The following is a 125,000-nucleotide window of genomic DNA, read 5'->3' on the forward strand; positions in this document are numbered from 1 at the left end:
ATGAGGACATGTGTATTTTTCTCCTCACGAATTATGCAGTCGGCAGGTAGTTCACATGTAATGCAGTCCATATATTGAAAGGTAACTAGAATTCCTCCCAGGCTCCTGCGCCTTAACTTTGATGTAAGGAGATCTTAATAATATCTTATTATTCTTCTTAGGATACGTTACGTAAAGACTTACCTTAGGGTCCTTCATATTATTCTCTTTTTATTTATTATATTAAGTAATGTTAATGAGATATCATTAAAGAATAATAAGGTATCATTAAAACTAAAGGCCCTAAGAATATAAGCCTAATAACATTCAAACATTAAGAAATAATACCCTATCATTAAAACTAAAGGCCCTAAGAATATAAGCCTAATAACATTCAAAACATTAAGAAATAATGACATTAAAACTAAAGGCCTTAAGAGACCCTACCCTATCAGCAACAACGAAGTAGGATCATTAATAAGGCATAAAGAACACCCTACTATAATGACATGCAACGATTGCAACAAACGATTCAGTTCCTTACAGCGACTTAACTATCACACCGAAAACAAGGTCTGCTTTAAGCAACGCGCAGCAACGACATGCGAACATTGCAATAAGACCTTTACGACCAGCCAAGCTCGTTCCTACCACGTCAAAAACAAGGTCTGCTTTAAGCAACGCGCGACAGCAACGACATGCGAACATTGTAATAAGACCTTTGCTACCGCGCAAGCTTGTTCCTACCACGTCGAAAAGAAGGTCTGTCGCCGAAAACAACGCACACAACCTTACTTGCGAAGAATGCAACAAGGTACTAAGCTCTCCTCAAGCACTAGCATACCACATGGAACACAGAGTCTGCCTCAAATCTCTTTGCAAAAGCTGCAACGCATCCTTTGAAGATGCCTGGCACAAATACAGATGTAAACGATACGACCTTTCAGAAGTCGTCTGCGAAGAGCATGGCGACGTAGCAGAACGTTGTTGTCCAGTCGACACGGTAAGGCAATTGAACAACCAGAAAAAAGAAATAGACGACCTCTTTGTGAACTTCGACGTCACATTTGAAAAGGTCGCCTGGGAGAACGTAGACTACTGGAACGACACTTGCGATAAGTGTGGCTGCGTCAGGAAGGAACAACACTTGTGGCAGTGCTTATACGATCCATCACAAGCACGTACTTTCAGTCGCTATGCTGAAATGCGTATGAAAGATGCGCTGCTACAGAAGGCGGAAATGCTACGCCAGCAACGACGATGAAGTCGCCTAAGGATGCCATTGCGCGATGGACCTAATTCATTTCGAGGTTCCTTAATTGTTAACGTTCTATAGAGGATATTGAATGAAGTCCTTGATGGACTCCGTAGCCCACCCCGCTATTGTCAAAAGCGCACCAAACCGTTCTGCACGCTTCAGACTACACATTTCATCATACAATTCCTGCACGCGCTCTTTTAACCGGTCTATCTCTTCCCTTTGTATTTCTATGGTGTCTTTTTTATCCTTTGCGTCGGCGGTAATCATTCTTACTGCTTCCACTGGTTCCATCTATATATGAATCCAGATTACATACCTTGCAATGCTCTGATAGTAGGACCCACCGGCTGCGGAAAGACCCAGTTCATCGTGGAGCAGCTATTAGGACCCTTTAGATACCGCTTCGACTACATAGTGTTATTATGCCCCACCTACGTGAATAACCGCACCTGGGAAGGCATAGGCAGGAATGATGACGACTTCTTCGTAGATATCTTAGACCCTAATGAGTTATCCAACCATTTGAAGTTCTGGCACAAACAATTCCCTAAAGATACACAGACTTTACTCATACTGGATGACATTGCCTGTGGGGACGACGTAAAAAAGCGCACCTCCGAATTAGTGAAGCTCGCTTTCAGCGGCAGACACGACAATATCAGCGTTTGGTTGCTTTCCCAGCAGCTTACCAGTGTCTCTAAACCCTTCAGGGAAAACATAGGCTCTCTCGTAGTATTTTATACGCCCAGTAAGTCTGACCTGGAAACCATCTTAAGCGACTACGGCGGTGAGATATCCAAGGAACAGTTGCATGAATACATGCGGCATTTAAAGACGCATCAACATTCCAAGATGATATTCACTTTAAGGTTTCCTTATAACGTTAACATATATGGAGATTGAGCAGCTCTTAGATGAAGTCCCCACACAGTTAGACGAAAGTAACCTCAAGGAACAACTCAACATCCTTGTGTCTTCGGGGAAGTGTAAAGAAATGATAGGCAAGGAACTTACCCATGAGCAAGTTAACAAGTTGTCAGAAGAGGAAGTCAAAAAGTTCCATAAGAGGTACGAGGCTGCCCTTGCAAGTAAGACCACGGACGCCGTAGCAGACTCAGCCATTAAGCTGGCCACCAAGCTTCTCGGACTTGCGCTGCCCATAGACGACGTGGAGCAACTGCGGAAGGACATAAGAGATGACTATGTCATATCCCAAGAACTTAAGATAACCTGCGGGTGGTTGTCTTTGAAGTGCGGTAAGTTAATGGCAGTCGCCTCTGCGGCTTTGCACGTAGCTCAGCACGTTGACTTGAAAGAGGTACTAGGTTCCTTTGGAACATCTTGGAAGGACTTCAAGAAGGACAGAGAAGTCGAAAAGGTCTTTCAGGCAGCACTTGCTGATAATCAAGTCACCTCAAGTACTTAGTCAAGTCATTATCAAGTCATTCTCAAGTACTTAGTCAAGTCGTCCTTAAGTCGTCTTAAGTACTTAGTCAAGTACTTAGTCAAGTCATTGTCAAGTACTTAGTCAAGTCATCCTTAAGTACTTAGTCAAGTCATTGTCAAGTCGTCTTAAGTACTTAGTCAAGTCATTGTCAAGTACTTAGTCAAGTCGTCTTAAGTCATTCTCAAGTACTTAGTCAAGTCATTGTCAAGTCGTCCTTAAGTACTTAATCAAGTCATCCTTAAGTCATTGTCAAGTCGCCGTCAAGTTATTATCAAGTCCTTCAAGTCCTTAGATATAAGATGAGTGGCACCGAAGAACAACCTCAGGAGGAGCAGAAGATTACCAAGCCTAAATCTGCAGGCAGAGTTGCCGCGGGAAAGAAGCTCGCGGAGATGAACAGAAAGAATAAAGCCAAAAAAGAAGAAAAGGTGGAGGACGAAAGCGAATCCTTTTGGAATCCCGGCTATGTCATCGGCGCGTTAGGAATTGCTATAGCAGCAGGCAGCTTTTACTTACAATGGCGGAATATGAAGCCAGAAGTAAAGTGGGAGGCCCCAACATATCACGCACCTGTGGAGGTCAGAAAAAACAAAATCCCTGAAATGGAATGACCTTCTCGCTTTGTAATATAATGTCGACCGCGTTGTTGAAAACTGTTGAAGAAGCAGCTATCATTACCTCTATTGTTGCTGGTATTGGTTGGGTAGGTAAGAAAGTGCTCAAAGAAGACTTTACTGAAGACCCAAGCAAGAGCTTCGCTAATTTCGCTAAAATGACCGCTGCCGTTGGCGGGGCTATCATGCTAAAGGATTACCTACGAAAGGAAAAGTACCTGCCGACGACGTAAGCTTTGCTTGCGTCTAATATAATGGTTAGCTTAGTCGCAGGTGGAGTTATTGCAGCTTTAGCATTTACAGGAGCTAATTATGGTGGTAGATATCTGGATAAATTAGTTAGCGGTGATAAAAACGCAGAATCTAACGCCGAAAGAAAAAGGCACGACTTAGCGCTGGAGAAATATCAGCGAGACGTGGCGGTTTGGAATAAAAAAAGACAAGCTTACAGGGATTGGTTGGATAAGAATTACCAAGACAAAATGCAGGCGGATAAGAACTTCGAAAACACAGACTACGCCTTCAAACTTTATTCGCAGGCGCACCCCACAGTGGTGTTAAAGAAGCCTGACTTTAAGAATTACTACCAGCCTTCTAAGAAACAAAAAAATAGTGAGTTGGTCTTCGTAGGAGTCGCAGGGCTGGCAGGAGGCGTGGCCTTGGCGTATCTATTATAATGATCGTCTTTTTGGAAAGCGACAAGAATAACTTTACCACTTATCTGAATCCTCCCATCCGCGCGGAAAGGGTTCGGTTGGTTAGTTGCTCTTTGTACAATTCTTGGTATAATTTAATTGATGGCTTTGTCGTTGACAATGCCGCCAAACCAAAAATACCAGATTCCCAATACACACCTATAACACTGGCTAAGGAGCTAGCAAAGCATGGATATACTCTTACCACAGGATTACCCCATGAAATGAAATTCAAAAAAAATAGTGGGAGCGTTAATTTAAAAGGCAGTTCATTGGTAGAACTCCTGGGCCTTACTAGTACCACAATAAATAGCGGTACTACATATGATGTAAAATGGAAAGTCGCATCCTCTTACGAAGTCTATTGCGACTTGGTCCATAGTTACAATAATGGAGAAAAGTCTTCTCTTATGTCCAAGTTTCTACCCAAAGGTAATCCATTTGACCTGGTAGAATACACCCCCATTTCTTTGAGCTATGACTTGTCTAATTTGGTGGAAAGCATAAACATCACCATTAAAGTGGACGGAAAGACGGTGGATTTCAATGGACGTCAAATCAATTTTGTTTTATCCTTCGCTTGAATCAAGCGAAGCGCGATTCTATTCATATAATGGGCCGCGTAGAGGACAAACTTAAAAGGATTTACTATGGGCCTGAAGGCTATTGGAAAGGAGCGTCGGCTATTAAAAAACTCGCGACCGCGGCCAGGGTATCAGAAGAAACGGCTAAGAACTGGTTAAAAAAAACAAACCCTCTGGCAGGTTTATCTTCCCGTGCCCAAGTACATTCCCAGGCCCAGCTTTACCGTAAATGCCCCCAATGAAGTTCATCAGGCGGATTTGCTTTTCTTACCGCACGACAAGGTGAGGAAAAGGACCTATAGGTACGCTTTGACCGTAGTTGATATCGCAAGCAGATACAAGGACGCCGAACCCATAACCAGCAAGGATTCTGGGGAAGTCGCAGAAGCCCTAGGTAGGATTTATAAGCGCGTCTTGAAATGGCCTAAGCTGCTGCAAGTGGATGCGGGGACGGAGTTCATGGGCGTGGTTACTAAGACCCTGAAAGACCACGACACTAAGATTAGGAGAGCCGAAGCTAAGTACCACAGGGGTCAGAGCATCGTCGAAAGATTCAATAAGACCCTGGCCGAGCGTCTCTTTGGGTACCAGTATTGGAAAGAGCTGGAAGATCCCTCCAAACGCAACAGGGAATGGACTCAGAGGCTCCCCCAGGTCGTCGCGGCTTTGAACAACGAGGCGGTCAGGGCTACGGGAATAAAACCCAGAGATGCCATAAAAAAGAAACACGTGGAACACAAGCCCTACGTCAGAAGTTCGAGGGCGGTCTTCCCCCAGGAGAAGAGATTAGGTAATGTCGCGGTACGATATCTCTACGGACCGGGTGAATTAGAAGGAGGATCCAAAAGAGCTACGGATCCTAATTGGTCTTTGGAAACTTACCAGATCCGAAGTGCGATAGCTAAGAAGGGTCAGCCCATCTTGTATTATCTTCATGATGGTCCCACACGTGGGTTCGTCATGGAAGAACTGCTTATCGTGTGATGTCCGAATGCTATCGTATGCACTCCGTCATCACACATCCATCGCTTACCGTCAAATGCAGACAGTGACACCTTCTCCTGTGTGACGTTATGTATCTGATGACCATAGCTGCGCAGGCTGTTCATCTTATGCCGCTGTTCCTTGCGTGTTCGTAATACGTTGAGGTAGGACTCGTGCGTAATGTCCTTCTTAACCACGTATTTTTTTACGCCTTTAGCTTTCTTTTCTACGCCGTCCAGCTTTAGCACGCTGTACATCTTAGGTTTCAGGCCCACGTATTCCACGATGGGTTTTCCTTTCATCTCGTCCTTCATTTTCCCGATTACTTTCTTGTTTTTAGGGGAGTAAAGAAAGTGATCGCGTGGGTAATCGCTGGTGTCGTATTCATCGATGTCGGGAACACAGTCTTCGTAAATGTCTTCCGTCTGCACCTCTAGTATCAAGGAATCGGTGTCGGTGTATAAGAGGCGGCACTTATCACCGTATTTCGGTTTTAGCTTGTCGTAGTAAAACTCATACATGAGCAGCTTTGATAGGTCTAACACTGTAAACCCCGTGTATACGGGTTTATTCAGGAATAGATTCGCTTTCTTCGTGTGAATCACGTAGAAGTTTAACATTTCTACGTATCTAACGAATCCAGGCTGTGACACGTATGCTTCTGCTTCCTCTCTGGTGCTGGCTATCTTTATGCTTACGCGCTTGCGGATGTTCTCCATTGTCTTACCAAATACGCTATTGTTCATTAGTTTAAACAGGTTCTTTTCGAAGTCATTCTTTGCCTGCGTACGCTTTTGTGTGTTAAAGTCAATGTAGGAGCGCATCCATGGTTCCTGCGTGAACTTCAAAACGCGATGGATCTTCTTCACGCGTAAGCCGTGGCGCACATAGAACTGCAGGTTGCGGTAATGCACCACGTACTTTCGCTTGTCCATCAGGTTCATCGTTAGCTTCCTGTAGGGTTTGTAGCCAGGACACATTTCCCTCTGCAGCGGACTCAGCTGCTTAAATGGTATTTCTATTGCTTCTGGTGCTAATGGGAACTCATTGTGTGCGTCGTGCAAGTGCTCTGGGTATTCCAGATCCACCTCCAGCACGTAACCTTTGTCGTCTTCTTTGCCTACGTTTAGGTAAAACTCTATGGGCTTTATGTTGTCCCATTCGAAGTCGCGTACAGGTAAGTACTGCGACATTGCCCAACCGTAGAGGTTGTTTGCGTCTAAGTAGAATATGTATGTGGTTGGCTTCTCCGGGTCGTACTCCACCGTGGGATTGTTTGCGCGGGCGTATCGTCTGCTGGGTCCGCAAACACCGCCGCGGATACCGTCTTCCATAAAGCGGTACATGTCGTATTCCGTTAGGAAATCCAGTTGCGCGTTTGTCTTCTTTAGAAGCGCACTCCAACTAAGCCCAGGAGCCGTGTAGAAGTTCGCTGGATCCAACCCGTAGTATTCCATTGCCATCTTTCGAAAGCTTTGGAAAACATCCGCGAGCAGCACTACGTCTGAACGTAGGTAGATGTCGTGGTATTCTCCCATATTCTCACAGGAGTACTTTTCCCACACATCTAACGCATGCTGGTACTCCTCGTCCTTTATACCAGACTCGTTTAGGGTGCTGTAGAATCTCTCTTTGGGTGGTAGGGGCTCTTCGAATCGCTCCCAGGAGTCCATGTATTCGTATGGGTAGACTCCTTTCCTTTCCGCGCCGTATTGACTGGAAATGGGGAACTCCGTGTTGTATTTAACCAAGTTTGCTAAGGAGTCCGCCATGAACTGCTGTGAGTCTAAGAACTTCAGCTTGCCTACAGTTACGGACATGTACCTTTCTTTGTTGTTGGGTATGCACTTTACTTCGGAGCCGTCTGTTCCTTGTAAAAGTAAGTGACTGTCGTAACCCCTTAAATTATGAAAGAATACGGGTATTTCCATTTCTGGATCTACTTTGAAGTTTATGTTGCATTTCCAATGAGCCGCACCTCTGTATTTACCCGTGATGTGGCAGTGATCTCTAACCTTATCCACATAGAAATCCTCAACAAATGCTTTGTGGCAGTGAATGCAATGCGTGGAGGGCTTTCCCGGCTTCTCACCCTTCTTAGCATACTTCCCGCATTTAAAATGAGCTTCTCCTAAATACTTTCCATCTTCATCCCACGCTTTCTTGGCTCGTCTTCCAAACTGAAGAAGCGTATGTTGGCAAATGTGGCATTTCTTTGCCTTGGTAAAAGCCTCCTGGTTCTCTTTGGTAAATTCCATCTTCTTTGAACGTCTTAATTGTTCTCTTATCTCTTCCTCCTCTTCTCGCAATGCTTCTAGAAACTCATTAGCTGCGTTCTTACCTCGGTAAATTACAGGAGGGTTGGCCTTACCGTCTGATCTGACTACTATGTAACCAAAGGAGCAGATCTCGTGTAATCCCACCTTATTCGTGGCACCACTTTTCTGCTCTTCCTTAGTTATCAACGCTTCAAAGTCTGCATATATCACGTAAGGCACCTGCATCTGCTTTTGATGGTCTGAGTAGGATAGGTTCTTATCTGTGGGCATCTGGATCCGTTGCGCCACTTCTTCGACTCCGCGACATATTTCATCGTGTTCCTTTAGAGCTTTAACGCTGGTAAAGGATAATAAGCAGCAATCGCAGAAGTATTTCTTACCTTTGTGTTTGGTGTGTCTGTAAAACAGTCTGCTAATATGTTTAACCCACGAATAATGTCCGCCGTGGTAGAAGAGGTGTATTCGTTCTCCCTTACTCTTTGACAACACTAGTGGTACTATCGTTTGGTCTCTGACTCCGTAAACGTTAATTGCTAAATCGTTTATTTCCTCAAATATGGGGATGTCTATCAACTGCATGGGAAATTCCACACCGTCCCACTCTAAATCGTCTGTGGGATACTTACTTGTCCTACATGGATCCTTATCTACTGGATACAGTGCGGATCGTATTGCCCACATAAAGCAGCGGTTGTCGTCATTCTTTACGTTAACGATTGCCTTCTTCCTTTCTACCCACACCGGCAGGGGCACGTAACTTCCTCCTCGTATTGGCACGTACCTTGCCATGCTAACCTCCATACCTTCTACCTCCTCCACTGTCCAACCTGATCCTTCTTTCGTGTAGTTAGACAGCGACTCCATTATTGCTTCTAAGGCTTCGCTGAGTGACTTATCCAGATTGGTGGACTCTAATATCACTAACGACTTCGATCGCAGCATTGCTGTCGTCGTTGCCTCATCTTTTGACAAACTTACTTCTACCATTATACTCGCTTTCAGGGCTCCTAATTCTTCTATGCCTTTTCGAAGCGTTCTCTTGACCTTCATTTCTGACTGGCGCCAAAACTGTCTAACATCAATCTCACCGTTACCGGGCATTGACACCGTTTCGAAATTGCTTTGGGATTCCATCTATATAATAGGAGATATCTTATGCCTAATTCCAGACCCTTTTCAGATCGTCGTAGTCATACTCACAATCCTGACAATGCCAAAACAATTTAACCTTAGTCTCAAATTTCTTACCACATCCACAATCATAGCTACTCATACATTTCGTCTTCATCTTTAAATGCTTCTTCAAGTCCACTTCTTTCTTAAAAGTTCTCTTACAATCTTCGCACTCCATATATAGACTAACATATCTTACATAGACGCGGGATGCGGGTAATCGCGGTACGAATCGAGATGGGTACTTTAGACGGGTAATCCTCCGGTTGTCGTTGCGCTAGAACCCCCATTCCCTATACTACTTGTAGTACTTCTAATATTTCAAATCTTTGCTTAGAGTTGTATTTTTGATAGCTTTACATGTCGGTCATAACGAATTTTTTAGATCGATTGGCACCGAAAAATATTTCTGCTCCAGCAAATGATACTTGATTGAAAGCGATCTATTCGTGTTTGAACGTTTTAAGCATTATTCTTCGACATTTTGTATTGCAGGTAAATGGTATCATATCGCGGCTTCATTCGACAAAAAAACAGGCCTGGTTCGCACCTTCATAAATGGTGGAAAATTGTTCGAGGAAAAGGCGAACTTTGAAGCAAGTTATTTGATTACCACGGGAATAATCACGATAGGAAAGCGTATGTTAGGCAGGCGTTTGGTTGGTGAGACAATGGAACAGATAGTAGACAGACAGAATTATTTTCAGGGAGAAATGGATATGTTTTATATGTACAAATCCGCTGTGACAGAAGACGACTTACGAAAAATATACAATCAGTGTCATTTCAGTGGAGGAGGTGGGTATTTTTGTAGTGCAACCACGTGACCGAAAAATCCCTTGAAATGTGTATAATGATGAAACAGCTGCCATCTTGGTTGATCTAACAAGAGAAGCTTATTGAGGAATACTTTGTTATCGTCAACCAAGATGGCGGCTATGACGTAACATGCACCCCAAGAATTCATAAAAATGAGCTGCGTTCAAGAAAGATTGCATCACATTCCTCAATCACTAGGGGATGATGTGATTCTCAGGAAATTGCGTTCATTTTATATTAGACTTGACTTCTTTAAATTAAAAAAGGTTGTTGAAGGTTTTGCTGCATAAAGACCCCTTGCGTTGATTGCCTAGAGGAATCGTCCTGGGGGAGAAAACAATAGGCCGTCTTTTCTTATGCCAAAAAATCCAATGTTTTGTTCCCCAGAACGTCTCTTCTCGTCTCTTAACATAGATCATTCGGTAACTATTGTCAGCACATGAGAAATATGCCGGAAAGACGTGCAGCCAAGGCTTAGAAAACAAACAAACAAAACAAACAAACAGACAGACAGACAGACAGACAGACAGACAAACAACACCGGCAACAAAAAAGTAAGAAAAGAAAGAGTTAGAATGCCATATCCATTATCCCCTGTGAACCGTTTCAACCAAAAAAGAATCCATTATGTTTCTAGCTTTTGATTTCATATGTTACAGCTTCTTTCTTCATTTTCTTCATTCCGTCCAGATTATTTATTTCTGGTCACGTTACACACTGCGAACGAGTTCAGAGCAGGCACCCACGCTAATATTTTTATCAAGATATTTGGAGAAGATGGAGAGACTGAAGAAATATATCTCCGTGGAGCAGGAAAAAAGAGAGGAATGTAAGTAGTATCTATTATCAAATCCAAGACACCAGAGATAAGAGGCGAGCCGAATTTTGATTCTATATTTTCCTATGCCCTACTACCTTAGTGGCTAAAGATCCTACAAGCGTCTTAGATAATTGTCATTACCCATCATGAGTCACGGTTCTAACATTTTAAAACAATTACAAACCCTTTTTGCTTTTTTTTTAGGTCTGAAATGTATCATATTTATAGAACGAGTATCGGAAACCTGGTTAATATACACGTTCGAATGGATGGTTACTGGGGATCAAACTGGATTCTAGACAAAGTAAGCGCAGACCTTTGTCATACAGTTGCCTTGAATATTTGATGTATCTGCACAAAGCATGCACGTGCTCGCGCGCACCCTTTTCTATTAAGCAATTTGCCAAAGGCAGGTGGTTACACAATAGAACATTAGGTCCCCTACGAGGTGTATTATCCGAACCCAACCCATGAACTATACAATATACTAAACAACCCTCAAAGAAACCCCTAAGAAAAAATATAAATAATCAAATAAGGAAAAATAATGAAAGACAAATTTTCAAATTTTTGTAAATTGCATAACTAATGCCGTGAGAGTGAAAAACTATAGCTATATTGATTGAAATAATAATAATAATAATAATAATAATAATAATAATCAGTCTTTATTCATATTGATAAAATACAATCAAGTGGTGCGCTAAGAGACTAAAACATAAAAGGACTAAAAATACTAATATTTATAAATTAATCTGTTAGAAAAACTATTCTTAAAACGTTCAGTGTTAACCGCAGGCATAGTGGTATTTGATCTTCTTAAATTATATGAACTAATTTTGGCAATAGGCATTAATATTTTTAAAGGATCCTTATCAGCTTCTTAACCTTGGCTGCAATTTTCGTATCTACATTTTCTAACATGCTTCTGATATCCCGATGTTGGTTAGCACATAAGCACAAGCGCAACATAAGAGTGAACGCCCTCACTGGGAAATTCATTGACATAAGCACAGCGCAAGCATTTTCAACAAACTATGAATTTTATCACTGTGCGATAAGGCAAATTGAGATTCCATACAACGTTTTTAACACATACCTAGGGTATTACTCGATACCTCGATACTAAATATCTCTTTTGTTAATGTTTCAGATCACAGTTATCCTGGGTGACCGCGAGAATGGTTCGCTGTTTGAGTTTCCTTGTGGTTGCGAATTCACTTATGGAGATAATCAAAGAATGCTTCCTGCCAAACCAAAAGGTGAATTGTTACGTCTCCTTTACCAGATGCTTATATTTAAGTTTATTATATAGACACTTGTGTTTTACTGGAAAATACGCCACCCGTATTTTTCACTGAGATAATTTAGATATTCTCACAGGTGAAGAATTCGATGACCTCACTTCCGATGTTTTCCCGCTCACTTTAACGCGCGCTGCAAAAAGTTTCTGCTTGTGAATGTAGCACAATTATAAAAGAAAACTACACATTGGCTTGGATAATTTGATAGTAGTTGCGATATCTGATTGTCTGATGTTGTGACACAACAACCAACATCATAAGATACGACTTATTGATCAATAATGTTACGAGTATGATGATAGTTATATATAGACATTGATAATAGACAATTGTAAAAATATTATAAGATATAACTTATTGATCAATATTGTTATGAGTATAATGATGGTTATATATAGACATTAATAATAGATCAGACAATTCTACTTTACACACAAGACACCAGAACCATCCGTACTAACTAATAACTGACCATCCTTTAAAACAGTTATATATGTAGGGTTCTTGATTACATCACAAGTCTTTCCTACAAAACGACCATCCAATGTGAATTTTTGTACGCGGTTATTACCAATATCACACACCAGTAGATGATGGTCATTATCAATAGCCAGGCCCCATGGTCTATTCAGCTGACCATCAGCACTGCCTTTACCACCAATCGTCGATACTCTAGTCGGTACGTTACCTTTCTTCTCAAATACATGAATCACGTGATTGTTATAATCACTGACGTAAAACTGTCCATCATGTGTTATCACATCATATGGAGTAAAATTGTCCTTTGCTGTCAAACCAAACTGATATTGATAGTCACCTTCTCTTGTGAAGACTCGAACACGATGATTACCACCATCACACACAATGATGTTACCATCCTCATCAATGTGTACTCCACATGGATTGCTAAACTCTCCATCCCTGTTACCTTGGTTACCAAACGTTTTTACCAATTTTCCTGTTGTAGTGTTCACTATACATATTCTATGTGTAGAAGGTTTATTACACAACAATGTTTACGGCGTTCAAATCGATTGGTTTTACACACAGAAAAGTAAAATCCTAGAAAAAAGACATTAAGTTAAACACTTATAACACCACGAACAAACGAGGCACATTTAGCTCACAAACAATGCGAATAGAAGACAAAAACAAGATGAAAATTAAGAGAGAACAAACACTTACCAAACGATGAACGACTCACAATAAGCACATGGCAGACAACACGGCGCGCGGGGTTAATCGGTTAGGGAACCACACGGACACTGGACATACTGAAACGACGGATATACGCACTAACTCAAAACTGTTGAGAAATGCCTCAACATCCTGGGGCTCCAGGCTGAAATAATTACGCTAATTATCAACAACAAATTATAAACGATTCAGGCAAAGTTCTAGCTCAAAGGCTACTTAATGTTCACAGTTCAATCTTGTCTTTAAACTGATTCCTCCAGCAAACATAGCTTCGTGATGGGGCGAACTAATGTTGAGTTCTGGGTCTTGACTTCTGCCGATCTCACGTGAGCATCTCGACCGGGGAAGACCTTAGTTACACGGCCAAGTAGCCACCTGCATCTTGGTTCTGCGCTGTCAGTTATGAGGACTAGATCATTTACTTTCAAGTCCCTCTTCTTTAACAGCCACTTTTGTCTCTGCTGGAGGGTCGGCAGGTATTCACGGATCCATCTGTTCCAGAAGTGGTCTGAAAGGACTTGGGCATGTCTCCATTGTTTCCTTGAGTAAACGTCATGGTCTGTGAATATTCCTGGTGCTGGTGTAGCATTCGATCTGAGGAGCAGGAAGTGGTTGGGAGTAAGTGGTTCAAGGTCCCTTGGGTCATCGCTACTTGGGCAGAGGGGACGGCTGTTCAGTATAGATACAGCTTCGCAAAATACAGTGCGCAAGGTTTCAAGTCCGATGGTTGCACTTGGACTTCCAACGATAGCCCTCATAGTTTTGCGTACACTTCGTATCATTCTTTCCCAAACTCCCGACATGTGACTGGCTGCCGGGGGCTGGAACCGCCACTTGAAAGTTGGGTAACTGTGGAACTCGGTGCCCTTGGAAAGCATCGCATTCTTTATTTCCTTCTGGTTTAGCTCCTGGATTTCGAGTCGAAGCTCCTTCTCAGCTCCGGCAAAGTTCGTCCCATTGTCTGACCATATCTCTTTCGGGGTGCCTCTGACAGAGATGAATCTCCTTAGGGCTTGGATAAAGGTGTCTGTCTCTAGTGAACTCACGTCCTCAATGTGTATAGCTCTGGAGTTAAAGCATACGAAAATGCATCCGTAGACCTTAACGCTACTGCGACCTCGTTTAACATGAAACGGGCCGAAAAAATCGACTCCCGTGTATGTAAAGGGCGGTTGGTACGGTGTTAGCCTTTCCTTGGGTAGGTTTCCCATTATCTGCTGCATGGTTGAAGCGTTTCGTCTGCGACATTGAACACACTTGTGTAGCACGCGCCTTACTAGAGTTCTTGCTTGCAGGATCCAGTATCGTTGGCGCATAGTAGATAGCACGTGTTCTCTTCCAGCATGACCAAGAATCTTGTGATAGTGCCTTACGATCAGCTCAGATATTGGATGGTCTCTGGGTAGGATCATGGGATGAGCCGTACTGTAGGGAATCGGTGCGCGGTGTACTCTTCCTCCGACGAGTATGACACCTTCATTTAGTACTGGGCTCAGATTGGCTAACTTGCTCTGACGCTTGACTTGACGTCCCTCTTGTAGGGCGAGGCACTCTTCGTGGAAACAGCTCTGCGCTAGCCTCACGATTTCTCTGCTCGCATCTCGAATTTCAGCAGATGAAAGATAAGGTTGTTGGCAACGGTAAGTTTCTTTCTTTACGCCCCTCACAAATCTGAGTAGCCATGACATCACTCTGGTTAGAAGAGGCCAGGACGAGTAACGTTTCAACAGGAGGTCAATCTGTGACCCTGAGGTTATCACCATTGCAGTTGTCGCTGCGTCTGACTGCTCGTCGGGTTCTTCTGTAATCTCTGGCTCTTCTGTCGGCCACTGTTCTTCCGGCAGCAGCAAGAATTCTGGTCCACGCCACCATCTACAATCTCGTTTAAAATAATGAATGTTTGCTCCTCGAGAGCCTTCGTCTGCAGGGTTCTGGAGGCCCGGCACGTGTTTCCATTGTTCTGGTAACGAGGCCTCGTGTATTTCGGTCACCCGATTAGCGACGAACACTGGGAAACGTCTTGTCTTGTTCCTGATGTACTGCAGGGTGGTCATAGAATCCGTCCAGAAAATGGTCGAACTTACGGACAGGTCCAGTTCTTTCAGAACAGTCTTGCAAAGGCGTGTAGCCACCACTGCCGCCTGGAGTTCGAGGCGGGGAATTGTCCACTCTCTTAACGGTGCGTTCCGCGCTTTGCCCATTACAAATGCGCAGTGCGCCTTCCCAGTCTCATCAGTCATTCGTAGATAAGAAACAGCAGCCAAACCTCGTCTGGATGCGTCGCTGAAGGTGTGTAGTTGAATGTTCACGATTACACTTAGCTCTGGGCTCTGGAAACATCTTGGGATCTGGACATGCACGACGTGTGGTATCCCTCGAGACCACTCTCGCCATATCGACAGATATGGTTCTGGGATTTCTTGATCCCATGACACTCCCGCTCTCCATAAATCTTGCAGGAGGATCTTTACTGATAACGTGAGGGGGGCTAGAAATCCCAAGGGGTCGAACAACGAACTGACCACCGAAAGTACTCCTCTTTTCGTTGGAGGCTTGTTCGTTGGTATAACCTTGAATCTGAAGGTATCTGACTCTGCGTCCCAGGTCACTCCTAATGCTCTTTCCATTGGTAACTTGTCGAGATCCAAATTTAGCGTTGGACTAGCTCTGTCTTTTGGAGGGATGGACGTCAGCACTTCGCGGCAGTTACTTGTGAACTTGGTAAGCTTGAAACCGCCTACCTTCAGCAATTTAACTAGGTCGGTTGCAAGACGAGTAGCCTCTTCCGTCGTTGGAGCGGACTTCAGTAGGTCATCTACGTAGAAGTTACGGTAGACTGACTGGATGACTTCTGGATCGAAATCACTTGCGTTGTCCTCAGCGTTCATTCGTAGGGCCCTGTTCGCACAGCATGGCGAAGACTTGGCTCCGAATATGTGCACTAACATTTTGTACTCGTCTGGTGAGTCTTCTAGGCTGTTGGACCACCATAAAAATCTTAATGTATCTGTATCGCTCTCGATGACTCTAGTCTGATAAAACATTGATTCAATGTCTGCTGTGAAGGCGACCCTTTCTTGGCGGAAGCGGATGAGCACACCTGTCAGGTCGTTGATAATACTTGGGCCTTGTAACAGCTGATCGTTGAGTGATGTGCCGCCGAACCTAGCGGCCGCGTCGAAGACGACACGTGTCTTTCCCGGCTTGTTGGGGTTGCTTACAGGGTGGTGGGGTAAGAACCAGGTCTTGTCGCTCACTGTCTCGACTTCGTCCTTCGTTAGCTTCCGAGCGTATCCCTTGTCTAAGTGGCCCTCGATTGCTGATTTGTATCTAAGCAACAACTCCGGATCTCTAACGAGACGTCCCTTGAGACTTCGTAGTCTAGCTTCAGCAAGCGGGCGGTTGTAAGGTAATTGGGGTTTCTCTCTCTTCCATAGCAAACCCATTTGGTAGTGTCCATCTTGCTTCGAGATGGTATCTTCTATCACCTTCATTGCTCTTTTATCCTCCACCGACATTGGTTCGCTCTCCGGTCTCTCAATACCATAAGACTCTACTTTCCAAAACTCCTCTACTTGATGGCTCAGAGTAGTGTCTGTTCCGCATACGTGATTGGAACACGACCCTTTGCATGGTCTCTCCTTGGAGGCTCCGCCGAGGACGCTCCAGCCTAAGATTGTTCTGATGGCAAAGGGTTCGTCGGATTTTCCCTGTCTAACTTCAAGGGGTAGGAAGGCTTCTTGGACACCCGTTCCGATGAGGAGTGATATCTTCTTTCTCTGCACTTCTGGAAATGGTACTTCTTTCAGGTGTGGCCAACGATCAACGGCCTTGAGGATCTTGGCGTGTTTAAGAGGGATCTCCAGCTCCTTAATAGCCCACGCTGAGCTGACATTAACGGATCGTCTGTCATTAGTGTTCTCTAATGATGAAATGATGAACTCTACTTTCGTACCGTTTTCTGGAACTCCAGTATTGCTGACGGTAGACAACGAGATTCGGCTCGGAGTCCCTTGCATGCCGAGTTCGTTTGCTAGTGATGGGTCTATCATGCTTATGTCTGAACCCGTGTCTAGTAGACCGTAGGTTGTGACTGAGTCTCCTTTCTTACTTATCACTTTAAGTGGTATGACTTGTAACAGAACTTCACAGGAGTCAACACTTGAGGAGACTGCGTGTGATCCACCAACATCGGAATTCACAGTGGGTTCGGCCTTGCCGGTTTCTTGTGAGAAAGTTGCAGCATTTGCTCCTTCAGTCTCTTTCTTGTCATTGAAATGCAGCAATGTGTGATGCGGTTTGTCGCAGCTTGGCGCACGACATCTCGTAGATGACCCGCACGATCTGGAGCGGTGTTTAGTTGAACTGAGGCAGTTGAAGCATATATGCCTGGACTTGACAAGGTCGTTTCTCTCTTTCGGTGATTTGGCTTTAAAGACATCACAGTGATACAGTCTATGCGACTTGGAACACAGGAAACATGACTCTGCTGGACCTTTAACATCGGTACTGGTTGTAAAGGTTGAGACCCTCTGTGTTGTTGTCTTTATTCTTGGTTTTAGGCTTGTCAGTCCTTCGGCCGGCGGCTTAGCGAGGAAGGGGTGGTTGACGACATCTGCTCTCTCTCTTAAAAACTCGGCAACGTCCTTGAAGTTTGGCATGGTCTGACCTTGCCTTTCACGCTTGTTCAACAGCTCTACAAATCTGGACTGTATCTGTCTTGGTAGACGAGCCATTATTTTCTCTAGGTTATCTGTGTTCATCTCGGATAGATAACCCATCGCATCTAGGGTATCGTAGTTCGACTGTACCAGATCGGCGAAGTTCCGCAGCGCCTGACTGTCGTTCGCTTGGATGACTGGTCCCTTTGTCATTGTTTCAATACATGCCTTCACAACTTGATACGGCTTTCCGAAGCGCTCTTCTAGCACCTTAAAAGCCTTGTCGAGCCCCCCAGGTATGGTTTCGTATCTCTGCACTGCAGCTAAGGCTGGTCCCTCAAGGAATTGAAGTAGTCGAGTCATTTTTACAGCGTCATCCAGGGGTCTCGATTCTACTAGCTGCTTGAACCTCTGGCGAAAACCATGATATTTGTTGGGCGAGCCGTCGAACTTTAACACTTGAACATTTGGTAGGTCGTTGGCTGCACTAATCCTGTCCATGGTTGATACGATTGTGGTGAGAAGGGTTTCCCCCGCTAAGGCGTTGGTAGTTGAGGGTGTGTCTACTGGTAGGCCCGTCTGTGGGACGGTTAACATGGGCTTGATCTTGTCGGGTTTTTCATCGTCCTTCATCACTGTCTCCTGAATCATCATAGGTCGCATGGGCTCTATTCCGGCTGTCGCAATGTTAAGCCAGTCCTTGCTCTCCATGTTGTTGTGCGTACTTGTCTGGTCCGTGTTCGGACACTGGTATTCACGGTTTTTCGGGGGTAGAATATCCTCTTCTCGATAGTAAGGTAGGTCTTTGGGTGTGGACGTCTTGATCATTTTGGGTAAGACAGATGGGCTTGGTGTTTGGTAGTCCGAGAACATGGGTGGAGGTGGAATTATAGGTGCCTCAAAGCTGCTAAAGTTTCCTCCTTCAAGCGAGTTTTCAAACATTTCACGGGGCTGGTCGGACTGGTCAGTTTGCACAGGTTCCTGATTCTGGGTAGTTTGCACGTTAACTGATCTCTCAGGAGAGAAATCCACTGATTTACCACTGCCACATTGCACTCTGGACAGCTCTAAGGCCTGTTGTAGTTCTTCTTCCTTCTGTTTGATTTCTATTTCCAACCTTGTCATCTCGAGCTCAACTGTGTTTGAGATATAAGAATTCATTTTCTTGTAGTATTCTTGCACTCTAAGTCGCTGGGACTGAAACTGTTCTTCAACACTGCGGTATTTCTCACACGATTTGTTTAACAATTCTCCATATTTTTCACAACATTCCTTGTAGCGATCAAAGGCGCCGCTAAGGCGGCCTTGGAGGTCTTGAATGTCTTCGATATTTGCATAACCATTCAAACTCTCGTCAATTTTCTTGTACAACCGAGTCAAAAAGGCAATATATCCACTTCGGGATTTATCAAGACTACGGATCTTCTCAATTAACACTCCTTGCATGTCCATAGCTTGACATTTCACTCATAGGTGATCACGTTTGGATTTTACGGCGATGTAGAAGGTTTATTACACAACAATGTTTACGGCGTTCAAATCGATTGGTTTTACACACAGAAAAGTAAAATCCTAGAAAAAAGACATTAAGTTAAACACTTATAACACCACGAACAAACGAGGCACATTTAGCTCACAAACAATGCGAATAGAAGACAAAAACAAGATGAAAATTAAGAGAGAACAAACACTTACCAAACGATGAACGACTCACAATAAGCACATGGCAGACAACACGGCGCGCGGGGTTAATCGGTTAGGGAACCACACGGACACTGGACATACTGAAACGACGGATATACGCACTAACTCAAAACTGTTGAGAAATGCCTCAACACTATGGTTACCATGGTCTGCTATGACTAAATCTGTATCATTCAGAAATGATAAACCTACAGGATTAGACAACTGTCCCTGTGCTCTACCTGGACTACAATACGTCAGTAAGAGATCTCCATCAGAGGTGAATACATGGACACAATGAGAAGAACAATTTACAACAGCGATTCTGCAGTTGTCTCGGTTTACTGCTATACCTCTCAAGCTACTAGATCTTAAATTAAATTTCATGTTAAACTTTCCTGTTGTTTTCATCTCTTGTGGCTTGACATTCACCACTAGTGGACTGTTAGATACATGATTCCCATTCACTTGAACCTCTGCTGTCAACTGACCAGCTACTTTAGCCATGAATTCAACTTCTACTTTACCATCAGTTCTCACATATTTCTTCTCTATTTTCACATTTTCTTCAGGACTAATTTTAATGTGTATAACATCCTTTGGATCAGGAATGAATTCTCCTGCAGGGGTGGATCCAGGGTTTGGACATGAGTAGTTTACTCTGAATTTATACCCAACCCACCATACCCCTATTAGTTATAAACTGCCTAAAAGGATACATCTACCATAGCATGCTGTCTGCAGTCAAGATCCTTGTACAGATTTATCTCAGTTGAAGAATCTAGCACATCAAAGGACATCATGTGAAAAAAATGACATCAAAAGTATTAGTATGTAAAAGTACAATGCAAAATATATGCTATTAAAGGAAAAGTGGCATGGCAGCAAATTGAATACTTTATGAAAGATAGAGAACATACAGTCACAATATCAGTGTACTAGAATTTACATGTACTAGCAGATTATACAAAATGAATACATTACCTTATTTAGATTGAGGTGTTCCACTATAGATGAATTCATTGCTGAGTTCAGTTGAGAATATGTAAAGACCATTCAAGCTTAATTAAAACCCAGTGAACAATATTATAGATTTCAGAAAAGAATAAGTTTTTAAAAATTCCACCTTGTTCCTGTACTGTTCCCCATCAGTTGAATGATTAAAAATCAGATAATTATTAATCCAGATGGAACATAACTCACAAGTACTCTAAGAATACTGGAGTGGTGGTCCAAAAAATATTATATAAAATATTACTGTAAGATATTCTCCATTCTCATTCGTCTAGGATTTAAAGTAGCAAATAAATCTATTATTTCCTCAAGATCTAAGTCCATGTCTCTGTGGGAATGCATCAGTGCCAGTCCATTCATTCTGTCTTGAGCCATAGTATTTCTTAAGTAGTTCTTAAGATTACGGAGGGTTGAAATGGACCTTTCACAAGAAGCAGATGACATAGGGATAGTTATAAGGATTTGAAGTATGGTATGTATATTAGCATAAGCAACATTGTCAATGTGCTCAAGTGTCCCTTCTAAACTATCAGGGATTTCCTCTCCTAGATCATCTTTCCTCATCCACATTTTCTCCCACAGAATAAGTTCTGCTTGTAAACCTGCATAATTAGGTATATCCTGCCTATAATGTTCACAAAAGGCTAATACATTATCCTTCCAAACAATACCAGTGGCCAGCATAATTGATGGAATAACTGAAAGTGCTCTGTAGCAAACAAACACATCATCTTGAAATCTGTTGTTCAGTTGTTGGACTATATGGTCTAGAAAAACTACAGTTAAATTTGTCCTATAATATTCTTCAGGGTTTCGGGCTGCAGCATTGGCTCTGTGAACTTGTCTCTGAGCTACTCTAGGCATGGTTGGTTGAACTGAAACTTGACCTGCTAAAGTGACAGCTTCCTGGTAGAGTGCACTGTGCCTGGCATCAATGTCAGTTCTCATCTCTGTTAAGACTGACTTTAAAAGTGCAAGTTCATCCTTTGCCTTGAGAAGATCCATTGCTTTCTTTTGTAATTTGACAGTGAGAGGTCGGGTTAAATCTAACATGTGTCTAACAATAACAATAGCAACAATAAATGAAAAAGTTATTGCATTCAGTAAGGTCTGTGCATCATTTCTACTAGTTCGATTCCAGTCCCCAGTTCCAAGATCATTGTTGTTCATTGATATGTCTTCAAGCGTAGCAACAACAGGACGAAGAAGTTCTACAACTCTGTCCATTCCTTCTATTCTTTCGATCCATCTTGTTCGGCATACATTTATCAGAACAGTATGGTTAGCTTGAGGCATTATCTCTTTAACCTTCATGACCAAATACTGCTGTCTCTTTGGTGAATTGTTAAAAAAATCAGAAATTCTTTTAACAGTATCCATCATGTTTCTAACAAGTGGTTGTTGGCATGTGTCAGCAACACACAAATTCAGCCTGTGGTTCATATAGTGAACATAAATTGCTTTGTCAAATTCATTTCTTATAAGTGTTGAAACTCCATTCAAGCAACCTGCCATATTGCCTGCCCCATCATAACACTGGCCTCTGCAGTCGTCCATAGAAAGTCCTAATTCTGCTACTGCTGTAAGTATTTTATCTTTGATGGCAGCTCCAGTTGTTCCCTCATCACAAAGAGAAAACCCAATAAATTCTTCTCTAATTATATTTCTTGAATCAATAAATCTTATCACTAAAAAAAGATTTTCTTTGTTAGAAATGTCTGCAGCTTCATCTGCCATAACAGAGAAAAACTTACTGTCTCTGATTTCCTTTGACAAACTAGTTAAAATGTAAGAACCTACTGTTTCTATCATCTGATTCTGGATGGTTTTAGAAATGTAAGTTGCATTTCTGGGTGCAGTTTCCAGGTGATTCTGCAGTATTTGATCACCACTCTGCACTCGAAATTCTAGCAGAGCCTGAAAGTTTCCTGATAGACTAGCATTTGTTGGGTCATCATCGCGTTGACCCCGGAGAGCTATGTTGTTTCGCCCACAGAAAATTATCGTTTCAAACAAAGACTTAAGGACCGTCCTATTTCTATCGATTTGCTGTTGAATATTCAACTGCTGATCTACTGGGACCGCTTGCTGCCTCATTGTTTTCAAAAAGTTATCCATGGCAATTACAGCAAAATTGTGCATCTCACATTTACCGCTGGCGTGTTTTGTAAGTCTCGAAGCCGCTGAAGTCCAACATGTGAGTGGGGACTTCAACAACTTGTCTAATTCATGAGCATTTCTACCAGATTCTACTCCAAACAAAACGCAGGGAAAACAAAATGCTCCATCGAGATATTTAGAGTATGCAAGCCAGGGATATCTTCTAAGCCATTCAAAGACAAACTTACGAGGCTTTCTATTTTCTATTGACAGTGGGAAATCAAAAATCTCACCTGGTTTCCACACATTCTCAATGAACCCCAGCTTATCTTGTGGTGATGAAGAGCCAATTTCTTTAAAATTCAAGCCAATGTCGAAAGGAGAACAGTCCTCCCTCCTGCAAATCGGGTCGCCACGCATTGTAGAATATTCCTTCGTTCAAACTACAGCAAATCTATGACTCTAATCATAAGAACGAAAGAGACCCAACGGGGGTAGGTCTAGCTTTTTATAGTTTTGCTGGTAGTTTATGAGGTAGTTTGCAAAGTAGATAGCCAATCAGAAAAGAGTTTGAGTGGTTTCCAAAACAATCAATGTGTTTCCAGCCAATCAGAGAATTCTTTGAGTAGTTTACGATCATCACATCGGCCTAGCTCTACAACTACGCACGCTCACCCCCTGAGGTTCTATTTGACAAAGGCTGTTTTCCGATCGTTTTCCGATAGCATTCCGATGCGTACCGACGGAGATATCCGAAACCCGAAAATTTTTGCGGGAATCGGTAATAAATCGGCAGAAATGACGAGATTACTCATTTTTGTTTGACTTTTCCTTAATAATTAACTGAAAAACAACCAAGTGAGTTGTTTCTAGAAGTTTCTAGAATAATGTAATACACATATTTTGACATTATTTAGAAAGAAATGATGTGTAGCTTTGAAAAAAATTGAGTAGTTTACGGAAATCACGTAAACTACCCTGGATCCACCCTTGTCCTGTAGAGGCTTTAGTTATCAACACGAGGCTTTCTTTCTTTAAAGCTTCTGTCTCAGGTTTAAATTCGATAGTGCTCTTCGCGTGGTCTGTTTTCAAACAAGTTCGTATTTCTCCCAGCCCTGAATTCACTTCTTGCACCAGCTGTTCATTAGGAACGAACGCAATTCGAGAGGAGAGTGGAATGTAGTTAAAGATGAATCTCTCCGAGCAATGTGTCTCTTGAATGTTCATCGTTTCACTTGCGAGTCCTCTTTCCATCTCATTCTTGATGTATTTTTCGACGTTTTGACTATGATGAATTATATTCAAGTTTGTTGTGGCGGTGTTCAACTTCTCATCGATTTGTCTCAGCAATTCTCTTTCGTTTTCTTGCAGCATTTCGATAATCTTCTTGGTTTTGTCTTTCACTTCTTTTTTGGCTTTTTCTCCTTGTTGTTTGATTGTGTTAGCAATCTTTTCTTGTTGTTGCTTCTCCTTGTCATCTAATCTCAACTGCTCTAGTACCTGCAGATGCTTTGACAATACAGCTTTCTTGATCAAAGCAAACTTATCTAACGAAATTGTCTTATGATCCTTGTGATCGTGTTTCAAGCATGTCAAGCAAATCATGTCTTCACAGTCTTCACAGAATAACTCTAGCCTGTGACTAGGGTGACTTTTACAAGGATTTTCTCTTGTTATTACGAACTCAATATCTTCTTTCTTCAAATCAGCCAGACAAACGACCTTGTGATCTTTGATAAATTCTGAATGGTAATTCTTGCATTCCTCACACATCGAGCGATCACAATCAAAACAATAACAAGATGCTGACGAATGACTCTCAGAAACAGAACAAACCTTTTTTCCTTCTACCAACGCCAGACCCTTTGATATTCTAGAATGAAGTAGACTTGGCTGTAGATCATCCACGCTGCTTGGTTCTGGTAGAGGAGTTTGTGATTTACATCGAGGACACTTGAAGACGTTGACTTCTTCGATCAGCTCTGCGTGTCTTTTGATGCAGGGCTTGCAAAATGTGTCAAAATACGGCAAGATCTTAGGTTCTGTAAGCGTATCATTACACAAAGAACATTGGACTTCCTTCTTTAGATCGTCCACAAACGATTCCATGTTGGCAAGATTTGAGGAAGTAGGCTGAATAATTATGTTCAGACGATTCTTGGAAATGCGCTTGACCCTTGAAGTCCTAAAAATGATGTCACGCGCGCTATGAATGCATAACTCAAGATATAAGGTTACCACGCTCCTGTTTAGGTGTGGTGGAAAATTAGTTAGTGAAATCGAGAAATTTATAGCTATCGCGAGTGCTTCGGCTGGGCGCATTATTGGGAGTTTGTTTATAAAAAACTCGCGCGAAATAAAGAGTTTGTTGCTTGATTGCTTGGCATCTGGCTTTAATGAACTGTCAGACTGCCAAGTTTGCAAACGTCAGTGCGACCACAAACACATCAAGAAAATAAATCCAAAAAGTGTTATGTCCGGTTTAAATACCAAAACTTTGGAGAAAATTTGGCGATCAAATTTTCGTTTTGGTTTAAGTGCGACCCGGGTGTAACATGAGCCACGATAGAAATGTCTTTTCCGTAATATAGTTTACATTTTAGTGTATTATATTTCTTTGTGCTTTACTCGAAGGTTTATAGATGTAGGTGCCCTCGTGGTATTAATGACATAACAATCATAATGAATAACGCAGTCCGCTGTTACGTTTGCACGAATGATTGGTTTTGCCTTAGCCTGTGAGAAAAAAAAAAACAATTTTTAAAAACAAAAATTCGATTTTCCGAATTGAAATTTAATGTTGATTCCCGTGTCTTGAGCTTGTTTTCGAAATAATCAGCATTTAATGGAAGCCTACGCACGAGCTTTTGGAGCAAAAATTGTACCACCGGAAGTGAAAAGAAAAAAATTAAGATTCATAAGATAATAGCTATTTGCAGAATATATGATTGCACGAATGACGGCTAGTCAATCATTCAACAGTAATACATAGATATTTTCGACAAAAAGACAAAGAGATACATTGATTTGTCATATTTTGCAGCTTCGGTGCTCTTAAAAAAATTCGCGAAGTCGAACAAAATTCCCTACAAAAATCTATTTTTTCATGTGTTAGAATATTTAACTTTTTCTAAAATGTTGATTTTTAGGAGTTTATTTAAATAAACTATTAAAAAATAGAGTCTCGTGCAAAATTTGAGGGTTTTGTCCTGTTGAAGCTCAAAACGCGTATGGTTCTTCAATAAAATCTTGTAGATTTTTCAGCAGTTTTTGAGCGCGCGCACATCATGGGCTCAAATTGAAAGTTAAAAAGTCACCTTAAACTCAACCAATGTCAGAGAAAACTGAAAGCCTGTTGGAAGTACATCATAAAGGAGTGCCAAAATGTCAATTCGTTGATTTTTCTTTATTTATCTTCCAGAGGATGGTGGTTGGAGTACCTGGAGTGTATGGAGTGGATGTGGAATAGGGCTGTGTGGTGGAGGAAAGAAAGTTAGAACGCGATCCTGTACCAATCCTGAACCGTCTGGAGGCGGAAGAGAATGCGAGGGAGAATCTTTTAAACAGGAGGAATGCCCAGGTTTTAATAAACTAGGATTTAATACCATTGACATATGCTAACATAATCAGAGCCCATCCCACACGGCTTACCGCCTCATCTCTCATCTACTACTTTTTCGTGGGATTCTACCAACACACTAGATACACCATGCTGACGAGGACGAATATAGGCCGAAACAGCTGTCCATGGTTTCTAGTTGAACTGGCTCATTTTTTACGCGACTTGAAGTTGTGAAAGGGCCATTGGCTCTCTTCTTCAGTCGTTCCATACAAGGATCGTAATTTACCTATTACGCATGTGCTAACATAATCAGAGCACGTGTCATCCGCTAGAGCCGTATCATTTCTTAGGCCTTGTCCACACGTATCCGGATATTTTTGAACCCACGTAGCGTATTCGCATCGTTTTAGACCATCCACACGTGTCCGATACGTATCCGGATATCAAAATCTTAGGTTAAGAAAACATACGCACTTGAGCATGACCATGAGTGCGCGTTAAAGATTGGTGCTATATTACGTCAGCGTATTCACACGGATATACGGATTCGATCGTCCACACGGCGCCGGATCGACACCGTATTAAAAAAAATTCATTCTGGAGACCGTATTCAAAAAGTATTCGTCTATCGTATTCGCTAGATACGTGTGAAATGAAGGCCAATCCGCAACAAAAAAAAATAAATTAAAAAAAAAAAAAAAAAAAGGTTGCGGATTCAAAAATAAACGGATACGTGTAGACGGGGAATTAGTTAAACGGTTGCGCATGAGAAGACACAAGAATATGAATACAACTCTAACAAAGCATCTCATTTTCATGAAAATGACACATGTTGGAGATGGGAAAACTTTTTTTAGGAAACATTCCTTATAGTATCATTTCTTTGTTTAACGGTTGTGCATTAGAAGACGCATGAATATGGATACAACTCTAACGAAGAACCTTATTCTCAAGAGAATGACACGTGGTCTGAAACAGGAAAATACATTCAACCCAAGCTAAAGGGGTCTATCTTACCTCGAATGTTTATGGTTTTTTTTATTTTTGTCATTTCTTAAATCCTTTTTTTAGTTGACGGAGGCTGGGGGCCCTGGTCCCAATATTCGCCTTGTACAAAGACCTGTGGAGGATCCTTGGTATGGAGAACACGAGAGTGTAACAATCCAGAACCAAAAGGAGGTGGAAGACCATGTAGTGAAATTGGCGCCAGAGAAACGAAGATGGATTGTACTTTCCCTTGCGAAAGTATGAATGATAGTCATTCGTAGATGTGACATCTTTAAATATAACTCGATATCTCAACATGTACATAAGTCGTTTGCTTCTTTGTGCTTGATGGTCGCTCTATGACCCCTGAGCGGGGGAAAAAGTCGGCAGAGAGCGAAATTGGACCGACTTATGGAATCAGTCTATTGATTTCTATACATGAGTCGCACGAGGACCCAAGAATGGTTGCAGATTAGAGATAACGAGTTAAGGAGGCTCTGGGTAGTTTTGGTCTGGCACACCTAGCCGCATTGAAACGGCTACAACTTCGTCTTGAATAACTCGATCTGCAAGCGCTTTTCACACAATGTCAGGAAAGGATTAAAGGTTTCAAAAATGATTAATTAGTTTAAAGCGGCCTTTTCATTATGACGTAATGATGACATCATAGAAATCGTTTACCGCGTATTTTCTCGAAAACTAGACCTAAACTTTCAAAGCGACTTGCACCAGTCGATAGTATTCATCAAGGCACCCAACATATTGCAATATGAAAAAAATGTATGAGAGCGTTTTCCAAATATTACGCGGTGAATATTTTCATGGACTTTTACTATTATTTCCAGCGTGTCAACTTTATACCCTCAAAATCGGGACTTTAATTTAGTGGATTCAATATTTTTAGTAGCTAGAATATAGGTACGGATATAGACACTGTCCTTATTGAGTATGAATCAAATTGTGACTTTCTTTCTAACGTTATGGATTTTTTGATATGAAGCTAAATGACCCCATTTGTTGTCAAAAGCGATAGAAAATATCGTTGAAAGCGGCATTCAAAAAATCGTCGAACGATTTTTTTCTAAATGAAGTCACTAAAAGATGTATCTTTTACAAATATTCTCCTTTAATTTCATATGCATTGAAGGGTTTTAAGGCAGTCAAATAAAAATAAGTACGCTCATAACTACTTTCGCTCACGGGCTGCTTGTTGATTATTCACGCTTGACTTCCGTGTTATTCCTTGTCGTGTGCTGTTAGTATCGAGCGTACTTATTTTTATTTGACTGCCTTAAAACCCTTCAATGCATATGAAATTAAAGGAGAATATTTGTAAAAGATACATCTTTTAGTGACTTCATTTAGAAAAAAATCGTTCGACGATTTTTTGAATGCCGCTTTCAACGATATTTTCTATCGCTTTTGACAACAAATGGGGTCATTTAGCTTCATATCAAAAAATCCATAACGTTAGAAAGAAAGTCACAATTTGATTCATACTCAATAAGGACAGTGTCTATATCCGTACCTATATTCTAGCTACTAAAAATATTGAATCCACTAAACTAAAGTCCCGATTTTGAGGGTATAAAGTTGACACGCTGGAAATAATAGTAAAAGTCCATGAAAATATTCACCGCGTAATATTTGGAAAACGCTCTCATACATTTTTTTCATATTGCAATATGTTGGGTGCCTTGATGAATACTATCGACTGGTGCAAGTCGCTTTGAAAGTTTAGGTCTAGTTTTCGAGAAAATACGCGGTAAACGATTTCTATGATGTCATCATTACGTCATAATGAAAAGGCCGCTTTAAACTAATTAATCATTTTTGAAACCTTTAATCCTTTCCTGACATTGTGTGAAAAGCGCTTGCAGATCGAGTTATTCAAGACGAAGTTGTAGCCGTTTCAATGCGGCTAGGTGTGCCAGACCAAAACTACCCTGAGCCTCCTTAAGAGACTTAAGAGATAAGAACTAAGATTCATAGTTTTGTCTCCATTTGTCTGCAGCTGCGCGACTTGATGGTCAGTGGTCTGAATGGTCAGCATGGTCCGCATGCGCAAAGACTTGTGGAGGAGGCCTGGTAACTAGAACTCGGAAGTGTGACAATCCCACTCCTGCGCGAGGAGGAATGATTTGTCCTGGAGATGAGATAGAATCTGCAATGGACTGTCCGAACTCCTGTCCAAGTAAGACCTGCAGATATATTACGTTTAAGTAAACTTGATGCAAGAACTGAAAGTTGGTAGCTGAATGATGTGTACATACATAATATGCACATACTGGTATTCGTATTATGATATATACAAGAAAATCTTAATTTCTTAAAAGGTTTAAAGATTTTTGATATTCAAGCGTTTAGTTTTCTAACGACCAGTTGATATTTTTTGGCAGTCGATGGAGGTTGGGGCGAGTGGGGTGAGTGGTCTCGATGTAGCAAAACCTGTGGACAAGGCTACATAACCAGGAGTCGTAAATGTGACAATCCAGAGCCAGAATACGGGGGTAGAGACTGTGGAGACCTAAGCGTACACACAAGTACTTGTAAAATAAGACCATGTCCAAGTAAGATAGCCAAACGTTTGTCATTGCTGCTCTTACTGTTATTATTCGTGCATTGTCAGTTGTCATTTCTTATTGTTGTATAGCTATTGTCGTTGTAGTTATTCGTTTTCGTTTTCTTTGAAAGTTTTGCTTGAAAATGTTCATTGAAGGTTCAACTTTCTTGAAAAAATGTTTTTTTTTGTTATCTTTATTAGACGCTGTCGATGGAAACTGGGGGGCCTGGGGCGAGTTTGGGGAGTGTTCGGAGAAATTGTACTGTCACAAAGGGCAGAAAACAAGAAAACGAGAATGTAACAATCCGATTCCTAGAGAAGGTGGAGACCAGTGTCCTGGCACCAACACTGAAAAAATCGAATGTCCAACACAAAACTGCATTGGTAAATATTTTATAATTGGTCGATACGATGTGATGAAAAAACCAATCAAATGCCCTAAACATGCTTTAATCTTTAAGAAGGCACAAGGGTTTGCACTGTTTGGTGATGGCAGCTATTTTGATCAATAAGATGCCGCGATGTTTGATTAATGAAATGTTTTTACACGAGTCAAAATGTCAATTAGTAGTTGTCCTCCAATATGGCTGCCGTGGTTTAAACCTGCTTCTGACCTGTGAAGTCATTTGTAAAGCGAGCTAATGAGTTGTAAGCAAGATAGAAGTCGTAGAAAAACACGAAGCGTTGCCGAGTTTCTCTTTGACTTCTTGGGTGCTCTATAGTTCCCATCTATCAAATTATATAATATATAACCACGAGCAGACGTTTTATATTACTTTTATAAAATAAATAAGACGTTTTAGCTGAGCGTGTTTTTGCACTCTGATATATTAAATATAGTTTTTCAAGCGTTGTGACCAATCAGAGCGCACGTATAGTATCTCAAATATTTTTATTACAATATCATTATTTACAATCTTTCGTTTTGTAGACGGTCCTCGAGATCGAGCAGCCTCTAAGAAAATTCTGCAATCTTCGGAGTTGTATGCAGGATGCCCGTCCGACACAGCTTCTCTTGTGGACAGTCAAGAGAACGATAAATGTGTAGACCTAACTTTGAACACTTACTTCAAAGGCATTAAACAATTTCTGAGAAGTGGATATGTCGCCAGAACTTATGTCAAAGTACAAGAAACGAATTTGACTAAACTCTGTTTTGAACCAGCATTAATGTTAATGGTTGGTCAGTTGAATCAATCGTTTCCTAAGTTCTCTCAACTTCCGGCTCCTCCGTCGTATCAACGACCAGGTGACTTGAATCATACTAAGATCATCAGCGTTTATCTGAGAAATGATGGCTCCCTATATGCAGGTAGGAATAAAAAGAATACTCTTCCCGATATTCCAGTCAACTTATCCCATAATGGCCTACTTCGACGATACGGCGGCCATCTTGCCAGGGGGCAAAACAAAACAAAGATGATATATATGAATATATATATTTTCGTGTGCTAATCTTTCTTTTATGGGTAAAGGTAATCGATGTGCTGCCTTAATTCATCATTTGTTTTGTATTCTCTTGTGGTGAGCTGTTAAAATCAATCGACTTCATTACTGTAAATAGCTTAATCCCCCCCAAATTGGACGACCCAAAATGCATTACGATTAAAGATGGCCTTCGCATCTTCGAAGTAGTCCATTCTTGAGGAGCATGTTACGGCATCGCCGCCATTTTACTTGACTTCATGTAATGCAGGCAGCCCAAGCAATGTTTTTCATAGGAGTCCGTAAAAGAAAATACAAAGATTTAAAAAATATTTATAGTTGAACACACTTTTAATGATATAGATTTGTATGACTCTCTAATGGGCTCTTAATGGGCTCTTAATGGGCTCTTAGTACAGAAAGTCGTTTTCAAGACATTTTTTGCTTCCTTTCTGATTTGTGGTCTTACTTGTTTGACCAAAACTTAGTAAAAACCTCAAACGGTTTCAGATTTATGTTCAAAAACGTGTTTGACTTTCCTCGTCTTCCATAGGCTTGTCATAACAAGATGCCAGACGTCCCTGAAACGTCACTCATTTGTCAAACCCCTTTTTTTCCAAACTCACTTCTCATTGGTCGATTTCCTTGGCACTTCTCTTCCTCAGTGCCCATGGGATTTTCTTTTCGCTCGATTCTCTCGACCAACAAGAAGTGCTTTTGGAAAACTGTCTCGTATTTTTGTTGTTGTATCACCCAATATTTTCAATAAATTAATGCATTTTTCCAGGTAATTTTCTACTTGGTACGGAGGATCAGTACTCCACACAGAAGTTCACACTGGACAAACCAAGATTTTATTTCCAATACACGCCGACTAATCAAAGAATATTTGCACATGGTTATAAGGATATCGCAGGAGCAAAGTTTGAGTTAGAGGTGACTGGAGTCAACGAAAAGGAATTCGAGGCAACTGGAACCAGTCGTGATTACACTAATGCAGGTAGTTCTTTTTTGAACAAGTTCAAAGCAGTCGTAGACGGTACTGGGGCACTTTCCATTTACCCGCCGGAAAAACCGGAAATTCCGGTTGGACCAAAGACGGGGTATGTGCCATTCCAATCGGAAAGTTCCGGAAAACTCGGTCTTCCGATTGAGGAAATCCACTTTTCCGCTCTTTTGGTTCTTCCGGTAGACGCATGTACCATTTATCGGAATTCAAAGTTTCGCGCTCTTTTCTTACCATTAGCAAACACATTTTCAACCAAATGTATTGTTTCAAGTATTAGTGGTAAGCGCCCTTGATGATGTTCAGTCATCCTGCAGGAAGGTCAATACTTCATGATCGTATATATTTTTCCAAATTCAATCTGAACTGTTTGGCTTTTGCTTCAGACATACTTGAATCATAGCAATACTTGAGGGAGTGGGTTAAAAACGTTAACACATGCCTTAACGACTCCCTGCAAGGTTTTTGGTACTTGACTGGATCTATCTATACTGAAAGTGTTCTTATTTATCAATCTATCTTTCAATTGTTTTTAAGCGAGAATCGAAGCAGCAATGGCAACACCATCTTTTGAACGAGGTGATAACAAAAACGAAGATGAAATTGAAAAGTTAGATGGAAGGCTCAACACTAATTTTGGCAAAGATTCAGATCAGGTCCAAAACGTCTACCAAAGTGCTACCAATTCCTCTGTATTGATTTCAAACAAGCTAGACCAATCATTGCGGAACAGAATATTAGACATTAGTAATAAAAAAGATACCACGGAATACACAAGGACCCGTTCATTTGTAAACAGTTTGGAAATCAAGTCATTTATTTTTGATATCTTGAAAAAGATAGGGCTATATTTAGTCCGAGTAAAAGAACTTTCTATTGGTATCCATAACAAGGGCGGGGTGTTTGCTATACGAGTAACCGGCACTGCAGAACCCATTGCACTTATTAGAGCGAATATTCATTTTGAGGTCATTAAGAATGGAGTGTTTGCTGTGGGGATCACCGCTGACCAGGCAGAACTGCAGGGACTGACCAACAGGATATTCTGCGGCAATAGTGTTCATTTGTTTGGAAAACTACGGGAACCTGCTGTGAGTAAAGCTTATTTGGTCTCATCCAAATCTACAGAGTTTTATTTTTCCCCAATGTCATTTCCTGTGCTGGAATGCACGCATGCGCATACGCTCTAATTAGCAATTAGTCCCCAAACCCGGATGGGCTATTGACTCATAGGCCATGAGGGCGAGATAACTAATTTTTTTAGTCAAATTAGTAATCCAGGAAAATAATTTATTTAAATAAAAGAAGTCTGAATTTTTTTTGCCATCCAGAAAAAGTCATGTTTTGGCTCATGTTATTGCTGCCTTCACGTGATGGTGCAAAGCTTCTACTCAAGAAATTGACAGATTTTCTGAAATTGGAAAACATCACACCCAAACTACTACGGTCTCTTTTGAGCTCCTTGCAAAATTTGATTTTTTTTTTTTCAGATTGGTTTCTGTTTCGCTCAAGAAGGCTTCGATTTCACTGATACTGCCGTTCAGTTCACTCGCGAACCTTTGCGAACAATGAAAAACGATCTCATAACGGACGGCCTTTTCTTTGGATTTAACGCCAAGCTACCTGAATATCAGGAGTGCGGAGACTCAATCATGTGTAAATTTGCTGTAAAACTCCTTGGAGCGAACACCAACATACAGTTCTACGGTTTTGTCAAGTGTTCTATGGCGAAGGTCGTTGGAAGAATTGCTAAGTTACCAGAAGGAACGAACAAAGGCAAGTTTAGACTGAGCAAAATCGAGTTATCTGTGGAGGTAAGCCATCTAGTTATTCATTTTTTAGTTATAACAATTTTCTGGTGATTCACTACTGTTTTTATGAACTCTTCAATAATTGAAACCTCCACTCTCAGACCTCCGGGGCGGGGCGGGAATCATTAGTACTGCGCCGCCCTGTCTCGGGAGTAGGGGGCGAGGGTTTCAATTGATTAGTGCACTATTGCTACGCGCTGATCGAGACAAGAGTCTAAATATCGTTCAAGATCGTAACCGCGCACTATGTTACACGAGGCCAACTTTTAGCTCGAAAAATTGATGTTAAACATCGTCTCGTTTAGCATCATCTTTATTAATATTTTTTAATTTTTATTTTATTATAGTAGCAGCAAAATTAATGTCTCAGTTATACAACTTGTGGCCCTCGAAAACAAAAAATAAAAATACGTACTCGATGAGTACATGTGTCTATAGCTGATAGATAGACAGCAACATTTTTGAATCATGTATATGTAGAATATTCACTTGCAGGTATTCAGGGCTTAATATTCTGCTTACGGAGCTCAGTTATTCCTTTAAAGGACTTAATATTATCACTGTAAAGATCTGAGTCAGTTTGGGCACCGTGGACCTCAAGTTCTGAAGGCCGCACACTAACCACCTGAGCTACGCCTATATATAACGTCACCATAACGATTTATTTGATTGACAGTAGTCTACTGCTTGATTTCCCCGTCGCGACTGTTGTTTTGATCAGCGTGTAGCAGTGAAAACAATAGCAATAGCAATTAAAGTACTTCAATGAATACTTAAATGATTTATTTCGTGACATCTCTTTTTATAGATCAAATTTGCCACGCCTTTACCAGCTCTTGCATTTACCATCGAGTTAGCAATTCCAATAAAGGGAGAGATTGTAAAAGGAACAGCAGTTGTTAGTAAGGATGAACTATATGTCGGTGGAACCTTAAAACTACAAGTACCTGTACCTACACTTAATGGAGAACTCTACATGAAAGGAACATGGAGGAAAGCATTTGCGATTCCATTTTTGACGATCAAAGATTCAAAAGTTGGGTTAGTAAGTAAGCTGTAAAAACAGAATAGGATAAAGGAGCAGAAACAGAGCTCACCTCGTTTACCACAGGGTACAATGAATATTTCCATTTCTCAGTGATTTTTTTGTTTGATCGGTCGAATCGGGCTGCATTAGCTATTAAAAAATAAATGCTCATTTTTCCATCCTGGTCAACATTTTTTCCCATCTTCCAAGTCCTTCCACTCGATACTCGGCAATATGCCATTCGCAGGACATTAATCATATAAATGTTACTGGATGGCAAAAAAAACAACAAACAACCAAACAACAAAACAACAAAACAACAAAACAACAAAACAACAAAACAACAAAACAACAAAACAACAAAACAACAAAACAACAAACAACAAACAACAAAACAACAAAACAACAAAACAACAAAAAAACAAAACAACAAACAACAAAACAACAAAACAACAAAACAACAAAACAACAAAACAACAAAACAACAAAACAACAAAACAACAAAACAACAAAACAACAAAACAACAAAACAACAAAACAACAAAACAACAAAACAACAAAACAAAACAAAACAAAATAAAATAAAAATAAAATAAAAACAACAAAAAAAAGCAAAACAAAACAAAAACAAAAACAAGAACAAAAACGAAAAAAACAAAACAAAACAAAACAAAACAAAACAAAACAAAAAATAATTCAACTGGATTACTAATGTCATATCCAAAACCGTTTCCAAAAAGGATATTTTCCCTTATGAGATACCTTCGATTTCAAGTTACAAATCAATTTAAAGTTTGTTTGCCATCCAGCAGAGCCTTCCTTAAGGAACCTTGAGCTGAATTCGTTATCAAAGTGATATATTATAGCACGTGACTGTTTGTTGCAAAAGACCTGTTGTTCAAAATAGTATTTTTTTTTTTTTCAACACAGGATGACCATCAATCTAGCCCATGGCATACCTCAAGGGCTCGAGCTTCAAGGTACCATAGAAGTAGGATATGACTGCTTTGGACCCCAAGCTTTTGATTTTACCACTGGACATTGTATAAGGGCAAAAGCGTCAATAGGTGTAGACGTCAATCCATTCAAGGGATATGTCAGTGCCCAATTATCATCCCTGACTCTGGGCGTGGTGTTTAGGTTATTGGGCTCCAAAATACAAATGCCCAAAGTTGTTGACGAGACTGGATTTCCTAAAGGAGTAGAGGTAAGTATATCAAGCTTAAGATATATTTTGATAATACATACAATGAAACAAACCAAACAATGATCAACAGGACGACCGACCGACCGACCATCTAACACCACCTATCAACCACACCTACCAAACAAACAACCAAATGATCGCGACCTACCGGTAGATGAACCCATCGACCCACTGGCGTCCGAACGACAATCAAACCGAACAGCACACTTATCAACCAATCAACGCTGAAGCGACAGAGAAATCGAGCAACCATCCAACCCCCCCACCGACCAAACGACCAACCTGCTAACCAACCGACCGACAGATAGATGAAACAACCTAACCACCAAACGACAATCCGACTGATCGACCAACCAACCAACCGGCACCTGACGAGCATGGCCACGCGATCAATAAACCGAACAGGATATTAATAACTGATATTTTTTGTTTATTAGATTTCTGTTTCCCTGCCTGACACAAAAGGGTCTTATGCAGGTGAAGATAAAAAGATCAAAAAGGGGTTTTACTTGAAGGGTATGATTAACATATTCGGATTTAGCCCGTCCATCGAAATAGCAATTTCATTAAAGGTAAGATCATTGACATGAACAACGTAATGTAAATAAACTGTTGATGTTTTGTGCGTGTGGGTGGGCGTGTGGACGGTTACTGTGCTGTTTGTAAGAAAAGGGGATTGTCAAATGTCCATCCATCCATCCATCCATCCATCCATCCATCCATCCATCCATCCATCCATCCATCCATCCATCCATCCATCCATCCCTCGATCCATCCATCCATCCATCCATCCCTCGATCCATCCATCCATCCATCCATCCATCCATCCATCCATCCATCCATCCATCCATCCATCCATCCATCCATCCATCCATCCAGCGTTATATCCAATTGTCTTATTATTTAATCAATTCAGTAGGAAATATCTTTCCATCTATCCAGCGTTATATTATATTATCTTATTATTTAATCGATTTTTAGGAAATATCATTTAAGGCCGAACTGGGCAAGATTCATTTACCAGGAGATGTCGTCATTTCCAGATCTCTGACCGATAACAAAAACGGTCCAGTTTTCATTATCAAAGCCACTCGTGATCCACTAAACATAGAGGTATTGTACTGGCTCAGTTAACTACGATACATATGAGTCGCGTCACGTGTCTAAGGCCCCGTCCACACGTGTCCGGAAATTTGTTTGCGTCCACACCGTCCACACGAATCCGTTTTCGTAAAATTTGCGTATACGGACACAAAAATTAACGGGCACGTGTGGACGGGGCCTAAGGGGTCCTTTCTGCAAATAACCCTCAATCGAGAAACAAGCGGATAAATATAATTTATTTAAAGCAAATTTTATCAAAGTAAACCTTACTGCACGGGCGTTATGTGATATTAATGCGCTGCCTCAGTGCTGATAGTCATGGGCTCGAAATCTGGGACCACATTTTATATGATCTCTGCTGAATAAAAGAGCCTTTGTACCATCACGCGATGATAGTCACGACAGTAGTGTTTACCCCGGGAAACTGAATTCTGGCATATGTAACTGATCAGATTGGACCAGATTCAATGGACTAGTACGACGATATACGGCGGCCATTTTTCCAAGAGGCAAAACAAAATAAAGATGACATTTGTTGTTTGTATTTCTTTTATGGGTAAAGGTGATCGATGTGCCGTCTTTATTCATCTTTTGTTGTATTCTGTTATAATATTTTTTCGTGGCGAGCTGTTAATATCAATCGATGTCATTACTGTAACAAAGCTTTATTGGCCCCCTGTACTGCACGCCTTGTGATCTGAGATGGCCGCCATATCGTCGAAGTAATCCATTGATCTTGACTCCTTTCATAGCTGCCATCACATGATGGTGTAGTAAAGCCTCTATTTGGAATTTTTTTCTACTCGAAGGTGAATATCCATGGCGCAATCAGCTTATTTGGAAATAAAGAAGAAGTGCAGCTAAAACTCACAAAAGAACTGATGCTTACAAAATTGAACCTCATATTGTTTTCGTACTTAAAAGCGAACGTTACACTAAACGCTAATTACACGACAAAGAAAGCCCTAACCGATTTAGGGATCGTAGCGAATGTCACGATAATTTCACACTTAGAAGACCTTGCAAATAAAACGGTATGGTATTTGAACGAAAAAATTAAAGACGGAATTAAGAAATTGGAACATGCCAGATTTAGAGTAAAAGCAGCAGTATCAGAGTGTATAGAGGATGCAGAAAAGATGTGCCAGTTATGCGAAGAGATATCCCAAAACCACTTACAGCAAGAATGTGAGAAGGGATGGAACAAGTTCAAACATTTCGTTGGGAGTATGGCCGACAAATTTGGTAAGCAATAACCAATATGTTCTCAAACTATTGGTGACGTGCGTTCTTCCTTGCCATGAGAATAAAAAGACAAAAAAAAAAAAAAAAAAAAGAACAAAAGAAAAAGAACAAAGAAAAAAGAAAAGAAAAGAAAAGAAAAAAAAGGAAAAAAAGACACCATTCAGTCTGTCAGTCTGTCAGTCTGTCAGTCTGTCAGTCTGTCAGTCTGTCAGTCTGTCAGTCTGTCAGTCTGTCAGTCTGTCAGTCTGTCAGTCTGTCAGTCTGTCAGTCTGTCAGTCTGTCAGTCTGTCAGTCTGTCAGTCTGTCAGTCTGTCAGTCTGTCAGTCTGTCAGTCTGTCAGTCTGTCAGTCTGTCAGTCTGTGAGTCAATGACTAAAGCATGTATACTTCTAACAGGTGCAATGGTAAAACGTTACGTAAGAAAAATCAAACACGCCTTCACAACATCAAGAACAAAGCGATACATTGAGCTTCTGCTTTATTCTGGCAAAAGAAAGGGTGTCGAACTTGATCGAAGGAAGAGATTTGTAAGTAAAGTAATCTGCGATAGGCTGCTAGGGAAAGCCGTTAAAATTTCTCAAGACCTTTGCGAAGGTAAGAAATTTTTTGTACTTTATACACTCAATTGCAAAATGATTGTCAAGTTAAACAACCAAAACAAAAGAAAACCAAAACGAAAACGAAAAAGAAAAAGAAAAAAAAAAAAAAAAAAAAGAAAAGAAAAGAAAAGAAAAAAAGAAAAAAAAAGAGAGAAAAAAGGAGAAGATGAAAAAGAAAAGAAAGAAATAAAAGAAAGAAAGAAAGAAAGAAAGAAAAAAAACACGGAAGCTGTAACCGGCGAAAGGTATTCTGGGGAATGACAAAATTTCTGTCAGTGCAACAACTTGTCACTAACTTTCATAGGACGGCTTTTGTAAGAATTAAACTTTTTACAACATTCACGTGATTTCAGGATCCTGTAGTACCGCTGGTCACATGGTAAAAGGCATGTGTCATGTGCTTGATTACGCTCAAGCTGAACTTGGTAAAACCGAGAAATTGTTTTCTTGGGCTGACCGGGCGGTTTCATTTACCACCAAAAACATGCTCTTCATAAACAAGCTCTCTTTTAGTGGAAAATTAACTGCTTCATTCGATGCAACGCAAATGCTGTCGGTGGATCTCACGTTATTTGATACAAACTTAAATTTTGACTTGAAAATGGATTTAAAGAACATCCTCAGTAGCGCTAAGGACTTGGCTGTGAAAGCTTTGTGGCACTTCATCGAACGATACTCTTTTCGGATTACCAAGGCAATCTATGGCACTCCGAGTGACAAATCTGATTATCAGTTGTCAGGTGAGTATTTACACATGTATGTGGGACGTTAGAGAATCAAGGGTGGTGTAGTGGTAGTACACTTATCTCCGGGGTGTCGGGGTCTAATTTTGGACTAGCTATAGGTCTTTCCTGAGATAGACAAACAAGTTGTATCCTGGTCTAGCTTCGGTACAAACAACACTATATAAGGAATGATGAACAGCTAGACGATGTTCGTAAAGCTAGACCACTAGCAAGCACAATTTAGATAAAAGCTTAGCCTATTTCCTTCAAATCTTTAGGTGAGATGAAAATTGTTAGTATGGATAGTAATGAATGCTTGGCAGCCGTGGTTTCGAAAGATCGACCGCTCTATACTGATGGCTGTGATAAAGCAACAACGGTCTTCGCCTACACAATGGCCGGAGCAATCATGGTAAGACAAAAACCTACGATTGTATCGATACCCTGAAAAAAACTTCTGGGCTTATCTAAGTCAAAGCATGGCTAATTCGCAGATCAAATCCTGAAACAACCTCTGGGCTGATCAAAGTCAGGACCGTTGGCTAGCTAGACTGAATGGGAATTCAGATGTCATGTGACATCCTGATCGAAAACTGTATTTATTCAATTTCAAGGACACTAAGCACAGTTTTTTTATTTTATTTTATTTCTGTCACTGTATATCACTGTTGAGTCAACAAGCAGCGTGCCATACGTCTATTGACTTTATTTATTATTATTTATCTTTTTTTTCAATAGAATATCCAATCAGGTCTCTGTTTGACATTCAAGGGAATGATGAACAAATTTCCAGTCCAACTTGACGAATGCAGTATTGCCTCGGATTTTCAAAAGTTTGATTGTACATTAATGACATTAAGGCCAAAGGTAGCTCCAGATATGTGCCTCTCGATATCAGGTGAAAAACAGGAGTTGGGCAACTGGAAGTCGATTGCAGGTAGGCAATAGATTTATGGGAGATGGAGTGGTAATCCGCTGGGAGACTGGGCATGACATTTGGCTAGACAGGAAATGGTTACAATACCCGGGGATGCATGGGTAGCATGCGCGTCGTCTTTCACAGCTGTGAATCCAACGGGTCGGGTCTCTGGTTCGAGTCCTGCGGTCGCCGAATTGAGATAGATTGTTTGATGTGTTGTTCTCTTCTCTGCTACGAGGGTTTTGTGAATTTCTGTGAGGGAACGTGGTTAAAGTAATTTTTTTAAAACTTTGATTATAAGATCACCGAGTCTTGCTCCATGCCTGCGATGCGAGTTCAAATGCACAGAAGTGGAAAGTGCATGGCGACATGAAAGGTGTTAGCGTATGCGAACGGTTCGTCGTAGGTAAGAACAGATAGAATTCAGTATTATTATTATGTGGTACAATCAACCAACCCACCCACCCACCCACCCAAACAACAAACAACCCATCCACTTACCCACCCTAAAAAACAGCAAGAAAAGCAAACAAAAAGTTAAATTTAATAGCCCCCAAAATACAATGAATAGAGTACCAACACTAAAAGTGTGAAACACTTTGCACTATTTAGTAGTAAATAGTGCTAATTAAACAATAGAAAATAATAGGATTAGCATAATTTAGCAGTATTTAGTGGTATTTATGTTACACACTTATAGTGTTTGTACTCTACCATCGATAATTCTATTTTAGATATCGCGTTAAATGGGATAGCTGATCAATCTAGCCGTGATGAAGACGGATACGGCCCACATCTAGCTATAGACGGAGACTTGTCTTCCAGCTTGAAGGGTGGTTCATGTATTTTAACTAGTAACGAGAAAGATCCTTGGTGGATTGTTGATCTGAGGAAAGAACACCTTGTAACAGACGTCAGTATTGTTGGAGAATCAGGTATTGTACCTGTACATATTATTATTCATCGCCTGTGGGTGGGGAAGAGCAGGTTGGGGGAACGGGAAGGGGGAGCTGGGTGGGGAAGCGGGGAGAGGAAGCAGAGTGAGGGAGCAGTTTGGGGGAGCAAGGAGGGTGAAACACATTTTTAAATGATCCCCCATTACCATATATAGTATTTGGTATTTTCTCGATTATCTTGATTGATTCCCCCTTAATACCTGTCAACGTATAGTTGCCTATTTATCTTCCTTTCAGTTGCCTAAAAACATCCCCCAGTAAAACCTTTAGGTGGGATTATACAAATCAAATGAACATTTTATTGAAAAAGCATAACAACAAACACTTCATTGCATGTTATAGAGAAGACCACACTGACAAAAAAATGTCATGGTGGACCAAATATTTTCATAGTTAATAATTAACTCGAACCCGAAGGCGAAAAAAGTGGTGGTTATTGTAAACCAAATAACGCATTAACTATTGACAAAAGAAATACACAATTTGTTTTGAACTATTTCTAAATAGTTTGTTTATGACTCAAACTAACAAAAGATGAGTTTTTCTCACTATTGTAGATGTAATTTTGGTAATAAGTAAAAGGACGTTACTAAAACAGAAATGGGGAATGGGGAATGGGGAATGGGGAATGGGGAATGGGGAATGGGGAATGGGGAATGGGGAATGGGGAATGGGGAATGGGGAATGACCGGGAACGGGGAATGGAGACTGGGACGAGTGATCAGCGGTATTACCCTTAAAAAGTGTCGTGGCGCTTGCAGTCTAGCTTTTTTATAATGAACAATTTGCCAAATATTATTAGTTTTGTATAGTTTATCTTTTAGAACCATACATTGTTAGATTTCCTTGTTGATTTCGTGGCATTTGGCTAAAAAAAAAACAAGAAAAATATCATGTCTGAAATTTACCATGTAGCCATTTCGGCAAATTGAGAAAATCAACTGTATCATTAAGAAGTGATTAATGATTACAATCAATGGTGTTTTGCATTTTGACAATTTGCTTCAAAATGCTCATTTCTTTATGTGTAATACCACCTTAATCCCCCCCCCCCCCCCCCCCATGCAACCCCATGTACCCCCATGCGATAAATACATAACAGTTCCCTAGATAACTTCAAGATCACTTTATGTAAATGTTTAGTGGAAAGGTCACGACGCAGGAATTTCTCGGTAAAAAAGAATTTTGTTTCTTTTGAAACTGAAACATGGTTCTCAAGTTGGGCTGCCTGTGCTATTTTGAAACCAGGCCTTTCACATAAGAGCAAAACAAACATGGCGGCGCAGGGAAACTCACAGTTCGTCCTCATCACTTCAAAAATTTGCTGTTCTTTGAAATTTATCGACCTCGTTTGTGCTGGAATAAGCCAGGGAGAGAAAGTACAACCCTTATTACACCTCGAAGACTGAGCTATATATAAAAATATCCTTGCATGTTGTCAAAATATCAATACAAGTCTATAATTATTTTTCGCAGAGTACGATTTCAACTCTTGTTGCTCTCTATTTTTACTTTATAATTTTATAAGAATTTCATAAGATTTTAATAAGTATTTTAATACTTTGTTTTACGTCCATATAGAAAGGATGTGAAAATAGTTATACAATTTCGATTTCTGGTACATATTTTCTTTTTCGAAAGAAAATAGAATTTCGTAATATTTTCCTAATTTTTCAAACTTGAAAATATCATTCAAATTTCCATCATAAAATTTGATATACCTAAAACAAAACACCTTAATATTTATCGTCATTTAAAACGTAGTTACGTATACTTTGAACTGGATATTCGTAGATCATCCTGATCTTGAGCTCACGTCCATTGAAGTTCGTGTTGGGAATCTTCGACAAGCATCACGAGCATTCATGCAAAACCCAATGTGTGGTGATAGGCTAAGAGAGATTCAGGATGGCGAAGTTTGGACGTCACAATGTTGGCCTTACATCGCTGGACGGTTCGTGTCAGTACAGAAGATAGGTATTGGAAAATTATCAATGTGCGAAGTGGCTGTGTTTGCAAGACTTGGTGAGTATTTGGATTGTAATTGGTCTGCAAAGATCTTGAATTTTTTCTAGTTCTGCTAAGAAAGTTGCTATCAAATAATTCAACATTTAACACGCCTATTGCAATTACATCTCTCTTCGCTGTGGTCGTGAGCTTGACACCTGAATCCACAATCAAATGAATCTTTCCTGCCTTCGAGGGTTTTTCTCAGGGGTATTTGGTGTTTTCCCTCCGCACTTTAAAACGCTTTGTTGTAAAACGTTAACCTTAACTTCCGTCATCGCTGGTTTTTTTATTCATTTTTAATGATTATCTTTTTGTGATTCAGTCGCAAGATTAAGCTTCCACTTTTTCCTCAGATAAGCAAGGGAAATGTGTAGACGAGGTTCGACGTAAACGAAATGAAGCTGCTCTCTACAGCCCAGGGTTATAAATCTTGTTAACACCTAAATAAAATAAAATAAATTGAATTAAATTAAAATAAATTAACAAAATGTAAAACAAAGTCACACGAGCATCAAAAGCAAAATAGGTATCAAATTAATTTTAATCTTAGGCTGCGTCCATAATGTATGGCAGGGGGGGGGGGGGGGGGGGGGGGGGGGGGGGGGGGAGGGGGGCAGGTAAAAATTTGAAATGTCCAGAATAATTCAAAAACATGCAAAAAGTTACGTTCCAAAAATTGTGCATTCCCACAAATTTTCTGATAAAAATTTGCCTATCTATCCCCCCTCAATTTCACCTGCCCCCCCCCCTCCCTCTTTGTCATGCAATATGAACTTAACCTTAGAATTGTGAATATCTCTGAAATTCAAATAACGAGAAATAAAGTAACTTCAACTTAAAAATTTTAAGATTATTAAAATCAATCGTGTTAAAAGTGTACAGCTAAGGTCAACCTAATGACATAAAGGAAGACTGCTTTATTATCCATTGTTTTCAATGCGTACGGCTCATGCGGAAGTTCGACGTCTTCTGACCTGATCTGAATCAAAGAAAAGAAAGTGGGGGGGGGGGGGGGGGGGGGGGTGGGGTGGGGTGGGTAGGGATGTGTAAAGGAGTAAGCAGAGGAGGAATGAGGCAGGGACCTTGTCACTGATTGTTGGTGATTGTTGGATCTTGGTATAACCTTTCGCTAGCGCTTTTTGCCTATCACATTTGGCTCCAAAAAAACTTGTTTGGAAATAGGTATACTTTTATGTGTAATAATTAAAATTACTAAGGCCGTGTTGCCCGCATTTTGCAATGAATGTTCTAGAACTGTGACGGCTTTGGCATTCCCAAAAACAAATACTTTACTTGGGCTACCTGTGGTATTGTTGTCATGACGGTTGCAGGACATTGTTGTCAAGAAAGTAAAGCCAAAATTAGAAGCATAAATTGTTATTTTAAATTTATTATTTATAGTGATTTTTCTTGGGTTGTGAGAAATTCATAATTGTAGACGCTATTTCCACTTTTTTGTTTTGTCTTACTTCGATAAGATAGAAACATTACTTTGAATTCAAGAATTTAAACATGCGAATCGAGATTATTTCGTGAGCGTATTTTTTCCCCTAGGTCTGTTTAACTATTTTTCTTATTCACAACAAAATTCAATATACAATTATTAATAAAATAATGGATTTTTGGTTCAGTCCTAAACCGTTCTCGCGTCTTATTCAGAAAGAACAGATATCCTTATTTACGTGACTTGTGATACTTGTCATCTTGGTAATGGGAATGTCAAACATAGTAATTATATAATGACTATAGATGCAGAGAATCCTCTAGAATATTCAATCTTGATAAATATAAAATTACTGACAGTTATGGCATTTCAATTCAAGAAATGTTAAGAGACATAAAAAATAATCTTTAAAAAAGGAAAATTGAATAAAACAAATTAAATGATTCTATTGATGATTATAATCAACTTGTCCAAAATGGGACATCAAGATTATCGTAACATAATTGTTATTGAAGAAAATTATCGAATAATTTGCTTGAAAAAGATCAACAACCAATGGAAAGAGGATTCGCCGAATCTTTAATGAGAGGGAAGAATGATAAATTTCAAATTGAAAACAAACAAGAAAATAAACTGAATAAAAGACAACGGTTGCATCTAGATTTCTGAACTTGATCTGATCAAAAATATGTGTGTTGCCGAAGAAAGCTTCAAAACCGGCTTTCACATCTAGATTGTGTATAGGAATCAATTTGGAATTCAGAAATGTTTAAACAAAATATTGGAATGGCGTTCGATTTTGCTATTTTAGCATTATTTTGAAGATGATTTGTGATCGGTGAGTAAAGTTTTTATAGTTATAATTAAGAATAACTCTTTGATTTTTTGGTTGAATCGCATAGATGGAAGTCGAAAACTACAGCGGATACTGCAATACTGACTACGACGACGACAAACTCTCACACACAAAAAAATGTTTGATCGACACCAATTCTTCTGTCATAAAACTTTATTTATTGAATCATATTATCATAATCAATAATTTAAAGCCTGTTTAAAATGCGCTTGCATTGATCGTAAGAGCCTTTCAAATGCTATTTCACATTGCGTATAGCCGAGTTTTTTTGACAAATCCCAAAGTTTTGAAAGATTTGTGGTCAACCGGAAAATTCATTTTGTATGGACATAATTTAAATTGTCTCTGACTTATAGTTTCTAAAACTTTAAAGGTTCCAGCTTCATTTGAGCTTTCTTCAGTAAAGAAATGTCGTTAGCCAACTTTGTTTGACGCTCAGTCATTTTTTCGTTTATAATAGCCTTGGTTTTTTCATATGGTTTGGGTTCGTTTTGAAAGCCATTATTTTGATTGTGGGTATGAAATGGTGTTGTCTTTGTATAACAGGCCAGAGAAAGTTTGTTTAAATATTTTTTTTTTCAAAATAAAGATCATATGGCCGAAGCACGCGTGACTGGTGGGTGGTCATCAACTCCTCTATGAAACTAGTGAGTTCACACCGTCCCGCTATCTCCACCATAATGGCTTTCTCAGTCAGCTGGTTCTCACAGTTAGTGTTTCTAAGGGGTTTTCTTCCCAAAAAAATGTCGACTTGAATCTGTTAAAGGGGAACAAATTGTATAGTTGCTTTGTCCTTTTCGAGGACTTTGGCCGAATAAAAACCCTCGATGTAAAACTAGCTGGTAAAACCGTAAATGATGTCGCTTTTATCAGTTAAAACATATTAACGATGTTTAAAATTATTACTTAATAAAGTCCAACCTCAACCATTTGATTGGCAAGAGTAGAGAAGAAAGAGCCGAAAGGAGAAGAGAGAAGAAAAAAACAGAAACTAGGCAGAGGAGACGAGAAAACAAGAAAAACAAAAAACAAAACACACACACACACACACACACACACACACAAAAAGAAGAAGAAGAAGAAGACATGAGAAAAAGTGACAAAAACAAGGCTAGAGGGAAAAAAAAGAGAAGACAAGTGAATATACTTTTAGGACTGTTTCGTTATCTATTTACATTGAGTAATGTTTCATATTTTTCAATACACAAATGTGTGGAGTCTTGATTCTGAACTTAAATGAACTGATGAAAATCTAAATATATATTTGTGTTGCATGACTTAAGCCTTGGTCAATTGCATATAACTCTCAGTGAGAAACTGAACGGGGAATCTATTGTTTACGTTCAACCGTAGTCAACTCTTAGCAGGAACGTTTGAAATCAAGAACCGGCACAAATCAGCAGAGAAATGCCAACCTAGTTTTTGTATACAGTTCAGTATACAACATGTTTCGTCCAATTAAATGTATTCTTTAAAAAAGTTGACCTTTTAACTAAATCAAGGTCAGTAAGATATTAATTCTCAATAATGTAAAACTCTGTAAAAGTTTACTCATATAACTATTTTCAACGGTTGCGAAAATAGAAAATACTCAGTGATGTATATCCCAAGTACATACACATGTTATCGACTTTTTCTCACTAAGATCAAGCTTTACTTTTTGTTCTTTGCATATTTCTTTATTTTGCATCATTTACAAAATGTTCCACCTTAGTAAAAGCGGCGTTTTTTCTCGATCGTTAGCACGTAGAGACATTTACAAATGACAAAAGAATTCTTTAAAATTCTAAATATCGAAACAATTAAAGGCATTAAAATTAAAGCATTTTTAGAAGGCATGCTGTTATGATAATGAACGCAAGTTACGACCCCACTCTGAAATCTTTCATTGCGGATTCGTTTCTAGAACGATGCTCGGCAAAGAATTCCAATTTCGCGGCATGGGGATTACAATAAAGCGAGCTCAAACATCCGTAACAATTTCCTTCAGTTTACAAATCTCCTTCCGCAGATTTCATGCATCTCTGAAGTGAGTTTATACCAGGAAAACTTAATTTCAAGGACAGAAGAAAAGTCGAATCTATAACCGGCCGATAGCTTTTAGTTGTACTTAACCAGCGCCAAAGGTAAAATGTATGTTTGAATTTACAAAATAACTGTATTTTTTTTACCTCATATGATGCGAATTCTTAACTTTAATATAGTAAAGAAGTTAAAAAAAACTCTTCTAGTTAAAACTGATTAAAGAGTAAATGTAAGAAAAACAAAATCGAAAACGATAAATGGTTGCAACTATATATCCAACGACTGTACGTCGTTCAAAAGTAGTTTAGCTCAACTTAAAAGTTCTGTGAACTCATGGTTCAGCACACCAAGACTAAGAAAACCTTTTTATTTAATTCTGCAGCATTCTTATAAAAACTCCTACATTTTTCAACACCAATAAAAATTAAATCCTTTCAACTGGAGCCAAATTTCATGATAATAATTAATTACAACCAATATTCCCTGCGAGGACGCGTCGATCCACACATAAACGACACTACTACTAATAAATCTTAGTACAATCTTGAAAACACACCATACTCCATTCGTGATCTTGTTATTTTCAATGTTTGATCGAATTTTAATTTTATCATTGATTTTTGATAACGATAATTTACTTAAAATACTGGATAAGTGCTAAGAGCTCAATAAAGAACTGTTTTTTATTAAGAGATTTTAATTCCAAATTTTTTAAAGGATTTGTACATGGTTTATTTAACTCTCGACTGATAATTACTTTACTTTAATGGCAAATTGAAAATTAAAATTGTCGATTTTATCTACTTTATACAACATTTCAGAACAATGTCGTTAGTGCTACTTGTTTTGTTCCTATGGTTACCAAACCTAGTGCAAGAACTCGGAGGTGTAATCAATGTTCCTGAAGGTAAGACCAATAGAACACAATATATGATATACAATTTATAAGTTGGCTGCTGAAAAGAAATTAACAGACAACCTATATACTTGTTAGTTCTTTATTTTTGCTAAAACTAACAAAAAAAAAAAAAAAAAAAGAAAAAAAAAAAGAAAGAAAGAAAGAAAGAAAGAAAGAAAGAAAGAAAAAGTTTCCAAATACTGTATAAAGTTATATTGTATCATTAATTTCATTCGAAAAAATGACGCACTATCATAAGGCGAGCCGTAGCGACAGAGTTAATTTAGAAGGAACAACCGTAGGTGTAGCGCACAAAAACGATAAAATAATAAAATATCGTAAATAATTTTACGAGTCCTGAATGTCAAAATTTATTTTTACCTGATAATAATCTATCAAAAATCTGAAAATTATTCATATATTGTTGTTCTTTGATAGTTTTACAAACAGTTCTTGGTCAAAAAAATAATCCAACCAGTGTAGCACAGCGTTCAAGTGAATCTTCACCGAACAGTATGGCAACAACTTCAATATATTCCTACAGCAATATAAAAACATCAACATCGCAATATTTGTATAGCAGTAAACATTCAAGTTTATCACATTACACCTGGAGCAGTGGCCCATCAAGTTTATCACAATATTCTCTTATTATTGCACCAACAAGTTCCTCACATTATTCCTATAGTACTGTACCATCAAGTTCATCACATTATTTATCTAGTACTGTAGCATCAAGTTCATCACCTTATTCATCAAGTACTGTACCACCAAGTTCATCGCATTATATATCCAGTACTGTACCATCAAATTCAGTATCACCTTATTCCTCCAGTAGTGTACCACCAAGTTCATCGCCTCATATATCCAGTACTGTACCATCAAGTCCATCGCCTTATTCATCCAGTACTGTACCATCAAGTTCAGTATCACCTTATTCCTCTAGTAGTGTACCACCAAGTTCATCGCCTTATATATCCAGTACTGTACCCACAAGTCCATCACCTTATTCCTCTAGTAGTGTAACACCAAGTTCATCGCCTTATATATCCAGTACTGTACCACAAAGTTCATCGCCTTATTCATCCAGTATTGTGTCATCAAGTTCATCGCCTTATATATCCAGTACTGTACCATCAAGTCCATCACCTTATTCCTCTAGTACTGTATCATCAAGTTCATCACCTTATTCCTCTAGCACTGTACCATCAAGCTCATCACCTTATTCATCCAGAACTGTACCATCCAGCTCATCATCACCTTATTCCTCTAGTACCGTACCATCAAGTTCATCACCTTATTTCTCTACTTCTGTACCATCAAGTCCATCACCTTATTCCTCTAGTACTGTACCATCAAGTTCATCATCACCTTATTCCTTTAGTACTGTACCATCAAGTTCATTACCTTATTCATCCAGTACTGTACCATCAAGTTCAGTATCACCTTATTCCTCTAGTACTGTACCACCAAGTTCATCGCCTTATATATCCAGTACTGTACCGTCAAGTCCATCGCCTTATTCATCCAGTACTGTACCAACAGGTCCATCACCTTATTCCTCTAGTAGTGTACCACCAAGTTCATCGCCTTATATATCCAGTACTGTACCATCAAGTCCATCACCTTATTCCTCTAGTACTGTATCATCAAGTTCATCACCTTATTCCTCTAGCACTGTACCATCAAGCTCATCACCTTATTCATCCAGAACTGTACCATCCAGTTCATCATCACCTTATTCCTCTAGTACCGTACCATCAAGTCCATCAGCTTATCCCTCTAGTACTGTACCATCAAGTTCATCATCGCCTTATTCCTTTAGTACTGTACCATCAAGTTCATCACCTTATTCCTCTAGTACTGTATCATCAAGTACATCACCTTATTCCTCTAGTACTGTACCTTCAAGTTCATCACCTTATTTATCCATTACTGGAGCATCAAGTTCATCGCTTTATTTAACCAGTACTGTACCATCAAGTTCATCACCTTATTCATCCAGTAATGTACCACCAAGTTCATCGCCTTATATATCCAGTACTGTATCATCAAGTTCATCATCACCTTATTCCTCTAGTACCATACCATCAAGTTCACCACCTTATTCCTTTACTACTGTACCATCAAGTTCATCACCTTATTCCCCTAGTACTGTATCATCAAGTACATCACCTTATTCCTCTAGTACTGTACCTTCAAGTTCATCACCTTATTTATCCATTACTGGAGCATCAAGTTCATCGCTTTATTTAACCAGTACTGTACCATCAAGTTCATCACCTTATTCATCCAGTAATGTACCAGCAAGTTCATCGCCTTATATATCCAGTACTGTACCATCAAGTTCATCATCACCTTATTCCTCTAGTACCGTACCATCAAGTTCATCACCTTATTCCTCGAGTGCTGTACCATCATCAAGTTCATCACCTCATTCCTATAGTACTGTATCATCAAGCTCCTCACCTTATTCCTCTAGTACTGTACCGTCAAGTTCATCGCCCTATTCATCAATAACTGTAGCATCAAGTTCATCATATTATTCCTCTAGTACTGTATCATCAAGTTCATCATCTTATTTAAACAGTGCTGTACCATCCAGTTCATCATCACCTTATTTCTCTACTACTGTACCATCAAGTTCACCAACTTATTCCTCTAGTACTGTATCATCAAGTTCACCACCTTATTCCTTTAGTACTGTTACATCAAGTTCATCACCTTATTCCTCTGGTACTGTACCATCGAGTTCATCATCACCTTATTCATCCAGTACTGTACCAGCAAGTTCATCGCCTTATTCCTCTAGTACTGTATCATCAAGTTCATCGCCTTATTCATCAATTACTGTAGCATCAAGTTCATCACCGAGGTCCTCTAGTACTGTATCATCAAGTTCATCACCTTATTTTTCTAGTACTGTATCATCAAGTTCGTCACCTTATTCCTCTAGTACTATACCATCAAGTTCATCACCTTATTCCTCTAGTACTGTATCATCAAGTTCATCACCTTATTTCTCTAGTACTGTATCATCAAGTTCGTCACCTTATTCCTCTAGTACTGTACCATCAAGTTCATCACCATATTTCTCTAGTACTGTACCATCAAGTTCATCACCTTATTCCTCTAGTACTGTATCATCAAGTTCATCACCTTATTCATCCAGGACTGCACCATCAAGTTCATCAACACATTATTCGTCAAGTACTGTACCATCAAGTTCGTTGCCTTATTCCTCTAGTAAAGTACCATCAAGTTCACCATCACCTTATTCCTCTAGCACTGTGCCATCAAGTTCATCACCTTATTTATCCAGGACTATACCATCAAGTTCATCACTTTATTCATCGAGTACTTTATCATCAAGTTCATCATTTTATTCCCCTAGTACTGTACCATCAAGCTCATTTTCGTATTCGACAAGCAGTGTACTTTCAAGTTTATCACCTTATTCTTCCAATATTTTAGCTTCAAGTTCATCACCGTTTTCTTCTAGTATTGTACCATCTAGTTTATCACAATACTACTACGGGAGGAGTGCGTCATCAGCGACATCAGAATTTTCCTACAGGTATTATCTTTCAAGTTCATCACAATATGTTTGGATGACTGTTCCATCAACTTCATCCATATATACCCCTAGCAGGGTTTCCAGTCTGTTTTCAAGCAGCGCACTTGCTATTACTTCCAATTTTCCTTCAACCGTCACACTATATTCTACTATGCTGGTAAGCAGTTCTGCATATAGTCCTTTTACTGTGTCTGCAAGCAGCACATCAAACCTTGCTTCTATGACAATTTTACCAAAAAATAGCTTTTCTACTATGTCAACCCAAAACAATTCACCGTACACTCTCTCTGAAATAACACCTACCAACACACCAGGAGACACAATGACTTCAAACATTTCTCCAAGTAGCTACTTCCTTTCAAGTTCTTCAGCTATGTCAACCATCAGCACGCCATCTAGTGCCTCTTTTCAGACAGAAGGCAAAATATCACACAGTTCTCCTATTGTTTCTTTAAGCAACAGCGACTTTGCAGTTACTTCAAGTGAAATATTACATGTTTCTGTTACTTCGACAATTGTCACGCAAAAAAGTGCGTCTAAAGTATCCTCGGGAACATTATCACTCAGTTCCAAAGTATCGTATTCAAGCAGCTCGTCGTATAGTTCCACTGCATTGACCGCAAATGGCAGCACACGACACATTGTTCCAGCAGTGAATTCAACAATAATGCCACATACCTCAACTGTGCATCAGTCAAGCAACATCTCCACCCTCTCAAGTCAAAGTGAAATCTACTTTATTTCATCTTCAGCTACTGCAAGATATACTCCAGCTGTCTTGCCAACAAACACCGTTTATTTGGTTTCTTCCAACAGCAGTATTGCCAATTTTTCATCGTCGTCAGAAAAAGGTACAACTTTCAGCGATATAGCGGGGTCAGCTAGCATTACTCAATACCGTTTAACTACGCTGTCATCTATTCATTCAAATCCATCAAAATATTCTATATTTCCCACACATTCATCATTCGCACAATATTCCTTGAGGAACACGCCTTCATTTTATTCAAACTCCATTTCTCCAAGTACATTAGAATATTCAACAAATACAGTGTCTTCATTAACAAACTCCTACAGCAAAATGTCTTCAATTGTTTCCATATATTCTCCAGTTATTAAGCTTTCAAACGCATCACAACATTTCTTAAAAAGCATAAGTACAAGTTCTTCACAATATTCATTGAGCAGCATAATTTTAGACTCATCTTACATTATACCATCACCATTTTCCATAACCACCGTCTCTTCAGATTTGCCATTGTCTTCTTCAAGTAGTGCGTTTTCAAGTTCATTAGATTTTTCCAACGCCCAACTGCCAAGTAGCGTCTCAGCAACGCTATCAACATACCTTTCGACAAGTATACGAACTTTGGATTTATCAGCACGTTCATCAACTATCATAAATACAAACGCCTTACAACAGTCAAGCAACTTGCTTTCAGGAATATCAAAATATTTTTCCAGCGTATTAACCTCAAGTTCTACAGAGTACCCGTACAGCACTAAACATTCGAATTCCCTGAACTTTTCATCAAATACACTACCAGGGTTCATAATAAGTATCCCCTCAAGCGCAACTCCAAGCACTTTACCTTCAAGTTTATCACAGCAGTATATGAGTACCATTCTTTCAATTTCGTTAAGAAATACTCCAAGCAACGCCTTGTCAGAAATAAGTAGTATCCTATCAAGATCATCTGTGTATTCTATATATTCCGCACCTTCAAGAAGTATACCTTTAAGTTCACCTGAAGGTTATACTACCACCATACCTGTTTTAAGTTCGTTGGGTTATTTGTCAAACATCGTATCTTCGAATTTCTATGTTACGAGAACCACCTCCTCGAGCTCATTTGTATACCCAACGAAGCCCAACACGTCTCAAAGTTCATCAGAACATCGTGGGATCGTCACACCTTCAAGTTCATTAGAATATTCTTCAAACAGTTTGCCTTCAGATTTCTCGGCATATTTAACAAGTAACACTCCTTCCAGCTCATTTGTACCTTCTACAAATGCCATGCCTCCAAGTCCATCACAATATTATGTAAGCGTCACCCCTTCAAGTTGGTTAGAACATTCTTCAAGCAGTGCACAATCAGATTTCTCGGCTTATTTATCAAGTACCACTTCTTCAAGCTCATTTGTATCTTCCACAAATGCCCTGTTTCGAAGTCGATCAAAATATAACGTAAGCGTCACACCTTCGAGCTCGTTAGAACATTTCTCAAGCAGTCTACAATCAAATTTCTCGGCTGATTTATTAAGTATTATTCCTTCGAGCTCATTTGTATCTTCCACAAATCCCCTGTTTCGAAGTCGATCAAAATATAACGTAAGCGTCACACCTTCGAGCTTGTTAGAACGTTCCTCAAGCAGTGTACAATCAAATTTCTCGACTTACTTATCAAGTACCACTCTTACGAGCTCATTTGTATCTTTCACAAATGTCTTATCTCCAAGTCCATCACAATGTTATGTGAGCGCTACATCTTCAAGTTCGTTAGAACGTTCTTCAAGCAGTCTACAATCAGATTTCTCGGCTTATTTATCAAGTATTAATCCTTCAAGCTCACTTGTATATTCTACAAATGCCCTTTCTCGAAGTCGATCAAAATATAAGGTAAGCGTCACACCTTCGAGCTCGTTAGAACATTCCTCAAGCAGTGCACAATCAAATTTCTCGGCTTATTTATCAAGTATTAATCCTTCAAGCTCACTTGTATATTCTACAAATGCCCTTTCTCGAAGTCGATCAAAATATAAGGTAAGCGTCACACCTTCGAGCTCGTTAGAACATTCCTCAAGCAGTGTACAATCAGATTTCTCGGCATATTTATCAAGTATTATTCCTTCAAGCTCATTTGTATCTTCCACGAATGGATTGTCTCCAAGTCCATCACAATATCATGCAAGTGTCACACCTTCAAGTTCGTTTGAACATTCTTCAAGCAGTCTACAATCAGATTTCTCGACCTACTTATCAAGTACCACTCTTACGAGCTCATTTGTATCTTCCACGAATGGATTGCCTCCAAGTCCATCACAATATTATGTGAGCGCCACACCTTCAAGTTCGTTAGAACATTCCTCAAGCAGTCTAAGATCGGATTTCTCGTCTTCTTTAACAAGTAGCATCAACTCAAGTTCATATGAATCTTCTACAAATGCTCTTTCTCGAAGTTCATCGCAATATTTTGCGAGCGTCACAGAACATTCCTCAAGCAGTTTCCAGTCAGATTTTTCATCTTATTTAACGAGTACCATCCTTTCAAGCTCATCTTTATCTTCCACAAATGCCCTGCTTCCAAGTCCACCACAACATTATACGAGCATCACACCTTCAAGTTCGTTAGAACATTCTTCAAGCAGTCTACAAGCAGATTTCTCGACCTACTTATCAAGTACCACTCTTACGAGCTCATTTATATCTTCCACATATGGATTGTCTCCAAGTCCATCACAACATTATACGAGCGTCACCCCTTCAAGTTGGTTAGAACATTCTTCAAGCAGTCTACAAGCAGATTTCTCGACCTACTTATCAAGTACCACTCTTACGAGCTCATTTGAATTTTCCACGAATGGATTGTCTCTAAGTCCATCACAATATTATGTGAGCGCCACACCTTCAAGTTCGTTAGAACATTCCTCAAGCAGTCTACGATCGGATTTCTCGTCTTCTTTAACAAGTAGCATCCCCTCAAGTTCATATGAATCTTCTACAAATGCTCTTTCTCGAAATCTATCACAATATTTTGCGAGCGTCACGGAACATTCCTCAAGCAGTTTCCAGTCAGATTTTTCATCTTATTTAACAAGTAGCATCCACTCAATTTCACCTGTATCTGCAAAAAATGCCACGCCTCTAAGTCCATCAAAACATTTTGCGATTGTTACACCTTTGTTAGAACATTCCTCGAGCAGTTTCCGGTCAGATTTCGCATCTTATTTAACAAGTATCACTCGTTCAAGTTCATCTGCATCCTCCAAGGAGACCATATCTTCAAGACTTCCAGAGTATTCAATAACCAAGATAGCTTCAAGTTTACCAGAGTACTCTCCAACTTTAATCAAAACACCTCCAGGTTCACGTGAAATTGATTCGTCATCTATCGTTATAACATCTTCTGTATCTTACACTAACGACAGTGATCTTCAAACATCGCATTCAAGCACTACAACTCCCGTTAGTAACAACATCCAGTCATCAATAACCAGCCATTCCAGTTCACGTACTCTACTTATAAATCCCTTGTCCTCAACGACGAACACGCATACGTCTGGTTTACACATTTCCCCATCCACTGCAAGTGCATTGCAAGTTTCCATTTCTTTCTTCGTAAATGCAAGCGTTTCTCTGAACTCAACGACACACAACAGTAAGAAAACTAAAAATATTATTTATTAAAAAAATGCAGCTAGCGTTTTCGTCCCATGAATTCTCGGTCGTAAGTGACAGAGAAAAACTGGAAGCAAAACACTCCTGGGAGCATATTGAGGGTACTCAAACCAGAAAACTTGGGTACTATTTTTCGAATAATACCTTTCATTTTGTAGATAATTTTCATTTGTATTCACTTACTTGCAGCAAATAGCACAAAGAATAGCACAACAGAGTATCGTCCAACATCTCCTTGGTCTGAATGGAGTTCTTGTGACAAAAGTTGTGGGGGAGGCGCACGGCATCGTTTTCGTTATTGCTCTAAACAACTTAGCAGTGGAATCAGTTGTCATCCCACTGAAAGTGAGGGATGTAACTTTCAGCAATGTCCAAGTAAGGGAAACAATCACTTTGCGCTACATAAACGACTAGTTCAAATAAACCATAACATTGTTTTGCTTATCTAACTTATCTATCTATCTATTTGACTAAGAAAAAGACTGAAGAGCGAAGTTGTTTCTCTTTTGAAGGTAGTACTGATGCAAAGCGGCGTGGACCTAAGGCGTCTTAATATGTTATATTATAGACCAAACCACTTTGGGCGTTATGATTTCCCGTTTTAGACCACGTGTCATTCCCTAGAGGAACATTTCTTTTTGGAAACTACTCAAACATAAAAGTCTTATTCTTTCTAAGGGAAATACAGTTCGTAAGTGTCCTTCTCATCGTACTCGATAATAACTGAACCTCAGGGACTTTTGTTTGTATTGAATTCACTGATTTTTTTTTTGGCCGTTCTCGGTTCACTAGTTATCAATTTTTACTACTATAACTGTATTAATTATTATTATACTTAAAAAGCGCAAATTAGCATAAAAAGGGGACAGTGAATTTGGTCCATTGTAAACGTTACTTACATGATTTTGCTATCGAAATGTGTGTGTAGTAAATGGTGGTTGGACACTATGGAGTACTTGGCAGAAATGCAACAAACCATGTGGAGATGGATTGCAGTTTAGAAAGCGAATTTGTTCTAACCCGGAGCCACAGTATGGTGGTGCAAGTTGCGTAGGAAAAGGTGAAGAATCAAGGCCATGCGAAGGAAATGCTCCATGTCCAAGTATGTGACTATTAAATCTTCTAATTTTGACAATAGTTCTATTGTACTGACTGTCTTTTTTCTGCTCACATCTTAGATTTAGGCTCTCACCCGTCAAATTTACAATGATTCTGTACTTGCTCATTTTCGATAGTCGGAAGTTGAGGGAGACATGATAAGTGCATTGTCTCATACCTTAGCTTTCCTTCTTTTTTGCAGAGGTCATGACAATGTACGTAATCAGATTACTGGATGAAACATGGAATGATGCACTAACCAGTCTCAGCTCTCCTGAAAGCAAAAATCTGATCCAAAAGTTAAGATCGAATGTAAGTATACTTACACAGACTTGCATAAGAAAAAATAGACGTACACAATAATAACAAAAAAAAATTTTTTTTAAATTAAGAAAGGGTTTTAAATATTAAATAAGCAATAACGAGGACGACGACAAAAACATTTTTTCGCAGAATCATTGGTAAATGCATTTGCTCTTTTCAGGTTAATAAGTATTACGATGGCGAAAATGTGATGGCTGATTTTGTTGTTATCCAGTTCAGGTAAGTTAAAACATTTTGCCCTTAACATCTAATTTTTTCACGTCGCTGCATTATTGATCTCTTAACACAATTCTTATATTTATCTTAAAGCATTTATACTATTTATATATCTTTTTATCTCTTTGGTAAAAACTAATACCAATAATAGTATGGTATATTTTTGTTTCAACTTTTTTAGGCCAGGAAGCGTAATAGCTACTTTTAACATCACATACGAATTCGTGGACTCGTTACAAATTCTGAAAGTGCAAGAGGATTTGACATCCGGAAAACTAAACAATTTGAATGCGCAGCTTATGGACATAATACCAATAATCGGTAGGTATATAACACCATAGAGCAACATCATAAACTTGGTTTTGATATTCAACTGTTTAATTATTTTTGGACGATAAGCTACGCTGTTTCTTTTAGCATACAAAGAAGAAGGGAAAGGAAGAACTTGACTGGAAAGGAAGAACTTGACTAGAAAAGAAATTAGGAATCTTTAAGATTTTGAAGAATTGGAATTTTTGAACAAAAAAGGAAGTTCGAAAGGAAATATTCGTTCAAATTTATCATTTTACCTTATGATGTGTCGAATCGAAAGTTGTGAACGTTACTTTTGGAGAAATGTTAAATATGCACATTCATTATAACTATTTGAAAGACAAGACCTAAACAGTTAAACAAAGAGTAAACTATTTTTAAAAACATATTAGTTCCCAGTCAGGCCCCAAACATCACCTACGCTAATCACATAAGCTCAACGGGGATTAGAATCCAATGGACAGCGGTGGCTGCAGAGTTCCTCGGTGGCGCCCCTCTCGCTGGCTACGTTATATTTTACAAGGAAACCAGTTTGAAATTTGAGCAAAATAGGCAGAAAAAGGTTCCTCCAGGCGTAACCCAGGCAGAAATCAATGGATTGAAGAAGTTTTTTTCTTACACGATGAGAGTTTTGGCTTATACTGCAAATGGTAATGGAATAGCAAGTGATCCTGTTGTGATCTCTACTGATGAAGACAGTGAGTATCAATCTCAAGATTTTTGTTATAAAATTAGAGAAACTGAAAAGTCGACAATGAAGCATTTGACATTTACCTCCCTCCCTCCCTCCCTCCCTTCCTCCCGCCCCAAAACCTACTTCATTGTTTACTTGCTGCTTGCTTTGCTTAGTCAAGTGTCATATTGGTTGATATGTTTGAAGTTAATCAAGTATTGCATTGGCTCAAAAAAAATCGCTTTCACAAATTTTCAGGGCCAAGCCTTGAGCCTCAAAATGTCCTTGCCAAGCCGCAATCATCTACATCAATAACAGTCACTTGGGATCACATACCAGAAGATATGATCCACGGTATTCTACAGGGTTACACTATCTTCTATAGAGCAATAGACGAAACCTCTTTTAGTGAGATGAATGTTGGCGCAACTGATATCTACGCTCGAGTTCCAGACCTTCGCAAGTACACGTTCTACTTGGTGTCGATCTGTGGCAGGACGTCTAAAGGTTGTGGCGTTAGAAGCCAAACTGTCATGGTCCGAACGTTAGACGATGGTAAATGTTTTTTTACTGTTGGATTTTGAAATAATAAAAAATATATATAATTTCTCAATAATGTACCTCTGGACTTTGCTCGGGAACCCATTTTAGTGTTTCAAGTTAGTTGTCCTGAAGTGGTACTTGGCATAATTACTGAGTGATTTTTATGTATTCTTAATCACTCTAACTGGTGCTCTAAACGCATCTTTTTGCATATGGTAATTTTAAAAGCGAGTTTTTCTTGTGAAATAGAAATAAATGAATGCAAATTGCATCACATTGCTATTTGGAAATTTACGCTGTCACAATTAATAAATTTCAGGCATCTACAAGCGGTGAATTTTATGGCTAATATTTTCTATTAAATTCTATTTAGTTAAAGCTTTTACGTTTTACACAAAAAATAAGTCGTATAATTTTTCGTTTTTTAGCTCCTTCCTTACCACCAGCAAATGCTTTCGTTCAAAATCTCACGTCAACCACCGAGCTGCAGATTAGCTGGGGCCAAATACCACGTGGTCACGTTAATGGGGACCTGATTGGCTACGTACTCAAGTATAAGCTCTTAGTATGGATGGATGAGGACATGTACTACGAAGAAGAGAGAGAAAGAATATTTGGACCAAATGATTATTCTACTACACTAAACCAATTAAATGTTGACGGAATCTATAGACTGGGCATTGCAGCTTTCACAAGGATAGGAAGGGGACCATTTGCTTATGTTTATGGAAGTAAGTTCTGAGTTAAATTATTTAAATAATAATGAAGACCTTTGATGTTCAGGTATACTTTGGCAACTACACAACACAATTTCTTTTGCTGTGTTACTAATAACTCGTTCTGGCTGACATTTATAAAAAATCCTACATTTCCTTGACCTCCTTTTTTAGCATGACTTGACATTATCGTTGCTTTTGAATGTATCGTACTCAGTTAGTGCCTTTAAAAAATTGTTGCTGTTCTTGTTATATATCTTTTCCCCGTATACATCACGCAACACCTTTCCTGAGTAAATGCGTAATTTATCATCATTTTTTACATTTGCCAGAGACTTGCAGATGTCCTAAAGTCTTATACACAAACTACTGGAACTATCAACCGTATACAAGAAAGCTCTCTAGTGGAGCGATTGGAGGGCTCTTCCCTGAAATTGTCTTCAAAATGACTGAATGGGCTTGCGGCGTGTGTACCAATGGTCATGGGAAGACTATGATCAATACACTAGCAAACGGCAAAGGACGTGCCTCATTCAAATCTAGCAATATTGATCTGTTAAATGATATCGACGATGTTCCTGAAATCAGCTTTCCAGTCCATGGGACTAAGTACATGAGTAAATATGGAGGTTCCTACAAATACGTACACTTGATCGATTCACCTGGGATAGCTTTTATCACGGTGGCCGAGCCACCAGATTCCTCTTCATTGGCTGTTATGCAGTCTATATTTGATTGCTTTCCTCTTCTCCTCATTGCTTTGTCTATGGCATTTATGGCAGGGGTCGTCATATGGATTCTGGTAAGTTGATTGTTATTGTTACTTATGATAAGATATACTTTTTTGGGTTTTGCAGTTCATTAAATTTGTCCACGGAAATAGTAGAAGAGAAAAATTTTCGAAAACAGATTTAACTTCTTACAGTATTTTCAACGCAAATAACTGTACTTTCATAGGCCAGCTATTATTTTCTTTAACGCAGATTTTTTCTCATGGTTTTTCCATTAAATGTTTTAGGAATCAAGAGATAATCCCGAGCAGTTTCCGACTAGTTTTGTTAAGGGAGTAGGTGAAGGATTTTGGTGGTCATTCATTACTATGACAACCTTAGGGTGAGTACATATGACACATTGATCTGTAAGCCTTTCGTTGTATTAAAGTGTCATAGTATCAAAGAAGGGAATCGAGTTAAGAATTGTTTAGCAGCGGTAAAACAATCACCTAGAGGTCATCTCTAGACTTTCAAACTCGATTCTTGGGCTGGGTATAATATGTGAGGAAATCGTGTTGGGTCTCTCTCTCGATTTGCACTATGGTTTTTCTCCACACAGTAAATCGGATAGGACGGTTTTGACCCCTATAGTGGCCTCCTTAAAGTAGGGCTATTTTGGCACTACCGGTAGGGGCCATTTTTTTAAGCTTTGATTTTGGGACTGTTTTAGCCCCTTATGTGAATTTTTTCCCTGATTTGGCCTAGTTGAGGGTGCCAAAACAGTACTGATAGACCCATACCAAAATGGCTTCTGTGGGGCCAAAATGGCATTGTTCTATTTTGGCCTTAGCCTGGGCTAAAATAGGACTACTTTGAAAAATCCAAAATGGCTCTCTGGGGCCAAATTGGTCCTCTCAAATTGACTGTGCAGGTTCCCTTCCTCCGCAAAACATATGCCAAACTCCAATTCGATCCATGAGCACTAGCACTAGCCGTATCCTGACTTGATTCAAGCCAGGTTTGTTTCAGGATTCGATTTGCTAGTATATGCCGTGCCCTGACTTAGATCAGTCTAGACGGTTTCGAGTTGGCTGTTGGTTGGTCGGTTGTTATCCTTTGTTATGGCCGCGTAAAAACTGGGGCGAAAGCCACACGTTTCGGTTTTTAAGATCGCCCTCAGTCCCGCGCGGCTATTTTCGCTCGGCAATGCTCAGCAATGGACAAAAAAAAAAAAAGGAGTGAAAACCACCCTCAAACGGCTCAGATCAACCCAGAGAATACCTCAGGATTTGACTTGTAAGATAGTCGTGCCCTGCCTTTGATAAGCCTAGAGGTTGTTTCAGGATTTGATCTGTGAGTTAGCCGTGCCCTGACTTAGATCAGCCCAGAGGTTGTTCCAGGGTTTGATCTGTGAGTTAGCCATGCCCTGACTTAGATCAGCCCAGAGGTTGTTTCAGGGTTTGATCTGTGAGTTAGCGTTGCCCTGACTTAGATCAGCCCAGAGGTTGTTTCAGGGTTCTATCTGTGAGTTAGGCCATGCCCTGACTTAGATCAGCCCAGAGGTAGATTCAGGGTTTGATATAATTGATAATTGATTTATTTCATTGTAGATATGGTGATCGAGCTCCTGTTACCATCCTTGGTCGTCTCTTTGGAATATTTTGGACTTTAGCTGGCTTAGTGGTTTTGTCTGTTGTGGTTGGTGCAATCAGCTCTTCCCTAGCAACCGTCTCCATGGATACCAATGTACCACTCTACGGAACTAAAGTAAGAATATTTGTTTGTTGTATTTATATTTTATGCAACTAATAATGCAAAAGATAATAATAATGATGACGATAACGATGATTCACGATGCTGCAGATGATGATAATTATAATACACACTTTATTTACTGAGGATGATGGTCAACGACTATGATGAAGATGACAAAGATAATGATGATGGTGATGAACATGATGATGTTGATGATGGTAATGATTACGACGACGATGATGATAATGACTATGATGATAATGATGATGAAGATGATGATGCTATAAAACTAATAATTATCGTTTATACCAATAAAGTACTTTCTAGTGTTGGAACATTAAGCTCTATCCTGTGTTAAATATTACTTTAAGTTTTGATTTGCTGAGAGGGGGGAGCTACTCTTCAAAAGCATGTAGACATCGATATTATTTGCTGATCATTTTTTATTACTTTGCATGTTTTTTAGATCGCCGCTTTTCAAAATTCTTCTGAGCACCAGTACGGCGTTCTGAAAAACTCCAAAATGAATACAGGTAAGATAGGCTAACCAACGTAAGTAACTTGCAACAGCTTGCATTCACAAACTCATGGAGAAAGAAAGCGCGTTGTCTCTAGCCGCAATATAGTTCATGCCTGGGATTGAATTGTCGAATCTCGACTGAACTGCATGTGGCGTGAGTTTAGTTTGTTTTGTGATATGTTGTTTTCTGCGCGCCTTGCCAAAATTAACATACGAATTGAGTGTTGTGTTTCGTAAATAGTGAATGTAGTAGCGTTAATTAATATGCGTCGGTGTGGAGCCAATATGACGGAAGAGCCTTCACGGGGAGTGATGTTTGTAAAATACAATTATTGTTCTAAATCCAGAGCAACAGTACGAAAGCATCGAGGCAATTCAAAAAGCATTGGTTGACCGAGAAGTAAAAGGCGCTCTTATCGATACGTATGTGGCAGCCGAGAACAAGGATGTATTGTTCAGTGATGAAGACATCACAGTGAGTAAACTGATTGACTCCTCGTTCGGATACGGTGTCGTTCTTTCCGGAGCTGGTGTCTTCATCGAGAATCGCTGTCGCGATTACTACAAAAAAAATCGCAAAGAAATCTTTGACTTGGTCCAATCAAACACCGACGAAATTGAGGTGAGTAAACCACAGCCAACCCAGACTAGATAAACCTAACTGAAAATAAATTCTAAAGGACATTTTTATTGAAGTTTGATTAAATTATAAAACCAGTCAAACATATGCGCATGCGCCAAAGCAAGTAGGTGAGCCCGCAACTTTACCCAAAACCGCTGACTCGTTTTTTAATCCTGTCATCATAAACACCTAACTTAGTGTGTATATATACAACATGGGTGGGAAATCAAACACCGAAGACATCGCGCAAGTAAAAATCCACAGGAAGCCCACCCTATATTAAAGCTAAAAACGACGGTCTTATTTTTTTAACCATATATTAAGATATTCGTCAATTCATTGGCCTCGCTACATCATAGGGTAAACGCGCACTGTGAACCTGCAAGTGGGTTCATTTTGCAGAGGAATAAAAAGCGGGAGAACCCGAAGAAAAACCCTCCAAGCACAGGGAAGAACCGATAATCAACTTATATGTGAACTGACCAAAACAGCAATTAGATGAGAGCCAGCGCATTAGCATGGAACACCTTTTTGGACAAGGTTAAAAATAACTTACTCCAAAAATGCGCCTAAAACGTCCTATATAATTGATATTTCTCTCGGTTCCTTTAATTTACTCGCTCCAAAAATAAAGCAATCATATTTACTTTCCTATGGCTAACAAATTAAAAGTCTAATAAGCATGCTCAATATATTACAATTTTTAAATTTACATTTGAACAGAAAAAAAAATATTAACAATTTCATTGTTCTTTTTGCATTTTTAGGCCCCAGCAGTGCCCGGATCAGTACAGAAAAGTTCAGGCTTATTCAATCCGAATTCTCCATTAATAAAAATGTCCTGGTTGGGGACGTCTTGTGGCTTGATACTTGGTATACTGGCAGGCCTTTATTGGCACTATGCAGTGTACAAGAAACAAATTAAAGAGCTCGAAAATAAATGTAAGGTCACCAAAAATAGATTGCTGCTTGATAGACTTATGGAAAAAAATATTTCTTAATCAATAGTTTTCTTTTCTTTTCTTTCCTTCGTTTGATTAGTTAGGTATTGTTTTATTGATTACCTTGGTTATATGTCGATCTTTTGACGTTTTATGGTTTGACATTTTTGTGTGTATTTTTCGCATTTTCTATTATGTATTTTTTATTTGTTAATATTGGTTGTTTCTGTCTTATTTTCTTTCGTTATTTATTCGTGTGTGCTTTTAATTCGATATTCATTGTTTTATGGAATACTTTCGTTCCCAGTCTCTTTTGGCATTTTGTTTTCCTTGTTTGTTCAACTACGTTTCATTATAAATTTCTGATTTTTTTTTTTTTTTAATTTGTTCTTCTCCTTTTCACTTGTTTTATTCCTTTTTGTCGATGATTGGTTTACGGTTAATGATTCGTCTTCGTATAATTTAATTCCTGTTATTCATTTTAAATCTTTTATGTCGAGAAAAGAAAATTCCAGATGCCTTAGAAAGATGGGGAAAAAAAGCCTTTTATTTTCATTCCATTTTCGTTAATCTGTTTTCATTTCACTAACAGACAGGTGACGAAACAAATTCACAAAAAGTTATTACTTTTTCCTTTCTTATAATTAAGAAGGAGCGCCATTTTTAATTTTCTTGATCCATTTCTTTGTAATACTTGTGTTAATGACCCAATTTTCATACAAGCTCTCAAAGCGTGTGAGCGTTTGTAATTGACCGAAACGATTAGGGAAAAAAAACCAACTAGAAAATATTAATTTGTGAAAACATTCAATCTTATTTCCTTAGCTTAACAAAATCTTTGCCGGGTGTATTCATTTTCCTAAATCTATCCTTTCCTCGTATTCTAAAGGCCCATTTAGTTCGGTTGTGCTTTAATACTTTCGTGCGCTATTCCCTTGCTTATTATTTCATTTGTTTAACATTAGAGACTCAGAAGACAGGTTGATATTGGATAAGAATCAAATTTGAGCTAGAAGAAAAATTAAACATGTGGTCTGAAATGGAAAACAATAACCATACCCAATCTACAGTATAAGGCCCCGTCCACACGTATCCGCAAATTTTTAAATCCGCAAATGTTTTTTTGCGGATACGGGTTGCGTCCACACGTGTCCGCAAATTTTTGTGTTCGTATCCGCAAATTTTACGAAAACGGATACGTGTGGACGGTGAAAACGATTCGGATACGCTGCGTGTGGACGCAAACATTTTCGTATCCGCAAAAAATAATTGGCGGATACACAATTTTCCGGATACGTGTGGACGGGGCCTAACATCATCCTATCCATGCTATATTAATTTTACTAACATATTATTGCCAGTATCTATACATATGTATGTAAAACATTAATTTATTAGCCAACATCCGAAAGACGGTTTACCTGTAATAAGGAGGTTAATAAATAAATCTAATCTAAATCTATACCAACGTCATTGTACGAAACAAATTAATGTTTAAAGATCAAAGGCTTTACTAAAGGTGTAAAAATTGATTATAAATTTCATTATTGGAAATAATCCCAAATATTGGCTACGGCCAGTTCACACTGACACCCATTGATGTTATTTTCTACATTATTTTTTCCTTCTTTATTTCAGTGGAAGTTAACAAAGAAGAGATTGAAAAAAATCTACAGTACAAAGCAATCGTAATTAAAGAGTTGACTACAATGCTGGAAGACTTCCACTCCAAGATGAACAGTCTTGAAAAACAAAGAAAATTACACAAACAGAAGTGTCAATTGTGTTCTAAAGAAAATGATGTTGCATCTTTTTGTAGTCTGAACACTACAAGCTCACACTATTACTGTTAAGATATTTAAAACACATTTTGAACATACTTACTGTAACTGGGTAAAATATTATTACTATATTATTATATTAATATTTATGGCATATCGAACATGGGAAGTTCGATCTTAAATAAATAAATAAATAAATCACTTTATTTAAGTGTCTAGTCGTTCTAGCGCTTTCGCACTAATTGGGGACACTTTTCGCTCACACGCACTACCACTACATTTAATATTCTATGCACACAATGCTCAACTCACATGTTGATTTTTACGGAGGGAGGAAACCGGAGAACCCGGAGAAAACCCTCGTAGCATAGGAGAGAACAACACATCAAACAAACTCAATTCACATGTGGCGACCGCAGGGCTCGAACCAGCGACCCGACCCGTTGGACTCACAGCGGTGAAAGACGACGCGTTAGCCGCGAACGCCACCCATGCTACCCGTTATCGTATTATCTGTTATCGTATTTTGTTATGTATATGAAAGGAAAAAATAACGAATTACAGCCTCTTCTCATTTGAGGCAGGTTTTAAGTCTGTTAGACTTTTGAAAGTAAAAAATGGTTTTCAAACCTGATTATCAGGCTCTAAACCCGGTTGGGGCCTGATACTCAGGTTAATGGCCCTCAAACCATGCTAACCTATCGCGAACTTAACCGCAAATATTTTTCTTCAAATTGGTATCTTTATTCAATGTCCTGACAAACGATCCTAACATTAAATTTGACCCCAACATTTAGCCCACTTTTATTAAATGTTGGGTCAAATATTGGGTCAAAATATTGGATAAGGTTGCCTTGTCAAATGTGGTGTCAAAAGGTTGCCTGGTCAAATGTTGAGTCAAGTGTTGGCTAAATGTTGAGTCAAGTGTTGGATCAATTTTTGGCAAAATGTTGGGTCAAATTTTGGACGCAATGTTGAGTCAAGTGTTCGTCCAGATGTTTTGACCGTTTGTCAGGACCGTTACATACACCTCCAACATTGCCGTATGTTTTTGCTATTTCCTTATTCTGCTGGGGGATTATTGCAAACGACTGGCTTCTAAAGAACCAGATAGTTTGCGGTTATTTAGCATCATTATATTAACTAATATTGGTTTATTTTATATTATTAACCAAGAATATTAAAGATATGAAAAAAAAGTTGAACTATCTCGAAAAAGCTCTCTGCCTAAAACTAAAATTTAATCTTAATAAAAAAAAACGTAAATTTATCTATAAATAAAAGCTAAGGCCTATAAATTTGAATATTTGCGCCTCTTTTTCATCACTTAAAAAAGCTTATTACGAAGTAATATTACAATTATGCTGGACTCAATAGATATTAAATGTAGTTAATTGGTTTCGTTATTTGGCCTTAAAATTGCATACTGATAAAAGACGTAAAGCTAAAAAAGCAATAAGGTTTATTAACACTACTCGGGCAGTGGGCAGTCAGGGGCTAAATATATTGGGGATCTCCAGGTAACATATCTCCAAATAACATATTGTTATCCAAGACAGTAATTTTCTTCTTTTATTTTGATAATTGTAGCGTGCAAACTTTTTTATTCGAAGAAAACCAATTTCGAACGTTTTCATTTTACTCTCACTCAGCTTAAGTTTGCTTCTCAGTCTAAGCTGCAGCTGCAGCTTTAGTATAAGTTGGCTATGGAATCTGATCAAGTGTGAATTCAAACCTTGAAGCCTTGAACACCGGCAAGCTGACACAAAATATTCATCACTTTTTTTAAAAAAGAAAAAAAAAAAAAGTATGGACAAATGGAAACGACTAATTCTTTTCAGTGGTTTGCTGTGTCTTTCAGGAACAGTGGGTAAGTTTGCGAAATTTTGCGTTATTTTGTACTTTGCTTCTCATTTGTCGGTTTTCATATAGAGAACATTTCAATGATACATGTCTAAAAAAGAATTGATTAATAAAAGTTTTTTATTTCTGAAGTATTTCATATATAAATATTTATAGAATTGACAAATTCTATTTTTCTCTCTTTTATCTTTGGCTTTCCCTTTCTATATCTAGCTGCTCGTAATCTTGAAAATGTAAATACAATGCATCATATCTGAGAGGATTCAACAATCTTAGAATAAGGAAGAAAAGGGATATGCCATAATAGCTTCTCAAATGTTCTTCTTTTCAGTTGCTCATGACAATGAAGCTACAAGTGCATGTAAGAACTACGAAACGCTTCCATTGAATTGTGTCGAAAGTCATGTCTATATTCTTGGCGTACCTTCCTTCGGAAGGCCTTGGTATTTATATTCTAAAATAAACGAATATGGATATAAATGTACACACAGCAATTGTGCCAACATAATCAGTCAAACATGGTATGTTCTTAACGAGTATTCTAGTATCCGTCGAATCCCAATGATAAACTCTGGGTTTATGACAATTTCGCAAAGGTTTTTACAGTCGTCGAAAAATAAGGTGGGAGAAAGAGAGAGAGAGAGAGAGGGGGGGGGGGGGGGGGGGGGTGTTATAACTGGGAGGACAAAAAAACAAAAAATTGAGTGGAGTGCCAATTCATAGAAATCTCTGAAATTTTCATTTGAAATAACTTTTCGAAAATAAATATTTTTGATGCTCTTTGTGATAGTAGTGATTATTTTTTAAAAATAAGATTTTCTTTTTAAAAGTCAATGCTGGTCATTATTGCATGTGGTCTATTTGATCTACTCTCTTTTCTTCCCAGGTATAACTTGCACTTCGATGGACACTACTACATGCTAGCCAATCACGTACGTTCATGTTATACATACTCGCTTTGGCTCGCTGAACGTCATCCATCTGATATGGAAAGCATAAGCAAGAAAAGAGCCAAAATTTTTAAGGAAGATTGTTCGAAACAAGAATCTTTTTATCTCGATATCGTTTGGTGTCAGAAGGGTTATTTTTTGTATCGATTTAGCCAAAGCGTGAAGATAATGGAACACTGCAACAACAGTAGCCCAATCCAACAGCAACATCCTTTTTACTTCATTATAAAAGGTTTGTCATATTATCTTTATGTGCCAATTATTCTGGCGTTTATCATTTAATATATATATTCTCTGATGTTTATTACTATTTCAATTCGAAACAGGATCCCACAAAATGAGCAGTTCGTCAAGCAACGTCTGGGTAAAAAGTTATGCTTATATAGGTGTATATATATTTATATAAAAAATGAAACACATTACGAGTATACTTATCGAAAAAAGTTGTTTGGAAAAACGAAATGATTAAATCCACCCGTTCATGATAACGCTAATTTTAACTTCTTATATTTTGAATTATTTCTAGCAAAATTCATTTTTTAACAAGACTGGAGTTGACGTTACTAGTAATTATGCTTCAACTGAAGGAATGCCCATTTCTTCAAGTGTATCTCCCACATCGTTTGACATTGTACCCCATCATACGGCGACAACAAGTCTTCCTGTTCACCTGATCTCACCAACTCCTTATAAAACATTTAGTTCCCTGGCATCAACGATTTCCACCGAAACAGTCAGTTTTTTGAATAAGCCGATATCTACTCAACCTTTACCTAGTCAACCCGGGATATTTCCAACGTCTTTGACCTCTTTATGGCATGATTACTCTGGCGTAACACCTCGCAAGCCATCTTCCATAGGGAGTACAGGGACAATACAGCTAACAACTGTTAGCGGCACAATGGTTAAGGGTATGTACGATGTGTTAGCACGTACATTTAGCACGTGCACGTTCTAACGATACTTTATTGTAAGCTCCTGTGTGTCTATGTGAATAAATAAATTACTTACTTACTTTAAGTGTAGCTAAATGTTCAGTCCTGTTTTGATTACTTGCTCATTTGCTCAATTATGCTTCAGCTGAAGGAATGCCCATTTCTTCAAGTGTATCTCCCACATCGTTTGACATCGTACCACATCATACGGCTACAACAAGTCTTCCTGTTCACCTAATCTCACCAACTCCTTATAAAACATTTGATTCTCTGGCATCAACGATTTCCTCCGAAACAGTCAGTTTTTTGAATAAGCCGATATCTACTCAACCTTTACCTAGTCAACCCGGGATATTTCCAACGTCTTTGACCTCTTTATGGCATGATTACTCTGGCGTAACACCTCGCAAGCCATCTTCCATAGGGAGTACAGGGACAATACAACCAACAACTGTTAGCACAATGGTTAAGGGTATGTACGATGTGTTAAGTGTTCAGTCCTGTTTTGATTACTTGCTCATTTGATAAATCCTATTGATCAAAGGATTGATTGATAAAATAGGCGGGCGGGTTGGCGGCTGATAGATAGGAAACGAGATAGATAGATAGAAAGGTAGATAGATAGATAGCTGAGGAGTTGGTAGGGACAAAATGAATGAATGGATAGATGAATGGGTAGATGGGCGAATCGATGTATTGTGGTCACAAGGGTGATTGGGAGATTGGCACGGTACAACAGTAACAGACACCAATAAAAAAGGATTGATCCTATATTACCGACGGGTATGAGATGGATATCATCCTCATGAACTAGCCGATATAGAAGCTCATTTAATTAAAAAAATAAAATGCCCAAAACTTCTATATCATTTTGCTATGTTTTGTTCTTTTATTCTTTATCTTCATGTGAACAAGACGATTTTCAAGCGGTTTTTGTCGTTAAACTTATTGGCGAAATGTGGAATAACATTCTTCTTACGAAAGATTCACGAACAAATATGCTTGTCGACAAAATTACCAGCAATGTAAGTGTTGATCTGTAAATTGAAGTGCCCCCCCACCCTCGCCTCACCCACATCTCAATATGATTTTTCCATGAAGTGAATAGTTGAATGGTAAAATATCTTAACATCTCCAGAATGGGTGTAAGATTATGGAATCAAATCCCAGATCATATAAGGAAATTATTAAAAAATAGCTTTAAAAAAGAAATTAGGTCATTACTGTTTAAGAGTCTAGATTTAGTTGGTTATTATGTTGAAATTCCAATGATGTTTAATTCATAATTCTTGATACGACTTCTACTTCCGTTTGTGTTTATGTCTCACATTTCATTTTATCCAATTGTCGTTTATATATATATTATAAACTATAAATGTGTATCGATATTCATTATAAATAACGCTTAATCATATCTATTAATTGTAAATATTATTTTCCTTTTTTGGTCTTTATTTGCACCATAATATTGTAATTATTATAATTATTATAATTATTGATGTTTTTCTTTCCTTTTAACCTGCCTAGAATAGCTTTAAGCTACTTGCAGGTAAAAGTGTAAATATTAATGTATTAATTTAAAACAATAAAATGTCAAATGTCAAATGTCAAACATGATTTGACTGATGTGTCTTGGAGATATCGAGGTTTATACTTGTAATATGCTAATTTGAAAATTGAAACACTGATTACCACGAGAAAGCAAATTTGCAATGATTTTTCTATCAAACCTGCCGAGGAAGACAATGACGTTTTATACAGAATATTTTACTTCCCAAGAAAAAATTTGCATATTTAATAATGCCTCCTATGACATCACATTCCATAACATATTAAAACTAATAAACCTTCGATAGCTCCAGGGTGAATCACTCAAATCCTCTAAAGATATTTTGCCATTCAACTACTTCACTTCATGTAGAATCAATAGTGAAAATTGTGATACAGGTGAGTTATTTTAAAGTGTTTTATTGGATCAAAGATTGAACTTGAACGTACAAATTTGCCAAGCGCAAGCACATTGTCTTTAACCAGCTGTATTTAGTGAATGATCCATCTTTTTGAAGAACACTTTTCACCAGCATAAGTGTTTCTATAAAACGCGGCCTGTTTTCTTTCCCGTTTTCATATAAAGCACGTCGAAAAACACATACCAAGACGTCTGTATATGGCTTCCCTAAGAATATTTAGACCGTTGGAAATTTGATTGACGGAAGCCAAAATCCCAGAAGTCATAAATTACGAATAGTTTTCTGGTTTGCTCAATTAAAAAAATAGGTACAATACTTTTTCTTTTATAATCAAAGAAAATTACGTACAATGAACTGGAGTTCTACATTGTTTGACTATTAGGTGAAGGTGTTTTACAATGGCGACAATAGTTTCAGAGAAGTAACTGTTCACTCCTTCAGGTAAAAATGTTCAACAAAATATTGGCATACGCTAAAGCATTGGTACATATGGTTTATAGGTAATATAGCTAAGTTGGGATACTTCTTTCTTTCTTTCCTTCTTTCTTTCTTTCTTTCTTTCTTACTTTCTTTCTTTCTTTCTTTCTTACTTACTTACTTACTTACTTACTTACTTACTTACTTACTTACTTACTTACTTACTTACTTACTTATTTGATATTCATTTATATATCCATGCGTCCATGCGTCCATGCGTCCATGCGTCCATGCGTCCATGCGTCCATGCGTCCATGCGTCCATGCGTCCATGCGTCCATGCGTCCATGCGTCCATGCGTCCATGCGTCCATGCGTCCATGCGTCCATGCGTCCATGCGTCCATGCGTCCATGCGTCCATGCGTCCATGCGTCCATGCGCCCATGCGTCCATGCGTCCATGCGCCCATGCGTCCATGCGTCCATGCGTCCATGCGTCCATGCGTCCATGCGTCCATGCGTCCATGCGTCCATGCGTCCATGCGTCCATGCGTCCATGAGTCCATGCTTTTTCAAAATCTAGATGTGATCAATATTCTATGTCATCAACAGAAAAGGCAGTGTAATAGCCACCTTTAGCATCAGCTATGCAGCATTGGGCTCCATTCAAATCCTGAAGATACAAGAACATGTCACGATGACTGGAAAAATATCGACAATTCCGGCAAAGATTCTGAATATTTCATCAGATAAAGGTAAGAGCAGATACAATGGAACTGGCAAATTATAAGAATTTATTTTAAATGAAGTTTTGATTCAAACACTTACAAGTACTGCTTGTGAATAAAGTAATACATGTTTCTGGACTCTTTTCTGGACTTTTTTTCAGTCCCAAATGCTCCTACAATAACGTCTGCGTCAAGTTTTAATTCCACATCTATTCAACTCCACTGGACAAGTATTTCAGATGCAGGAGGCATGGGTTATCTTGTCTACTACAAACAAGCTGGCAGCAGATTTGATCCAGTTCAGTTCAAGTCTGTAATGCTTGCAGTCACGCAAACAGTTATAAGCGGTCTTCGGGAATTCACAGGCTATACATTTCGTGTCCTGGCTTCTTCCAGTAATGGAAATGGAGTAGCAAGTGAACCTGTTACGATATCCACAGATGAAGATGGTGAGTAAGGTGGTTGATCATAATAACAGTTATATTCAACGCCCAAAGCATATATAGGCCTAACTCACTGGACATGTTTTCACATTTAGTTTCAGGGTTATTTCCTCAAGTGTTATTTCTGTACCATTAATATGTTAATTTGGATGGATTGACAAATGATAACTTATTTCTATAAGAAATGATGTAATGTTCTGACATGTGAAAATCATGACACCTAAATGGATAATAATAATAATAATAATAATAATAATAATAACGATAATAATGATAATAATAATAATTACAATAATAATAATAATAATAATAATAACAACCAAATTTATTTATAGGATATAAGGATTTTGCTTATTTTCATTTGCCTATACCATTCATAATTATAACTCTAAGCATTTCGCTTCTTTTCTAGTTCCTTCCGTACCACCAAGCAATCTTAAACTTATCGTGTACAGCTCTACACGAATCAGTCTGTTGTGGGACGCAATCAAAGACAGCCAGACCAATGGCGTACTGCTTGGGTATAACGTATCATTGACATGGCGTGACAAGATGGATAACAGGCTACGTGGAAGTACTAGAGCTGTCCAACCAACTGGCGGCTCGGTCATACTTACACTGAAATATTTGCTTAAATTCACAATTTACTCATTAAAAGTATGCGGATTTACGTCAAAAGGATGTGGACCCTGGAGTAATGAAGTACACGCAAGTACTCTAAGAGATGGTGTGTTGAATGAAGTTTAATAATTTAGATCAATTCTAATTTTAAACATTATCCCCTCTGTCGTAATATTATTCCAAGGTTAGCGTGCGATTGCATAGGCAATACTAATGGGCTTCAAAGAATGTACATGAGATGACGTTATAACTTTGTGAAGGGAATTAGAATAACTGGAGAAAGCCAGAAAAAAAATTCTATATGGCACTGACGATGCACGTGCATTTCACACCTCCAGTGTTTTACATACAGTATTTTTCAATTATATTTAAAATAGCTCTCTTTTTCACCCAAATTATTGTAGTTCCCAGTCAACCTCCAAGTAACATCACTTATAAAAACTTTACTTCAACATCTTCTGCAACAATCCACTGGGACACAATCCCTCTCGGCCACCTCAACGGCATTCTTCAAGGCTACCAAGTAACCTACAAACAAATAATGCAGTCAGAACTACCAGTAGAAGAGGCAACAGATGTCACTAAGAACCTGGGACCCAACAGTAGTTCTTTGGAGCTGAATGACTTGCAAGCTCACTCCATTTACCAAGTAGAGATTGCTGCTGTGACTGATGCTGGAATTGGGGTAGCGCACACCATCTTTTTAGGTACTGCTGCATTTCTGGAAATTTTGCCCCTTAATAAGTCATGAAATGAGCTACATTTTTAACAGGTCTTTGAACGATTAAATCTACAATGTTGCATTTGTTCTTCTCCAAAATTAAATATGTGCGCTTGTTTGCTCAATTTCCAATGGAGTTATAAAACGCTTGCGCTTGAATTATCCAATGACATTGCTTTTGTTGCTGTTTAAATGTCACCGTCGGCTTCCTGGGATACCTGCCACGAAGCTGAAGGAACTACCGACGTTAAATATTGTTACTTTACCTTTTTACCTTTTCCTAAAATTAACTTTCCAGAAACCTGTCGCTGTCCAAAGACTCTCTACACGAACTTCTGGGTCCATCCTCCCTACTTGAACCAAAACACCAGTACTGGTGTCATTGATGGGATCTTCCCCAACATCGTGACCCAAATGCTAACTTGGGCCTGCGGTGTTTGTAACAACGGGCATGGAGATACGATACTAAATATGACGTCTAATGGGAGAGATATGACGTCATTAAAGGACAGTGTCGTTGGGGTAATAGAAGACATTGATGATGTTCCACAAGTCAGTTTTCCAATCTATGGGAACGAAGATATTAAAGAGTACAAAGGATCACATCAATATGTAAAAGTAGTAGACTCCCCTGGAATAGCATTTATCAACGTCCGACAAAAACCCAAAGTGATGAACTTAGCATTGGCTTGCTTACCTCTGATTGGTTTTGTTCTGTGTATAACGTATATCTCTGGTTTCATCATGTGGTTATTGGTGAGTAAGCTGAATATGTGCTGTTTTAAAGTCTTGTAGAATTACCTTATGGCAAAGCTTCAAAGATTTCATAATTTGTTTTGCTTCATTGTTATTTAATTGCCAACCAGAAATTTATTGGGCAATCCAGTTATGCAAAGTTGTAACGAAACTTTCCTTTGAAATAGTCTGAAAACAGCAATCCACTTGTTGATAATAGACCCCTTTACTTCGGGCGTTTAATTGTTTAAAATTTTTGACCACGTGTCTTTATCTTGGGAATATTTATTTTTGGCATCTATTGATACACGTGCAACCATCAAATATACTTAGGAGAATGACATGTGGTCTGAAATGGAAGAAAACAATGTGCCCAAGATAAAGTTGTTTGTATACCTTCTTACCTTGGTGATACTTTTTTCCGTCTAGCTATGAAGACTTTTTTATAACTCTGTTTTGACAAAATTTTTCCCCAATTTCACCATGTGATTACCTATGCTACACATTGCATTTTTTTTGTAGGAGAGGAAATCAAATAATGGACAGTTTCATGAAAATTTTTCAAAGGGAATCATTGATGGGTTCTGGTGGTCATTTATCTCCATAACAACCGTAGGGTGAGTAACAGTCCATCACCATGACAACTACATCATACTATTTAACCACAATAATAATCATAAATTTATACTAATAAGAAGCATGGCAATTATTTTAAAGAAAATAGTATTCATGAAATGAAATAACAAACTAATTTCCCCCCTAATGTAACGCCTTAAAGTCGTTGCCTACCTTTTTCTCATAGGTATGGCGATCGTGTACCCGTTTCGAGGCTGGGCCGACTGTTTGGGGTTTTCTGGATTCTGACTGGCTTGGTAGTCATCTCTGTTCTTATAAGTGAAATAACCAATTCCTTTACCACCCTTTGTATGTCGACCACTTACAACGATCACTTGATTTATGGAAGTAAGGTAATGTTTACCACCCTTTGTATGTCGACCACTAATAATGATCACTTGATTTATGGAAGTAAGGTAATGTTTATAACTATCCTTTGTATGTCGACCACTAATAATGATCACTTGATTTATGGAAGTAAGGTAATGTTTATAACCATCCTTTGTATGTCGACCACTAATAATGATCACATATGATGTATATAAGGAAGGTAATTTTTACCACTCTCCTACTATGATCTTGTATTTACTTTTCTGATGATTATTTTTTAAAAGGGGAAAAATGGTTCTGAAGGTAATTCGGTGGTGCGGTTAAAACCGGACCGACCGTACTGGTGGCAACTCCCCTGCCTTGGCAGGAAGTGTTCCCATAACATGTCTTGATGTTTCACTTGTTACAACCGTAACATCATTTAATGACACATTGACTTTAACCATGTGCACTACCGCTGGTCATAAAGAAATTTAACCTACCTTGCCTTCCAAAAAAATAATCTCTTTTGTTGACTTAAGGTTCACTTGTTTGTTTCAGTAACTTTTTAATAATCAGAAAGCTTTGTTCCCCCCTTCAGATTGCTGTCATTAAAAATTCGGTCGAATATAGAGTGGGAACACAGATGAATGCAATCATAGACAAGGGTAGGTAATATTGCAAAATCATTGTCCAGTTCAAAACATAGAACACTGAAGCTGAGACCAAAAGGGTATGCTAAAATAGGAATGACACAGTCGATATAAAACATGTGTCAAAAGCCACCATGCTATCCGTCAGTGCAATAATTCACGATGTGCATTCCACAACGAGTTGTATCCCTAGATACACCTTATGAAGGTACTTCTTATGTGACATTCTGGTCTCAGCTTCTGAATTCTTACCCAACAATCCCTTTGCAATTGAGGCTCCATTAACTATGCTTAACAAATTGATTTCAATAAAGCATTGATCAAAGAATCCAAATAATCATAAATATTATTTCATTTCTTTTGTAACCATAACCAGAATACCAATATTACAGTATAGATGATATCCATGATGCTTTGCAAAATGGTAACGTCTTTGGTGCATTGATTGACACCTACGTAGCCGCTGACCAAAAAGATCACTTGTTTGACGAGAACATTAAAGTGAACAAACTGCTGGAGAAGAAGATCGGTTACGGTGTTGTTTTGTCTGGGGACGCTAAAGTCGTACAAAAGAGATGTAATGATTTTATGAAAAGAAAAGTTGAAGAGATTTCCAAGGTTATACAAAACTACACAAGCACTCTAGAGGTAGGGGATTGACAAATTGTGATCATGTTGACTGCGCATGCGTAATCGTTACTAATTGCTGTCAAAATCAATTAGCTCATTTTACCTTAGATTAGCTCAAGTTGATATATACAAAATCAATATCGTACCCAGAGACTGCGTTTCTTCTGGCCTGTGGCGAAGAACAAGGGCTCTGGCACAATCCATTTTTTGAGACCAGGATTTCTTGGACTTCCGAAATAAGACCGCAAAACGTTCAAAAGCTTGCTAAAAATACGTTCCCGATTTCTAATTTTTATTTTGATCGGAAGTCAATACACAACTCTGTTTTAAAGCATGATTTTCACTGAGTATATCTAACTTCCGAAAAATTGCGCATGCGCCAAATTTTTTCCCGCCAACTTCACGCTTTCCGGCTGTTCGGTCGTAAATTTGCATACATAATTCATCGACATTTCGTAAGAGGTATGTTAGCCATACTTCCTTAGGTTTAAAATAGAAGGAAGCGTAATATAAAAATAGCTTTGTTGTGACATTAGCCCCTGTGTGGTGAAGGAGGGAGGAGGACTCACACCACATTTAGCTCATTAAAGAAACAAAGATTAAATCCAAAGACGCCTGCAAATGAGTCTATTTCGTATGTTGGGGCTAATCCTCAACAAGGGTATTCCGAAGTTCCCGCGTTCCTATGTTTCTATTCTACGTTTTCTGCATAAATGTCCCGCAATCCTTTGCGCGGTATATGGTTTACACGTGCTTGAAGTAGTTTGCCGTACTTGTATACCGTGGTGTCAATTCGGTGAGGTTTTTGTACTGTTTTCCTTTTTTATTTCCCTTCATACATTGTAATTTTAGATTTAAATAATTTTAGGTTTCACCGGGCCTTTTCCCTAGCCTGTTTTTTCGTGGTATTGGACTGGTTTGTGTGAATAAAGTTTAGCCTTTAAACTATGCCCGTGTAGAGCCAAATCGACACATAATCCCTTCGAACCAAACACGCTACTTCATCGTATTCCATAATCATCCTCTATGGCTAACTTATTGAGCTCTTTACATAAGTTTCAGCCCCCTGAAGAGAACGAATCTACAGAAAAGAGCAGCAATTTGTTTGAAGTCGAATCTGCCACATTCAAAATGGCATTGCTCTGCCTAGGGCTCTTACTGTCGATGGCTGTGATTGGTGGATTGATTTTGCACGTGATTTTGCTCAAGCGACGAACAAATAAGGTCGACAGAGGTATGGACATGCGCATGATTAAACTAGAAAAAGTAATTTAAAATGTTATAGTGGGAAGCAGATATTCGTAGTGAAATGAATAATGAAATGTGAATAATGAATAATGAACTATAATGAAAAAATAAACGGCATGAAAAGGAAGCATTTTTGTATTTTCAAGCATAAACGTTAACAAAATGTCGATGGTTTAGCGTTGTACACTGTAAAATCAGTCTGGCTGAAACAACAAAGCTAATTACGTTAAAACGCTGAAGCTGAGAGCACCATGCCAGTTTTAATTTCGTTGTTTTAAAAGGTTCGTAAATTAAGCCAATATACTTTTGTTTGTAACTACCGAAGATATTGGTTCTCCTTTTTGTTTGTAATAACCATTGTTTTAAATGTTGTTAATATCCACCGCACAACCAGTGAAAAAAAATCTTATTTGAGCAAGAACTTTGAAAGATTTCTTATAATAGATATGGATTCCAAAATGAACAATTTATATTCCACAGCTCATTCAAGACAGGTTGTGATAAACATGAGGAACGAAATGCGACAATTTGTCGATGTGTTTTATCAAGACATCAAGGCTAAGATAAGTGATTTAAAAGTAAAGCATCGCCAGGAAATAGCAAAACTCGTTCAATTGAAAGAAAAATAGCAAAGCCGATTTCGTACATGTCACAAGTTATAATTCTTAAAATATCGACATGACTTTTCCAAGACTTTTCCATGACTTTTCCATCGGACATATGGCTTTTCCATAGAAACTGTGATTGAACTAAAACAATGCCGGCTGGAATTTAAAGATGTAAGAAAAAAAGACCTAAAATAAATATTAATACTGGGGTGCTTGCCATTTACCAGGAAAAACTGGAATTAAGATTTGAAAAACAATTTGTTCGGAATGTTCCAAAAAAATCCATCTTCCAATTGAGATAACGCACTTTTCCCGCCCTCTTAGGCTTTTACGGAAGATAGACACGTGTACCATTTGCTTGTTACACGGGGCGATTCGCAACGACGATATTTTTGGCGATAAGCCGTTGCTCGAAAAATTGATGCCGTGTAACATGTCACGTGCGACGATCCATGGATTCGGCAACGCGTTATAAGATTTTTGATTCAGCTTCAAATACTCATAATGGCGATTTTGTTGCAAGTTGATTCGTGTACTAAACAGCTTCATCAACGATTTTTAGCGCAACGTATACCCAAAATGCAGTTCAATACTCTCATAAAAGCGAGGAGATGTCGACAAACAAGATGGCGGCTTTTAAAAAACGCTTGCAATCGTCCCATGTAACATGTTGATTTTCGAACGAACGCGAGAAGCTGATTAGTGTAACACCTATTAGAAATCGACAAGTCATATCGCGAAAAATAGTCGTTGCGAATCGTCTCGTGTAACATCAGTTTTGCCATTAGCTAATTAGCAAATTAGCAAATAAATGGATTGGTGTAAATGGTAAGCACCACAGGTTTACATATAGGCAATCGCTGTACACATTTACCAATGGTTTTGCACACGTGATTTGTAAATAGCCAAAAGTAGTGTGTGGAGAAGCCATAGGCCATAGTGCTTCTCACACTTCTTGAGTGCTTACAGCGCTTTATTTCTGATGGAAGCACGGAAAAAGCTGTTTTATTCGTTATATTATATAGTTACTAATTTTATTTCGCTATTGAATTTATTTACGCAAAAAGAAAGACGGCCACTGGCTGTAGCAGCACTTCACGCGCACGGATGGCGTCAAAGCAAAATTTCGACCACTTAGTGCGCGCGTACTATCCTTACTTTATAATAAAAGAATAAGGCACTGAAGAAACACACTAACCTAGTTCACCTAACTGATATATAATAATTCATAAAATTAAACTCGGCTTCAAAGAAGCATTTATTATCGATAAACAGCTGCAAAACAAGATTGCGTAGCAGCAAAATGATGTTGATAAATTATTAAACTCAGAAGAATATTCTCTTGTTAAACTTTTATCCAAAATCTACTCGATCGTTTTCTCAGATCCTAAGCTCTGCGTGAAACAACGCTTTATGGCTGTTGGTATATGAAACTGCTAAATTGTTTTCCCTGGTTCTCGACCGGTGACGACCAGGGTTACTCCGCGAAAACTGCAAGCGTAGGGTCTGGGAACAAAAATACCTTTAACATTACAAATATTTAATTGCAGCCGAAATTCAAATATTCTAAATTAATATTCTAAACTACTAAACAAACTTTGCCTTATATTTGTAGCATGAGTTTTTAAGGGAAATATGCATCTTTTAATTCCCTTTTAAATTTGATATCGGGTTTTTGGCTTTCATCAATCGAAAAATGCTGACATAAAAATAAAATAAAAAATCGTCCTAGACTTATGAGGGTAGCCATGATGAAATTGGAATTTAGAACTGATTTTTACCAAGGGAGGTAAACCGGAAAACCCGGAGAAATAAAACCCTCGAAGCACAGAAGAGAAATGAGCCGAGCGCATTCATCGCTACGCCTCCCATGCTTCCCATAAAAGAGGTTGTTTGAGTCGCGCTTATAAATATGGGCCGGTATGAATCCTGGTATGAAGGATAAAAACTAATATGTAAAATCCAACCATTGATATATAGAAATAAAGTTCAAGTTCAAATTCAACTTGGAGCCATTGTTTGCGGTTACCCATGAAGCAAAGTCGGGAAAGGCGTGATTTATTCATAATAATATATAATTTATAATAATAGTAATTTAGCGTCAATATACAATTATAGCTATAATAATATTATTCAGAATTCTTTAGCATACGCGCACTTAATCATTTTGAAATAAAAAGAAAAAAATGTATATATATAAGAAAAAAATGGGTAGGAATATTTTTATATTCCTTTTTGCCTCTATTATCATTTTATTATCTTTTTATTGCTGTGTTTATATTATATTTCTTTTTTTTTCTTTTTTTTTTTCTTACTCAATCTTTTTGTGAAATATTTTTATTATGCTCTTTGCCCTTTTCTTTTTGTCTTTTTTAATGTGCCCTCAATAGCCTGGGGCTATGGAGATTAACACGATATCAATACGAAAATCACTTAAACCCTCTTGAATCCGCTTAATTCTTTTTAAAGAAAGACCTCGTTTTGATAGCATCTTTCTTCTTTTCATTTGGAAGCCAGATAAGTTGTAAACAATTCTAAATAGTTGCAGGAAATCCTTTGTCCGGGTACTGTGAGCAGTAAAAAATGTTCATTTGGCAAGTGTTGGTGGTTTTGACGTGTTTCTCTTTGAACAAAGGTAAGCAACGGACAAAAGCAATGGGCTTTTATGCATTTATGTAAGGACTAAAATCTTTTGAATCGTGTTTTACGATTTCTTTACACTAAACGAACTACTGAAGAAAGCGTCACAGTCACCCTCATGGGAGCACCAGCTATTTAAGCTGTCGATTTAGTGTTGCATACTGGTAAAGAAAACTACAGAGTTAGGTATTCTACTAAAGGTCATTTTGATCACACAGCGCCCATTATTCGACCCGACGCACTTTTGTCTTTGCAATGTTTCAACTTTTTTTAGGAATTTTTGTTGTTAGGAATTAAAGAAATGTAATTCTTATTTTGATTCTGTGAAGCAAATGAAAACAACACAGCTGTCCTGCTCAATGAGAGTTTATTTCCATTGTAATATAGGGGATTTCTTTGTCCTAACTGTGGATGTTTAAAAAATAGAGTGAAAAAAACAGCGGTATACATCGAATGCGAAACTGGTGTATTGTAAATCGTTCATTCATTCATTCATCACTCTCTCAGTCACTCTATCACTCACTCACTCACTCACCACTGACTCACTCACCACTGACTCACTGACTCACTCACTCTCTCACTCACTCACTCACTCACTCACTCACTCACTCACTCACTCATTCATTCATTTACTTATTTATTTATTTATTCATTTATTTATCTATTTTTTCAGTTGTGGATTGTGATTGCAGCAAAAAGAAATTCGTAACAATATTTTTGGATATTGGAGGTTATTACAAGTACGATGGTTGTTCAAATAATATTGATAAGAATGACTGGTAAGTTTTCTCCCAATACTGACGTCAGTTAATTGAAAGAATTAATAATAATTTGACTATCTTTTAAAACCTTCTTTAAAAAATCTAAAACTAGTACTACAACGATGAAAACTGATGTTTTGTTTTCAAAGAAATGTTTTCTTCCGGGTAGAAGCAGTTTTTCCCATAGGTTAACGAGAAATACCTTTAATCACTTTCGACGCAAATACGCGAATTTCGACATGAATAAAAATAAACAAAAATACGTTGCAACATACCTTTATGTTTAGAGCGTAAACATCAAACAAACCTCGAGAAAAACGGAGACTAAAAGCCAGGTTTTGAGCGTGCAGGAGTTTTCTAATGCTTATTTTTTGTCAGTTGCTTCATTTCACCCTAGCTGATGATGGGCCATAAGGAACTCAAAGCTCGGTTATTTAAAATATTAAAGGTTGATGAAACACGATACACGAGAATTTACCCTCCATCCAATCAAATACCCAGAACACGGCATGATCAAGATGCGGACACGATCACGCCAAGGTCACGGCAATGCCAGACCAATCACATTGCGCGTAAAAAAAAATCAGCCAATTGAAATTCTAGAAAGCATCACGGTCACGGCACATCATGCTTACGGCACTGAGCTTTTCACAGTCATACGAAAACTGCTCTATACGATGAACGAAAAATTTCCCAAAACTGCATGAAGTATGAAGAAATTGCTTGTATTTGTAAACAAAACACGAGGTTTAAGTGTCTAACCCTTTTAATATTCAGTCCGAGTACACTGCGATACACGATATTAATGAAACGACTAAATTAGAAGAAAATCTTTAACAAAGAGACCCAAAATTAGTTAGATTCATCGTACTAAGAGAAAGGAAATAAAATTACTAATAGTTTCATTCAATATATTTGAAGAAAATAATCATCCTTCACTGACAAAGCTGCACACACAGAACAGTACAACTAATTAATTAATATTTTACAACTACGTCCAAGCTAAACAAGTAATTTTTTGTTTTCAGACTTCGAAACATTGCAAAACACCCAAACTTTCATCAGTTTTAAAATTCAATTATTTTGTCTCTTCTTAAGACATTTTAATTTCAAGTTTTAATATCTTGAATTATTATTTTTATATAACCAAAAAACTATGATTTCTATTGGTTGTTGTCAATAACACAGACTTTCTAGAACTTCCGCTTGAGCTTTCCAGAAGATTCTAATCAAGAGTAGAAGGAAATTGTTCTTAATGAGCATGAACGAAAATAGTAAACTTAACGAAATTCAACATTTGCTGCAAAGACGTTTATACTAACATCGCATGTCGGTTTTCCAAGTAAAGGAATAATACATACTTTACGAAAAAGCAAGAAACATTAAAACTTAAAGCTTGAAAGGACCAAAATTAATTTGTACCTAAAGTTTAAAAAAATATTAAAATTAATACTTTTCCTTTAATCATGTTTCGAGTTTAACATCATCATAAGAATTTATAACATACAAAATGGCTTAGACCTATCCAAATTACCAGTTATTAGCATTAAAATTTAAAAGTTAAAATTGCAATTGAATAATTTTTTTTGGACTTTCTTGAGTTCTTTTCTTTCTTGCTTTCTATCGCTCAGAGTTGGTTCAGAAACTCTTTTCGCGATTGCATAGTCAATTAAGTATGGCTTACGAGAGAGAAAAAGAACCCCCAGAGGATTAAGAAGCCAGAAAATTAAAAATTAAAAAAATATGAATATGATAATGAATGCACATATTATATCTCTTGGCGTGCTTGAAACTTTCTAAGTGTTCACTAACGGTCCTGTTTGAGATAAGAGCTATCAATCAATCCTTATTTGGTACCACATTTGCAAAATTGCATAAACTAAACAACAAAAATCCTGAAAATTGGTACGAGCCAGCTGTAATAACTATAGGCTAAAACATTTAGAGACTCTGCTTTTGCATATGGATAACTCAAGTGACGTCAGAAAAACATGTGACAACGTTTTCGATTCACATGAAAAATTAAGTTGAGAATTAGAAGAAACAGAAACGAGCTATAGTTGCCTCCATCTCCTTATTCCTAAAACGTTTTAGTTTTGGTGCAAGGTAATTAACCTTGTTTAGTCTTGAGGCATAACTGTCCATCCCCAGTAAAGATATGGTGTGGTTGGCAATTGGTTATCGACTAGGGATTGTTTTGGCAAGTTTTACATGGATAAAAGGTAAGTCGATTTGCCATAATCACTTTCAAACATACTTGCCTATAATGATATGAGAAGATGTCCAAACGTCGTACTATTTTCTCCTGGTATTTGTTGTTCAATTTGCCATATCTTTATAAGAGAAATTAGTAAATATTAAAGATAAAGTTTTTTCTAAATACAGCAACTTCCTGTGATTTCCTTTCTAGGGTCTCTAAACTTGATAATCCTTCAATAAATAGCCATTAAATAAATATATATATTATCAAAATGTAAGTAACTTTTTATTTAATTCCGAATCCTTGGATTTCCAGTCCACAATCTTGGATGTTATTCTTGATCATTTCTAATTTCAAAAACTCTTCATATGTATAGTTGCCGATTTGACGTCTTCGGCTTTTTTCAGAACTAAAGCCGCTTCGTAGGCCATAGAGCCGTATTGATAGAATCATCAAAAGAAAGGCTCGAATATTTATAACAATAATGACTGTTGCTAACGTGTTAATCTTAAGTCATATTTACTTTAAAGTAAACATCTTCCCGAATGGGATTCAAACCGCGTTGCTGAAGGAACTACCGTTGTCTAAACTAGCTACTTCAATCAATCAATCAGTTTATTCAATCTACCTTTCTGGATATATAGTAACAAGTATTCAAAATTCTATTAACAATAATTGTACAAATATGTAATAAAAGAAATAGTGATTGCAGATTTTATAATTGAATGTATATATATCCAGAAGGAAGACACCTAAAGAAGAAACCATAGGCTTATATTCTTGAGGCGTCTTATATAAGCTTAATTAAACTTCTACCTTGTAGCTGCTAAAATAGTTGAAACTTTTGAGTAAAGCTCCCAAAAAGTCTTTAAATAATGAATGGTTATTAAAATAGGTACTAAAATTAAGAAACAAGAGGTATATATTAGCGTGGAGTCAAAAATGAAGATTTGTTTTATTTTTTGAATATCAAAAAAATGTGTCTCTCGGCTGAAACATATTTAAATCTAAAGTAAATGAATGAATTTTATTAAAGAAAGAACGATCCTTTTTGAGACCACCAAAGTGTTCTTGAATATGTACCTAATGAGTCTTTCAGCGATCTTTGCAGTTGATCTGACCTTTTTATAACTAATTATCTCATACATAAACAGTGCAGACACATTTGTTTATACGTTTTGAAATTGTTTTGAAACTTATAAAAATAAGTGTGAATACTTTTGATATCAGAAGCATATAGCTACTCATATAGGATTACCCTGACGTTTTATTCAAGTTTAACTGTGTCTATCTATCTACGATATAAAACCGATGCAGGACGACAGATGCCTTTTTACATATGTATATCATTGATGTCGACATTTGTAATATTATTGTCAATTAAAGTAGTAAGCCAAAACTTTCCATGTATTTTTAAAAAATTGTTTAAATGTACTTCCCAATTGTATTTCTTACGGTTGGTGTTTCAAATAACTTAAATTTTACCAAGATAGCATTATTCGTGACAAGTTAAAGTGTTGTTTTTTTTTTAAATTCAAGTGATCGGTACCAGCTTAATATGAATATTAATGTTGTAAAGTGTTAATAGTAGTTATACTTGCAAAAACACTTCAGATGCATGACGAAATGCATGTATGGAATTAGAAAAGCAAGCTCCCTCAAGCTGTAACTGGAGAGAATCCGTGAAAAGGGCAAATTAAGTTGTGCAGTAAATTTCGATATCAAGGTAAAAAATAAATTTTAACTATGAAATGATCTGCCAAAAGCCGATTAAACTAAGTAAAAATTAAAAAAAGCTGTATTTAGCACTGAACTCTAGCTTCATCAATATCAATTCGGATATTTAAGCGAAAAATAAAACAAAAACAAAACCAAAAAGGAAAAGAAAAACTGAAAGAAAAAAGGAAAAAACAATAGTCGGAAAAAATCAGCCTCTTTAAAATCCAAAATGCCACGGGTACAGTGGAAAATCTAGCTCTTCTTGCAGATAGATATCTTTATAGGTACCGGCAAAATCACCAAACATTATTATTCGCTTCAGGGATCCGACCTCTTAGTTAAGGGCATCTAGATATCACGGACATTTTTTTTTTTTCTGTCGACCTTTCGGTTTCCGTATTATAGAGGTTCCACTGTATATTGTTGTCTGCGCAACGGGCAATTACAACTAGCTTGTATTGCCTCGTTATTGGCTAGACTTCTCAACAGCTAGAACGTTCAATATAATTCATGAGGGACTCAGTTTTAGCAATATTTTGAAAGGTACTATTATCATTAATGTATATCCCTTTATGAAGAGAAATTATGCCTTGTAATATGACTGCCACTGTGCGACCGTATATGTGCGGCAGTATATCTTAATGAACGTAATGTTGTCATATACTGAAATCAAACCATTTCTGTTGACTTGCCCTGAATGAGATAATTTATGAACGTACTCGCCTCTAGCAGACAATACTCAAAACTTAGATTAGCATGATGCCTCGTTTAGTTAACTATGAAAAACAAACAGAATTGGAAACAAATGTTTTTTCTTTTAATTAAATCATTAACAGTATGAAGCGAAATATATTTCGAGTTGAAAGATGGCATAGAAGAAAAACGTTGAGAACTAATGGTTACCATGGCAATATTACTCCTAAAATAACACAAGTACTGGGTTAGTTCTGATTATGCTCACAAGCCGCCAAATTACTCATGTAATATTATAATTAAAAAGAGAAGGACAATATTATATTGAGAGGTTTTTCTCGTTTATTCTTGTATGCCTTTCATTCCTTGCTTTCTCTTTTGTCATAAGAATATTGGCATTTCTAAGACATGATTCCATGAAACATTATAAATTGTTATATAGCTACAAAATTTTCCGATATAACGAACACTCTCATTGGTTGAATGACCACGTGACACTAGCTAAATCTAAATGTATCCTGACCGGGAAATGAGTTGCACGTGACATGTGACAGGGGCGGCGGAAGCTGAAAAATTTTGGGGGGGCACTCCAATATTTCACGGTATCTTGAAATGACCCCCCCCCCCCCTCCCTGTTTAGCTTGATTACAAACGTGTATGTGTGATATTTCAATCAGTAACATTTTGCGCGCATTAAACCACTTGCAATTGTGCTGAGAGACACAAAAATGATGCAAGTCGTCGCTAGATATATCGTATTTTTTTTACATACAGAAAATTATGTAATATCAAAATAATAAATAATGGTAATCATAACCAAATCTCATGCGTTTTTTTTTTTTTTTTTTGTGTGAGGCATTATATTCTGGGGGGGCCAGGCCCCCCCAAAAAAATCTAGTGGGGGGACCAGTGCCTCCCCGGCCCCCCCGCTTCCGCCGCCCCTGTGTGAGTTGTGTATGTGAGTTGTATTCGTAAAATCATGGTCAGTTTTCATGCATTTAGCTCGATAAATGAAGTTCTTATTTCGTAAACTTACTTCTCAATATTTTCCAATTGCTATACAACGAAACACTTTTAAAATGCCTGGTCCCTCGGGACTCGAGGGAAAACAAACTAACTATTTCCCTCGCGACTAGACATTTATTGTAAACCAATCGATGAGATGCATTTAATGGAAAAAAGTTATTTCCCAGATTATAGCTGTTTCTTTCCGGCACTAATGAAGTTGGGTACAATATCCTGTGCATGTACTTAATGAAACTATCCACGTGTCAGTTTGGATTTCGACTGGGCAAATCAACAACTACAGCTCTGATTAACTTTACAGACTACATCCTAAACAATATGGACAGTGGCAAAGTTACCGGTGCAGTCTTCCTGGACCTTAAAAAGGCGTTCGACACCGTCAACCACGAGCTCCTTATAAAGAAACTAAAGAACTTGGGTGTTGCTGGAAAAAGATTGTCATGGTTCTATTCTTACCTCAATGGACGAACCCAGAAAACTGTGTGTGGTAATACCATCTCTCCCGAAGCCAAGGTGTCCATTGGCGTACCACAGGGGAGTATACTTGGACCATTATTCTTCCTGATTTATATCAATGGGATCGAATCTACCCTCCGAAGTTTTCCAAGATGACGCGCGATGTTTGCTGACAATATGGCATATTTTACTGTCCTGAGACCTCTGCCGCTGATTTACAACCACGTAAGCTTAACTATGACCTTCAGACTATATCTTCCTGGCTACATGAGCATACGCTTACTGTGCATATCAAAAAATCAAAATTCATGATCCTTGGCAGCCGGGTTAAGGTGAAGCATTTTCAGGATATGCAGCTGGTGGTGGATCAAGATAGTCTCGAAAACGTTACAGAATTTAAATATCTTGGTATAATCATTAACCAACATCTCACATGGCATGATCACGTTGAGATGCTACACTCCAAGGTTGCACAGCGCCTTGGGGTATTAAAACGGATTAGACACTTGTTACCTATCTATGCTAGGAAGCTTTATGTCATGACAATGATAGTTCCCCTGCTCGACTATGCATCAATTGTTTGGGGTCATAAGAATAATAAGACCCTAATGAATACGCTCCAGGTACTCCACAATAAAGCAGCTAAATTAATACTCAACAGACCACCTTGGTCTTCTTCTTCTGAGACACTTAAAGAACTAAAGTGGCTGGACTTATCTCAGCGAAGAAAATTTCAACGCTGTATATACATGTACAACCAAGTATATGAAGATGCGTTAAACTTCCCCAAAGGCAAAGACTTCCATGAGTACAACACGTAACAAAGATCTATTGAGAACAGTTAAATCCAACACTAACTGGGGCCTACAAACATCTCAGAATTCCTGCGTTCAAAGTTGGAACTCTTTACCTAATGACATTAAATTACTTTCGTCTTTAAGAAAATTTAAAAGAGCACTAAAATGTTCTTTTTTTAATAAGAAGCTATTTTTTAGGTTATAATGTATATATTTACATATACTTTTATTTTTACTTTTTGTTTATTTACCTAATATTTATTTATTTATTTTCTTTTATTTATTTATTCATATATATATATATATGTTCTTTTTTTTTACATATCGTTTTTGATTTTACTTGTGTATTTCTTAATGCAGTTCCCTACTGCAAACCACTAATGTGACATATATAGAAATAAATATTATTATCATTATTATTATTATCATTATTATTATTGTTCTTCTTTTTTCTTCAACATAGTTATAGAGAGCGGTAGCGACTGCCCCGATCATAACAAAATATTGACCATTGAGAACAAGTTACTCGAATATTCTACAATTTCATTTGCGTGCAGCAGTTTCTACAAAAACATATGGTAGGTCCAGTCATGCTTCAAATTAAATGAAAACAAAAACCTTTAAAATGTATCAAACCCAGACACAACAGCAATAATGATAATGAACATTATTGGGATCGATAAAAACAATTACTGGTAAATCAGTATTTTACATTGCGGCAATTTAGAAGTGACTCGGAGAAAAGTCCTTGTTTCAAGGGAATGAATTAAAAACTATCCTTGGACAAGTAAGATGGCAAGGCCTGGAATCGGGCCCGAAACCCCAGAGACTGACATGTTTCAATAAAGTTAAGGTGATCATAATTTGAAATACTATTATCACCAAATTCCCCTTGTGGACCACTAGTATCCTCGGGGTGCTCCTATATGAACCATGTCCAACATTCGCGTTAAATATATTCTATTACATGGTGCATGGATACGATAAAACATCTGATGGTAATGGCACACAATTCTTCCGACAACTAACCCAAATCTATTACATTTTAGGTATGCATTATGTGATACGGATGGCGCTAAATATGAGATGACATCATTGATAAATATTTCTGCACCTTTTTGCACTGGGGGACCTGCTCTATGGTTAACTGACCCCCACCCAAATGATATAGCTATTGGAGAAATAAGAAAGGAAGATGCACAAATAAACAGACAATGTAACGCGGAACAAGCAAGACCAAATGCGGAAGTTGAAATAAGCAGGTGTTCTGCCGGATATTTCATCTACCGGTTCAGGCATGCTCTTGATTACGACAAGTGCTTTTTTGTCAAAACATGGACTGTTCATGCCATTAAAGGTTTGTACAATTTATAGCCATGTTGTTCAAGCTTGTTTTACGCAAGCCTGTGATGCTTATTGTCGGCTAGGTCGCACGTTACATCCGGTCGCATACAACTTTATACTCAGCCACGAATTGAGCAGCGGAAAAAAACTGTGCAGTTATAAATCACGCGGGGCTTGAAGGAACAGAAGATAAGTGTTAGGAGAAGCACGAGTGCTTCTTGACAATTTCAAGTGTTCTACTAATCCCCAAGTGCTTCATAACTCCATGCAGCATATCAAGCAAGTTTTTTATTTCTTTTTTAAAATACAAATTATATGAATGACGAAACTGAGAATGCGCGCTTGTGCTGTGTGCTCTCATAAAGCAAGCGCTCCCAACCAATCAGAACGCGAGATTTATAACAGTCATTTTCAAGAGAGCATAAATAAGAGAGGAAAACTTCTTAATAACGCGCGCGCCATGTAAATTCCAAGTAGGGCTATTTTTAGTAACCGGATGCAGTTTAAATCCCGTGCGTCATCAAATTACGCGCGCGAATTCTTTCCGTTTCGTTTTTAGTGATCAAAATAATAAGAAGTTATTAAGAAGTTTCCCTTTCTTATTTATCCTCCTTTGTTATTTTATAATACGACTTTTCCTTGCTGGCATGAATTCTGCGATGTGTGGATATCTTTCCTTTTGTTCCTGAAAACGTCGCTAATTCTGTCCAAATGTCTCCAGTCGCTAGCGTCGTTGCTTGCCAAATTATAATGTGTTGCTTTGCATGGCACTGTGTTCAATATTTCTTAATTTAAGATTTTATTTAATCACAAGCAGTTTTTAAGACTTTTCTCGATACATAGCTGACCTTTTGATCGTTTAACAATTGTACTAGTGTCAACATCCCCATCTACTACGAGTTCGTCGCCAGTCCTCCCGTCGTCGTCAGTTCAACTGAAACCGTCCTCTCATGCCGTGGCTACCACTCCAATTTCGATACATACTTCCATCCTTGTATCAACCGCTACGTTACCGCCAGTCCTCCCATCATCTTCAGTCAAACCAACATCGTCCTATCAAGAGGTAGCGGCTACCACTGCAAATTTGATACCTTCTCCCAGTCCTACACTAACCATTACGTCCTCGCCAGTCCTCACATCGTCTTCAGTCAAACCGAGTTCATCGTCAGTACTTCCGTTGTCGTCAGTTCGACCGAAACCGTCCTCTCAGGCCGTGGCTACCACTCCAATTTCGATACATACTTCCATCCCTGTATCAACAGCTACGTTACCGCCAGTCCTCCCATCATCTTCAGTCAAACCAACATCGTCCTATCAAGAGGTAGCGGCTACCATTCCAATTCCGATACCTTCTTCAAGCCCTGTATTAACCATTACGTCCTCGCCAGTCCTCACATCGTCTTCAGTCAAACCGAGTTCATCGTCAGTACTTCCGTTGTCGTCAGTTCGACCGAAACCGTCCTCTCAGGCCGTGGCTACCACTCCAATTTCGATACATACTTCCATCCCTGTATCAACAGCTACGTTACCGCCAGTCCTCCCATCATCTTCAGTCAAACCAACATCGTCCTATCAAGAGGTAGCGGCTACCATTCCAATTCCGATACCTTCTTCAAGCCCTGTATTAACCATTACGTCCCAACCAGACCACCCATCGTCTTCAGTCAAACCGAGTTCATCGTCAGTACTTCCGTTGTCGTCAGTTCGACCGAAACCGTCCTCTCAGGCCGTGGCTACCACTCCAATTTCGATACATACTTCCATCCCTGTATCAACAGCTACGTTACCGCCAGTCCTCCCATCATCTTCAGTCAAACCAACATCGTCCTATCAAGAGGTAGCGGCTACCATTCCAATTCCGATACCTTCTTCAAGCCCTGTATTAACCATTACGTCCCAACCAGACCACCCATCGTCTTCAGTCAAACTAACATTGTCCTCTTCAGAGGTAGAAGCTACCACTCCAATTTTCAAATCTTCTTCAAGCCCTGTATTAACTATCACGTCATCACCGGTCATACCATATTCATCACTCCAGGAATTATCTTCCTCTTCAGCAATAGTGACTACAAGTGGTACTTCTACTTTTACATCTGCCTTTGACACTGCATTATTTGCCTCCTCCATTAAACCCTCTATATCTTTATCAATAATATCTTCAAGTATTTTGCTACCAACAACAACTACAAACAAAGGTAATAGTGAATATCTCAGTTATCTCTAAACCCTATACTGATTTTGCTTCCGAGCCTTGCAAATGTAGAACTTAGGGGGGGGAAATAATACACTTAAATGTCTTTGATACTTTCGTATTGTTTTACAGTGATGTTCACTGTCAAATTCACCATGATGGAATGGAGCCCAGAGTTACAGAAGCAAGGAAGTTCTTTAAGGACAAAACTTGTTGAAGCAATAACGATAAACGTAAGTAACAAACCTAAGTAATAATGCAGGAACACATTAGTCCAACAGAAATGTAGAGAAATCAATTTTTACCAAGCTCGTTCAAAAATACGGGGTTTTTTTCTGTATGGTAATTCTCCAAAGCACTTTGGCAGAAAGGGCAAAGTCAAGAGAATATGAACTAAGAGAAGGAATCCAACCGATATAGCCTTGTAGCCATCATGTGCACAGTTTGTTGCTATTTTTAGCTTGGAGATCTTTTGAGCGAAGAACCTGATTGGTTGATTTCTTGAGGGTAGGCGGCTTCCAATCTTGCAGTAAATAAAAGCCTGTGTTTTTGTCGTGGACGTAGCGAAATATGGCGCTTTTCGTGTCCTAAAACGAGGCATTAAAGGGAAGCATGATTATCGCGCAGGCATGGTAACGAGTTAAAAATAGCATCAGTGATTCTAAAAATAGCATCAAAGTGTGCACATGATGGGGCACGGGGATTCCTTCTCTTAGTTCATTTTCTCTTGGCATAGTGATATGTAAAATGACACTATCGATAATTTAAATTCTGATCTGCCTTTAACCAGCAACCAGCGCAAATTTTTCACGATGAAAGGTATTCCTCACGGTTATATGTTTAAGCTCCTTTTCCCCCTTTTTGTTGGAATCTAATTTATTACTCAAGATTTAAGGCAGGCAATACTTCTTACTTTCCTGTTATTGCTGCTGCTTCTACTACTGCTAACGTTAATCAGTTACGATTTATGGTGCTGCTATTGCTGTTGTTGCCATTGTTGCTGTGGTTGTTGCTTTTGCGGTTGCTTTTGATTTTATTGCTGTAGTTGTTGTTGCTGTTGTTACTCTTGCTGCTTTTCCTCTTTTTGTTATTGCTCGTGTTTTGCTGTTGCTGTTGCTCTTGTTGCTGCCTTTGCTGTTGTTGCTGTTGCTGTTTGTGCTTGCGGTTGATGTTTCTGTTTTTACTGTTTTTATGTTGCTGTGTCTACTGCTGCTGTTATTGCTGCTGGTGTTGTCACTGTTGCTGCTATAGCCTTTGTTGATTTATAAAACAAACTCATGCTTTCACAGATTCAGAATTTCTACGCAGGAGACTCCATCTTCAAATACATAACAGTGACACTTTTCAGGTACAAATAGCTGTATAACAATTTAGCAGTCAAATATTATTGTTGCATAAAAGAGAGAAAAGCTCTCGATACAATGGCAAAATATTTGAATTTTGTTAGCTGAAAGCCAAAATGATGTTGCTCACAGTGACGTGAAACATTTGAAAATATTTTTTCAAACAAATAAACATTTTTCACCAGACAAAACCATTTTTGAGTCATATAAAAACATGGTACTTGTATGTAAACTAATAACTTCTTCAATAATAATCTATGTTAGCCCACAAGACACATATTTAGCTTATTGCTTTTGACAGGAAAGGAAGTGTCATAAGTGATTTCAACATCGGCTATGCAGCACTGGATTCTATCCAAATCCTGAAGCTACAAGAACATGTCACGATGACTGGAAAAATATCTACAATTCCGGCACAGATTCTGAATATTTCATCAGATAAAGGTAAGAGCATTGAGAGAGCAAGAGAATTGAAATGGAAAAGTGTAAGAATATATATTAAATAAAGTTTCGATTCAAACATTTACAAGTACTGCTTGTGATCGAGTAATACATGTTTCTGGACTCTCCCTTTCCAGTCCCAAATGCTCCTATAATAACGTCTGCGACAAGTTTTAATTCCACATCCATTCAACTCAACTGGACAAGTGTTTCAGATGCAGGAGGCATGGGTTATCTTGTGTACTACAAAGAAGCTGGCAGTCGATTTGATCCAGTTAAGTTCAAGTCTGTATTGCCTGCATTCACGCAAACAGTGATCAGCAGCCTTCGAAAATTTACACGCTATACATTTCGTGTCCTGGCTTCTTCCAGTAATGGAAATGGAGTAGCAAGTGAACCTGTTACGATATCCACAGATGAAGATGGTGAGTAAAGTTAAAGAAGAAACAAAATGTATGCATAGCCACTTTCAAGACTTGCAAATGTTGTCAATACCCTTATACAGACTATAGGCTAATCAAAGTCAGTGCACGGTTAACTCACAGATCGAATTGACATTTACTCATTATTGATACGCTAACCTATGCACCACATCCCACCAAATCGCTCTTTTATGCCGGCCCATCCTGCCTCTCCATTTTTATTTCCTATTTCTATTCATTAATATAAATTTGTTGATTGCTTTGGTAAAACTGGAGTGATCTTTTTATCATATTTAGAAATGATAAGGTACGTTGTAGTGTTAAAGGAACACAACAACAATACATTTCGAGCATTGTTCTTAGAATATAATATGTCAGTAAAAAAAATCAAGTCATCCTTTCAAATTATATCTTATTTTGCACTCTACAGTTCCATCCGTGCAACCAAGTAATTTTGAAATAATCGTGTACAGTGCTACAAGAATAGGTCTAGTTTGGGATGCGATCAAAGACGACCAGGCTAATGGCATTCTACTTGGATATAACGTATCATTGACATGGCGCGATAAGATGGATAATCAATTGAAGACGATTCTTAGAACTGTTTTGCCAGCTGGTGGCTCACCCATGATCTTACTGGACGATTTACAGAGCAATACAGAGTGTACTTTCATAGTTTGTGGATTTACTTCAAAAGGTTGTGGACCCTGGAGTATAGAAGTGATTGGACGAACCTTGTCTGATGGTATGTTGCCGACTGAATATGTTAGTTGGTCTTTTTGATGTGTAATCCCTCTGTAAAAATTAAAACAAAATGGCTAGTTAAAATTGTATGCACAGAAGATTGGGCCATAATACACGGCCATTAGGAACTGAACCAAGTTACTAAATTAGTTAACTCACTCCAAAATATATATTCTATAAATTCAGTTCACTTTACTTTGGGTCATCTAGTTTTGACAAAACAGCTTTTCGTAGGCATCGCATAGGGCATGGCGATAAAATTTTGAAACCATGGCCTTCGTTGCAATTTTTATCATATCATTAAATAATTCTAGTCAACTACAATGATACGCATTGCGCGCCGGAATCAAAACGATCACGGAAAACTCATAATGTCTCAAATAGAATCGCTTTGAAAAATTCAACCTGCTTGCTGTGGAACGAAAGGTAGGAAACTTTGGAAATTTGAAGACCTTGACATAGGGAATTTGCAGAAATTTTGCTCCAACAGTGCATGGAAGAGCTTCGAGAACGGTGTTGGTTAACGATGTAATTAGATCTTATTAACCGAGCAGGAGGTCTGTACGGGATAATCTTGACCGAGGTCGGAATGTACAGACCGAGCGCAGCGAGGTCTGCACCCGACCGAGGTCAAGATTATCCCGTACAGACCGACCAAGCTCGGTTAATAAGAGTTTTATTATATGACCACTTTTCATTGAAAAGGACAAAATGTTTTCTGTTGAGAATCTAGACCAGTGCGCGATGCGATCTATCCAATCAGATTGCTCGATTTGCTAGTGTCCATGCTCTAAGATTCACGGTCATATAATAAACAATAATATAGGGGCGCAATGCATTGTAGTTGACTAGGATTCTTTATTATAATTACCATCATCATATTCTTTCTATGTAGCATCCTTCTCATCATCGTCATACTATTTGCCCTTCAAACGTCTGGCTAATGTAAATTTGATGTTCTGATCATTTGATAGGTGTCAATTAGGATAAACTTTAGGATTTCTGTTCACGTACCTAACAAGATGTTCTTTCGAAAAAGTATGTGTTTTTATTTATTATTCAGTTCCTAGTCAACCTCCAAGTAACATAACTTATTCAAATTTCACATCAACGTCTTCTGCAACAATCCACTGGAACCCAATTCCTCTCGGTCACGTCAATGGCATTCTGCAAGGCTACCAACTAACCTACACACTGGTAACACAATCAGAATTAGACGTTGAGGATGGAACTTCGACAACACGGTTTATTGGACCTAATAATCGTTCATTGGAACTAATTGACTTACAAGCTCACTCCATTTACAGAGTGGAGATCGCTGGTATCAATGATGTTGGAATAGGAGTGGCTCAGACTGTGTATGTTGGTAAGTCACGCAAGATCAAAAAGAAACGTCAGTTTGCCACATTTTATATATATCCTGATTTCTAATGCTTTTGTCCTTTTAGCAAATTCGGATGGCACACTAAAATGCACACTATGCTTCATTAAATTATTAGTTTTCATTCCTACAAAACCATAAGATGAGATAACATGAAGTCAGTTGGTTAGGTATAATAACCTTGGCATTTTAACAAACCATTTTGGATTACATTTTTGTCGTTTGTTAATGGTGTGATTTTTGAATTTTAACCAGAAACTTGTCGCTGTCCAAAAACTCTCTACACGAACTTCTGGGTCCATCCTCCCTACTTGACCCAAAACACCAGTACTGGTGTCATTGATGGGATCTTTCCCAACATCGTGACTCAAATGCTAACTTGGGCCTGTGGTGTTTGTAACAACGGGCATGGAGATACGATACTAAATATGACGTCTAACGGGAGAGATATGACGTCATTAAAGGACAGTGTCGTTGGGGTAATAGAAGACATTGATGATGTTCCACAAGTCAGTTTTCCAATCTATGGGAACAAGGATTTTAAAGAGTACAAAGGATCTCATCAATATGTGCACGTAGTAGACTCCCCTGGAATAGCATTTATAACAGTCAAAGAACCACTTAAACAGTTTGCTGTCACAAACGTCGTAATAGGCTGTTTACCACTCCTTGGTCTGATCATGTGTATGACATTCATCTCTGGATTTGCTGTCTGGCTATTGGTAAGTAAACGCTTATTTTGCGATTCCAAAGCAATTTTTGAGCATGGTACGGTGTATCTAGAACTGCTTAGTTGTTTATTGAAGAAAATGTGTGCTGTCATAAAGCACTTGGGGGTTGGCAGAACACGAGAGAAGTATTAGGAGAAGCACGACGCGTAAGTGTTCGAGTGTTCAGCCAACCCCAAAGTGCTTTATGACTGCACACAGCACAGCAAGCAAGGTTTTTTATTTCTTTTATAAAATACAAATTACAATTATAGATAGGAATGACGCAACGGAAAAGGGGGCGCGTGCAATGTGCTCTCATAAAGCAAGGGGTCCAAACCAATCAGAACGCGACATTCATAACAGTTATTTTAGTAATATATACAGTATGAGTGGCAGTGTTGTATCAGATATACAACCACGAGGCGTAGTCGAAAATCCTTTGCAAAACTTAGTAAATTCAAAATACACTTCTATTGTGCTTCGGTGGATTACGATGTGCCTCTCACGCGCACACAAACCTTAATTATCTCTTTTCACAAAATATTTAGGAATCAAGGCAAAATGAGCAATTCCCGGTGAAATTTACTAAAGGAATAAGGGAAGGATTTTGGTGGTCTTTCATTACCATTACAACTGTTGGGTAAGTTTTTGCTTAAAATTTAGAAAGATTTTATAGAACGGTCTGGACCCAGGTGAATGAATGTTGATCGAAGTATTATGATCATCCGGGTGGATTTAAAAGGACTGTTTGATGTGAATGACGTTTCGACAACCTGAGCCGCGGAAGTGATCTTCAGAGTCAAGTGAAGAGTAAAGTAGGATAAGAAATAAAGAAGTAAAATAATTTAGAAAAAGAAGCGGTTTCATGTAAAAGTAAGACACGTTACTTAAGAAGTGTTGCACAAAAAACATATAAAACCTTATGAAACCACAATAGAAAAAAGTTCAACGCTATCACCGTGATCACAGTAAACTCTGATGCACACTTACGGTATATATGACTTTCGTGGTTTCCGCTTCGCAACTGCGACGCTACTTCAACGACAACAGGCTGCCATTCTCTAGTTAGTTCAAATGACGCTGTATTATTTAATGTTAGTAAAAATACGCAGGTGATTATAGAAAATCTCGCGCGCTGATTGGTCAAGAAACTCACACTATCACACGATAATCACCTCGAGCGAAAATCCAAAATGGCGGCCAGCCGCTTTGTTGCTGTTACCGGAAAAAATGCCTTTTATATTCTTTTCTTTTTCTTTTTTTGAAAGAATCACCTGTGTATTTTTACTAAAACAATTATTTGCCTCAGGCTCAGTGATTTTATTGGGTAATATTCCCCGATATTCACTTCGCCTTCGGCGAATAATTGTTAATTGATATGTCACTTCTTTCGTATGAAACTGATCTGAATATTTCTTTTCCATAGCTATGGTGATCGATACCCTATTTCTGTAATCGGTCGTTTATTTGCAATTTTGTGGACCCTTTGTGGCTTGGTGACTATTTCAATTCTCATTGGTGGATTAACAGCATCCCTGACAACGGTTACAATGAGTGGTGGCATCATGATTTATGGGACGAAGGTAATTTTGTAACTTTTAGTCTACGTGATGCAATTTTGGGCCACCTTGAATAAACATTCTGCTTGCGGGTCTATATGTGACTTGAAATACGCATTATCAAAGTAAAAATATTTTTTTTAAATGTAGTATACAGCTATTTCAAAAACAAAAAATCTTGAACACTGAATACTGCATTCTGAATAGTGCGTTTAACCTGTATTCTTCGTTTGCAAGTTACGTCATCGCGGCCCTGCTAATACCATTTAACAAAAGATTTCTCATTAGCATCCATTTTTAACGGTACCACAATGGCCGCCATGTTTTTGTCTTTTAACCCTCTTGAGAATGCTTGCAACCCATCAATAGGAAAAAATACATAATTAAGCAATTGGTATGTATTTTTTCTTGGGGTCGAAAGTTTATTCAACGACAACGTTTTCGTACTACGCAAGAACAAGACACATAATTATCAATGCAAAAAAAAAAGCATTTTCTTTGTCGCGCATTGGCCTTTGTATACGGTAAATGTTCTTGAATATGTTGTTGGCTTATTGAGTGAACTGAAGACCCAGTTATGGAGTTATTACAAGGGCTTAGTCTTACAAGGACATGATGTTCCTCAACAACACAAATTTAAACTTATGATTATATCGTTGTTTGCAATAATAATACTGGCTGGGAAAGCTAATCAATGGAGAATATTTGGTGTAATATGTTTTTGGCTTTTAAACTTCATATTAAATAGAATTATCAACAGAAAGTCGTTTTTCGAATTGCCAATCGAACGAAACTTTTTCTAGGGTAGTCAAAATATTATACACTTGTTCGCTAAAAGACACCTGAAATCTTGAAGATTACTTCGTGCAATTGATCCATTTTTGTCTACATCAAAATGTTGCTCTTCAAAATTGACCTTACATTGTCCCAAAATGATCATCATGTTTTCTGTGCACTAGAAGATCTGCTACTTTTGCTTTGAAATCTACCTGGAGCCCTGTGGTGTGCACAAATAAATTGCAACATATTCTAACTAGTAAACCTTTTTTAAACACAGACAACTGTAATTGAGAACTCAACTGAACATAACGTAGGAATACTCAAGAATGCAAAGATCAAAAACGGTATGGAAATTGTATTTCTTTTTGTTCCTTAAAAAAACAGAAACATATTTTCAATTAACTGGGGACGGGGACGGGGACGGGGACGGGGACGGGGACGGGGACGGGGACGGGGACGGGGACGGGGACGGGGACGGGGACGGGGACGGGGACGGGGACGGGGACGGGGACGGGGACGGGGACGGGGACGGGGACAATATTTGGCGTCGCTACACTTTTGTGTTATGCAGAAAGTCTAATTTTAATGTTTAAACTCATTTGATTAATGTTTGTATTCGTAGGATATCTTTGCAACAATGTAGCTTGCATTAAAGGAAATTTGGAAAAAGGTGTTGTCAGAGGTACTTTGATTGACACCTACGTAGCCGCTGACCAAAAATATCTCCTTTTCAATGCGAATATTAGTGTGACAAAATTAGTCGAGAAGAAGATCGGTTACGGTGTTGTTTTGTCTGGGGAAGCTAAAGTCGTACAAAAGAGATGTAATGATTTTATGAAAAGAAAAGTTGAAGAGGTTTTCAAGGTTATACAAAACTACACAAGCTCTCTAGAGGTGAGGATTCGATAAATTGTGATCATGTTGGCTGTATATCTCGTCATAACTAATCACTGTCAAAATACACTAAGACAGTTGAAATGATAATTGACAATCTTATACTCATTGATTATTCATGAGCTCATCGACCAACCAGGGTTTCTTATTTGTACCACGTGCAGTAGTTTAATACCCCCATCAAATACGACCGCACCCATTTCAAAGTTCAAGTACTTTGAAATAAAAACAAACAGAGTATAATAACAAAAAGAGTATAAGATGTCGTGTCAAATACTCGTCACTGTATTCTATTGGGGTTTCAAAATCGGCTACGCCTCGGCATTTGAAATTCCACTCGGATTTTGAAACCCCATTAGAATACAGCAACTCGTATTTGAAAAATTACTTCATTGCAATTACCACATAATACAACAGGCCTACTTGGTTTGCACGGATGTAATGTCGTCTCACTTCATTCTACCTGTCAATCCCTTGAGTTTTATTATTTATTTATCGGTACATATTTTTTTAGGCAGCTTCAAGAAGCAGTGCTGTCGAAAGGAGCTCCGGTCTATTTGACAGCGAATCTCCCGTTTTCGAAAAGACACTGAAATGGCTAATGTTTGGATTGATAATTGCTGTGATTTGTGGTCTCCTTTGGGAGTTGATCTGGCGAATAAGGCATAAAAGAACAGGTATTTTGCTGATGTTTCTTTTACAAGCAATTGTTTCTAATTATCTATCGTTAATGAGGCCAACCATTTTCCGTGGTCCACGGTCTATTACAGTGCGGATACTCTAACCATGAACACTTCGAGGAGTTTTTGACATTTTTTCAACATTTTTCAAACTTTATTTAATGCGTTATCCAATCACGACAATCGTTAGGAGTTCTATTTTTAGCTTTCTCATGGGAACTACTGAAAAACTAAATCACATCAATTATATCGTGTGTTCTGATTGGATGATGCCTAAAAGTTGTTTCATTCCTTTTAAGAAGGAGATCGCTGATTGGATAGTTGTAAAAATGTAGAAAAAATGTCAAAAAAACCTCGAAGTGTTCATGGTTAGAGTGCCCGCACTGTAAGCTAAAAGTCCCATACTTTCCCGATATTATATTTTTCTCTTTAATTAAATTCTCGCCATGTTAATGAATATAACATTTGAGGATTAAGATCATCATCATCATCATCATCATCATCATCATTTAAGAGTTTATTTGTTCGTGGGAGTCACGACTTTACTACTTTTTTGTTTCATCCACGATTTTGATTTTCATATTCCTGCTCCGAGCTTTCGGGTTACAAACCCATCGTCAGGGAAAAACTGATTGAAATTACATTCAAAATTGCGAGACAACAACAATCACATGCGCTCGAGCAGGAATATAAAATTAAAAAAACGTAGATGAAACAAAAAAGTAGTAGAATTATTATTATTATTAATATTATTATTAACCTTGTATTAATTGAACTGTAACGAGAGTTGAAAATGAAAACCTATCAATTCAAACTTGTTTTCATTTTCTTTATTAAACCAGCTGTAAGGATAACGCCACAACTATATGCAAGACTTTCAGCGATAAAAGAATGCAAGGAATTTGTGTGTACATTTTTCGAAAATTTTAAGAAAAACATGGAAAGCCTGAGGAAGAAGCACTTGCAGGAAAGAAAAAAATTTATCTACGAAATGCGAAAAAAAATTAGAAAACCTGAAATGATTCAACTTTCTGTTTTAGAGAAAAAACAATCGTAATTTTTTGAGTATTTTTCATAAAAACTCGACGAGTCTTCTGAATAGAGTACTCAAGTTTGGCTTTTGAAACAACTTTTGCATCTCTAATTTATATTGAAAATCAAAAAAGACGTTTGCACGCCAAATTTGACGAGTCGGAAAAACATCAGCCGAGGTATGGCCAGTCTAACTATATAATCTCATCATACAAATAACTATATTTTCGGCTCGCTTCAAACGTTTACAACAGACTTCAGGAGCCAAAAATATAGGGCCTTAGAGGAAGAAATATCATATATAACATATTATATTCAATAAGCCTGGAGCGAGATGACGTTTTGCCCCCGTCTCTAGACCATTAATCCTTTTCACAATGCTTTTGTTCTTTAATTATGACTATTGTTCCTGTATTCTCTAAGGAATCAAAAATTTTAATATGAAAGAATTCTAAAAACTATTATGGTATAGAGTCGGGGGTAAAACGTCATCTCGCTTCAGGCTTATTAAATGTCCATATCTTAGCCGATATTTGACCGATTCTAGTCAAATTTAGTATGCGAACGCATTTCTCGTTCGTCTATCGAAGTTGAAAAAAATATGATAAAATTTAAATAGTGATTAAGTGAAAATTACGTCATCTGTTACTCCTGACCCCAGGAGCGGGTGGTAGCTACGGAAATTATTAGACGAAACGCTCCTGCTAGTTCATCTTACCAAACTTTATTGCATAACCTTATACAATCAACGAACCACTGTGTTCATATTTTGCGTTGGTGAATGGCGGTTTTCTACATAAACGATAAAGTTCCTAAATCAGTTGCTTACAAATGCTATAAATTACCAACAATATAAACTTACCGAACTATTTGGGAATTCTAGCTACCAATAAACACAGAAAACAACAAGCTTTCTCGCACTCCATGTGCTTGACCGCTACCCTTTTCTCACATGCCATGTGCTTATCACGTGACGTACCTTACCATTACGTCATAATATATCTATGGTAGCCACATCATCCCTTGCACATGCACACTCTATGGACGTAAAACTAGGTGTTTGTGAATACCTCTTTGCGTCATATATATGCCATTGTATCAAGCCGACGCGCATGTAAAAAATTGAATTTATAGGAAGACGTAAACATATTTTATAAAATGGCTTTGCATGTATAATAATTAATAGTTATAAAAGCTTAATAATAAAGCATTTTAGAACTTTTGCAAAATATTGTAATACATTCAGTAGGAATAATAATGTACATAGCTTTTTATTGTAACATAAAAAATACAAGATCTTAAATATAAAGATATATACAGTTGTTTACAAATTTGAATGTGGTTGGGCCCAGTTGTTCAAAGCCCGATTAGTGCTAATCCTGGGTTAACTCTCAATAAGACCTATAGAGTTAATCCTGGATTAGCGCTAATCCAGCTTTGAACAACTGGGCCCAGGTATGATGCCGGCTATGTTGGTTATACCACAGGGAACCCGGTTATATATATTTTTGCATCTTTTAGAAAATTAACTTTGCTCTTTGTGGGTAGTTCCTGTGTCGTGATCGGTTTCCTATAACTTAAGCTGTAATCAGATCTGCGCTGTGATCAGATCGGCGTTGTAAACTGAAAGCTGATTAAATTCACTATTTTGCAGGTAAAGACTGGCTGACATTTTTGATATCACTTTGTTAGCAACACACATACCTATATATGTACTATGTACCTATATATTTCAATAAAGTAAGTTAGCTTTTCAGGTGACTCACTTTATCAAAATACGTATATAGAGTCTATGTATACTACTAAAACAGATATTTTCATCAAGGGAGCTTTAGAATCAAAATAATAATTCGCAATTAATTCCTATTTGAAAAACAAAATGTATGACTCTTAGGAACTGATAAGCATTCCTTGCTAGTAGAACGCAACGAATACTTAACTCGCTAAAATTTTATGGCATATGCGAAAGGTTGACAACATGCCGATGAATGACGTAATGTCTCCTTAGCTTTGTTGACGATCTTTCCGCATGGTTCCTACAAAATGTTAGGAACACTTTCAAACACTTTCTTGTTACCTCACCCAGGAGTACATGAGTTATAAATATTTTTGTTTTGAAAATCAGTAGAATTTTCTAGAATGTCAAAACACAAATGGTGTTAAAACAAAAGTGTTGCTGTCGGACACATCTAATAATAAGTACCCACGTAAACTGACGTTCTATTTAACAACGTCAAGAGAATAAAAACCAAAACGAAAAAAATGTTTAAAAAGACTTAAGAATAACTATCAAAAAAACTTAAAATACACTTGTTTTTCAGGCTGACAACACGAATTTCAAGTAAAAATCTACTCAGTTTTAAACTTATCCAATAAATGTTCGCCGCCCTATAGATATCTTTCGCAATGCTTGGAAAGCTTGCGCTTTGTTCTTTAGGAATTCGCTCGGCCTCGCACAACTATTACTCTCCAGCGGAAGACAAGCCGAGAGAAGCCCGACCTTACACATAACGAGTCTAATCTGCATGAGCATGGCTCAAGGTTTTTTACCTGTTTAAGGGACATTTGTTTAGAATGAAAATTCATCACTGATAACACCAGGCGCAGCTGTTTTTCTTGTCGTTCGTTAAATAACTACTTTTGTTCTCAGTGCATTGCTTCTTAGGCCAATGTAATCGTTGTCAAGGATGACGCCATGTTGCTAGACATGATTAAAACAAATAGATTAATTGTTTGAGCCGATTTTGGTTTTGTTTTAAATTTAGTTAATAATCTGGACATAAACAGAAAATATACTCTAAAAACAAATCAAAAAGATTGAAGTATTTTTGTGGCAATGACAAAGAGTTCAATTTTCGTTCATTCTTGTGTTCGTGAAACAAAAGTTTTCTATTGTGCAAACGTACAACAATTCAATAGTGATTCTTAGAGGCGCTTACGAAGTTTATCAAAGAGATCCTTGACAACATTTTTCTTCCTTTTCAAAGTTGATTTCAAACATTCAACAAAAAATCAACACCTGCAGTATAAGATTGGAATGCTTTACAAGAACACAGCTTTTCCTTCAGGAAAATATACTTGTTTTTATTCAAAAAAGGAAACTTTTGGATCTACAGCAAACGGTTTTCGGGATATATACAACCCATGTCATGAGATTTAAGGTAAGAAAGAAAGTCTTAAGATAAGACTACACTGTAATTTTATATCTGCTCGAACAAGAATAGCTTTGTGAGACGGCTGAGTAATGTAAACTATGTAAACTACATAGTATAAGTCAATAAGTCAATTATAACTTTCAAGCCTTAAGAATTAAAGAACTCCTAAAGATTATTGTACTAAAACTTACTCCGGGGAACGGAGTTTTGCTCGTGAAACCTTTCAGCAAAAGTAATCGTAGCTTTAAAATCACAGTAAGTAAAACCAGCATGTCAATAATAATTATAAGAAAAGGTTGAGAGTGCATACTATATGTATGTGAAAATATTAGCATAACAAAATCGCACGAATTCGTTCAAAATTTTGTTAAGAAATATTTTCATTAAGTTTTGTAAAAGCAAATCACTTAATTCAGCTTGTTTCCTCGCGCGTTGTTGTTAAAGTTCAGCAAACTCAGTTTACTAAACTTACTGATTAAGTTGTGCGAATTTGAGTATTTTCTGACAAAGGTATTAAGGGATATATGGTGTGCACTCTAATAATTAGTAAAGTTTAGAATAGAACTTTGAGTAGAGAAATTATAGATAATTCCAACGAACCAAGAATCAATTTTTTCATAAAATGTTTTTTTGAGTTATTTATTTTTTAGTATATCTTACTTTGTAGCGTACCTGAAGCATTTTTATTTTCACCTGCCAGCGTTACAAAATACTGCGCATGTTGTAAAAATAAAATAGCGGATACTTGTCAAGCATAGATACTTTGTGAATCTTAAAATTTGTTTTATGCTGCCTACTGCTATTGTTTTATTTTTGGAATGAGATTTTGTGCTTGCATTTCTATTGAATTTATTTGCTTCCATTCAAAAATAATCTTGAAGGGGTTTTATATCCCAAAAGCCCAACAGGAAATTAGCTTTAATATCTAAATTTATCAGTTCTGAGTTTGGGAAAGCGATGGATAATTAATGCTGTTTTTTTTGTCTGGCATGAAAATACAAGAAATAACTTATTTCTTTTGAATATTGACTCCTATAAAATCACATAAATTAACATATTGGAAGTATAAGCCTTGTTAGCATATTCGTGTACTTCCTAAGAACGCGCGTGCTCATTGGTTAATTGGAGGTGAATATTGTACGATATTCACCTCTTAATCTAGGAATATTGAATCGGCAACAAAATGGCATCTGCCGGCAATCGTTTTAGGAAATTGAAAAAATGAAAGTAAATGCCATTCCTATCAATACTAAAAAGGCAACGAAGTATGGCCTAAACGTTTTACTAAACGTTTTGCTAAAAGTTTTGCGTGAATTTGTCACGCAAACTAAAAGTTTCTGTTTGTTTGTTTTTATTGAATTATTGTATATAAAAATAAGTTACTCTGTACACAAGTTGGTATATGCTAAGACAATTATTCGCCTAAGGCTCAGTGAATATGGAGATTATTTACCTCGCCGCTCGAAGACTCGCGTCTCGGTAAATATTCCCCGATATTCACTTCGCCTTCGGCGAATAATTGCTAAATATATTCAATTAAAGATGCATCACTCAAATCATTTATTTTACCATTCAACTATTCACATCATGTAAAATGATACTGAAACTGGGAGCTATGGGGGGTTTTAGGTTTCGAAAAAATATTATGTTTTATATTACGTTACATGTTTCCAGTGACCCCCTAAACTAAAGACCACCAATATGGACAATATGGATACAAAACATTATGGTCCCCCCCCCCCCCCCCCCCCAAGTCTATCAGTGAGACTGAAACAATTTACAGCGTAGATAACTCTTTCATTGTTTCACAAACTATGGATCTTCGACATATAGTCTATCTAAAGAACAATAATATTCATTAATGAATAACACAAAAACATCAGAAGTTTGTAGGCCCCTCTTCCAAGCCTTTTTCATTCAAATGTATTTAGTAGATAAATTATGAACACTCCCTTGGGTGTCATGGGCACTATAAATGCTACGACCTGGATCCTGTTCTTGTCTTAGTTTATTATAAATGTGTAACCATGCTTAACAGTACGTATAAAATAGGCATAACACATACATAGCTGCATAATTATAATCGGCGAGGTCAACGGTCGCGGTGTTTTGGTTCCCCATCTTGGACTACAAAGTACAGCAGTTTTTCGGAACTTCCTTCTCTCAAGACGAAAAAGGATATGATATATGGTAACTCGATTATGGACGAACGTAAATAATTCTTTATATGCTGCACCATGAAGACATGAGGTAAAAAGTCGTTCAATCCCTTTTCGCTCGTCTCGAGAATTACATTTGACTGTTGTGACCTAAGGGCAGGGGGTTTGAATGAACTAGTTTTCTTTGGCAGTTGACGGAGAATTTGAACAGCTCTACTCGGCCATAGCAAACGAAATCATTACAGAAAAATTTACTCGGTGGTGGCCAAGAATAAAGATTTGAATAAGTTTCTCCAAGAGAGCATTAATAAGAAAGGGAAATTCTTAATGTCGCGCGCGCGTCATCATGCGATTACACCGATCCCACATATGCTTGAGTGTCCACCCAAACAATGGGTAGTTTTCCAAATGGAATACAGATTGTCAGACAAACAAACTCGAATTCATAATATTTTCAGTAGCCTATCGACTTTTTTCTCACTGTACCTTTAGAATGCATTGATTCTAAGACAGACATTTACAGTTTTCAGCAATCAGTGTTTGTTCCATGCTGCATAATAAGAACACATTTTAGCTTGTCCGACGTAGAAAAATTACTAGGGAGGAGGTAGAACGATGAATTGAAATGAATTTACAAGTCATTTACAGTGCGAATCGAAAAACAGTGGGCACTTAGAAATATTCTAGGAATGTTCTATTCTTCTTTGGCCAATTAGAATTGACTTTCTAGGCCAAAAAATAATGGAAAGATAACAATAACGCTTCTGATTGGCTATTGAACATCCTTAAAATATTTCTAGGTGTCCACGATTTTTCGATTCGCACTTTTTCAAACACATTGATAATGCATGATGTAAATGGCCAATGGCGACTTTGCATTGTTGTCACGTGCACACACCTTGATACTTGATCAAAAACGGATCAAGAAGTAAGTTCAAAAACTCGTGCTTCGTGTTTGATCAGGGCGTCCAAACACCTCAAAACAATTTAAAAGCACTCGGCCGCACTCGGTTTTGATCTATTACATAGAGAGGAGGTTTCTTAAAACCAAAAGGCTTTTGAGGCAGAAACTTTCCCCGGAGGATAGATTTTACAGTTCATAAATTAAAATTAGCTATAAGACAAACACGTTTAAATTTAGAATAAATTATGTATTGCAATATAAATAAGGAAGTAGCAGTAGTGATACAATTAGGGAGAGAGTTCCATATTTTTGGTCCATGAATGCGGGATCAGTGAATTGCCGGTTGGGCAATGACCAAGGAAAATTTTTAGAAATAGGATACAGTTTAAATTTTGATTTACCCTACAGCTCCCGTGCGCCAAAAAACGTTTTTACCTCCTCTCACTTCCGTGCGCCTTATACGATGGCAGACAAATAAGCTGACGTCAACAAGCGCGCGCTCAGCTCTTTCCGTTTGTATCCAATTTTTTACGCATATTATCATCCCCTCACTCTCCTCTCCCCTCCCTAACGCTGTTGTGGATCTTTGGAGATCGGAGGCCGCAAGAAAGGATTTAGAAAATTATGTCAGCTGGTGTTGGTTGGAGAAGAATTTACTTTGCTTTTAGTTTCCGGCCTTGCTTTTCCTGTCTTTGATGTAATATTTCAAAGCCGACAATAAGGACTGGATGGGATTTCAAGTCCGCGCAATTAATTCCAGTCCGAGGCGCAGCCGAGGACTGGAACTAATTGCGCGGACTTGAAATCCCGTCCAGTCCGATATTGGAGGCTTTGAAATGACTTCTCATCTCATTAATTATTCGACTTGGAGTAACTGGAACAAAATTAATTCAGTCCTAGGACTGAATTAATTTTGTTCCAGTTACTCCAGACTGAATGCATTCCTTTCACAGCACTTTACCAGGTTTCAAGTAACATCATGTGACCCAAAAATAGCCCATTGATTGGCTGGTTTACTCATGAATTATTAATGAGTATGAGAAAAGTTATTGAGGACTATTTTTCTTCGCGATAATGTTTCGAAGGGAGAGCTTGTGCTCTGGTCTGCCCTCTCGCGCTTACCGGACCTACATAGGTGCGGACATATAATGCCTTTCATGTCTTTCGGGTTTGCCTGGGCTCGGCGAGACGGTTGATTGACTTCTGATCGTATGGCAGCACATTTCCGTGCAAGTTGTTAATAGACATTTTCTTTATCCTTGCTAAAGGCCAAACTATAAAGATATTTTTCCAAAGTCTTAGAACGTATTGGAAATTGTTTGTACGCCATACCCTGTATCTAATTACTAGTACTGTTAGGAGGCATGTAGCCGGTCGATATGTTTTTGAAAATGTATTCTTAAATAAATGAAATATAACAGTGTTATATTTTCATAATCTAGTGGTTGTCTATATATTTAACGGTGTTTTCACGAATACGTTTTCACGAATAATAAATGTACGAACAAGGTGTCTGTAGTATAATAAAAAAAAATGCCCCACTCACTTGCGTCACACATGAGCTCATAGCCAACTCACCCAGATGGCCTCGTTGGCTATGAACTCATATACGACTCGAGTTCATGGACTATTTGTTGAATAGTGAAAGTTTAATAGAGACTGCGAGCATACTATATAATTACTGTTCTCTAGCTCATATTTTAGTTTCTCATGATATCCTCCAAGGAAGTTGAATATGACATTGATTTGCTTTACGATAGCGCTTTTGTAGATGTCTTTGATTCCAGCTCGCAGCCCTGTGTACTGGTTATTTATTATCATCATCATCATCGTCATCATCATCATAATGATTATTATTATGGACATTTTTATTTTGATCTGTGAGATAGGTTACACTTTACAACTTTGCGGTATAACCTAGGCTAAGTTGCTATCAGTGTCTTTCGTAATATCTTATCGTCATTCCTTATCATTCTAACAATTACACAAGTTCTCTCTTCCATTATTATTATTATTACTATTATTATTATTATTATTATTATTATGATGATGTGCAGTACTAAAACGTATAGATGCAAAAAATCATCATTATTATCATTATTATTATTATTATTATTATTATTATTATTATTATTAACAAGTTTAAACTTAATAAGGACAAAACTGAAATTCTTGTCTTATCAAACCCTCGTCGTCCTCTACCACCCATTGTATCTCTTGAAATTTCGAATTCTACTATTACTCGATCTACATCAGCTCGTAACATTGGCATCATCTTTGATGAGACTCTGTCATTGGAAGATCAGATACTTTCCGTATGTAAGACCTAATAATGTTATTTAGGTAGAGAAGAGCGGATTTTGAAAAAACTCACTAAACGGCCTCAAATCGCGCTGAAACTTCTCCAGAAGACTGAACAAAGTAAAAGCAACAACTGTAGCAAGTTTTGAGGCAAATTGTTGAGTGAAACATTTTATTTTCGTAACTTTATCATAACTCCCATACATTCCCTTATAAACCATACACAGGAACCTTGTTTGGGCTGCCTGTGCTTTTTCTTTCGTCTTTTAATGACCTTTCTCACTAAATTACATGCAAATGTTCTATTCTTGTATGACAAACTTCTTGCATGTAGGTGTATACATTAACCTTCAGCTCGAGATTCTACCCGGCTCCTTAGAAGTTGAAGTACACTTCTTAAGAGGGCATGTCAGTAAAAATCGAACAAGAAGCGGCCACGGTTGAAAAACGATTTTGCTCAAATTTTGTCCAGATGTACTTTATTATATCACAAAATGCACTGCATAGTTTTTTAAGGAAAAAATATTTTTATTTTTGAGAAAATGCCGTTTTAAAAAGTCCTCCCGAAATCGCCATTTTAGCGGCCAAAATTTGCGTTGAGTTTACAGAGCGAGTTCAGTACAAAAATCGATTCTAATCAACTTAAAACCCCTAAAACCGTGTTCTATGCTATCTAAATTTCCGGTTACGTGACTTACAGGAAATTTGAGTTACTTTTTGCGACATAAATAATCTTAGTGATTCTAGGTGATTGACGATATCCCCCAAACAAAATCGATTTTCACCATGCGATAAAGCTCCAAATCCAACAAGCTTCCGAGGGTTAGTTCTTTAAGAAACAAGCTTTCAATTGATGTAAACATTTCTTTTGGCAAACAAATATTTGTTACGCGACGGGTTATTCAAATCTTCAATTTTTGACCTTTCGAAGTCATACGCCATAACTTCTCACTCACAAAATCAAAGAATCACGCCTGGCTAATCTCTTATTCTTACTATTTTACCTTTACAGGCCAAAAAATACACTTGTTATAGCATTTCTTACCTTCTTAAGGCGAAAATGTGGTCTATTAACCTCGGTATTCGTTATAATGGTATCACAAGTCTTGACCATTATCTGCCAGTTGATAACTTCCGTTTACTATCCAATATGTCAACGGTCCAGCGCTTACTAAACGGCGTTTAAAACCCTTCTTGTCGAACAGTCAAGATTGTTTTCTTTTTTTATCTGAAGTTCTACGATATCATAATATATCAATATGATTTCAAAATTTATGGTACAGCTGAATTTCCGTATCATCGGGCAGAATTCTATTGTTCTATGCGACATGAACTTACAGTTGAATGATTTTCAAAGATCGGTATAATTTCACGAATACATTATAGTATATGCATCATTAACTTATTTTCGCTAACACTGATTGGCTAGACCAAAGACAAAGAACTGTCAAACGCAAATGATTGACAGCATTGAACTCCCTTGATTCATATCAGGGTAAACATTTTGATTGACATCACTTGATACATAGTTAATATTAATTATTCTTGATATGACTAGGAAGAATTATTCGAATGATAGTCAAAGTTTCAATGAGTGATCACATGAATCATTTGTTGTGTTTTTCTTGACAACCGAAGTCGAGAAGTAAACTAAAGCGACTTTATTTGGGTTAAAGTTAAAGTTTCAATGAGTGATCACAGGAATCATTTGCTGTGTTTTTCTTGACAACCGAAGTCGAGAAGTAAACTAAAGCGACTTTATTTGGGTTAAAGTTAAAGTTTCAATGAGTGATCACAGGAATCATTTGTTGTGTTTTTCTTGACAACCGAAGTCGAGAAGTAAACTAAAGCGACTTTATTTGGGTTAAAGTTAAAGTTTTCAAGGAATGATAACTTGTTGTGATTTTTACTCTTTGCACACGCCATTAAAAGCCTTTATGTCCCTTGTTATTATGATACGCTTGGTGGTTCCAGTAGGCGGAGCTTGTGTTTCTTTTGGAGGCCGCGGTAGATTTAAACCACTCTGATCAGTATGCATTTCGCTATCTGTTTTCGAAAAATTCCATTTAATGGCAAAAATATTTATGGAAAGTCAATGAAATTTCGCAGAGGTAATCCTTCGATGTCTGGAAACATTTCCCATATGAAAACTTTTTGACTTCTTAAGTGATTGTAGAAATATGAGCTAAATCATCAGCTCTTTAAAAAATCTTCATACTTCAGTTCGTTCATATAGGCAAACTTTAAATAGCATTTAATGGCAAAGATATGCGATTTTTCAAGTTATTTTTTTCGGATCTTGCAAGTGGAACTCTAGTTCTACAAAAGCCGTATGAAAACTTTTTAAGTTAAGTGCTTCTTCATGCCAGAAATAAGCGTTTTTGATCACAACTACGGCCATTTTGGCCTATTTTCTTTGTAAATGAGCGCGAGCAATCGAGCTGAACATTTGAATTTGGCGCTTTTGAGCTCAAAAATGTCCCGGATGTGACGCCCCATTCTGCCCGATGTCGAATTCAGAGTACGTAAACAAATGGCCTGCGATTACATGCTAATCAGGTAGACTACGACTTTCTAGGGTAGGGACGGTAAATCCCATTTGCCTTTCTCTGACATCCCAGCGCTTACTAAAATAACTTTTAGTAAAGCGCTGGGATGTCAGAGAAAGGCAAATGGGATTTACCGTCCCTACCCTAGAAAGTCGTAGTCTACCTGATTAGCATATAATCGCAGGCCATTTGTTTACGTACTCTGAATTCGATACGGAAATTCAGCTGTACCATAAATTTTGAAATCATATTGATATATTATGATATCGTAGAACTTCAGATAAAAAAAGAAAACAATCTTGACTGTTTGACAAGGGTTTTAAACGCCGTTTAGTAAGCGCTGGACCGTTGACATATTGGATAGTAAACGGAAGTTATCAACTGACAGATAATGGTCAAGACTTGTGATACCATTATAACGAATACCGAGGTTAATAGACCACATTTTCACCTTAAGAAGGTAAGAAATGCTATAACAAGTGTATTTTTTGGCCTGCAAAGGTAAAATAGTAAGAATAAGAGATTAGCCAGGCGTGATTCTTTGATTTTGTGAGTGATGGGAAGTTATGGCGTATGACTTCGAAAGGTCAAAAATTGAAGATTTGAATAACCCGTCGCGTAACAAATATTTGTTTGCCAAAAGAAATGTTTACATCAATTGAAAGCTTGTTTCTTAAAGAACTAACCCTCGGAAGCTTGTTGGATTTGGAGCTTTATCGCATGGTGAAAATCGATTTTGTTTGGGGGATATCGTCAATCACCTAGAATCACTAAGATTATTTATGTCGCAAAAAGTAACTCAAATTTCCTGTAAGTCACGTAACCGGAAATTTAGATAGCATAGAACACGGTTTTAGGGGTTTTAAGTTGATTAGAATCGATTTTTGTACTGAACTCGCTCTGTAAACTCAACGCAAATTTTGGCCGCTAAAATGGCGATTTCGGGAGGACTTTTTAAAACGGCATTTTCTCAAAAATAAAAATATTTTTTCCTTAAAAAACTATGCAGTGCATTTTGTGATATAATAAAGTACATCTGGACAAAATTTGAGCAAAATCGATTTTCAACCGTGGCCGCGAAATATCGAATTTGTTTGATTTTTGCTGACATGCACTCTTAAGAGCAGTATTCAGTAAATACCAAGAAAATATAAAATACCTTGGCAGGGCAACCTCACCAAATCTCATAATATTCCATGCACAAATAGGTGATTGAGGTACTATTCCAAAAAATGCTAATAAATTTTTGAATCTCAACATTCCTGATTTTTTTAGGGCCATCAACTTTTGAGGTGGTTCATGACCCAAATTTCAAAATCAATTTAATGGATAAAACCAGGTCACCAAAACAACATTTTTAGTTTGATATTCAGACTTTTTCGGGTTTTCCATTGAAATACATCTTCGCTTGAACACAAAACAGCATTTTAGCAGAAATTAATAGCATTTTCTAATTTTGGGCTTCTTGTGTTAGGAGCCATGTTTTGCTCGGTTATTAAAAAGCTGAAATTGTTCAAATTCAAAGCGCTCTAGCTCCCTGGCCATACATCCAAATGAAATGATTTTAAGTTTGCAAACAAAGCAAGTACTCGATTTCCAAAATCCAGAAGGACAGCTCTGGCAAGGCAAATTTTGCCTAAAAATCCCATGTTGAATACACCATGATTGCGTGAAAATACGAAAACATACCCGCATTCGATATCAAAAGTATTTCTTAGTTAACAAAATATCAAAGCAAAACCAGTTGAAAAATGACAACAAATATCTATATTTTCAATTTGTGTATTGTTTATGTACATAAATGCCACAAATTTTGCAATTTGAGCCCATTTATAAGCACAATTTTGCAACTTTCTAGATTTTAGATCCAACAATTTCTTCTCACCTTCAGTCTCGCTTTTGTGTACAACTAGAATATTTTTCAGCATTAAATAGTACTCAGTTGTCCATCTTCAGATTAGTTCTGGGAAATTATCGATCAAGAAATATTTAACTGCGCAGTAAACAGAGACAGTCGAACGATAATTTCACAGCTGATTGTTGAACGATTGGACACTAAGCGATGGGAAAGCTTATACCATTATCGTCACGCATTCCAACTGATTATTAGCGAATATTCTGAATTCAAGGCTCTTTCTCCATTTTTTTGAGGAAATCTGTGGCTGATAGACCGCTAAATGTACAGTAAATAGCAATGAAAAGACAATTTCTGCAGACCGTGGCTGTTTACAATATTGTTATGCATGAATTCATGATGTATACCGCTGACCACACTTCTCGACTTTTTGTAATATTTAATCATTAAAAGGGCTGAAAGAAACAAACATAACTGAATAATGATAATGATATTGATAATGATAATAATAATGATGATAACAACGATCATAATAATATGAATATTGATAATGATGATAACAATAATAATAATTATCATAATAACAATAATAATAATAATAATAATAATGAAACAAATTATAATGATGATGGAAGATGATAATATCATTAATTATGAGAATTATATTAATAGATATGATAATGGTGATGTGATAAAAATTAAAAAAAATTAACGACAACTGCATTATACGTAATATTGTATCGTTGTTTAGATTTGACTGCAGGAACAGGTCGCCACAAGTTTTTTGAGTAGTGCAATATAAGGACCCTTTCTTTTTCCCGAGCCTACTTCGGTCAAATTGACATCAAGCTTTTCACATAGGTTTTTGAGCAGTGGGATTGAAAGTTTGTTCAATCTGTCTTTTTTTACCAGGTCACACACGTTATAGTTATCAATTATAATTGGATGAGATATCTGGATATTTCTATCCACCAGTTGACGCATGTCTTGTAACATCATCTCCTCGGCTACAGCTGAAGCTTGCTTTCTTTCACTTTCATCACTAACATTGCCCCGCTTTCTTTTTGATGAGCTTCTAGAGAAATATCCTTTAATCTGATCTTCAGAAAGAAATTCGTCGACACTAAAAATGCGCTTCCCTTCATTGTCTCTTGCTGTCCTCATTTCCAGAGATACTTGCAAAGGATTATACTTCTTCCCGGTTTTCGCTCCTGATTCAAACTTTTCATCGAGGTATTCCTTTTGTTTTGCTGTAAACCTCGACTTCTTTCTCGTTAGACGAAGAGCCCAGCCCCGAAGAAGTGGGTCAGTAGATGGAACGCTCTCATGGACCCCTGATTTTACATTACCTTGCGAATTCACATTATGGTCGACTAGTAACTTTTCAGCATACATGACTTTTGCTTTGTTTAGAAGAGACTCCCTTTCAGTCTTGTATTCACACTTCCCATGTTCTATGTGCCAGGCCAGTTTTCCATAACTTTGGTACACTTTCACACAGCCTTCGTTTGGGCAAGTAAAAATGTGAATCGAATCACTTGAATCTTCACTTGCTGCAGTCTCTGAGCCTTCGTCTTCATCACATGCTTTGACTACTTTCTTTGGTTCTTTTATCACCTGGACTTCTTTAAACCCATTTCCAGAGAATGTATTAGATAGCCATTCAGTACGAGTTGTTCCTCCAGAACCTACAAAAAGAAGATGAGTATCACGAGATGCTCAGCTTGATCGGTTAAGAAGAATACTGCCCAGTTTTATCAGACTTTTTTTTGGAATATCTACAGAAAAAGACAGAATACTGATAAATATTATCTCAATTTTCATTTACCTTCAAATTTTGACCAAGGTGAAAATTGTCCCTCGCCTATTGAATATGCTTGCCAAGCTTTAACACCCTTTTCATCAAACTGGAAATTGTTCAGGCTACTTATTCCTTCCCACTTTTGTTCAGGCGTATCATTTTCACTATTGACGGTGTCTTCTTGTACAAGTGTTACTCTTGCGCCAGGAATCCCGTTATGTGACTCCATTGCTTCTTTAAAATCCTTTGCAGTAACAATGTCATGGCCTTCATTCATATAGATTCTAACATGGTTTTTCACTGTGGCGGCAAAGCGGTCACAAGGACCCTTACCGCCTTGTGGATCGCAGAAGTCATAACGCTCAATTTGAATGCCAGTACGCTTGCTGATTTCTTGACAAGACACAATAGTGTTTATCGAATGATAACAAGCAGCGTTATCAGAACGATAGTACGCTTTCGTAATGCCTGGGTTTTCTGCTTTGAGTTGAGCCATTACATTCTCCATCATCGAAACTACATCGCTACTTTCCTGTTTGCACTTCTCGATAATGTGAATAAAACACTGGGTATGAAGAATACCTGCTCTCTTTGTTGTTACATGGCTAAGATGCCAAGAAATCCCTCGCTTGGCAAACCAGTTTCCTTGTGACTCGCGAAAATGCTGGGAGAGGAATTTCATCGCAAAGTCATCAACTATGAGCACGGTGTGTTCATCGAGTAGTTCCATAACATCATGTTTAGCCTTGTCCTGATTTATTGTCCTTAATTGATGTCTCTTATATGCTTCAATGTTGTTGCAGGCTTCACGAACTATATACGTGGCGTCGTCTTTCTCGTCATCATTTGAAAACCGAGTGTGCTCAACTTCAGATTTGATTTCATCGAGAGTGACTTTGAGGTCTTCACAGCGGTCCTGAGTTTGGTTGTGTAAATGATCATCACAAGTTGCTTGAAAAACTTTCTTGCTGCTGTTACTGAGAGAATACTTTATACAATGGTCTGGAATGGTTGAATTCTCAGATACGTGCACCTATCAAAAAAATATTATTACCATAAAATACCGTGTTGTATATTGTGTATGCGTTATCCACTTCCATGTCCTGGGTGGTTCAGGAGTGCTTACCTTGTAGTCACTCTTCAAGTACTGTTTTCCTGATAAAAGTCTGCCTTTGATGTCTTCAGCTTTGATGGAATCCATTCCACATTCTTCTAGAGTATTTACAATAAGCGCGAGGTCATCAAATGCCTTACCAGCATCAGCTGAGAAGTAGTCCGGACCCTGAAGACTCTTTCTGGTTGACGCGCTGCAAACTGATAGTACACGCCTTAGAGTGCTTCTACTCAGTGGTGTCTTTTCTGTCTCCTTGGCATAACTAAGGTACTGGTCAATTATCCGCTCAATTATTGATACTCTGATAACGTTTGGAATACGAATGACTTCTCCAGATTCAGGTTTCAGGTTTTTCTCGCCAAATGGTAAATCTTGCACTACAAAGGAGCTTGTTATGAAATTAATGAAGTCTTCTAATTGGCACGGGTCAACTCTCTGTCTGTTCTGAGTACTGAAGGAAATCGGAGTACCATGACCATACAACGTTTTATGTTTCCTTGCTTCTGTAACTCGGTACTGTGTCAGACCTGTAATGAATTTGACCAACGTTTTGTAGGGAGCAAGGTCTGCCATAACAGATAAGATCTGCCTTCTAGTAGCCCATGTAGTTGCATTCTCATATGCTTCACTCAATGACTGGAGGTACTTTGACTCCTCGGGAGAGATTTGGTGCTCCTCAGGAATTATGCCAAGCGCACTGTCTATAGAAGTATTCTCTTTGAGAGACTTCCAAAGCCCCCCTGGATTGGTTGGATAAATCAGTTTAATAACTACGGAGATGATGTCACATGCTTTGCTAATGTACAATCTTTTAGTTCGTTCTGAATGCTCACTCATTTTATCGACTTTTGGTAAAGGATCAATACCACAACATGTAAGAAAATTGTTCAATAATTCTCTTCTGTATTCCAAGATATGTTCGCGCGTGCCATCTGCAATTAAACTTTCCCTCTGCCTCATTTGAGCTGTTAGGTTGATTTTCAAATCCGTGTCGTAGTCTGGTTCTTCAACGCTCTAATGAAAGCATACAAAATGGTTAACTTATGAACTTTTAAAATCATAATCTTATAAAGTCACTTTGTGCATGCCTGCTGATCACTATATATCTTTGTTCTTGTAGAGCGAAGACGCTGTTGTCCTTTCAAAGACATTTCAATGCTCCCTTCTTGGGTTCGCAGAGCTCCACCAATGGTTCTTCAGGACGGTCGATATTTATGATGGATATACTATTGAGCTTCTCACGGCAATGTCTGCAAATTGCTATCAAAAAAGGGAAACAAACACACCCGTTAGGTTGCGCATAAAAGTATTAATAAATGATATTCTCCTTACGCAATCCAACTGGTATACAGACTCCGGTCAGAATTTTGATTTTCACTGCATACTGATGTGAGCAGCCTATATCGCCTTTCCTGCTTTTGGCTGGATGCGTCGAAATGGCATTGGGCACACAGCAGTTAATTTTTCCAGTTTTCCACCGCATCCCATATTCGTCACGATGAAAAGAGCAAATGCTGAAGGAATGAAACTTTTCAACATTTTCGAGTATACCTAGAAATATAATAGCATAAATTAAAAAATACCATATCGTATTGTTTGGTAAAACCTTTGACATTAAGACATGCTAACATTGGACTTTGTTAAATGATGTGCTACCACTGAACAATTGTAAAATTAGAAGAATTCTTTTAAAAAATATATGAAAAACAGGTTAAAAAAGCCTACAAGAAAGGCGTAGAGTGTCATATCGCATGTCTCCAAATTAGTTTGGAGTCTCCAATTCATGGGTTTCCTGTGTTGCAAAAACTAATATTTGGAAAGAAAACAAACCGCACAAATCATCCCCTAAAGATTAAAAGATTGAAGAGAAATTAGGCAATGTTAAAATGAAAGATTAAGCTCTCAGTTCACGAAATGCAATAGATATGCACTAAACAACATTATTATTTCAACATAATGGATTGTGTTACCTGCTCGAGCCAGGATCAGCTGCCATTCAGTCAGTTTCTCGTTTAAATTAACCTTGTGGTACTTCAAATAACCTGATATATCACGATCGCATTCTTTTAACTTAATAAAACTTTCTTCCTCTTTACATGCATCGAAATTATTTAAAAGATTTGAAAAATCACACTTATTACTCATAGTTTAAAGAAGGTAAACACAGCTGATTCCACCTGATTCCCGCGCTTTAGTTTGCCGTCAGCGGTATGCATCATGAATTCATGCATAACAATATTGTAAACAGCCACGGTCTGCAGAAATTGTCTTTTCATTGCTATTTACTGTACATTTAGCGGTCTATCAGCCACAGATTTCCTCAAAAAAAATGGAGAAAGAGCCTTGAATTCAGAATATTCGCTAATAATCAGTTGGAATGCGTGACGATAATGGTATAAGCTTTCCCATCGCTTAGTGTCCAATCGTTCAACAATCAGCTGTGAAATTATCGTTCGACTGTCTCTGTTTACTGCGCAGTTAAATATTTCTTGATCGATAATTTCCCAGAACTAATCTGAAGATGGACAACTGAGTACTATTTAATGCTGAAAAATATTCTAGTTGTACACAAAAGCGAGACTGAAGGTGAGAAGAAATTGTTGGATCTAAAATCTAGAAAGTTGCAAAATTGTGCTTATAAATGGGCTCAAATTGCAAAATTTGTGACATTTATGTACATAAACAATACACAAATTGAAAATATAGATATTTGTTGTCATTTTTCAACTGGTTTTGCTTTGATATTTTGTTAACTAAGAAATACTTTTGATATCGAATGCGGGTATGTTTTCGTATTTTCACGCAATCATGGTGTATTCAACATGGGATTTTTAGGCAAAATTTGCCTTGCCAGAGCTGTCCTTCTGGATTTTGGAAATCGAGTACTTGCTTTGTTTGCAAACTTAAAATCATTTCATTTGGATGTATGGCCAGGGAGCTAGAGCGCTTTGAATTTGAACAATTTCAGCTTTTTAATAACCGAGCAAAACATGGCTCCTAACACAAGAAGCCCAAAATTAGAAAATGCTATTAATTTCTGCTAAAATGCTGTTTTGTGTTCAAGCGAAGATGTATTTCAATGGAAAACCCGAAAAAGTCTGAATATCAAACTAAAAATGTTGTTTTGGTGACCTGGTTTTATCCATTAAATTGATTTTGAAATTTGGGTCATGAACCACCTCAAAAGTTGATGGCCCTAAAAAAATCAGGAATGTTGAGATTCAAAAATCTATTAGCATTTTTTGGAATAGTACCTCAATCACCTATTTGTGCATGGAATATTATGAGATTTGGTGAGGTTGCCCTGCCAAGGTATTCTCTATGCTTACAGAATACTGCTCTTAAGATGTGTGCCATGCCTAAAAGAACAGATTTCTGTAGGTCTAACAAGTTTATACTAGCAAGTTCTAGTCTCTGGACATGATCCTTAAATTGTTTTGATATTGTTCCGAGAGCAATCCAATGACTATCGGAACTACCATGGTCTTATTCTTCACATTATTATTATGATTATTATGATTATTATTATAATTATTATGATTATTATTATAATTATTATGATTATTATTATAATTATTATGATTATTATTATAATTATTATGATTATTATTATAATTATTATGATTATTATTATAATTATTATGATTATTATTATAATTATTATGATTATTATTATAATTATTATGATTATTATTATTAAGATGATTATTATGATGATTATAATTATGATAATAATAATCATAATCATAATCATAACCATAATAATCATAATGATTATTATTATTATGTTTATTATGTAAACTTTATTATGTTTTCCAAATTCCATCGTAAATCTCGCTATATATAGGCAATTTACGATTAGCTACTTGAATCTTTTACATTTAAGTACATGAAAGATACTAAAAAAACGTTAATCATACTTTATTGTCACATTTAGTTTTAACGCCAAACTTAAAACTTCATCAAGTCAGGGTTATCCCAGATTTTGTTTCTACAGCAAAATATATAATAGGTTGTTCGAATAGCAATGTTCATAATTTTCCTTATTACATATTTACGTTGGTTTTTGTTGAAACCTACGTTTTCTAACATTTCAATAAATGTTGCACAATCATTAGAAAATACTCCGAGGTAACCTTTATTGAAAGATTAACAAACTTTACATGGCTATAATCACTATTTAAATCACTATTTAAATCACTAATAATCGTAATAACCATAATAATTATAATAAACTTTACATAATCATGATAATCATATAATCATGATAATCATATAATCATGATAATCATAATTATAATAATCATAATCATAATCATATTATATTATTAATACTATATTATTATTATTTTATTGTTATTATCATTATCATTATCATAACTATTATTATTATTATTATTATTATTATTATTATTATTATTATTATTATTATTAGTCTACTAGCGTCCTAAACGTCAGGAAGTTTTTTCATCTTTTCACGCTGTATAATTTACCTTTTTTTGCTGGGCCTATGGGCACAGTACATTTGTTTTTGGTGAGTTAGGTATGATCGGAATTTAGTGTTACGAATATGAGACCTATATCGAAGATGCCATTGGTGGACCTCGTCATGATTGACATTGATGAAACACGAGGTGAAAATGCGCGTTGAGATCTGTTAGATCGGGACACGGAGGAGTTGAAAGAGGTTGAACATATGTGGTTTTCGTGGTAAGAGTGCCTTAATCCAA

The 125,000-nt window shown here is 37.8% G+C and overlaps 9 protein-coding genes and 1 long non-coding RNA gene across 14 annotated transcripts in view; 4 read left to right on the forward strand and 6 right to left on the reverse strand.

The window, feature by feature from the left end:
- Positions 1 to 11,307: 11,307 nt before the first annotated feature.
- Positions 11,308 to 12,969, reverse strand: LOC148909738 (E3 ubiquitin-protein ligase TRIM32-like; the record flags this gene model as incomplete). Its single annotated transcript, XM_089032170.1, has 1 exon — positions 11,308 to 12,969. A coding segment is annotated over one exon (588 nt), but the record flags the coding sequence as incomplete, so codon positions are not given.
- Positions 12,970 to 13,398: 429 nt separating this feature from the next.
- Positions 13,399 to 19,269, reverse strand: LOC148909739 (uncharacterized). The gene has a single exon (XM_089032171.1). The coding sequence runs from the start codon at positions 19,267 to 19,269 to the stop codon at positions 13,399 to 13,401; it is 5,871 nt and encodes a 1,956-aa protein (XP_088888297.1).
- A 212-nt stretch (positions 19,270 to 19,481) lies between these two features.
- Positions 19,482 to 20,196, reverse strand: LOC148909740 (uncharacterized). Its single transcript, XM_089033292.1, has one exon. It carries the CDS (start codon positions 20,005 to 20,007, stop codon positions 19,528 to 19,530), a length of 480 nt encoding a protein of 159 aa, XP_088889418.1. The 5' UTR covers positions 20,008 to 20,196; the 3' UTR covers positions 19,482 to 19,527.
- A 528-nt stretch (positions 20,197 to 20,724) lies between these two features.
- On the reverse strand, positions 20,725 to 23,323 carry LOC148909741 (52 kDa repressor of the inhibitor of the protein kinase-like). 2 transcript variants are annotated; one of them, XM_089033283.1, is made up of 2 exons: positions 22,908 to 23,323; positions 20,725 to 22,134 (listed from the first exon to the last, which is right to left on the reverse strand). In XM_089033283.1, the coding sequence occupies exons 1-2, from the start codon at positions 22,920 to 22,922 to the stop codon at positions 20,755 to 20,757; spliced, it is 1,395 nt and encodes a 464-aa protein (XP_088889409.1). In that variant the 5' UTR covers positions 22,923 to 23,323; the 3' UTR covers positions 20,725 to 20,754. The 2 variants fall into 2 exon arrangements, with proteins under 2 accessions (XP_088889409.1, XP_088889408.1); XM_089033282.1 differs by having other exon boundaries at positions 20,725 to 23,323.
- A 150-nt stretch (positions 23,324 to 23,473) lies between these two features.
- On the reverse strand, positions 23,474 to 24,847 carry LOC148909742 (uncharacterized). The gene has a single exon (XM_089033288.1). The coding sequence runs from the start codon at positions 24,721 to 24,723 to the stop codon at positions 23,524 to 23,526; it is 1,200 nt and encodes a 399-aa protein (XP_088889414.1). The 5' UTR covers positions 24,724 to 24,847; the 3' UTR covers positions 23,474 to 23,523.
- An 18,808-nt stretch (positions 24,848 to 43,655) lies between these two features.
- On the forward strand, positions 43,656 to 67,381 carry LOC116305827 (uncharacterized). 3 transcript variants are annotated; one of them, XM_089033274.1, is made up of 18 exons: positions 43,656 to 43,774; positions 48,906 to 48,991; positions 49,421 to 56,941; positions 57,151 to 57,336; positions 57,890 to 58,063; positions 58,262 to 58,371; positions 58,544 to 58,602; positions 58,781 to 58,920; positions 59,304 to 59,609; positions 59,843 to 60,139; positions 60,556 to 60,858; positions 61,176 to 61,645; positions 61,862 to 61,956; positions 63,167 to 63,323; positions 63,778 to 63,844; positions 64,179 to 64,453; positions 65,221 to 65,395; positions 67,033 to 67,381. In XM_089033274.1, the coding sequence occupies exons 2-18, from the start codon at positions 48,910 to 48,912 to the stop codon at positions 67,245 to 67,247; spliced, it is 10,632 nt and encodes a 3,543-aa protein (XP_088889400.1). In that variant the 5' UTR covers positions 43,656 to 43,774; positions 48,906 to 48,909; the 3' UTR covers positions 67,248 to 67,381. The 3 variants fall into 3 exon arrangements, with proteins under 3 accessions (XP_088889400.1, XP_088889399.1, XP_031571659.2); XM_089033273.1 differs by lacking the exon at positions 43,656 to 43,774 and adding an exon at positions 47,823 to 48,185; XM_031715799.2 differs by lacking the exon at positions 43,656 to 43,774 and adding an exon at positions 47,839 to 48,185 and having other exon boundaries at positions 49,421 to 53,410.
- A 2,944-nt stretch (positions 67,382 to 70,325) lies between these two features.
- On the forward strand, positions 70,326 to 82,624 carry LOC116305831 (uncharacterized). The gene is made up of 16 exons (XM_089032172.1): positions 70,326 to 70,352; positions 70,515 to 70,899; positions 71,069 to 71,395; positions 71,839 to 71,948; positions 73,276 to 73,334; positions 73,921 to 74,063; positions 74,198 to 74,485; positions 74,892 to 75,206; positions 75,505 to 75,807; positions 76,120 to 76,577; positions 77,079 to 77,173; positions 77,359 to 77,524; positions 78,082 to 78,148; positions 78,510 to 78,781; positions 79,820 to 79,997; positions 80,492 to 82,624. Exons 1-16 carry the CDS (start codon positions 70,326 to 70,328, stop codon positions 80,638 to 80,640), a joined length of 3,342 nt encoding a protein of 1,113 aa, XP_088888298.1. The 3' UTR covers positions 80,641 to 82,624.
- Positions 82,625 to 91,965: 9,341 nt separating this feature from the next.
- LOC116305830 (uncharacterized) lies at positions 91,966 to 106,091 on the forward strand. The gene is made up of 15 exons (XM_089033278.1): positions 91,966 to 92,268; positions 93,131 to 94,450; positions 94,579 to 94,679; positions 95,736 to 95,794; positions 96,091 to 96,233; positions 96,368 to 96,655; positions 97,083 to 97,397; positions 98,460 to 98,762; positions 99,033 to 99,499; positions 100,036 to 100,127; positions 100,914 to 101,070; positions 102,104 to 102,170; positions 102,449 to 102,720; positions 103,235 to 103,397; positions 104,243 to 106,091. Exons 1-15 carry the CDS (start codon positions 91,998 to 92,000, stop codon positions 104,455 to 104,457), a joined length of 4,233 nt encoding a protein of 1,410 aa, XP_088889404.1. The 5' UTR covers positions 91,966 to 91,997; the 3' UTR covers positions 104,458 to 106,091.
- Positions 105,209 to 114,308, reverse strand: LOC148909743 (uncharacterized). The gene is made up of 3 exons (XR_016120298.1): positions 113,997 to 114,308; positions 105,295 to 107,133; positions 105,209 to 105,224 (listed from the first exon to the last, which is right to left on the reverse strand). It is a non-coding gene; the product is annotated as an uncharacterized LOC148909743 (long non-coding RNA).
- Positions 107,469 to 125,000, forward strand: part of LOC116300451 (uncharacterized) — a 51,445-nt gene continuing 33,913 nt past the window's right edge. The window contains exon 1 of one of the 2 annotated variants that reach the window (XM_089033276.1): positions 107,469 to 107,593. In XM_089033276.1, coding sequence (XP_088889402.1) covers positions 107,582 to 107,593 — 12 coding nt within the window. In that variant the 5' untranslated portion in view covers positions 107,469 to 107,581. Of the gene's footprint in view, positions 107,594 to 115,676; positions 115,961 to 125,000 lie in introns of those variants that run through there. The other variant, XM_089033275.1, reaches the window with a different exon arrangement.

This window comes from Actinia tenebrosa, unplaced genomic scaffold, assembly GCF_029948245.1.
Source record: "Actinia tenebrosa isolate PJP-AT-01 unplaced genomic scaffold, QUT_ActTen_1.0 PGA_scaffold1__47_contigs__length_23844297, whole genome shotgun sequence".
Taxonomy (NCBI): Eukaryota; Metazoa; Cnidaria; class Anthozoa; order Actiniaria; family Actiniidae; genus Actinia; species Actinia tenebrosa.

Coding starts and splice junctions, on each gene's coding strand:
- LOC148909740 (XM_089033292.1), bottom strand. CDS start 20,007: ATGGCTAAAGTAGCTGGTCAGTTGACAGCAGAGGTTCAAGTGAATGGG.
- LOC148909741 (XM_089033282.1), bottom strand. CDS start 23,034: ATGCGTGGCGACCCGATTTGCAGGAGGGAGGACTGTTCTCCTTTCGAC.
- LOC116305830 (XM_089033278.1), top strand. CDS start 91,998: ATGACATCATTGATAAATATTTCTGCACCTTTTTGCACTGGGGGACCT. Junction 92,269..93,130: donor GACTGTTCATGCCATTAAAG/GTTTGTACAATT, acceptor CAATTGTACTAG/TGTCAACATCCCCATCTACT. Junction 103,398..104,242: donor AATAAGGCATAAAAGAACAG/GTATTTTGCTGA, acceptor TTATTAAACCAG/CTGTAAGGATAACGCCACAA.
- LOC148909739 (XM_089032171.1), bottom strand. CDS start 19,269: ATGGACATGCAAGGAGTGTTAATTGAGAAGATCCGTAGTCTTGATAAA.
- LOC148909742 (XM_089033288.1), bottom strand. CDS start 24,723: ATGGAATCGTTTGTGGACGATCTAAAGAAGGAAGTCCAATGTTCTTTG.
- LOC116305831 (XM_089032172.1), top strand. CDS start 70,326: ATGAGCAGTTCGTCAAGCAACGTCTGG. Junction 71,949..73,275: donor TCGACAAAATTACCAGCAAT/GTAAGTGTTGAT, acceptor TTTGACTATTAG/GTGAAGGTGTTTTACAATGG. Junction 76,578..77,078: donor GTTTCATCATGTGGTTATTG/GTGAGTAAGCTG, acceptor TTTTTTTTGTAG/GAGAGGAAATCAAATAATGG.
- LOC116305827 (XM_089033274.1), top strand. CDS start 48,910: ATGTCGTTAGTGCTACTTGTTTTGTTCCTATGGTTACCAAACCTAGTG. Junction 58,603..58,780: donor TTTGTTGTTATCCAGTTCAG/GTAAGTTAAAAC, acceptor CAACTTTTTTAG/GCCAGGAAGCGTAATAGCTA. Junction 61,957..63,166: donor ATTACTATGACAACCTTAGG/GTGAGTACATAT, acceptor ATTTCATTGTAG/ATATGGTGATCGAGCTCCTG.